The following is a 144,179-nucleotide window of genomic DNA, read 5'->3' as shown; positions in this document are numbered from 1 at the left end:
AGCCACCTGCACAGATGTCAGGTGCTTCCGTGTTGGCCCTTGAGCCCCCTATTTCTTCTCTTTCTGGTTCCCTAGAGTGAATGCCATGCCTGGATTCTCCCATCTCCCTGTGGCATTTCACGTCACAGAGAGCACTCCATTAGGATCTATCAGCTTTTCAGTAGATTCTCCATGAGGTCAGCGGAAGGATGACACATGACCACCCACAGCCTTTTCTCACCCTCTGCCAGTTTACAGATCCCAAAGCAAATGGAGGGCTCTCCACACTCTAGAAGGACAGGGATATAATGTTGCAGAGACAGTTAAATCCCTCTGCATGGACACAGAGGGATTCATGCACTGAACTCGCCAAAGCACAATCCGGCTCAGTGGCTGCATTATATTATTTCCCCATCTGTTTTAATACACAGACTCATAGGAGGTGTTAAAGAAATATTGGTCATTCTTTATGTTTTGCATATTTTATTTTTCAAAACACCAAATGGGACTCATTCTACATTTAGGACTAATTTGAACAATTAGAATGTATTTTGCCATCTGAAGCTGAAACCAAAATAGTTACCCTGCAGAATCAGGGTATTTTGCAGAGGATCTGCCTTCATGGAGATCACTGCAGAATTAGGACCTAAGTTCTTGCCACTTTTTAAAGGAAAACTCTAGGCAATACTTTTATCCTCTTTAATATAGAATTCACGATTGTTGGTGGCATTCACGGAGCAGCTGCAGACAGTGGAGCACTACTTCTGGGCCCAAGAAATGAGCACTGGGATCGTATCATCATATAGGTTTGGGATGATGAGCAGTGGCTGCAGAACTTTTGGAAGTACAAGACCACTTTCCTGAATCTGTGTGCCGAGATCATCCCAACCTTCCAACCCAGGGACACCAACCTCGGAGCTGCATTGACAGTGAAGAAGTAAGTGGCATGGGCAGCACATACTGGAGGCTAGGGGAATCTACATCTCCCCAAACCTTGCACCGTCCGGGAGGGGCAATAGCAGATTTGGGGGCCCCTGAAAAATTTCCCTCCACCATGGCCCCAGAGCTGAAGGAGCTCTCGCTCCCCATCGTAGCCTTTGGGCTGCGGCGGGACCACAGAGCTTTTTTTAGATCTCAGGGCTGCAGGAGTGGAGGTGGAAGGAGTGAGCTGGGGGCAAGGCCTCAGAGGAGAAGAGACGGAGTGGAGGAGGAATGGGGGCAGGGCTGAGGGGGGAGAGGCAGAGTGGACAGGGCCATGGGAAGAATGGGGCATGGCCATGGGGGAAGGGGAGGAATGGGGTGGAGCCAGGGGCAGGGATGGAGGCAGAAGGAGTGGAACAGGGATGGGGCTGAGGCCACAGGGGAAGGAGGCTGAGAACAGCAAGTGGGGGCATGGCCTCGGCCAGAAGAGGTGGGGGAGGGGGTAGCCTCCCCAAGGGGAAGCGAGTGGCAGGGCCAGCTCTAGCCATTTCGCCGCCCCAAGCCCGGCGGCACTGGAGCCGCAGGACCAGCGGACCCTCCGAAGGCATGCCTGCGGGAGGTCCACCAGAGCCACCTGCCGCCCTCCCAGCAACCGGCAGAGCGCCCCCCGCGGCATGCCACCCCAAGCACGCACTTGGCACGCTGGGGTCTGGAGCTGGCCCTGGCGAGTGGCAATCACACTAGAAATGTGCAACATTGGATTGCTATCAATCAGTCTGGAGTTGGAAAATCCATTGTGGAGGCCACTGTCATGCAAGTGTTCAGGGTCATTAATCATCTCCTGCTACGGAAGACTATGACTTTCAGCAATGTGCAGGACATAGTGAAGGGCTTTGCAGCTATGGGGTTCCCGAACTGCGGAGGTGCGATAGATGGCACATAAATCACTATGTTGGCCCCAGAGCACCTTGCCACAGAATACATCAACAGAAAGGGCTACTTTTTTGTGGTTATGCAAGTGCTGGTGGATCATTGGGGACACTTAACTGACATCTCTGTTGGCTGGTCAGGAAAGGTGCATGATGCTCACACAGGACTGTTCAGAAAGCTACCCTGGAGGGCAGGGTAGGGAAGGCTGTGCCTCCCCAAACAGCCTACCCCCAGCCCCCTATCCACTCCCTCCCACTTCCTGCCCCTTATTGCCCCCCCCGCCCCCAGAACTCCCAACCTATCAACCTACTTCTACTTCTTGGCCCCTGACTTCCCACCTCCCGGACCCCTCCCCACCCCCCTGGAATCTACCCCTATCAACCCCACTGGCTCCCTGTCTCGACTCCCGACCCCCACCCGCCTCCCCTCACAGGCCCCCCAGGACTCCCACGCCTATCCAACCACCCCCTGCTCCCTGTCCCCTGACTGCCCCTGGGGACTCTCTGCCACTTTTCCAACCTTCCTCGCCCCCTTACCATGCCTGGCAGCTGTGCTGCCCAGCCAGAGCCAGCCACGCCGCCACGTTGCCCAGCAGGAGCTCACAGCCCCACCGCCCAGAGTGCTGGCAGCATGGCAAGCTGAGGCTGTGGGAAGAGGGGACAGCTGGGGAGGGTCCAGGGCGAGCCTCCTCATCCAGGAGCTCAAGGGCCAGGCAGGACGGTCCTGCGGGCCGTACTTTGGCCACCTCTGTTCTAAATCATATTTTTTCAATATTCAGTGTAAATATGTAACTAAATGGAGATCAAGGCAGTATTGACTATATGAATCTACTTTTGAAAGTTTAAATACAGCCTAAAAATTAAATATTTAGAATTAGTCTATTTTTCTTTCCTTAATGATCCTTTTTGTAAAGATATTAATGCACCTTTTTACTCTGCAATACATACTATCCTTTTAGGAAGTTAATATATATATTAATGTAATGGAAAAAATGTACAATATGCTGGAAAATAATCCTAAACATAATTCATGTTCTGTAAATGTATATACCTTCATGTACAATATGAAGAGACATATTTTAAATTATTAAAACATATTTGAACTGTGTGCAATATTCATTTGAAGAGCTTTGTTTTATTACTGTAGTTAGCAAGCCATTTAGGAAATAAAAAACAAGCCAAGATACTTCTATAAGTGCTTTAAAGTACCACATAAAGGGTCACAACAGTATCTCAAAAATTATTACATGGATGATTCCAAGGGAGAGGGAAAGCAATACAAAGGGGAAGATCACTACATCAAATTAATTAAGATTATAAAAAGTTGCCAGGTAAGTAGAACAAAGGTATATGACTGTAAAACAGTAGCATTGTTTATGGCCCAAGCCTGTGAAAAACGGAGCACTTCCTGGAGCTGCTGAGAATCTGCAGCTTCCACTGACTAATGGGAATTAAGGGCACTCCAAATCTCACAGGATAGGGCCCCCAAGGCCATAGGGAAAAAACTGATTGCTTTACATTGCTTTAAAGCTTTCAAATCAACTTTACATTAACCCAAAGGGAATCTGAACACAATGAACATGTATTGAAATGAATTTAGACGTAAGCTTGTAGTCCCATCTCCTGTTTTAGTTAAATATGTTTTATATGAGAAGCATATAAGTTCAAGCTATGTGGTTTCCCTGGCAATCTTGCAGCTCTAAGTAAATACACTACAGCATTATTTTGTTTGCCTGTCTCCCCTAAGTAAGTTTTTTAAGTTTCCTCAGCACTCTATGTGGCTGCTTCAGTTTTGGCAGCAGTACTCGTGGCAAAGGCGTTGAGAAGAACATACCTTTTTTTCCAAGTTGTCTAGTCACAAATCAGTTATAATTCCTCTACTTTTGCAACATGGCAAGACATAGGGATGAGAAAAAACACATGAAAGTAATGAAGCATAAGCCTTGTTAAATGTTGTAACAGTTTACACCTGGTATACACTCTACTATACCCAACCACTGTAGGAACAATGCAGGTGTTCAATGTTTTGGTAGTGGGAGATGTAACTGTGAAAGACAAGCCAAAACATGCTGCAGACTTTAAAACACAGCTGGACCTGAACTGCAAAAGTTTAATTGAAATCTGAACTTTTCCATACTTTGAGGGTGTTCATCATTTTGACTCAGCACAAAGCCACAAAGTTCAGAGGTGGATCCATTTCATCAGAGTTTGGGGGATTTCAGATACAAGGCTTTGTTTTTAAAATGAGTTGACATTTAAAGAATCTAAATAATTTTCTATCGGTAAAACAAAATATACATAATCTTCTGGCACTCATTTTTTGTTATAAACAATATTCTACCAGTAAACTACATTGCTATCCCCTTAGATGCTCTCTGATTGCACCTTACTTGTCCAGGGAAGTTTCATCTATTGGCTGTCTATTAAAATACTTTGCTTTTCCCTAGACTGTTGGATATGAGTCTCCTCTCTCAAACCAATTTCAGAGGTTGCAATCATAGGACAAATATAAACCCAGCATGAAACAATGTGCAGTAGTGTAACCACTCTATTCTGTTTATGGCATTCCTTAGTTGGAAAAATCAGTACAAGATTACAGCCTGAGGGCATCAGAGTGGCCATTTATTCACTCTCTGTTCATTTGATCTGCAAATTTGTTTTTTGATGCCTTGACAGGGATTTTCTTCTAAATATGTTCCCTTTGTGGATTCTTTGTATGACACCAGGAATCAGTGTTCCAGATTAAAATCTGGCACCACATGGAAAAGTATAGTTCTGCATATAAATACTGAAAGTTCCTTGGCCAAATTGGAGATTACAATGCCATGGCTGCATTTCAAAAAACATCTGGAGGCAGGGCTAATAATAATCTAAAAGAAGTGCTGTGTCTCTCATCACTGAGAAGATGACGTATGAAATATGGATTTTAATATTAATTATAGTTATATAGTTAATTAGCTCTGTGGCTCATAGACTTGAACCCCTGATATGGCAAAAAGAAGATATTTTCTATGTGCCACATAAAACTAGTTTTCAGAATTGGAAAAAACAAGATTACTAACTACAAACTCCCAGTTAATTTGTGAAAGACATTTGCTTTTTACCTTTCAGTGACCTGGTTTCCAGTGAAATATTAAGTGATGGTTTACTGTTATCATATTTGACACAGCAATATATTGAGACTTTATGGAAATAACATGCCAGTTTTACGGGGAATCAAATTAATATATAGAAAATTATTACATTTCGCTATAACACTGTGGAAAGTATTCTGGACAGTGACCTCTTGAAGTTAGAATGCTCACTTTGAAGAAATTCTGCTTTTAAGCGGCTGTGAATAATGTGTTCTGGTAACATATATGCTCCTATTTTAAATAAAAATGTTGATCATTGAACAAAGGTGGAAAATATCTATTTTATATTAATGACTGGATGAAACACCTAATTCACATGTTGGAAAATCAATGAAAATTGGGCCTTCAGGGCATATCTAAGCAAAGTGTATCATACCGGGGTAATGGCACCATTATAGTTAAACACTACACTAATCTCAACCTTAACAGCTGTAAAGTCCACAGGCGTACTCTGGTTGTTTTAAAAATGTCTATACCTTAACAGGAACAGGAGTAGGATTGGTTGTGCAAATGTAGAGTCATTTCATCCAAGAGTTCCTCAGATGGAGCCCTTTCCCTGCTTCCCCCAGTAAGAAGCTGCTTTTAATATGCAAATTGCTGGAATAATGCACATTTATAAGGCAATTGTCTTGAAACTGGTATTCCACAACAGGGATTGTGATGCAGATCATGGTGCAAATTGGGAATGTTTGGTTAAAGGATTCCTAAGATTCAGCAACCCTAAAATGAATGTTTATAACAATTTCAGTTTCTTATAATTATTCTGTTATAGATCTAGGGGAAATCTAAGGTTCTGAGCCTTTTGAAACATATAGCATGCATCACCCCAAGCTCAGCTACTGAACAATACCAAGGATCAGTTTTGAAATATTTCAGATCTATTGCTTTACTAGAAACACATCAAGACCCAGCTCAGAAATACAGCAAAATTATCACAGTACACAAGTCACATCAGATTTAAGAAAGAATGATGATTGTACTGATAAGGAGATAATGATGATTGTACAGCTGTTCCATCCTCCTAGTGTTGGACCAAACTAAGATTTAGAAAACTGGTAACAAGTGAGTTTTCCATTGCTAATGGACTGATTAAATACATTTATGAAAATATCAAAGACTGTGGAATCTTCTGCAAAGAAACATAGTGCAGACAGAAGAACTTCAGTCTGAGGATAAACATAGACATGTTCAAAGTTAGTCCAGACAGAGGGACCCTACAGAAGACTTAAAAAGATGGCATGCTCAGCTGTAGTGTAGACGTACCCTGGGTGACAAACAGCAGACCCCAGCAAGGGATGTTCTCCGTAGGTGACCCTCAGCTGCAATTGATATATATCACCAATTTTAATTTTATATATATATTCATTATGTGGATGAGATCATACATATGGATAAAATACTTAGTATTTGCATAAATTGAAAGTCTGTTTTCTTGCTGTCATTGGTATTGTTCCAGATTCCCACCTGGCTATTGTGTGTTTGCGTGTCTTCTGATGTAAATATAGTTACACATACTTTCCACTTACATATTGCTTTGCATTTCAAAACACTGTACAAATTTAATCCAACTAGACTTCAAAACACCTTAGAAAGTGCTAGCATTCCCATTTTACAGACAGAGAATCTGAGAGGTTGTGATATCCCCCAAATCCACCCACACATTGAGTCAGTGGCCAAGTTGGGATTATATTGCCATCATTCCTGACTCTCAAACCCATGCTTTGTCCACTAGACCCTGTTTCCTCTATGGTTTGCACAGATTTGTATTGGTCTGCAATATATCTATATGATGGATTTTCTGAAAAGTAGTTTGGGCAATGTTTTCTCATCATGAGATAAGTTTTCCACGAAACCAGTGAAAAGTACAGGGTGTGCTAAGGAAATCTATATATAGATTATTTAGATGTCTCAGAGGGAACATACATTTATTGAGGTTTCAGGTCTTAACCCTAAAATGAACTGAATTATGTTCCAGCAGCACAGAGAGTTGCAAATGTCCTTAGCAGCAATAGTGCTGAAAGACACTGATTGTCTCTTGACACTGGCTAGCAGAAAGATGCCTTCAGACAAGATTAAAAATGTACATAAAAATATAAATAACATCACTGCAAAATTTAAGCTTTGCTACTTGCATTTGAGTAGTTACAAAAAAATACTTCTGGCCCTTAAATTGCAGCTTGCAAAGGCTCTGTACTGAGTCATTTAGTTTCTGTAAGGAACAACCCTGTCGTAGCCTCCTTATTGGCATTTACTCACATGCCACCCACATTGAGCTCCAAATCTGGATCCAAGGATTGCTGAGCTGTGAACACTGTATTTGTATAGTTCTGCCAGTAACCACCCATATAACCTCAGAAGAATCAAAGAAATGTAAAGATATGCTGAAACATTCAGAAATAGTTTGAACACCATCTAATAAGAGAATGCTTGTAGATCCGAGAAGACTTTAAACGCATCTTAATCTTGTCTTTGTTTAGTCTCTAAAATGATAGAGGGGAGAGAAGGAGGGATACCTGTGTCAGCACTGGCTGGCTGTAGTGTTTGGATTAAAAAACAAACCAACCCTTAACATTATGACTGTTTGTTCCCATGATGATGGAAAGGTACGTCTCAGCCAGTGTGGTACATTCCATGATCAGAGGAGGGAGGCTGACCATGCCCACAAAGGGAAAACATGTAAGGAGGAGGAAGACTCTAAGCTCGTTATAATAATTAGCATATGTAGAGTGTTGCATGTTCCCAAGGTTGTACAGCCACTAACGATTAATACTTACAACACCCTTGTGCGATAGGTAAGTAGTGTACCAGTATTTTACCAGTGGGAAAATTGAGACTGTGATGAAGTGACTTGCTCAAGACCCTGTAGCAAGTAAGGGGCAGAGTCAGATTTAGAACTCAGACCATCCTCACTTCCAGCTCTTTGCTCATCTCTCCAACCCAGATAGCCTAATATCCATCTTTTGGATGTCCCTCAGGATGAAGAGAAGAGTTTCTCATTTGGCAGATTAACATGAATGACCTCTTGCAGTCCTAAGGTTAGACAAGAAATTTGCAGTTTGATGGATTTGGTTGATAATGTCTGTGATAGTTATATATTATAAGCCCTCAATTATCCAAAATGACCAGTGTTTTGAGTGCCCAACTTAAGACATCTTAATGGAGCCTGATTTTCAGATGGCAAGACACAGCTCAGAAGTATACCAAAGTGTCTCTGAAAATCAGACTCTTTTCAGATGTCTCAAGTTGAGGCACCCAAAATCATTGGTGAACATTTAGGCCATTATAGTCTATCTAGCCATGTGTGTGCAGAAATCCCTAATTCACATATACATACACAGTAGTGGATATGCAAAGTCGGTACATCATTATACACACACGCTGTAAGCAGATCGGATTACTGAAAATCAGGTAACTAACACACGAGCTTCTGACACATCAAACATTGTTTACTTTGCTATGGGTGAAGTTGGTCTAGGACAAAACATGCCAATAAGAGGACATGCTACACATAAGAAAGTACCTCACTTGAGACATATGCAGTCTGATTTCTTTGGATTAGATGGTCACCATGGATGGGTATCTGAATTTAAATGATTCTTCCAGAAAGAAGCAGAACTGCCCCAGGCCCCAGCTGCTCAAAAGATTGGGGCAGCACAAAGTGAGCAGATCTGTGGCACAGCTAAGGACCTTGCCCCATATATTTTTTTAAAAACCAATGTTCTGAACTCTTTCACTAATAACACCTTATATCATTGCAAAGACCTGGTTTATTTTACACCATTTAGCTGCTTGTTTGTGTTTTCACACGTCTCTCAATTTGTACAGGGAAAATGGACCAATTAGTTTCAGTTGTAGGTAATTCATTTCTAGTCAGTTTCACTCTCTGGCTCTTATGCACAAGTGCAAGGCTGTAATGCAGGGGTAGGCAGACTTTTTGGCCTGAGGCCGCATCGGGTTTCATAAACTGTGTGGAGGGCCAGCTAGGGGAGGAAGTCGGGCCTGGCTATCCAACCCCCGCACTCCCTGCCCCCTTACCACGCTGCCTGGAGCACCGGTGGCTGGCGGCGCTAAAGCTGCGCCGCCCGCCTGGAGCCAGGCCACGCTGCCACTGCCACTGCCACCGCCACACAGCACAGAGCACTGGGTCAGGCAGGGCTCTGCAGCTGCGCTGCCTCAGGAGCTCACAGCCCCTCTGCCCAGATGTTGCACTGGTGGCGGAGTGAGCGAGCTGAGGCTGCGGGTGAGGGGGAACACTGGGGAAGGAGTCAGGGGCTAGCCTCCCGGGCCAGGAGCTTGGGGGCCAGGCAAGATGGTCCCATGGGACATAGTTTGCCCACCCCTGCTGTAATGTTTGAGCTGCAAACCTTATAGGGAGAGGTTTATTAGTAGGAAACAAAAATCCCGTTTCCATTGAAAATTTCAGTATGGAAATATTAAAACTTGTATTTATATATCCTAAAAGTAGGTTCCAGTCTGACAACACAATGTCCCTTTAGACAAATAGCCTAAACAAGCCTATGTTTTTCAGTGGGATACTGGTGGTTACAATCAACTGTCTTCTTACTGTTCAAGAGATTTTTTTGGTTTGGTTGAAAGAAAACCCCCTTATTATCTTTCTTAACAAATGTTTTTATATATACAAAAAATGCATGTAACTGACTCTGCAGGGAATTTAAATAAAAGTAGAACAAAGAATTCTAAAAGAGAGTCTAAATGGTTTCTGATTCTCACAGTATAGATTAATAGATTCCAAGGACAGAAGGCACCATTGTTATCATCTAGTCTGACTGCCTGTATAACACAGAACTTAGAACTTCCCCAAAATAATTCCTAGAGCAGATCTTTTAGAAAAACATCCAAATCTTGATTTAAAATTGGTCAGTCAGGGAGAATCAACCACAACCCTTGGTAAATTGCTCCAATGGTTAATTATCCTCACCGTTGCCGATTTACAACTTATTTTCTAGTCTGAATTTGTCTAGCTTCAACTTCTAGCCATTGGACCATGCTAAAACTTTCTCTGCTAGATTGAAGAGCCCAGTATTAAATATATGTTCCTCATGTAGCTATTTATATACTGTAGTCAAGTCATCCCTTAACCTCTTTGTTCAGCTAAATAGACTGAGCTCCTGAGTCTGTCACTATAAGACAGAGTTTCTAATCTTATAATCATTATCATGGCTCTTCCCAGAATCCTCTCCACTTGTTCAGCATCATTTTGAATTGTACACACCAGAACTACCTGACACAGTATTCCAGCAGCAGTCACACCAGTGCCAAATACAGAGGTGAAGTAATCTTTCTACTCCTATTCGAGACGCTCCTGCTTAGACATCCAGGGATTCCATTAGCCCTTTGGCCAGTGTCGCACTGGGAGCTCATTTTCAGCTGATTATCCACCCCACGCACAAATCTGTTTTCAAAGTCACTGCTTCCTACTGATTCCACCATCTTGTAAGTATGGCCTACATGCTTTGTTCCTAGATTTATACATTTTCATTTAGCCATGATAAAACACATATTGTTTGCTTATGCCCAGTTTATAAGCTGATCTAGACTGATCTCTATTAGTGACTTGGGAGTAACTTAGTAACTTGGGAGAGCAGCCTGGAAATCTACATCTGATTTATTCTTTTTTTGTTATTAGAGGTCACTGTGTTTAACATGAAAGTTCACATCTCATGATATTTCTTTTGAAAGAACTCACATGTATCGGAAAATATGGAAAATGTTTTCCTGGTCTTGATTTTTTTCAATATACAATCTACCCATTCAAAACTGAAAGCCAGGATGTCATATTCAAACAAGCAGCTTAACACATACATGCAGGCCTGTTTTGTCCTGCATCCTGAATGCTGCAAGTCAGGGCTCAAATGCTACATTCTGATGGCATCTGAAGGGGGAATTCAGTTCACAATTTTCCAGTTGCTAGGATTACCGCAAGGAAGACCTGAAGACAAATTCTAAGCCTGGAGCGCACACCAGGAGACTGAAGTCCTATATATTGCGTAAGGTTTCCTAGAGTTTTCTGTGGTATTTCAAACATCTGACCATTGTCATCATAGATTTCTGTTTTATTACTACAACAAATAAATACCACTACTAGCATAACAAGTGCTGCTCTGCCTCTGATTTTTCTGTTCCTTTCCCACTTTGTGCCTTTTCTCCTCCCTTCTCTCCATTCTCTCTTCCTCCTCTTCTTTTTGCTACTGCCTTGTGAAAATCTCATTGCTGGGTAGTAAGGCTGTGACATGAGAGGTAGTTCCCCCATCCCCTTTTATTCTGTTCTCCAGCCTCCTCCTCCTGCTGTCCAGTAAGCACTTCATTGTAGCAAAGGTAAGTCAAAAAATACATTCAAAATTGTACTGGGGATTTCAGCTGCTCTGTTGCATTGTAAGCCCCCAATTTAGTAAAACACTTAAGTACATGCTTAACATTAAGCACCTTGTTAAGTCCCACTGAAGTCAATGGGACTAGCACCTGCTTGAAGTTAAGTACATGCTCAAGTGGTTTGCTGAATCAGGGCCTTAACTCTTAATCCATACATTTGAATCATTCCCCAGGCTATACTCTCCCTGCCCAGTACTGGCCATTCTTTGAGCAGTACTCGCTGCCTGCAGGCTATTTTCTGCTGCCTCAACAGACGTTCTGCTGCTGGGGGCCTTTCACCTGGGAACCCCAGGTAATCCTGATCTGGGTCCAGTCCAGTGAAATGAGTCAAGGCCTCTCGTTGCACTTAACTCTGGATTGATTTGCTTTCATGGGCCTTGAGTCAGAACCTTCTTTCCAAACTCAGTATTCCTCCTCTGGATGGTATGCTGGCACTAGCTGTGTTACATTTCCAAGCCAGTGCCACTTACGCAGTAAATTGGTACAACCTAGCATTTTTAGAAGGAGAATATGATGATTTTCTACGGTGCTGGTTCTGCAGCACTCCATCATCTTGGTGAAGCAGCAGAACTAAAAATTATAGGAGTAGAGTTGATGAAAGGCAGGGCACTTCAAAATGATACATTTTGAACTTAGCTAGTGTGAAATTTACTTACCTTCCACATATTCCGAAACATACTTGTTTTGATTGCCTATTTTACTGATTTGTAAAGACCAGGGTATATGAATTACACTGTAAAGTCTTTGTTGGAATACCATGTATCTCTTTGGGATTGTGTGCAATATTTCGCATGAAGTTTACAGAGTTTGTATTATTCTAATAGAAAACTGGCAAATAGCGTTAGCAATGTGGCACACAAGTGATGACTATATCATTTTAAATGTTGGAAGCCTTTATTTGTGTATATCTCTTTTTAAAGAGAAGAGTAGATGCTTGATTTATTGTGCACTTCCTGCCTCTGCTTTTAGTTTTTCTTTGGCCAGATCCACAGATGTTATAAATCAGCATAGCTCCACTATCTCTATAGTTTCAAAATATAACTACAAATGCCATTGAATTCAATGGTGATACACCAGTTTCACCAGGTGAGGAGCTAGCCCATTATTTTTATATTCAAATAGTAATAACAGTACAATTGTAAAATACTTGATTTGTTTTATCATTTCTATCAGATTGCCAGCTAATTTCTCCATATAATGCAAGTCTTATTAAAACAACAGTTTATGTTCTTCATGTTTAGCTTATCCTGCCATCAGCTGCCCTGGGAACAGGAACAGAAAATCTGGTGACTACATGTCACATATGACATACATTAGTAGTGACAACACTCCTAAGAGCACTCTAACTGAACACTAGGTGTCACTGTTGTTCCACACCAACAGCATATTAATCATATTCATCTGGCTGCAAATGAAGAACCCAGTCTTGTAAACAATACTGTTAATTGTTTTGCCATTTTTTTCCCCTCCAGCAAAGTATATGTTAAAAATTAAGATCTTTATTATTAAAAAAGATGAAAATTAAGTTTAAGGAATGTGTGACTAACTGGCCAGAATACCCTTGGATTAATCTAATATGGTACTTATGATAGAAAGTAAACATAACTCTTACTGGGACAGAAAGCACTGTTAAAGAACTATCACTGAAAGTGACAAGGGAAGAAGACAAAGATCTGTATCGTGGCTCCGCAAACTTCTGTGAGACACTCCTCTGCAGAGTAATTTTTTCTTCAACATTTTAAGTGACAGGATTGAGTACTTAAAATACTTTACAGCTTTCCCACTTCATAAAATAATGGAAAGTAGCAGTAGCAACTATTTTATCTCAGGCTTTATGTTAAACATTTCCTAATTTGCATGATATAATAATATTTGTAATGTAGTTAGAGAGTTCCATTTGAGGTCAAAATATGGTAGCAATAGAGAAGCAAACACTTGGCAGTAATCCCAGATTTAAGCTTTGCAAGAAACTGAAGGTTTTTGATCAACAGAAACTCAAGAAACTTCATTTTAAGCTTTTTTGGAAAACACCTTTTTAAAAACTTAACTAGTTATTTTAATAAGGTTTGATTTTTTCTGAAATGGAAATTCTGAACATGGAGCTTGAGTTTGAAAATAAAAGCAATACAAAGTGAGAGTGAAATCTTCTCATTTGATGAGTCTCAGAAATGACACATTGGCCCAAATGCTTTACTTATGTAAACTGGTGCAAAGCCATTGACTTCAGCTGGGCTGCATTAATTGGGCCAGTAGAGAATGTTGCCCCTTGTCTCAGTTTCAAGTAGCCCTTTACAAGATGATTTATGCTCCAAGGACCTGCTGCAAAGCCTGCTGAAGTGTAAGGGAATCTTTCTGTTGACTTCAGTTGGCTCTGGAACAGGCCACAGACAAGTTTTCCATTGAATGTGCCCCACACACCTCTGTTGGGGCCAAAGTATCTGAAAAAGGCAGTGCGCTTTGACTTAAAAGGAGCATTTTACCTCAACAAATTCTATTTCAAGTCCTACTAGTTTGAATCTGGCTGAAATGAGGTCATGTCCAGTATAAAAAATATTCTACCCTTTAGGTGGGATAACCAATGCACAACGGCTACACTAGATGTGCAGGCACCATGAGGACCCAGATAGGGACATTGGGTCAGACCTTCACCTTCTCTCTCTCTGTGTCCCCTTTGCACTGGGTAAAAGGGCCAAAGCAGATTAAAAGGCTCTAAAATACCCTTTTCTGGCCAGTGAAGAATTTCTTGTGTGCAGGCACCCTGGAGACACTATATGGCTGCTTTCTGGATCCCCTTAAAAGCCCTGATGTATGGGACATGGCAGGAGGGGTAGGTGGCTCTGTGGGTGGGTGGAGTTATTGGGGAGGGGGCCACAGCACACAGCACTGCAGAGATATTCCAGGCATCTGGGGCCCACACAGCAGCAGAGTTTGTCATAGCTTCCCTTAGGTTGTCTTAATTATGGTGAGGGGTGGTCCTAACCCCCTGGAAGAGCCTAGGATCAGAAAAGTGCAAAGATGGCTTAAAGCTGTCCCTTTTCCTGAGCCTGCAAGAGTTGCAACCCAGAATCTCACCCACTGTTTTATTACCACACTTCCCTGCCAATAGAAAGCTCACACAGCAGTCATCAACAGTGCAGTATATGTTGTGGATAATAACTCAATATGTAACCCTCCCCTCCTTGCCAGCAACAGGAGAACATCTGAAGCCAACTCCAGTCTCCAAGCCAAACAGGAATCAGACCCAAGTCCCTCGTACCATGACATATCTGTGTCATAAATACTCACCTGCCATTATCTGCTATCCTAGACATATAAAGTACACTGTTGTGTTATTTAGACAAAAGTAGTCTCAGCCCCCTGCACTCCCAGCTTCACTAGGACTATTCATATGAATAAGGCAAGCGAGATTCAGTCGCAAGTCATTTTTCAGGTTGAAAGTGCCCGATCAATAGATATTAAATAAGCAACATATATTATATATTTTTCATTGGAGAATCATGCTCCCCAAGATCTTAATTATCCTACTGTCTTCCTTCCCTGCCTCAGTCCCATGTCCCTGTCCACAATGGCCTATTGTCATGTTGTATTGTCCTGGATTTAATTGATTGCAAACTCCTCATGGAACAGACTTTTATTTTGCTTCCAGTCATACATTAACTGCAATGACACTACTCTAATATATTACACTGTTTACATCTGTGTAAGTGAGAACAAAATCCACCCCCATGTTTCTATTTGACTGAAAAGCACCATGTACAGCTATAGAAGTATATAAAAAGATAGCAAAAAGTATATAAAAGATAGCAATTTTTGCCCAAGCAGAAGAAAAAAAAATCCATATCTATATAGAATCGGAGAACTGTAGAGCTGGAAGGGCCCTCAAGAGGGCATCTCATCCGACCCCCTATGTTGACGAATACAGCATAGTGTGTATTGTTATCTTCAGACAAAAAAGCCAGGAATGATTGGTAGCATTTGTCAATGTTGATACCAAGTTTAATTCTATAAAGGTAATTTTTCTAAACTTCATAATTCATGAGCATTTCATGTCCAAAATAGTATAACTAGTAACATCATCGCTAAGGCCTGGTCTACACTGGGGTGGGAGGGAGGGGGAATCAAAATCTAAGATACACAGCTTCAGCTATGAGAATAGCATAGCTGAAGTCGATATATGTTAGATTGACTTACCTCCCATCCTCAGAGCGCAGGATCAAGGGCCGCTGCTCCCCCATCGACTCCACTTCCCCCTCTCACCCTGGTGGAGTTCTAGAGTTGACAGGGAGCGCATTCGGGGATTGATTTATCACATCTAGACAAGACACAATAAATTGATCCCCGATAGATCGATCGCTACTCTCCTATCCAGCGGGTAGTGTGGACTTAGCCTAAGTTACGAAGAAGCAAAAAATATAATTTAGATCTGAGAGAGCCATATATTATTGTTTGTATTGCAGTAGTGCATAGAGGCCGAAACTGAGATCAGGGCCCCTTCAGAGAGACCTTGTACAAACACTTAATAAGAGAGTTTCCCTACCTTGAAGAGCTTACAGTCTAAATAAACAAGTGGTGGAAGAAGAGAGATAGGCACAAAGAGTTAAAGTGCTCTGTCTAAGGCCATTCAGAAAATCAGTAGAAGGGTCAGGAATAGAAGCCACATTTTGTAAGTCTCACTCCAGTACACTTATGCACTGGGCCATGCTTCCTGTCACAGAGGATGAGTTTAATCTCACACTAACTGTAAATTCTTTGATTCCAGTAGAATTATAACTGATTTGCCCTAGTGTAAAAACTGAAGTTACACCTGATTTGCTTTGATCTAAAGTGAGATCAGAAATAGGTCTATTGTTTTTTGGAGGACAGAATTCTGTGGCAATTATTATGAAAGGAGCTGGCAAAAACCCTTAGATTTAGGCTGCCTAATACTTTTCATTATAAAAGATTCTTTTGACCTTTAGTGAGTAGTATGAACAACTCCATTCTTTGTACCATGCCTTTGCCTTTGCAAGTCAACTGGGACAAAGCCCTGGGGCCAGACAAGTGCCTTTTCTTTTTCCCAAAGTGTTCAGTTCAGGTTTGACTGAGATACAAATTTCTGAAAATCATCATTTCCATTCTGTTACTTGGAGCAGCAACAAAATATTGGCAGCCTGCCAAAATAATAACTGATCATGAACATTTTAACCTAAGTTTGGGTGTACCCAGCACTCGAATATTGCAGTGATGAGAGTCCTAGAAGAGACTATGAAATAAAGACTGAAGTGTTCACTGCATGATGTGCAGTAGATAAGTTAGGGACCACTAATGTAATGATGATGATAAAAAATATTGAACAACCTAATTCCCTGAGCACCTTCCATCCTCTGCACTGAATGAGGCAGGGATCCTCTAAAACAATATGTTATGTGAGCATGTAATTAAAGACTTTATCATAATGCATATACACAAGGCCGAAGAATTAAGGTTGCATGGCATTCTAAATTCTGGCATTTCTTAACTACCGAGTGCTTGATTTTGCAACATAAACAACATTGTTTTAACATCTTTTTTTTATGTAACAGGAATATAAACTTTACTGGAGTTGCACCTGCTTACACTTGGACTAAATGTTGCCCATAGCATGTAGTATAAAGTCTTTTCATCATTTTTAAAAGAAAAGGCTTTGAAATAGCTGAAATATTTGAGTTTGAAACTCTATTACTGAGCACGCACAACAATTACTTCTGATATCATTTTTTTTTCTGCAGTCATGATAAGCCCCTATTTATTCAAACTGCATTTAGTATAGTATCATCATAACACTCTCGTGGTGTTCTCAATGCAAAGTCAGTTGAGATGACATATCAATGTCAAAATGAAATGCTGTCAGAGTAAATGGATAGAGATGACATAACGATGTCAAAAAATGAAAGAAATCAGATCAATGTGTGCTCCACTACCACTCGAAAAATGGCAAGAGAAACACGTGCCACAATTTTGGGCAATGTTTGTTATGACAGAAATGCTGAAACAACGTAAAAAAGAAACTGGCATATGGCAGTAAAATAGCTTTGTATCCAATGGATTTCTCAAGATTGTCCATTAATTTCCCTGCATGGAGATCTTTGGGCACAGAATGTGGGTTGTTTCTTTTTAATCTGTACACATTTTTAAGAATCATGTCTTTGTTTCTTTTTCAATATTTAATTTGAAGGCCCATTACTCATTTAATTAGATTATCACCTTTCTTTCAAAACTATGAGAAGGAAAACACTCCTCATTCTGTTATACTCTATGGACACCAACACTGAAAGTGTCTTTCATAGGTATATAATAGTAAACAATCCTGAAGGAAAGGAATGCATAGGCATTGTGGATGTGATCAGTCTATGTCTACATACATCTATTTTTCTACTTAATAGTGTTCGTAAGTCCTTAGAAAAGCTGAAACTCTTTGAGGAAAAATCTTAGTATTGAAAGTGTTCATTTATAGATTATATCACAATGCAGGAATTCCTGCATTATCTGACGTTTTGTAAGAGAATTTTGATGAGGTGCGTTATAAAGGTACAGGCCCCATTCCTGCAAACCCATATGCACGTGAGTAGTCCAAGTGAATTCAGGGGAACCAGGCCCAAACATAAAATCACTCTTGTGCATAAACATTTGCAGGAAGCTGTTACAAAGGAGATACTGGAAAGGAAAATGGTTAGTAACTCAGAAAAAATGCAGCTCTCGGGTTTTAATACTCCGCACTTATACAAGCACTTTATAGACATTTTTAATTATGAAGTAGGTCAGCATCATTACCCCTATATTAGTATGGGGAAATGAGGCTCAATTATTATATTGCTAGATAAATGCAAAGTATTTTAAGGCCAGGCAGTAGCAGAGATGGAAATGCATGTAACAGCTGTAACAGATGCCCTATATGTTTAAGGCTAGAACTATTGCCTCCAGCATAACACAGGCCAAGGAATTTTGCCCAGAGATTCCTGCATCTAGCTTAACAACTGGGAGTTGAACTAGTGAAAATCATCTATGAGTAAGATTTTCAAAAAGAGTCAACACTGGCCTAACTTTGCTTCTACTGAAATCTATAATAAGCCCCCACTGACTTCAACAGGAGCAGATTAGGGTTAATGTTGGATGCTTTTGAAAATCCCACCCTACATAGACATCCAGTCTTGATTTGATGTCCCCAAGTGATAGAGAATTTATCATGTTCCTTGGTAAGTTGTCCTAATGATTAATTATTCTCACTGTTAAAAATGTGTAGCTTGTTTCTAGTTCAAACTCTCTGATTTCAGCTTCCAACCATTGGCTAGAATATAGAACCTCATAGCTTTTTGTGGTGGGATTAATCTATTAATCCATATGGCTTTGAGGGAAAGACATGGCCTGTTTTTTTTATTTGTTTATATGACCCTTGAAGAATGAAAAGATATAACCCATAGTTATAGAAAGCTCCTCTCTTCATTTCTGAATGCAACTGAAAGTTTATACAGCACAGAACTGCCTTGACATGTTGATGCTCTATACTTCTAGTGGATCATGTATAGCTACAATTCCGAACAGACGTACCATGTTACAGGAGAGATAATGGGGTCATTCATCTTGACAAGCCAAGTTTGGTAGCTATCCTACACTGCAGCCAGTGCCACTATAAATGTTTTACTTTATTCAGCCTGTATCCTTGGTATGAGTAGTAGTCTGGGTATATACTTATACAACTTCCTTGGTTCCTTCCTAAGAAGCAATCATTATCTTTCTCTTGCTTTTTCTAGGATTGGAAAGAGGTCAAACTTCTGTTTGATCTGCTTTCAAGTATTTTCTATATTTTCAGGATTTGCACTGAGTTTCCTCTTGACATTCTAAGAGATTTACCAGATAGACACAGCAGATAGAAAAGGGAATATATTAGTGAGCCTCCTCTAAATATGTCAATTTGTATCCTTTATCGAGTATCTCTATGTGCATGCTAAAAAATATTGGAAATTTTTATAAAGCACTATGGTCCTACTGTGTACCTTTCAAAATCACCATATCTTCTGAACATGGGAGGAAACAATACTCTTTTATCAAGTGACAGTTTTCAAAAATGATCAATTTATAGGGAAACAGAACTTAATTGTATGGCTGGGATCTTCAAAGGATACTAACGGAGTTAAGCACCCAAATTTGCCTAAAATCCCAGCCTATGAGACAATTTTTCAGAAGTGCCTAATTGACTTAGGAACCTAGGTCCCATTTTCAAAAAAGAGACTTAGGTCCAGATTTTTAAAGGTATTTAGGCATTGTTGCACTCAGTGTTGCAAGTCTAATTGATTTAGAAGCATACACCTCATTTCAAAAGGGATTAAGGCACTTAAGGGCCAAAATCTCCATTGACAATGAGATTAAGGTTCCTAAGTGCCTAAATCACTTTTTAAAATAAGACTTAGGTGTTGAAATGTAGAACACAGTGATGCCTTAATACCTTTAAAAATCTAGGCCTTAGGTACTTAGCAGCATATAGTTCAGTGAAAGTCAGTGGAATGGTGTCACAGCTCAGGGCAACTGCACCTGTATTCCCTTTCATGGTCCAGCAAGGGCACCGACTCTAAGCTCCCAGAACCTCAGCCATCACTTCTCTTGGGATGATACCCATGTCTCTCACCCTCCTGACCAGGGAATTTCCAGGTGGCACAGCCCTCAGCTTACATTGTGAATTCCCCAGCAAAGTCTGTTGTACTGGAGAACTTATGACAACAGTTAAACTAAATTAGAAGATTGTGATTCGGCCCCAGCATCCAGTAACTATCACCTGGGAAAATAAAATCCCTCAGACTCCACCCCATTCCCTAGGTAAGTAAAACTTAACCCAAGCCTAAGGTGCAAACAAAGTATTATTTATTTGGGGAAAGTGAACACAGTTAAGGGAAAGAAACAATGAACAGAGCAAAACAGCACAGTGGTTGGAACCAGTTGGGCCTGAAGCCCGGCTCCCAAATAATCCTTAGCAAACTATGGCTATCCCTAATTAGAGTCCTTTTTAGACTTGCAGGGTGATGGTGGTGACTGGCAAGTGGACAGCAGACAGTTGACCGGGAACCTAGTCCCTACAGCAGCTATTGGGGTCCGCACATGCCACTGCCTCAAGATGGAGTTCACAGCAGGAACCTGGCTGAGATGGAGCAAATGGTACGGCTCGGCACATGTTCAGGATCCTCCTGGATGGTTTGCAGGTAAATGATGCCGACAATGTTGACTCTCGAAATCCACGCAAAGTGACGGGTTCATGGGCTGCATCTATGGCAGACAGCCATCGTTACTGGACACAGTGTCCTTATACATATAACCTCTATGGCGCGAAAGTTCTGTAGAGAAGGGCTATTGTTTAGCCCTATAAAATATGGCGATGCCAACCAGTTTGCATCCAAAACCATAAATGTGCATAAGCAGCACACAAACATCATTACATTAAACTGTTATAACATAGGGATTCACATAACATAACAAAAACCTGAAAAATAAGCCTACAAATCAAGCTGCCTAAGCAGGCCTTCTTTACATTTCTCCTCAGAGATTTAACCGTGTAATTGCCAAGTTAACTTACCAGCAGTTCTTTATAAGCAAGCACATTTATTCTTAAGGTAAACGCATTACAGAGAAAACATAGTAAAAATAATAAAAGGAACCTACATGCATGCTAATAAGCTTAGCAGAGATCACCCTCATTCCAACAAGAGCTCTGTCCAGTGAGAAGACCTTCAAATCCTACCCAGGGGTTTTCCTGTGATCACCAGTTCATAACAGCTGTTAGCTCAGAACAAGCCACCAGACTGGGCCAAGTCCTTCCAACCCTTCCCAGGAAGGATGAGGGCCCTATTGAAGGTCCAATCCAGTTGTTGGATTAGAAAGAAGGCCCAGGGTCAATTTAAACTCAAGCTATTTAACCAGAAATCTTTTCTTTGTCTGTTGGTCCCTGGAAAATCCAGTCTGAACCAGTATATGTGAATCTTTCCCTCAGTGGAGATAGCTCGCTGGAGGTATTACAACCTGAGTGAATTTGCCTAACCACTCTCCACTGTTCTTATTTCCTGGAGAGCTATGGTCACCCTCCCCCATGGAATTACACCCAATCCCTGGCCCACAGTGATACATAAACTTAATTCAATAAGGTTTAATGTAATTCAATAAAGTATGTCCAGGATATTGCAGGAAATCACCATATCTGTCACAAATGTGACTTAGGCTCCCTAGTACCAAAGACACTTTTGAAAATGGCACTTAAATTCCTAAGTCATATAGGTGCTTTAGAAAATGTTATCGCCGGTCACTAATGGATGAAGAATAGAAAGCAGCATTATTGATTTAAGATGAGAGAGTATTTTTCTCTACACCAGTTCTACTATTTTTCCTGGGGTAGAAAGGGTGCCACAGACATGTACATTTCATTTCAAAGGTAGATATTAGAGCTGGTCAAAACTGTTTATGAATATTTTCAAAAATATTTTGTAAAAGAATTCAGCAATGTTTTAGTTTGGTTGGGGGGGGTTGACTATCTTATGCTGACTTGTTGAAATTTTTCAAAAATTCAAAATTGTGGTGAAATAATTTAATTTGCATTGGATCTCTGTCCATTAGGTTTTCACATTCACAAATGCCAAATCTATATCAAAAAGTATTAACAACACTATAAAATAACTAGTCAGATCATGCTTACCAGTAAAAAACAGATAATATGGAAATATTTTGGAAAGCCTTTAAAATAAAGTTTTGATTAAAAAACTTGAGCTCCCTTTTGTTTATTTCCTGTATAATCCAGACTTACACGGTGAGCAAATAATACTCCAAGTTCCTTTTTATATGTGTATATGGTTAAAAAGGGAATGAGTCTACTGCTGTTTCAAACATGCCTCGCTGGAAAAGCTATTGACTTTTCCATTTTAATGCTTTAATTTCCATCTACACTTGCACATTGGAATACTCCAGGTGAGTACTGTGTGTGCAACTGATTACACTGTGTTGCACAGCAGGAAAACCTCTTATCTCCAGACTGGTTGCCTGGTTGAGAAGAAAAAAAAAAGTAGTAAACACAGCTGTGGAAGAAGTATTTTGTGTTTCTCTGCTGTTTGTTTTAATGTACTAAAATGACAAAATCATGGAAGGCTGAAAAAAATGCCAAATTGCAAAACAAATCATAAATCTGTATATATGCTGTCATAACTATAAAGGGAATGGAACAGCCCTCCTGTTTACAATACTATAAAATCCCTCATGGCCAGAGACACCAAAATCCTTTTACCTGTAAAGGGTTAAAAAGCTCAAGAAACCTGGCTGACATCTGACCCAAAGGACCAATAAGAGGACAAGATACTTTCAAATCTTGGTGGGGGAAAGGCTTTTGTTTGTGCTCTTTGTTTTGGGGGTTGTTTGCTCTTGTGACTAAGAGGAATCAGACATCAGTTCAGGCTCTCCAAATCTTTCTGAACCAGTCTCTCATGTTTCAAACTTGTAAGTAATAGCCAGGCAAGGCGTGTTAGTTTTATTTTTGTTTTCTCAACTTGTAAATGTTCCTTTTTGCTGAGAGGATTTTACCTCTGTTTGCTGTAACTTTGAACCTAAGGCTAGAGGGGGTTCCTCTGGGCTATATGAATCTGATTACCCTGTAAAGTATTTTCCATCCTGATTTTACAGAGATGATTTTTACCTTTCTTTCTTTAATTAAAAGCTTTCTTTTTAAGAACCTGATTGATTTTTCCTTGTTTTAAGAACCAAGGGGATTGGATCTGGACTCACCAGGAATTGGTGGGGGAAAGGAAGGAGGATGATTAAATTCTCCTTGTGTTAGATCGAAGGGGTTGGATCAGTGTTCACCAGGAACTTGGTGAAAAAGTCTCTCAAGGCTACCCAAGAGGGGAAGTTTTGGGAGGAAAGGAGGTGTTCCAGATTGAGGAATCTGGATGGTGGCAGTGAAACCAGATCTAAGCTGGTAGTTAAGCTTAGAAGTGTTTATGCAGGTCCCCACATCTGTACCCTAAAGTTCAGAGTGGGGGAGGAACCTTGACACATGCCTATAAGATAGGTTATGTATTTTGGCTTATTACTCAGGTATATTTTCTAACAATCCAAGTGATTTATGCACATTTCTTCTCCACTTCATATTCAGTTTTGTTATATATAAAATGAAATAGCTTTAGAGACATGAATTTAACAATGTAAAGTGATCTAGGCCAGAGTTATAGTGTTATTAGAGACTGCTCAAATTTCATTCTTGCCATTTTTTTGTTAAATTGGGACTTTAGGTTTGAATTTTTGTCAGCCTATTATTTTCTTTTTAACTCACTACAAGGGTTTTGTTTTAAAAAAATCTGAAATATTTATAGATCTGTACAAAGAATAGAGGTTTTGTAAATATAACTGCCAAAACTTGATTTGAAGAAAATGAAATCTGAACTTTGAAGAGGTATATGCCTCTTTTTTTCCAATTTGCAAAAGAGTAGAATAATGCAATCCCTTTTATTTTCTATTCAAATAAGCCTGAAGTGTTTTCATCTGTGGTGTGTAAAGGTTGTTTTGCAGACAATGAATTTAAGTATATGCTGTAAATTTGCATAGATACTTATGCTTAGGTAGGATAAATAAGCACCATTATCATGTCATAATTGTAAAAACAAGGGTGTGCAGGAATCTGTGACCATCACTCTTTTTTAGCACTCCATTGGTTTGTGAAATGATGTTGGGCACAGATTAAATGTTAAATGTTTAACATGAGCGGCTCTCCTTCATCTCTATCCTGAGTGTCTCAATATTAGCAAGTCTTTTACCAACGGAAGCAGTGTTCTTCCTTGTCTTTCCTCAATTCAAACCCTGCCTCTGGGATCCTGAAAATATTTTCCCTATTAAATTTCCCCTTTTTTGTTTTGAATGGAGGTGGAATTAATTCAGTGTTTTGGTTTATTAACAACAGCAACATCAGTTAATGTAGCACTCATTGGGTAAAATCCTGGCCCCACCAAAACCAATGGGAGTTTTATCGTAAACTTCAGTGGGGCAAGGATTTCACCTATTATGCCAAAACCTGTCTAAGAACAATGAACCTGATCCAGTTTCTATTAAAACCACTGGAAACACTCTCATTGCCTCCCATTGACTTCTTTTGGCTTTGGTGCTGGCTGTATGGCCCAAATCCTCAAAGGCATGCAGGGGCCTAATGCCCATTGTAGGTGTTAGGTGCTTAAATACACTTGAGGATCTGGGCTTTTGTCCCTTTAATCCACTATAAGTAGGAAGCTACTATTTTTGTTGCCCAGGCTGCAGTGGGACTGCAATCTCCCTATGGAGAAGTTAGATGAGCCTGAGACAGGCTGCACTGAGATGATTTCATCTGTCCCATAAACCATTATGGCCCTTTCTGAACTACAAATACTTTGAGACAAATACATAACAAAGGGTCAGTCCAAAAGATGATATGGGATTCTTCCTCCTAAAGGAATGACAACTGAGAGGGGGAGAAAATGATTATATGTTGGGCCAATCAAAGCTCAGCTGCAGGGCCCTGCAAAGAAATGGGAATGTGGTGAACCCACTTGGAGAGTTAGAAAATACTCTGTAAAGATCCTTGAGAGCGGAGGTATCAAATTCAGTTCATATGGCAGGCCTGATCTGATACCCTGCCATTTGGTGCAGGCTACATTTAGCAAAAATTATTAAAACAGAAATAAATAGATAAACCATGTTGGTAATTACCTGCATTTATTTTTAATTTTAGTGATGGTGCATACTAAGTGTTCCTGAGCACACATTCTAATAAGACTCAGCCTAAGGAATTTGTCTCTTATGTTTCCAAACCTCAGTGCAAAATTTAAACAAATTAAACATCCGAAGGAATATCTTTTTGATTGTAACAATGCTAAGTCTTTTTATTATGTCAGTTACATATTACGAAAAAAAAATACAAAGACAACTTTTGAGAGTGGAGGCCAGGATGCAGATTCAGAAATTGCTGAAGCTTTTTTTACTTACAGAATTTTAATTATATATGCTCTAGTGTTTCCTCCTTTTTAAAAAGTAAAAGGAAAGAAGAAAGAAAAAAACATATTCCTTAAAGTTTCCACTTTGTCAGAAAAAATCTCAAATTATATTACTATCTGACTAAAAAATCACTAGAGATATTCACTTTTTCTTTTCAACCTGATTGTCCCTATGTTGTCTGTTCTGCTAGATTAAAGAGTTGTTACCAGAAATCTTTCTCCCCCATAGGTACCTATCCTGACACCTGGCACCTGCCTGTCTCAGAAGGTATGAATGACAGAATCTGAAAGAGGGACCTTATTTCTCACCAAACATTTTTAAAGCTTTGGCATCCCTTAACCAAAAGTATCAGCATAATCCTAGGCACATAAGGACTAGTAGAGCCTCCATAGTTCACCTTATGCAACAAGAAGGACCATTTTCGTTCTGTAGCAAAAGTAAGTCTCTGTGAAAAACTCTGAGTGAGAGAAGAAAATATCCCAAGTTTGATATAATTGAAGATCTTCAGAGCTGGTAGGAGAAGTCTCAGTTTGTAAAGCCTATTCAGACTTTGGGGATATACGATGTATGTATGTATGGCTTGTTTAGAGTAGGGCATGTTTGCTTTCTTGCAAGAAGGCCTTCTTAAAGGATAAAAGCTACAATTCAAAAATTAGGACAAGAAAAAAAAATCTCTTCCTTCTATATTTGAAAACATGAGAATTAACATCTAGACTACCTTGAACAGCATGAGTAAGCTACCAGTGATGCCAGGCTTCCTCGGCTAAGAGAGGCTGAGGGAGCTCTTGAACTTCAGAAGCCTACATTTCAAAAACTTTGACCAATTATCCTTTAACATGGATTTACGAAGGCAGGAGTGATAATCTGACATGTGTCATAAAGAGCAATCTCAATGTAGGGCTGGAAAAAGACTTACCTGATGTATTGAAGCCCATGTACTTGAGAAGAAGCAACTCTCTTTCCTTCTGAAATACTGGAGGAGAGAAATGAGGTAAAACTGTAGTAATATTCAGAGGTTATCAGACTTTTGTATTGGTGACCCCTTTCACACAGCAAGCCTCTGAGTGTGACCTCCCATTATAAATTAAAAACACTTTTTTTATATATTTAACCCTATTATAAATCCTGGAGATGACGCAGGGTTTGGGGTGGAGGCTGACAGTTCATGACCCCCAAATAATAACCTCATGACCCCTTGAAGGGTCACAACCCCCAGTTTGAGAACCCCTGGGTTAGAGGAAAGAAGCAGAGGAAATTATATCAGCACAGAACAATCAGCCCTCTCAAATGAGGGAATTAGTCTGTTATTCAGATTAGCAATCTAGATTCATAGATTTTAATGCTAGAAGGAAACCTTCTGATCATCTACTCTGACATCCTGCATAACACAGGCTATAAAATTGTGGGTCTTGTTGGATCCACAACTACGTCTACATTTCCAGACAACAGTGGCCCAGAGTGTTGTTTTTTTTTCCCCACCTATGTTGGGTGATGCATTGTGACCTTTTCTTTCTGATGCAGATCTCACCATGCCTTTGTCACTTACAGGCCACATTCCTGAAATAGACTCCATGTGGTGCTCCACCTGAAGACCATTCTGAAGCTTCAGCTCATGCCACACCGAGAAGCCTATTTGCTTTGTGGTGCTTCCTTCAGGCAACATTTGCACCCATACCCTATGATGTGCACTAGCTTATATTTTGTTTCTGGTTTTCATCCAATACGATAGTTTGACCTATAAAGCCCAAGCGGCTTGGATCTTAGCTACCTTGGAGATCACCCCACTCTGTGGCAGTTGGGATCAGCTAAAGCTGATCTCAAAATAATACCCTCAAGTTGAAATGGGAAGGGGCTGGTGAAAGAGCCCAGGGCCAGCTTTAGGCCTATTCCACCAATTCCCCCGAATTGGGCCCCACGCCTAAGAGGGCCCCACACCCAGTGAGAATCCCTTCCCTGGCTAGAGGCACCTTTTTTATTTTTACTCACCCAGCAGCACTCTGGGTCTTCGGCAGCACTTTGGCAGCAGGTCCTTCAGTGCCACCGAAGACCTGGAGCAAGTGAAGGACCCGCCGCCAAAATGCCACCAAAGACTCAGAGCGCCGGCCGGTGAGTACAAGCCCCACATGGGGTTTTTTTTGGTTTTTTTTTGAAGTCATCCCTGCCAGGGCCCCGTCAAAACTGTTCTAATTGGGCCCCGCACTTCCTAAAGCTGGCCCTGAAAGAGCCAACTCAGTGTTTGTGATACAGATACAGAAAACCAAGAATTCTGATTATGTTATTTTCTCCACTCTCTCAGAGGGAAAAACACAAAGCTGGAATTAGGAGACCATATTGATTGAGAATGAAGAGACAATCTAGGATATTCTCTTTCTCTGGCATAATGTACATAGATTGAGTAATAATGATTAAAATGTAAGAAGGAAACAATAATGACATAGGGTATATAGGTGTCCAGAGCTTGAGTATAAGAACAATGGGGAATCTTGTCCCCCTTCTTTAAAGATTGGAATAAAGAAAATAGTTTAATACTTTTGGAGCAAGGTCAGCAAGCAAAAGGAGTAGCCTTGTTAAATATTTCCCACTCCAGCCTTGTATTTTATAGGCTGGATTGTGACTTTAAGGCATAGCCTTGCATTTGAAATGCATGGAAAAGCACACTGCAGCAGGCACCCCTTGAAGCATTGTAACTGGCTTAACCAGAATTCCTCCTGTGGACTCTGGACAGTGCAAGTTACAGCTCCAGCACTCTTTCAATGAGTGCAGCATGTGCTACCCTATACATGTGGCTAATCTGAGCTGGGCCATACTTGGTGCTAACATAGAGCACTGGCTCCACTTCTCAGCCATATTGTTGCTGCTGCTTGGGCATGGGTGCAAGAGAAGGCTCCTCGTGCTCCCCTCAGCCCTTTGATATCCACAATCTGCCCTATATTTGTGAATATGTAAATTATACTACTTAGCATTGTATCATGGCTTTCAAATTCAATGTATTTGCAAACATTGGGCCAGATTTACATTGTCAGAACCCAGGCTGCAGACCATGTTGGTGATAAGTTCATCAGAAGCAGAGGTGCAGCAGCGAAAGTCATCCAAAACCTTCTCTTTGCCAGAGGACCAAAAGCTCCCCAGTGCAGGAAGGGAGGAGCTTAGCAGCTGTTGCAGATGTTGCAGAGGTGGAACATGAGAAGAATGGCAAAGGCTGAAGGGGTGGAGCACAGGAAAGAAATAGGAATGATCAGAACACATGAAAGATGACTGCTTTGGCCCTCAAGCGAGAACATGTACGCACCCTTTTATAAACACCAGTGGTGGCTGCAAGCGTGCCCCAGTGGATCACAACTGAGGATGGCAAATTCAGGATGAACTGCTGAGAAATAGGGCAAATACCAGTCTCATCAAATAAAAGGTTCTCCTGATCCCAAAGGACCAGCTACACATCAGGTCAATATTTTACTTAGATCTTACCCAAAAATCACGCAGATGCCAATCAGTATAAGTCCATAGTCCAGAAGCTTGAGCAAGAAAGAGGCTGGAACAGGGTAGAGGCAAAATGGAAGGGTTTCCAGGGCCATTTATATCCTCTTCCATGTGGAGGGAAACCCATTGTTTCAAACAAAAACCTCAGCCCAGCTAGTGGAGAATCACAGGTGACCAGATAGTGTTTGGAGTCACATGGGCAAGTCACATGCTCATGCCCAATTCATACCTATATTCCACAACAGCACATTTACAGGACAGTCCACTCAGTGTAGATGGGCATCCTGCATGGTCTACTGTGAGTTAAGTGTCCTTTTGATGGGCCACTTAATTTGAATAGTCCCTCCAAGATGTGCTGGCCAGCTACCTTGTGGGCATTAGCCCAGGAGCAAACATTTGAAATCCACTTATAGAGCCAATACTTATAACTTCAAATAAAAAAATGATACATGCAGACAGATAGCATAATCATAACCAGTAAATCATAACGTTTTCATAGACACCTCACTTGACCACCTTTGTACAAGATTTGCTGCAAATATATAAGGATTTGCAACAATTATCTATATGGTCATATTTTAATCAGACATCACAGCGGCATTTGTAAGAACCCAGGAATCTACGTCATCAGTCCCTGGGTCAGCAAAATCAGACCACATCAGCACATTTTATCCACGGGTGGAAAAAAGCCCCTCCTTTTATTTCTGAATCAGGTAAGCTGTCATCTCTGGATCCAGAAAGCCCACAGAAAGATTCTGAGATCCTAGCAAAGTTTCCAGGATCTTCTGGTTGGGCTCCCTGTTCCATTGGTCTGCTCAGTTCATGAACTCAGAATTTATCTCGGCATTTTCCTCATCCCATCAATGCATGGCATGATGTACTTGCCAAAATCACCAGAGAATTCCATTCAGTTCATCATGAAAGGAGTAAAGTTTCCACCCTGAGCCAGACCCAACTTTTTTGCCTCAGTTTATTATATAGGACTTTCCATCCCTTTATCTTCTCATGGCATTGCTTGCTGTTCAGAATGATGCCCAGTCACTCAGACACCCAGTCATACTCTAAAATATTGAAAATGACCAAGTTTAGCTGGGCCTGGATCTCCTCCCCCAAGTGAATACCATTGTCTGAACAGTAGCCTCAGGCCAGTTGGCACCATGCTTGCAAACTGGCTTTCTGTGTGACATACTGATAGAATCAGAGAACTGAACAGAAATAGAAGAAGGTGTTCTCTGAGAAAATAGAGTGCAATTGCCCCAGTATGCAGTGTAGTGTGCAGAGCTATTTGTATAGGTAAGTGGCTTTGTCCAGCATGTCCCCTGTGCAACAGAGTGCAGAAAGTAGTCCAGACAGTTCACCCAAGCAGTGACCAGTGTAGCGTGGAATGGCAATGGGAAGACTATGTGCATCACTGGGACTCTGATGCCTGTGGTTTTCAATGACAGTGGTATTCTGCTTGTGGGGGATTAGCATAGGGCAGACTCTGAAACAAGTCTAATCCAAATGGTGATTGATCCACCTGTGTACCATTGAGAGCACTTCTGTGTGTGGAGTGTTACAGGCATGGAGCCTGGTAGTTAGCACCTCAAACTTCTGTAGTGTCAACAAGGCCAAAGTGAGCAGAGCTGGCTTCAGATGCTGGTGGCTCTCAGTAAGATGGAACTGGACATGCTGCTCTCCTCAGAGGGCAAGGGACTCCAGGATCTCCAGACAGGATCACATGTAAGCAAGGGGCATGTCTGGGACTAAGACATGGACAGTGGGGCTTAATGGTCGGAGCCATGGGGGAAGCGAGGCCTGGAGGTTAGAGCAGAGTCAAAGATCAGGACCACAGCATGCCTCTAGGTGCAGTCAAACACAGAGACAAGGGTCAGAGCCAGGGATCAGAAGCCAAATGCCAAAGCCAATGAATGAGCCAGAAACGTGGTTGGGAAGTGGAGCCAGTGTGGGGCAGGAGTGGGATGGGCTGAGATGGGCTAGACAGAAAATTGGAGGCTTTGCATCCCCCGCTCAATGGCCCCACCCCCTACTCCCCCTCAGGAAAGTGCTGGACCCACCTCCTCCTCTCCCTCCTCTCCCCCCCAAGGCCCTGTCCCCTTGCCAGATCGGAGGCTGGAAGCTAGTGCCATGGTGCAGGCAGCCACAGCGCTCCCTCATCTCCTCCTCCTGCCACTGCTGGTGCCCGGGGCCCCAAGGCTGTGGCTGCTTCTCAGCTCCCCACTGCCGTGCAACTGTTAACAGCCAGGAACAGCCACCCCAGCAGCGGGAGGGGCAGGAGCACAGCAGAGCAGGTCAGGCTGGGCCACCGTGCAGAGCTCTGAACCCGCCACCTGCCCTGGGTGATGTGCCACAGTGGGCAGGGACATGGGTTAGGGTCTTCTCTCAGGGCCCCCAGCCTCCCACCCAGGCTTACTCCTGTGCTTCTGCTGGCAGTGGCACTGCCTTCAGAGCAGTGCACCCGGCCAGCAGCTGCCGGTTTCTCCACTCTGCCTTCAGAGCTGGGTGGAGGGAAAGCAGTGGCTGCTATGGGGTGGCTATGGGGATACTAAGGAAAATGTTGGAGTGGACATAGCCCCTGCAAGCTCCCCATAGCACCACCCCTGGTCAGAGCCTGGGTGTCAAAGATGGTGAAGGGCACAGGCTGAAGCATGCACAACAGCAAGTGGGGGAGGTGCATAGGCAGATGCAGGAAGTAGGACAGGCAAATATGTTGAACAGCCAGTGAGCTCTGACTGTTGCTGGATCAAGAAGTAGCTAACTCCACCCCTCCACCAATCGGGAACTGCCATTGCGCAGGCAGCCTCTGCTAAGATCAGCTCTGTCCAGTGTGTTGCTAGGAAGCTGATCCTGCTTCAGCTGGGTCCCTGACAGGGCACAGCCACTGTAATGAATTTGCCCCAAGCTGGAATCGCCAAGGGGCATGCTTGGGTGTGTGCTCAGATTTAAATAGGGAGGTGATGTCCTGGGATGATGACCATGGAGCAGAAGTGCCAGAACCTCAGTAGAAGTGGGGTTGGGCATGAGGCCCCGCCCCTTCATGTGGCCCCACCTTCAGCTCCTCCTCTCTCCCCTAAAGCTCTTCCCCTAGCCAGGCTGGAAGCCAGAGCTGGACAATGATAAGAGCCACCCAGGGAGCCCAGGCCACTGTGGGGAGCCTCGGACCCTCCACTTGCCCTGGGCAGGATGCTGGGGGTCCCAAGAGCAGCCCCCAGTGCATGCTCCTTTCCCCCATGGTGCACAGCCCAGGGCAGGTGGAGAGTCTGGGGTGCCCACAGTGTCCCAGGCTCCCTGGGCAGCTCTTATCACAGCCCAGCTCTGGCTTCCAGCCTGGCCAGGGGGCGGGGCTTCAGAGGGAAGAGGAGGAGCAGGGGAGGAGCCACTGAGAGGGACCAAGCCTTGTGGCAAGGGGGTGCTAAGGCCCACCTCAGCCCCCCTACCTGGAAATGGCTGGTAACATCGGCAGGGGCTGAACTTTCCAGCAGGGGAGTGGATCACCTTATCAGCTGATCACCCCTGCCATGAAGCACAGGCCCTGCCATCACCACTCTGCGCTTGCACAAGGCTTGCAGTCTGCAGGGGCGGGGGGACAACATGTCTCCCAGACCCCCAAACTACACCCAAAAAGTGGACAGGCATGGTCCTCCCTCTTTTAAAAGTGGTGAGGCCATGGCTTACCTGATCCTCCTGGTTCCAGCATCCCTGCCCTGGAGGAGTGGAGGGTGCACAAGTAAGCAGACAGGTTCATCCAGATGTGGAGCAATGCAGAATGGGATAGCAGTGGGAGGACTGCCTGAAGTGGTATAGTTAATTTGAAATAGGGATACAGCCACACAAACCTTATAGCTAAGACCCTACTTAATTTGCGATATTGCAGATCCCATAATACTGGGCTTTCACCCCAAATTTTTTATTTTAATGAGCTTACTTTCAATAATCCATAATTTTGCGTACATTTTGAGTTCTACAACACACATTTTTTTCCCCCACTAGTACTGAAGAACCCATTTATCCAAGCTTATAGTACCTGGGGGTTGGGCTGTCAGCACCATGCATGATGAGGCTCCTGCTGTCAGCCCTGCACATTAATGACTCGAATATAGTTGCAGCACAATGTCTAGTTATCAAAAATCTAGCAAGGATAACTTAATACTTGAGTGTTTATATTGTTGCAGCACATTTTTCTTAAACAAATAGGTCTTTTCTGGCTTTTCCAAATGACCGCAATTAATAAACGTCCGTTATTACTTTTCCATATCTTGTCCACAACTTGGTGCAATTATTTGACTATTGTCCCATAATTCAAGTAGGGCCTTGCTTATAGCACCATAACTCATTCAGAAATTGAGATGTGTTGCTTCTAAAGTGGATTAATTAAAGTGGGATCAGACACCAGATACATTGAAAAAAAATTGTTTGGGGGGAGGGACAAGAGGAAGCCAGGCAGTTTATGTACAAAACCCCCAAAACTATGTCCCCTCCCCATAAAACCTCACCCTTTCCTGTGTAGACAAGTCCAAAGTCTATGTCTCTGTGGTGTGTAGAGTATATACACTGCACACACCCCTAGCATGGATAGTAGTGTAGATGGTGAGGCACTGCTTAGGAGAATAAAGACATGCCTGAACCTTTGGGTATGTACCCTACACTGCTCTCTACAAGCTCAAGCAGTGCTGCTGCCCATGTCTGCACTGCTATTTTCAGCAGAGTAGTTTCCCACAGCATCCCCACTGCCAGAGCCTTACGTGAAACTGCACCTACTCTGCCACTAGTGTAGACAAGGCCTTTAGATGTGATACAGTGCATGTTCTAGGGATCACTAAATTTCCTTGTTATTCCCTGAAAATGTGAAGATAGAAAGATTTTGTCTGAACATGAAAAGATGTCATCTGAAATCTTCTGGTCTTCAGCTGAAATATGGGGCTGAAAAAAACAATTGTTTTCCAGTGGAAAGCAGGCACTGTTCACTATATAGTTTAATAAAAAACCTAATTTTCTCTTGATATACAGTTTGGGTAGAAAAATGTCAACTCACCTTATGTACACTGTCTAGAGGAGTCAGGCCTGTCACCAGCTGGGTTTAATATTTCTGCCAGCACAATGAGTCTGGCTGGGTGTGTAACCCACACACCCACTGGGTGTGGTGTTGTGTCCCATCTAGTGGCCCCGAGACCACTTAGAGAGTTAAATGAGTCTGTTCTACAGCTTTAGCTCATAGCCAGTTGGTGTTTGGTTCATGCTGTAGCAGCTCCTGCACTAAGCTTTAGAGATCCTTGGTTCAATCCCACCTACCAATGACTAGCAGCTGTTGGTGTTACAGGTGCACACAGGGTAAATGACTTTGGCAAAGATCACAGAGGATGTCACCAGTAGAGCAGGGTAAGAGAGCCCAAGAGTCCTGATTCCTTGGCCCCTAGCCTCCATTCTGAAGGTGCCCTGCTGATCTGGCAGGTATGGAACAGAAGCTGGGGTTACCAGACACTTTGCCTTTGGCCTCCCTGTTTCATACAATGAGGTTGCAGAGCGCAGGCCGGCTGCTGTCTCGTTTTTACTGCTTGAATCTCCCTCCCGCAGAGTCTGGCTTCATGGCACCTGCAGCTGCACAGTCCAGTAGGGCCTGAACACCAAGCAGCATGTTAGGGGCGAGCAACAGCAGCAGTTTCCCACCCCAGGCTCCTCTGCCCTTTGCAGAGAGACTGTTAGGCTCAGGCAGCGCTCCTGGCCGGCATTACCGAGCAGCACCGCCAGGGGGTGGAGGAAACGCTGAGCATGACAGGAGCCAGCCTCCAAACGCTGAGGGGCAGGCTGCCTTGGTCAAGAGAGCCTGGCTGTAGCCAGACAGCTACCTGCGCGAGGAGTGGGCAAGGAGCAGTGCACCTCTAGGCCACGGTGTGGCGCTCCTAGCACAGACATCAGCGTCTGCTTGAGCAGCTGCCAGAGCCGGGGCCGTGGATGCTGAAATAACTCACGTTCTTCCTACGTGTCACAGCTGGGCGCGCAGTTCAGTGTCTGTCCCATGATCTGCCCGCTCCCGCGCCTCCTCCTCGGTTTGCAGGCGGAGATGCTACTCGCCTTGTCAGGCGCACGAACTCCGCAAAAGTCTTTTGTTTTTTTAAATCGTGCAGGAATAAAAAATGCAGAGATTTGAGCCTTCTGCCGCTGGGGCGACTAAGCAGGGGCCCTGGACAGAGTCTCTCTCAGCCACTGAGCCACCATGTGCTGATAAACAATGACCATATTATGAAATAGAAAACAGACTCCCGCTCCTTATAAAATGCTCTCTCCCCACCGGATGTGTAAACTAAAAACCACTGAGGAAAACAGAAGAAAGTCAAGAAAATCGGGTTCAGACTGGTAAAGATGGGGGCAGGAAAGCCAGAGAGAAGCTGGTTTATGTGCCCGAGGGCCAGTAATCCTTCCTCAGGTGGACTAATGGACAGTAGATTTACCTTTTTAAAAAATTAGCTGTTTGGTTGTGTGATTATCTGGGGGGGAGGGTTGCTATTATTATTTTAATATTAAAACTTCTTACTCCAGGGGCCTATGAATAATGAAAAGGAACCAGCGTTCTGTTCTGGAGGATTGTAATCCAGATGCACAAAGGCAGCTGCAGATGATCATGTTATTAAAGTTAGGCTGGTAAATCCAACTCGGGTTCTGGACCGGGCCTCAGACTAGCGTGATGCCAACTCCATATTGCTCTTTATTGTCTGCTTTCAAATGTTACCATCTTGCCTGGGCGTGTTGAGGTGCATTGCCCAGGAATTTATGGTACAAATGCGTCTCTCCCTCTCCCTGCTTCGTCTGCTTAAAATCTCCACCGTCCCTACCAAATGGATGCAAATAGGATATTTTAATAAACTTGCTTCTCCCACCCCCCACCCCCCGTGGTAAACAGATCCCCCGCCCTCTTCTCCTCTTTTAAAAAAGTATTTGCAATTGATTTAAGTAAGTGATTCATATAATTAAATGGTTAGGGATTTGTTTAATGTGATTTTATATGAGCTGCGGACATTTCCAAAGCAAACAATGAGTTCAAGTACAACATACATGGTTGTGTTACAAGTGTTACCCAGCTGGCTAGGAGATCTTCAGAGAGCAAACAGTCTAAATCTGGAGAGTAAACAGCTTCAGAAAAAATCTACAAGTCCCCAGGTCACTGAAAACAGCCTTTCATTTGTTTTCCCTAATGTCTAGTAAAATCTGAGACATTTTTGTAGTGCTATTGTAAAATACCTTGAGACGGGCGCTCACAGATCTATTTCTGTTTTAAGGGGACCTGGGGCTGCTTGGGGGTGGGGGGTGTATGTGTGCTTTTATTTAACTTCTCTGCGGTGTGGATCTAGTGCTATATTTACTTAAGACTATATTTTGATAATCATAGAGAGACCAGTGTTAGGGGAGTTGTGCATGGTTTTGCTGCAAATAAAAGAATGGCTCTTGAAAGCAGACCTCTTTAAACCAGTCTTTGGAGGCAGTGGGATTGTATGTTCTAAGGGGTACAATATTTTATACCAAATTTAAAAAGCCCAAGCAGACTGGAAAGGACATTTTATATGTATCTTAGTACCTAGAACTTAGAAGGATGAGTGAGTTCTGGGATGGAGAGGAGATCTCATAAAACCTGAATCGTAAGTGATTTAGCTGCAAAACATCTTCCCACCGGCCCTTGGGACGGACCCTCCGTTCAGAAGCACAGCACGCTGTCTCCTATTTCTACGTGTCACCCTGTCCTTTCTTTAGGTGCCATAGATTTGCTGTGGCTCGCTAAGCAGTCTCCCCAGCCTCTCTCTCTGGTCACAGCAACAGTGCGGTCATTTGCAACGAGACAGTTTTAAGCGTCCAGCGCTATTTGTACATACTGTCGTGTGGAGCAACAGCATTATCAAGCCACGGGGCTTGAGGAAGGCGAGAAGGATCAGGCCCGTTGAGATTCGGTTCTGGCACCCAGTGTGAAAGGCGCCTGGCAGCCGCGTGGGGCTGTGTTACACAATTATTACAATGGTGAGCGTTCCACAGCGACGGGACCTTTCCAGCCATGTACCAGAGAAACTTACTAGACCCTATCCTGTGCTCAGTTCTCCTGCAGACCCTTGTTGATATCAGTAGGGAGTTCGGCTGGAAAACTGATATCCCGGGAAGAGGTCTTTATTGCATGCAGTGATTGAACTAGATATATTTTAAATGTGATTCATTGTATTTAATAGAGGTTCTGCAGCATGCCTTTAACGGGGGGCGGGGGAGAAGAGCCCCCCTGGATGAGAATGCTACTGATTTGTTTTCCACCAAATTAGAATTCAGAATTTAAATCAGAAATGTCCGCTACATTAGTTACAAATACTAAAGAATCCACCACATTGAACTCCAATGTAATCCCCCTTCTCTGCACCTCCCTTCGCTATTGATCTTGCAGCAATCTACAATACGGCGATATTGGGCCAAATGTATCCCTGGTCTGAGTCCACGGCAGTACGTGGATTTGCACCAGGGATAAATTTAGCTCTGTGTGTGTATTGAGCAGTAGTGGTGACGATCTTTCACCAAGCGTGCTGTCTATAATATTTGCACATCTCTCTCCAGCTGACTGGGGAGCAGAAACTCTCCTGATACCGATGTTATGCCTTGTGCATTGCTGTTGGTATTCACTTTAAAAGAGCTCGAAATGGACTTTTTTTTCCCCCTAGCAAAGCTTTGTTGTGCAAAACTAGTTGGACGAGTTAGGGTGTCGCTGCTCCTGATTGCTCTGGCCAATGGAACCCGATCCACCCCGCTGTGCGTAAGAGCGCAATTAAGGATTTAACCAAGCCTATGCTGCGCCCCAGCCAGCAGTCTGCCAGAGACAGAGACAGACACAGAGACTCAAAGACTCCCAGCCTCCTCCCCCAGACATGTCTGCTTAGCCCTGAGCAGCCCCAGCAGCCAGCCCCAGCAAGAAGCCGTCTCCAAGGTATGACAGGAGTATTTGACAGAAGGGTCCCCAATATCAGATCCAGCGATTTCCAGGCTCCTTTCCAGACGTCTGCAGCCATGCACCATCCGTCTCAGGAATCTCCAACTTTACCCGAGTCCTCGGCTACGGATTCCGACTATTATAGTCCAACGGGGGGAGCCCCGCATGGCTATTGCTCGCCTACCTCGGCTTCCTACGGCAAAGCGCTCAATCCCTACCAGTACCAGTACCACGGCATGAATGGACCAGCTGGGAATTATCCTGCCAAAGCCTATGCAGACTACAGCTACGCGAGTCCTTACCACCAGTACAGCGGGGCTTACAACCGGGTACAGAGCTCTTCAAACCAGCCAGGTGAGAGCTGGGGGGTGGGGTGGGCTGGATTAAAGGGGGACATCTTGCTGGTACGGAGGGGGAGGAAACTGAGGCGATGGGGAACAGTTTGTGGGAGTAGTGGCTGCTGGGAAGCCAAAACATCAGGGCAGAATGATTCCCCAAGAGGGTTACTGGGATGGATTCTTCCTCGGACAGTTCTGGGTGCCTGGCTTCTTGGCGTTTTAAAATATGTATCCTGCGCAGCTGGCGATCCTTGGGTGGGAATAAAGCCACCGAATTAATCTGCATGATCTTAAAACTCCTCTCAGAAGCAGCCATCCATTAGCAAAGCAAATGCTTGTAAATTGCCCAGGGCCTCCGGGGCTGCCTCCAGAGAAATCTACGTACAGAAAGAGAAAGAATGTCGGGAGTTTTTGTCTCAGACTCCAGCTTATTGGAACTGTGCAAAAAGAAATAAACTTTGCTTCTCCCACCCCTCCCTCGGCCCCCGCGGCTGGGGAAATCCCTGACAAGGGAAGGGTGCGGATCTGGCCGGAATTCTACCTCCAAAACTCTGAAATGTCTGACTGCTTGTGCAGTTTGCAATGTTTTGCTTTAGCCGACTGGAGCCTGCTCGGAGATGAATGTCGTGAGGAAATTGTGGTGCTCACGGCTTGGTCAATGGCTGAGGGAGGGCAACTCGGGTGTGGAGGGGAGAGATCTAGCTTTTGGAAAGGTTTCTGGTCCGATCTGATCTGGTCCCGGCGGCGCATGTTTAATCCTGCTCGTATTTAGCATCCAGTCAGTGTGCGGAATTAAAACCACACGCTCGCGCGCGAATCTGCTTCTCTGGGGTTCTTCTTACACAGTTCAAGAAGCACACTCAGGAGCAGACGGATATACTGGGGTACCTTATCTTTCCCCTGTCCCCACCCCTTTGTGAAACAGATTGGATCACAAACCAGACTTTTCCAGTAGTAGTCCCAATGGATTGCAGCATCTGCAATTCTCTCCCGCCAACCTCTTACGTCATTTATATACATAGATATTTGCTTTCACTTTTTTTCCCCTGTCGTTTGCTCTTGCTCATCAAATCAAAGGGAAAATAAAGGCCACTGGCGTATTAAGGATATTTGTAAAAGAAACCAGACGCATCTGCGCGCCCTTTGCAGATCAGCAGCGAGATGATTATAACTATAATCAGCCCTCTGTCTGAGCCAGAGCCGGCCACTTTCTGTTGAACTGAAGGAGGCCAGTTTTCTTGTGGGCCTTTGAACTGTGTAGACCTCAGTATCGCGTCTTCCCAGCCTGGCCGTCTGGGCTCTGCGGGTTGGAATTCGAGACATTGCAGCCTGCAATTCAGTGGCTGCAACTCGCCCGAGGGGGGAATGGAGGGATGAAATATACTGCCCAGTGCACCCCCCCCCCCCCGCATCACTGGGCTCCTTCACAATGGAACTTCAGAGGTTTAAAAAACATGACCGGCTTGTAGGACTGATCTGCAATCCCCCAGAGCTCTCTCCCAATACATTTCACAAAGAGGGAACGGAAACTGGTTAGGTGCCCCACCAGGATGGAGGGAGATTACTCCATTTACCCCTGCCAGCCTCTGTTCATTCCTTCGCCTCTATTCCACCAGTGTTTTTAAATAGCCCTCACCCCGCGCGGGTTGTGTTTGTAGAGTTGGCGGCTGCAGTGGCTGGGCCAGTGGGCTGGATCTTTGTCTGGTCTTTTTCTCCACTGGGGACTTGATTTTTCCGGGAAACTCTAACCTGATCTATTTTGGATTGTTTAGAGAAAGAGGTGGCGGAGCCCGAGGTGCGAATGGTGAATGGCAAACCAAAGAAAGTTCGCAAACCCAGGACTATTTATTCTAGCTTCCAGCTGGCTGCGTTACAGAGGAGGTTTCAGAAAACTCAGTACCTAGCCCTGCCAGAAAGAGCTGAACTGGCTGCTTCTTTGGGACTGACACAGACACAGGTAATGCAACCTATTGCGTTTTCCTTGTCGGTATTAATACGGTCTTTCTCACCCACCAGAGAGGAGAGCTGATGCCACTGGTGAAGGATATAAACAGTAGCCGGATCCTATTCATTAAGACACGCGAGACAGGCCTGCTGTTCTTTAAATGGGCGGAGTGGGTTTCGTTTCCTCGTTGATTCCTGGTTTTTGTATTACGTACAGCTCTATATTCAAAGGCTTGGGCGCTAGCTGGCGTTCACACGCAGGAGCTTTGGAAGCCGGGCTTTGTGCAAAAAAGGGAGCGGGGGGATGTGATGATGTCTCTCGCACTTTCATAATTTAGTTGAAGGCTTTCAAATCTATATGCAGAGAACAACTCCATGGGCACGTATCTCTAACGCCGACCTTATCCATTACAAACATAACCTGTCACTGTTACCTTCCGGGTTGAATTCGTGGCACAGAAAGCGATAGATAGATGTGCTAGCCACCCACCCACCCTGCCTGCTTCGCTGGGGCGAGACTGGCGTGGTTGTTGTTTGTGTTTACACTCTATCACCGGAAAGGCACTGGAACAAAAATAATCCTGGTGCAGAGGGCAGAGCCTGCTCAGTTTGCAGAGAGCGCAGAGACTGGAATAGACGAATCTGAATCACACGCGTTTCTTTCGCTTGCCTTCACTCCCCCTCCCCCCCGGCTTCCTTTGAAATGTTTTTATGGGCTTCTATTACCCTCCCATAAACAAAATACTTCAGAAAAGGACGGCGGTGGCTTTCGCAAGGTAATTGCAGCAAGGCACTGCCGGCCGCAGACAAGGGCGGGGGTAGCGCCCGGGCAGAATTCCTACCCACCGGACCCGAGCTTGCATTCCTACAGACTGAAGTTGGCCCGCAGGATCGGGCCCGACACGGTCATTGTAAATACCACACTCGACAGTAGATTGCGCTGGGTAACTGAAGTGCTGGTGTCGGGAAAGATTTAACTCGCTTCTCTCCTCTCCCAGAGTGAAGTCAGACCCTTAGCCTGTTGCCTCAGATCGTTTCACATTACGCTGGTATTAATCATCTTGATTTCCCCTTCTCTCAGGTGAAAATTTGGTTTCAGAATAAAAGATCCAAGATCAAGAAGATTATGAAAAGCGGGGAAATGCCTCCGGAGCACAGTCCCAGCTCCAGTGATCCCATGGCTTGCAACTCTCCACAGTCACCTGCGGTTTGGGAACCTCAGGGCTCTTCCAGATCCCTCAGCCATCATCCTCATGCTCCAAACTCCAACCCATCCCCTGCATCCAGCTACTTAGAAAACTCCGCTTCCTGGTATTCCAGTGCTAACTCCCTCAATTCCCACCTCCAGCCCCACGGCTCCCTACAACACCCGTTAGCGCTGGCCTCTGGGACAATTTATTAGACTATTTTCCCCCTGGACTCCTGTGTTTTACTGTTAAGGAATCATAACGAAAGGAATGCCTGTGGGGGAGTTTTAAAGGGAAGCAAAACAAAACAAAATTAAATGTGTAACGCTTGTGCATGTAACTTATTGCATTTCAAAGGAGACCCTTTTTTACAGACGGACAATTTTTGCTCAGCTGTGGACACTATCAATGGTGCCTTGAAATCTATGACCTCAACTTTTCCAGAGACTTTTTTTTCAATGTTATTTTAACCCTGTAAATAAGTGTAGATAGAGGGATTAAACTGTATATTCTGAATAAATAAAATTATTTCGACCATGAGAGACGTTTCCAAAACACCCCTTTTTCCATTGCAAAGAGAAAAAAAAGAACAGATTCCTTTGCTTGTCTTGTTTGTTGGCGAGATAGATTTGTTTAGGGCCCGAACCTGCGCCTCTAAGCAAGAGACTCCTTGCTTAGAGGCGCAATCTCATTGGAAGCACTACGGACTGTAAAGGTTTACAGAATCTGGCCGTGTAGGTCCTCCTTGTAAATCTAGAGCTGCCCGCTAGGGAAGCTTTCATCTGGAGAATGGGCTTTTCAAAGACAATTTACTCTTTACCCCACATTATTTGCAATTAAAAGAACCGTACAAATTCTAACACTGGGAGAGAGAAATCTCTCGGTAAAGCCCCTCTGAATCCTTGGCTGAGAGCAATTAGCCTTGAGAGCTCCGCACTCGTCAGTCGCTAGGGTAATTATACAAATTACATTTCCTTCAAAGGAGGCTTCTAAATACGAGAAAAGGATAAAACGAGGGCAAAACTCTCCTTGTGCCTATTAAAAAGCTTGTGTCGGGTAGAGGCCAGCGGTACCCTCTGAATAAGGGATATTGGAGGAACCTTTTTAACTGTGTTCATGGAAAAGCCCAGACCTCCGAGCGATCGTTATCTTCTACATATTTAAAGTCTTACTGCAATTAACGGTGACAATTTTCAGATAAGAGGCTGGAGATCTGATAATGGGGCAGGAAAAATGGCTTTCCCACAATACACGGGACTGATTCCAGTCGGGGGCATTAGTGATTGTATTGTGTGAGCGGGAAGTGACTTCAAAATGTGTGCTGTGCTGTCGGCCTCCTCTTATGCAGAATAAAACGATCTCAACACCCTTTATTACTATTTATTTTCACTTGGAAGAATCTCCCCCCCACCTTAAAATAAAACCCCGTACAGGCAGGCGTCCCCTGTGCAAACAGAACAGCTGCCTTCCCGGGTCTTTGTAGGGTCATTCTTCTCATGGACCTGTAGCGGAGTTGGCCAGCTCTGGGACAGAACTGAACGATAGCTATTAAAACGTGGGCTAGAAATAAGAAAATGGGTGAGAAATTAATTGCAATGCGGGAAAACGGCAGCGATCAGTGTGACAAAGGCTTCTTCTTTTCTTTTCTTCCTGGATTAGAACATAAAAAATGGCATCCTGTCAGCTGAGGAGTTCAGTGAGAGCTGTTCCAGAGCTCGGAGACAGGACCTGAAAAGACAAGCTTTGTACCCTCGAGCACAGTTACCTGTCTCTCGTCCCTTCTTCCCCGGCCCCCTCCTTCTGTTCTCCCCCAATTCTTGACCGCCTCTTTTTTTTTCTCCCAAAGAAAAAAGCCAAGGCTCGCTGTCTTGTAGCAGGTTGGGGCGGGGGTGGGGAAAGCAACTGACTTTTAGTACAATGGATTAGTCTGTTCTGTAGAACTTCTTTTTGGACGTTGGGAAGGGGTGTGTGTGTGAGAGAGAGAGTGTGCGTGTGTGTAGGAGGGAGGGTTGTGCAGACACACAGGCACATGCAGCATGCAATGACTTCAGAAGTGTTCCTTAGTTGGGGAGGGGGGTTATCTGTAAACATTTGCTCTTTTTCTTTCTTTCATTCATTTTTTTTAACTCGCTGCTTATGGGGCAGCCTACTCTATTTTACGTATTGTTCCTGTGCGCCGCGATTGCTGGTTAAGTATTGCCTGCTGATTGTATTTGTAAGGTTTTAGGAAATTTCCATCGCTCTGAAGCTGCTGATAAAGCTCAACTTTTATCTCCTGCTAACTTCCTTTTCATTAACAGACAAGCGCTTACTTTCTTTCTTGTTCCCTGCTTGTCCTGGCTGTGCTCTAGGCAAGCGTTATTTTCAAAACAGCTTTTGAACCTGCTATAGACGTTCCCCCTTTTGGGGATTCTCTGTCCTTTTGTTTTCAAGGTTAGGACATCAAAAGTGGAAATATATTTTCCAGAGTTTCCCCATCCTCTCCTTTCTTTCTTTCTTTCTTTCTTTCGGATGTTTGATCCCAGCCACTTTGGTGCGTGGGGGAGAGGAAGAAAGAGGTGGGCATTTTATGGTCAACCTTGACCTTGAAGCTTTGGGTCTGCGATTGTTTAGCCTATTATTAAAAGCATGGGCTCCGCGGTTCTGGGCGAAAACAACCAGCTCTGCACGTAAGTGTTTGGATTCAACGTCAATCCCACTCCAGGATTTAATTGTTTCTGATGCTGTTGTTCCCTTCCCCCCCCCCCATTCGTCCCCGTTTAACACCCCGGAGCTCTCAGGCCAGGTATGTAAAGACTACTAGGCTTGGAGAGAGGTCAGTGTATATGCCCATCACTGCAATAGGTAGCTATGTACACACCATTGCTGGAGTCGCTGTGTGAAAGCCATCTTCAGATCAGATGCGCGCACACCTATATCTAACTAACGCGGCTTGGACCCATAGATTTTAGGACACTTCTCCCCATCCCTGTGTGCCCCTCTCCAGCAGAACAGCCGGTCCCAGTCCAGCTCTGGGCTCTCTCCAGCCCTCTCCTTGGTGCCATTCCATTCTTGTCTTGGTAAGAGATCAGATGAACTGGCCTTTGTCTGACGTTCAGTTTGTACTGGGCGAATTGCTGCCTTTTTTTTTTTTTTCCTGGCGGCCATGTGGAGTTGGGGCAAACCGGGGAGCCGCGAGGAGCCGCATTCCTGTGGGTGCCGAGCGGCTCCAGGGCTGAGCCGCAGGGCCTCTCTCTCTCTCTCTCTCTCACACACACACACCCATGCTAGCCCTCGGAAAGTGCACACACCCTGCCGCAGCGACGCACACAAAGTCCCCGCTTCGCCTGTGCCGTGCAGCGTCCTCCTTGGCACCCGATCGCTCCGGATATCATAGTAACAAATGTCAGATAAATCGTCCAGGAGCTGCTCTGCTGGGTTCCCCTAATCCTGTGTCCCTGCTGGGCTCCCTTATTATAGACAAACCGTCCACTCCTGACTCCTGGTCACTCTCTATAATATCTCCCAGGCACTTTCTCCGGATGGAGAGTGCTTCGCCCCTGAGAAATGTCCAAGTTTCCTTCCAAGCACATATACACACGCCAACCTGTCACCACATAAACCCCAGCCAGCTCAGGCAGGCGTTTTTCTCGCTTTCACTTCTCTAGAGCTCCCCAATAAATTATCCCGAGCTGCAACTATTCCTTTGTATAGGCATTCAGGCCTCCAGACGTTACACATTTCAGATCTGGCAGCACCGATGTAGGAATACATCAGAAACGTGCTTCGCACATGTGTTATTTATTAAATATTTCTACCACGCAATTTTGCGACTGACAGTCTTTAGGGTGTTCAGTTGTGGATTACAGAACATATATACATTGCTTCAGTTAAATTAACCCCCCCTCCACACACCATCCCCTCCTTGCTTTCAGTCATTTGAGCGATGCCTGCAGTAATGTAATAACCTGTTCCATAGGTCAGATAAGAACCGTGGAGATAGAAATTGGGTAATTTACATGAAGCCTCTTTTTTTTTTAAGGGAGATCCTGTGTTACAGCAATTAGATGTTTCTGTTCTTTGTTCCGCGGTGCCTCTGTTTGCATGTGATTTATGGGGATGAGCAGTATTTTATCTGCCAAAAATATATACCTTATTGAGTCTGATCTACATCCTGAATCAAGATTTATACAAAACCATGCAATACCACACATCACTACATTTAACCAAAGAAAAATACCTTCAAGACACCAGAGAGTTTTCATTTCATTCGGGTGAGGAATCTCAGTTTAGGTTCAGCTGTGCACTGCCAGCCACAGGTTAAATTATGAGCACAGGGAACGGCACCCGAAATATGGGCTGCACAGTATAGGATTTCATTGTTTTCTACCGTTCAGAAAAGCCTGTTATGTGCATCAGACTTCAGCCGATGCTTTTGCAATAGCTATAAGGAAGCCTTTCGAGTACGAATTCACTTGAAGGGCCAAATCCTCAGCTAGTGTAAATCGAAGTAGTATAATTGATTTCACGGCTGCTGTGCACCAGCTGAGGATCTGGCCATAAACGTCAGATTCCAGGAAATCCTTACGGTGCCCTTTCCATGTAGCATATAATGTATTGTGTAGCCTTTCGACTTGTGGTATCCCTTGAGCCTTCCTTTTCCTTTCTTCGCGCTATTCTTATTCATTTCCATGAAGAACAGGCGCATCCAATTCGCATATTATTAATATTAATTAGCAGTAACATTATTAACATTCCCAAGAATGACTTTAGTCCTTAAAGGTCATAAATCCACAGCGCCTTCATCAATTCCACCCTATAAGAAGCCCAGGACAATGGACAAATAGGAACTGTCGAAATTTACCTATACACAATTCGAACTACTTTCCAGGTTTAATACTGAGTGGGACCAACACTGTGGGCAAGAAAATATCCCGTTTGCTACCATAAACCTACAGTGATTAACCCAACATATCTCTCCTGGATTGACTTGTTTTAAAAGGTTTAACATTGATACAGTGGTTATTAAAAACAAGCAAGCAAACAAAAACACTTTGATGATTTGGCCCATTAAAAAGGAAGCAGGTTGGTTTGCTTCACATCCAGGGTTAATATAAACTCATCGTGAGACTAAAGCCAATAGCCCAGTGAGTAAACCTGACTAGCTGTTAAGGCAGCAATGTTAGTCTCTTTTGTTTAATTAATTACAATTAAGGCATTCTCGGCTAATTTCCTGTAGGACTCTTGATGACTTCTCCACTGAGTGAACGCGAAAGGGAATTAGGCCTATGGGCTCCATACTTGTGTGCTTTTTGCACGATGGCCAGATAGGATGCAAATTCAATTTGGATCTTTTATTAATTATTAATAATTAATTTGATGATGATGATGATGATGACGAAGAAGAAGAAGAAGAAGAAGAAGAAGAAGATGCTTCTGTTCCTAGGAAGGTGACGTGCAGATAGTTAAATCATCTGACAGAAAGCAATCACTCCACTGACATATTTGCTTTTTTGGGGTATGGGAGGGAGCACAGAGGTGTTTAAAAAACCCCAACAACCTAGGGAAATACTGCCTGGGATGAGATGAGCTGAGAAAAGGAATTATTTCAGACAGCAGCTCGCAGAAGTATCAGCCCCTGAATACACAACAAACTCACACTATTTGAGATTTGGACACATAACACTGCAGACCACTGATTTGCTATTTTCTTAATTCCCGCTCTTCCTATTCCCTATGATTCAAACAGTCTTTTGTCCTTCAGAGTTTGATTTGATCGCTACTGTTCACATTTCACTTTTGTATTTTTCTCTTCCTATACCATTACTCATTGAGTGCCCCGTGAAATTACAATCGTACATTTTCAACTCAGCAACCCATTTGCAGTGCAAAAATAGGGTCTAAATAATGGCTGAATTAGCCCTACTGGACAGTTTCAGATGTAACACTCTGTAATAATTATATTGCAGGCTGGATTAGGATGCTATTATCATAATCTGGACGTTTACAATTATCTGTAATTTGCAAAGATGCGCCAGGTCTTGATTACAGCAGTTTTTTTTATCAAGCTAACCATCACTAAACAGTGACAGTAATAACAGCTAATTTTGCTGGCAATATAAGAGGTGCTGGGGTGTGCAAACAATTTCACACCTGGATGTGCTCACTCAACCAAGAATATAGAGAAAGAGCTTCTGCCCTGAGACTCAGAAAAATATTCTACACTGCTTCTGTTCAGTATAGATTTCTAGACCCTGATCATTGCTTAACAGATTTTCACTGGGGGTAAGTTTTTACTTTTTGTATACTTCAACGCACAGCTCATCTTTATCTTTTCACACTTTCGTGGTTGCTTTTGCTGCTTTTGTAATTTCTGTCATCCTGTTAGACCACTGTTTCATAGATTCAGAACTCCGTCCTTTTTACTAGCTATTTCTGCATAGTCAATAGGATTTCGGTTGGTTCACTTTCTGTAACAATAGTTTTCACTCTGGGGACCTATAGGAAATTCGCTTTCTATAGATTGGTTTGCTAGTCGGCTCGATAGACGTTTAGAGTGGACTTGGTTTCTATTTAGATGCATTGAAAGGAAGCTGATCGCTGTACCGCAATAACTATGACTGTAAATCGCGAGTACATTTTTTTGAACTGCTAGTCAAAGAGAGCACGATATATTCACTCAGATCTTTCTCTGCTGCCATGTATTTTGTACTGGTGTGCCTCGTATCCATTGTCATACTACACCATACATTTTCAGAGGCAGGCTGTCGTTTTAACCTTGCAATTTACCTCAGAAAATTTGCTTACTGTTATTGCAAAGGTGGTAGAGTTTCTGATCAGGCAGGCACCGTTTCACCTGCAAAGAGGCACGTGTAAACTACCAGGCTTGATTCAAAGCTCTTCCTTTTTATCTGAGAAGGGGATGGGCTTTGAAAGGAACCATCATTGTATTTCTTGAGGGGCCAAACTTTAATGCACCCCAAAGTTTTAGAAGAATATTACCGAATATTATACAAACATGCTGCTGAACAACAGTTCCGTGAAACCAAAATTTTAGGAAGCCATAAGGAAAGAACAATGAGAGACTTGTTCCAATTCTATCTATAGATGACGCTGTTTCATGAAACTCTGTTTTGGTGGCAGCTATATAATGTTAGATGACACTGTCTGTGCTATCATTTGTTCACCGTATTACTCTTGCAAAGGCCTGCTTGTGTCATCTTACATGTCTGTATTGGGTTTATTGCTAAAAAAAAGTCTATGCTTGAAATAGTCATAAAGTACAAGAAAAAAATTACCACATTTTTCTATGCAGTACTCCACAACGCAATGGCTATCGACAGAGCGTGCACATGTATTTTATAAGTACAGCAGCAACATGTACTCGAAAATACACGAGTAAAGCTCCTCAGATTCATCACATTCATGAATCAGCCACACCGATTAAGTCAGTGGCTAGGAAAGGGTTAAGTATTAGCCGACACTATTAAGGGACAACTGCTGTATCTTTGGATTCTGATATCTTGGGATATAGAATGTGTGAGTGGATAGATAGATAGATAGATCTAACATACATTTGCAATGTTTCAACTGGTTTAGGATTTACCTGCATAAATAGAGGCTAGGGAGATATGCACTGGGTTATCTAAAAAGAAAAAATACTGTTGGTTTAAATGTACGATAGCTTTCTCTCTCACGTAATTTGAATAATTCAGTGAGACCCACTACCAGCTGTACTTCTGAAGCCTCTTCCATTCTTTTCAGCATTATAATTTTGGTTAATTTTCAATTTTAGGTCCTACGTCTCTGCAATTTGTGTATGAATAACAGAATAATTTTCCTCTTTTGTTTCGCCTTTCCTGTTCCTGAATCTAAATAAAGATGGCTTTTTAGTATTAAAAGTGGAAGAAAATTACAGGTAATTATCTTTGACGGTAAAAACGCTGTAATCAGCGGGCTACATGAAAAATTACTCTAATTATGGCTGCATTTAAGAGAATGGAAAAAAAACCTTCTTGTGGATAAAAACCTTAAATTGTCCCCAATGTCTGCTTCAAATTGGATGGCACTGCAGCTGGAGGCTTTGTTCAGAATTGATCCTGGGGAGCTCTGAACCCAAAGTTTCACAGTAGGAAGGGGGGAAAAAGAAAAGAAAACATTTTTCTTAATGTAACAATACGAATGGTAGAAAATGACAAGACTGATCGGTTTTAAACCATTCTGAAGACTGACTGAGCGTGGAAGTTGCTCAACAAAAAAAAGGAACGGGTATATTGGTAAGTAGTCTTTGCTTTGTGTCTAATTATAGTGACTGTCCTTTTGCACGACTGTATATAGCTGTCATTATATGGAGCACTCTGAGTATCTCTATTGACTTCTGATAAATGGCTCAGTGGTTTCAAGGTTCATAATTTGAAGGATGCCCAGGTCTCTAGCCATTAATTCTCGCAGTATGGGGCTTGTGTGACGAAAGGACTTTCATTTTCATTATTTCTGTGCTTTATACAATATAATAAAGATATAATTCGCCCTGGTCAGTGCATTGTATACCTATGCACCTTTCAAGCTTTGCAAAATATTGCATAGCTTTAATTGTCTGTCTGTTAATCAAAAACAAAGGAGGGCACCTCTTTCTTTCCCCCTCCCCTCCGCCCTACTTGTGTAGGAAGTAATGCAAAGCACTGAATTTTACTTCGAGATAAACCTCAGATTAAATGACACTATAATGTTTTTTTTCAAATATTGGAATTACCGAAGTAACATAGGCTAAGAAATGACCGGGCGATTAGAAACATCCACGATTCTCTTTGCAATAGTTACATATACATTGTCTCTGGTTTATTCTTTTTAAGAAAAATCTTTTCAAGGGTTTGTTGTTAGATATATTGCTCTCTGTGTCACAAAATGTGTTAATATCCAGCTAGCTATCTAAAGCAGGTGTGCTTTATAATATATAGAGAAATACAGGACACAGGGGCGTTTTGTGGCTTTTACTCTATATATGAAAGAAGACAAAAACATACAAAGTATATTTACAACTAAAATTCAGCAATATATACAGAAAGGTTGCTCAATATAAACGTCTCTATAGCTTAGTGAATTGGTGAGAATACCCCCAATCAAGTACTGAACCTTTCAAAGCCATAGGATGGTTGTTTTGGTGGGTTCCTCCTTTGCCCTTTTCCTGTTAGATTTCAGGGGACTTTGGGAGGAGGGAGTTGGGGGCAGAGATCTGACGGAGAGACAGTGGTTTCTTCTTGGTTGCTGTCCATTCCATTTTGATAAAGCATGCAGTTTTTGCTTCGTGGTAATGTTTTAATCGTACAGTATATTTTCCTTTTCAACCACTTTTGCGCCCCCTCCCCTCCAGTCTGGCTTTGGTGAATACAAATGCAGGAGCTTGAATAGCCTCCCTTTAATCATGTAATATCGTTAGCTCATTAAACAAGTAAAAACGTTGCCGGCTATACTCAGGTTCTTCTGGTGGGAAAAAGTCTGTAAAAAGTTTGCTTTGACAGTATACTCCAAAGCCACGAGGCTGGTTCCTCCGAGTCCAAATTAAAACATCCTAAAGAGAAGTGTCTTATGTGCGCCAGGAAGGGGGGGGGGGGAGTCTCTTTCTGTTCAAGATCAATCACTGAGGTTACTAAAAGAAAAAAACAAAACGAAATAAAAAAAAAAACCAACCTTGTCTCCTTGCCACACATACAAGTTCACACAGAGCCTGTTAAATTGGCACCGTTGGCAAGACAGCGGACTGCTTGCCATATCGAGACTAGGGCTTCTTGATAGATTATTTCTCTTGGACAATTCACATCATCTGTGGTCTCTGCATTGTGTCTTGATGTGGAGAAGAATACCAGTGAGAATAACCAGGCATGTAGCTGTTGGGAGGCATACTGACTCCCTTGGCAGAAGCTGAAACGTCCCAGACTGGAGGGAGAGCTGGAGACCGCGGGGACAGGGCAGCGGAACCTGGCAGAGCGTCGCTCTCATGAGGATTGCTGCCCTGCTTTAGCAGCTTCTTAAACTTGGAGCGTTTGTTCTGAAACCAGATCTTCACCTGTAAGCAAAAGGCGAAGAGATTAGGCCGCTGAGGAGCACCTAGCTGACAGCAGGAAGCACTCGACCGGGGTTATTTTATATATATAGAGGGTCCTGAGTTTCCAAGTGGTAGGGATGGAGATGTGGGGTCAAGCTGGCATTTTTAGAGGGTTAAACACGCTAGCATTTGAACTAACCTATTGTTAATAACAGAAATAGTGACACTGGGAATCGAGATGTAGGTTTTAAAATAGAGTGTTATTTTCTTGCCCAGGCCACCAGTAGTGCACAATTTATTCTGTTTTAATTTCTCACTCTCTCACCTACCTGTGTGTGTACATTTAAGTACTTACACGCATATATATATATATATGAACACATAAATATACATATGTACACACATGTACACACACGTGGCAAATTCCTCATTCTGTATTTTGGAGGTCGTTTGATTATTTGGAGAAACTGTGGTTAGAAGCATATCACCCTGTGTTAGGAGACACAGTAATAGTCAAAGGGCTCTTAAAAGTAAAACCTGAATCAGACAATTTGTACCATCAAGCTGTCCTTGTTTATATCTTTGGGGAAGGGGCTGACTAGAACAAGTGTTTTATCGTCATTTTAAAACCAATTTTGAATGGAAATTGCTTTTTCAGAAAGAGTAACTGATATAAATCACCTTGGGTCACATCCTGCCCTCTCTAGTCAAGTAAAACTCTCCTAAATTGAGTTTTCCCTGCATGAGGTCTGCATGATCGGGCCCTCCACGTTCAAATGGTATATGAATGTAATTTAAAGATTCAAACCCTTGATCCTGCAACCCTTGCAGATAGTCTTTATAAAAGGATATTATCTCAATGGGACTACTCGTTTGTCTGTAGATTTTCAGGATCAGGCCCACATCTTGGGTATGTCAGAAGAAATGCCATTTGTACAATAAGCAAACATCTTTCCAAAATTTATATCCGCTCAATATTTAAAAATTGCCGAGGTAAGCTACTGTTGCCAATTGAAATTATAAAATATTGAAATTATTTATTAAAATCATAAATGCACATAACTATGTTTTAAATGAATGGATAGTATTTATTCATTTGCTACTAACCCCTGTTTGTGAAGTCTGTAATGCCTAGTGTCTTTCAAGCTTAAATTAGCCAGGCTAGGACAGCTCCACCAACCACACTTAACTATGGCTTAACCTGCTATAATTTTGTACACGGTTGTCTTTGATCTTCAGATCCATTATCACCTTTTGTACATTTTGCCCAAGGGTAATCACTGCATTTGAGTTAGTCATCCAGGATGAATTAACTATTGATTTTACATGTATTTTCTAATGCTCTCTTGCTTTCTCTGTCTCTATAGGTTGCCACGGTCTGGCTTTTTATTTTCACCTCTGCCTCAGGCCCAAGGTTTTCTTGCCTTTGTTCTGTGCTCTTGTCACAACCGAACAATTTCATGTTCGTGCAGTAATAATTTGGATCCATTTGTTTTTTCTAGTTGTGCCATCAAAGGGTAAAATTTGATAACTAGTCGGCAGGGGAAAACGCAGATTCAGTCAGTTATTTTAGTAGTGAGCCATTTACTCTGTACTGTGTAATAAGATAACTCACATCACATTTGGCATAGTAGTAGCATGTGTGTTACCTTTTCTATTATCGTGTACTTCTAGTGAAGATCTCTCTTTGGTTGGCCTTGTATTGTATGACCAGGACTGCAGTGATTTGGGGTTCCCATAATTTACCTGTGTCTGAGTAAGTCCTAAGGAAGCTGCCAGTTCAGCTCTCTCTGGAAGTGCCAGGTACTGAGTCTGCTGAAAGCGATGATTTAAAGCCTGAAGTTGTAAACTCGAATAAATGGTTCGAGGCTTCCGTATCTTCTTTCCTTTTCCATTGAATCTGATTTCACCGTTTTCAATCACTGTTGTTTTTTGCTGATCTGCAAGCAAGCAACATGTTTGAAATGTCACCACGGCAGAGAATGCAGAGAACCTTCCTTGACTGTTTAACTGGGGCATTTTGTTGCTCTTTCCCCCCCGGAATAACCCGCATGCAACAATCCCATTGCCGTGTCAGTCCCACTGCCATAGAATGCACCCGCTCTGAGTGCTTAAAGGCATCACACCGGAATACCTCTTATTCGAACAGTGTGAATCAACGGACATAAGGAAGCCGTGCCTGTGTACTGGGTGGCTTGTTTTACTTGCAAAAACACAGCATTTGTTTAATGAATGGATTGCTAGCTGCCTGGCCATCAAAGTGTTTACACGGCTAATTGACTTCATGTCGCCAGTTTGGTGGTCGGTGAATCACCAGTAGCAGCTTTAACCATGCTTTTTGTGCTCAGATCAGTACATAAAAATAATCTGCTAACTGCGGGAGGGGAAAAACAACCACAACAAACTCATCTTGAAACTTTCACTCCTCGGGTGCTAACAGACATTTGCCTAATGCCGATCCCCTTGCCTAGTGTCACAAAGGAGCAACAAACATTGTCTTTTTTTCCTTAGCTGAGGATGGGATCACTGCAACCTCTGTATAGCATTTCTCCCCAGCCATTAAGAGGCGGCTGCAGAAGCAGGGCGCTTGGTGAAATGCAAACGGCCAGTTTCACGTTAAATTTAGCTGAGCAGTAGGCCAGCGCTCGGAGCATATTAATGGACAACACAAACAAACAAACAAACACACTCACACCTAAACAGTCCAAACCCGCTGCCAAATAGCGCTCTCGGGATGGAGAGATCGCAGCAAAGCCAGGAAGGGCTGTTGGTGTCGCCCTGGAAAACAGACGCCCCGGGCTTTATAGCCCCACAAATAGATGCACCTCCTGAAAGCCACCCAGACCTGGAAGTCGGCATAGACACGCATAGCTATAGGGACCGTACGCAATGCATAAGGCAGCTCCAGTATTTGCATGCCATGCACACATCCCGTGCGAAGCGAAGAGAAAGCACCGAGCTGCGCAAATACGCGACTCCCGGCTGCTCTGGGGCCAGCACTGGAGCTGATCCCCGGGGGCGGCGGAGCCCAGCGGGGGGAAGGAGCCGAACGCGACAAGAACGCGGCCTCGCTCACCTGCATCGTCCGCCCGCGTCTGGCTGGCCGCGCTGCTGTTGTGGTAGGACTGGAGGTAAGGGCTGTGCTGCGAGTGGTTCATGTAGGGGTAGGCGGCCAGCGAGCGGTGGTTGTAGGAGTTGCCGCTGGCGGGGTAGGGCGAGCTGTGGTGGTGGTGCTGGTGGTGCGGGTGCGAGCCGGCCGCCGAGTGCAGGCAGTGCAGCGGGTAGTGGGCGCCTGCCATGGCCGGCGAGCTCTGCTGGGAGTGGGACTGCGGCGGCGGCGGCTGCTGCGGCGGCTGCTGCTGCCCGAACTCCATGAAGGCGGATTTGGAGGAGTCCTGCGCTTCCAGCCCGTCAGCCATCGTAGTCATGGTCATCATCAAAGTTTGGGAGTGAGAGAGCGGATCTCTCCGGCTCGCCCCCCGCGCGCTCGCTCTCTCCCCAGCCACCTTAGAGCCTATTATCCTGCACTGGGAATTAGTGAGGTGGCTTTTTTTTTTGGAGGGGGGGAGAGCAGTAGTGAGAGGGGCCTTGTTCGCGGAGGGAGGGGTGAGGGGAGGGGTGTGGGGGGGGCTAGTCCTGGGATTTTTTTTCTCTCCTCTTCCCCTCCATCCCCCCCCCCTTGGTGGTTGGGGTTTTTTTGTTTTTTTGTTTTTTTTGGCTGGCGGAGTTTAAAGCGGAGATTTCTGAAGGTGGATGCTGGTAAAGTTGAGCTTCTGCTTTTAGACTTGAGGCAGACACGCCACAACTCGAATGGTTTGTCTCCAAAGGGCAGTGCCTCCCCATTGGTCAGTCAACCCCTGACGTCACCACCGCGGAGGCTGCGACTGGCGTCTGTGCGAGCTTGAGTTTAGCCCACCTTCAGCAACTCCGAATCCCGGCTAGAGCGCGGCGAGGCGGCGTGCGCGCGCCTTCCCCCGCCGCTGAGCTCTGCTGCTCCCCGCCAGACGGCAGCCCCCAGGCGCTGCAAACGCAGGCTTCCGAGCCGCTCGCTTCCTCCGAGCCGCAGATTAGACAAAAGGAGTCCATGCTGTCACGGGGGGCATTTTTTGCTCGTGTCGTGTGCATTGTCGGGCCAATGTAGCAGACAGCCAAGTCTAACACAGCTACTAACCTACTAAAGGTATTTCAGTCCATCTGTACAGCCCAGAGTTTGAATGCACCTTAGGTTTCCCTCTCCTGTACTTCAAAACATGCAGTCAACTCAAGTGAAAAGGGAAATTTAAAAGTGGAAAAACAGAACCCAAGTCCATGCTCCAGCCCCCCGTTCCTTCTGGGACTGGCTCCTTGTTGACCAAGACAATATTCTCTATATTTTAGGAAGAGCAGCAGCCTGCTCACTGCAGCAACGAATCATTGGAGATCTGACAGTAATGCATTTTTTCGTATTGAAAACAGAAGCTACTGTAATGCTTTCAAATATATGCAAATGATATATGCGGTTAGTGGTTTGGCAAATCTTGATTACAATATAAACTACCCAAGAAAAAGTGCCTTCCTCCTAAATTTGTCTTTAGATTACAATTCCAGTTGATTTTATTTTATTGTCAACATTGTTAATGATAAAAATAGAGTCGTTTTACAGTTATTTTTACTTTCTGGAAGGAGGCAATTAGACGTCTAATCAGGAATACACAAAAATCTCCCATGATTAACTGCAGTACTTTGTTCAAATTGCTGCTATAAAATTCAGAACAATTTGCCTGTAATGATTATGGACTGGGTTTATTTTGGGAGGTGGAATAAAAGTGGATATAGCATAAATTATCCTCTAATTATACACCAGTGTCGCCTCAATTATCCTCTTATCAAAATGGTTGTCTAACTGCCGCATTTAGTTTCAATTCTCTCCTTTTTTTCTATAAAAAGAACTTCATACCTTGTTATTATTAATCCATTTATTATTTGCTAGGGGATTTATATCTGAACATCCAGGTGGTATTACCACTTCTCTTTCAAAGATGGACTGGGGAAAGACATTTAGTTTGAACCAGCACTGTTGCGGATCTATCCTTTTTTTGCTTCCCTTGTTTAAATCTCCTCGCGTCCAGCTAGAGAAAGCATGAACTCCAGAGCCAGACCCTACCGAAGAGGACCCAGGTAGAAAAAGAAAGGAGACGTGCAATTGGTTAAACTTAGAGAAAGCTGAAAGTTCTGTAGATTGAGAAATGGGATCAATCTTCGGGCTTTGAAAACCACCAGCAGCTGCAATTTGCAAAACAGCTTTCAAGACTAAGCCCAGAAACGTATCCAAAACGAAGTACATATCCTGACACTATTTCTGAGAGCGACATTTCCAGGGGACTTGTTTCGAACCTTTGCAGAATATTTAAAAATGCATCGCTTTTGGAAACATCAAGAGGGATTTAAAACAAACAAACAAACACACCGTTGCTTTGCTTCTCAGCACGGTTATTAGCCCTAGGAAAGGGGTGGAAGTGGTAGAACGTGATCTCACTATTTGCATATTGCACCGTACATGCAGTCGATGGGTTTGAGCTTTTTGTTTCCCGGTGCGTATCCCCTAATCTCTCGGCGTTTATAGTGCAATTTGGGGGAATTGGGGGGTGTCTTTTTTTTAGGGTGGCCGGGATGTTTTATCCTCCCTCCCCCCATCGGTGTTCAACTTCTTGAGCCTCTGGAGTCGGTTCAGTAACTCTGAATGCAGTTGTAAGTGTCTCGCTTTTGCTCTCCTCTTTTAACAGGAGTTCCACGTTAACATGCGAAAGGGTAACCCGATCCACGCGTTTACAAATCTACAATGAATAAAAATGCTCATAGTAGAACAGAGAGGGAGGAAGACAAGGGAAAGAGCGGACTATAACATTCGTTCTCCAGCCTCCTGTTCCTATTGGGACTCTTGATTCATAGGGTGTAGGTAATGTACTCAGTAGGAACAGGTACATTTGGCAGTTTTATTGCTTTATACCCTCCAGCTTGTTGTTAACACCAGGAAGGCGTTTTTCTGCAGGTGCGCATACTACCATTTTCTCCACGCTTTTCGGCAACAGCAAAAGCCTGCATAACAAAAGATGTCAGACAAGGGGCTAAGGAATGCCTTCAGAACCTGGTTTGAAAGGACTCTGGCTACATACTGTACAGCTCTGGAGTAGAGCCTGCGAAAGGTGGAACGCTTTACATAATGTTGTTTTTTTTAGTAAAATCTACATGCCACGCTTAAGAAAGAACTAGGCATCCTGGTCCTGAAACAAACAAGCAAAACAAACAAACAAACAAGAGACAGGAATAGCATAAAGTAACTGCTTCTTCGATAGGCAACATAGGGGTGTAGCTGTGTTTCATCTTAAAGCTTGGGTTAAGTGACGGGTGTGCACCTGTATGTAGAACACATAAGGGAATGTGTGTGTGTCTGTGTGTGTGTGTGTGTAGATTTTCATTTTAGAATAATAAAAGAATCCAGGAGTATAAATGATAGTCCAAGTATAAAGTATATCCACTTTTATTTATTAGTGATTTATTATTGCTCAAGGTGTGTGTGTGTATACGCACACACACATTCTCAAGGTGTATATCTAGATATAGCTGTAGATGTCCTTTGAGCAATTTACAGGGTAAGGACTGGCATTTTCTATAGGAAGGTTGAATACATCAAGCCGTATACTGGTGATTTCCCCCAATTTAATTAGGCAAATGTGTCAGTATGGAGCGGGCGCTTTTCAGGGTTGATTGGCTGATATTAATAACTCTTGACTAAAAGGAGCGATGGTGGTTGTAAATATTGATTGTTGTTTTTTTTTTGTCCTAGAGTTCGGGGGGACCACACCTTTAGGGAGTGGAAAATGCTGAGGGGGGTTGTTGTAATACCGCACAAAAGGTTGTTTTTTTTTCTTTCTGTCTTTGCTGAACTCTGGTTTCATCGCCGGCAGGAGCTAGGCTGCGCCTCTCTCGCCCCATTGTCCCTGCGGCCCCCACTGCTTCAGGGTGTCTTCTCCCCCGCAGAGAAGGGAGGGCGATGCCTGCCCGGGAAGGGACCTCTATTATTCGGGGGTGGGGAGAGACAATTTGGAGAATAATGGAGGCCGAAGCCTTTCTTTGGGGGGTGGGGGGGAGGCAGGTGTAGATATTTCTTCTCATAGGGAAAGGCAGGATTTGAGGCCTACGCTTTTTGGGGGGTGGGAAAGAAAGAAAGAAAGAAAGAATTTCTGAATAGGGCTCCCACGTTAATTTCTGTCTCAAACAAGAATCTTGAACGCAGAATCTATCTATCTATCTATCTGTCTATCTAGGTCTGTGTGCCCTGTGTGTTGTATGACGCTCTGGTAAAGCAGGGAAGGGGATGGTTGCCAAGTTGGACTCAGTTACCAGGTCGGTTCTAAAGAAATTAGACCTGTATAAATAGCCTTTGAATTCACAGAAATAACTCGATATTAATTTACTTGGTCACTAAAGAATCAGATGGTATGGGAAAAGTCTTCACTTCTTTCTAGTATGGACTTCAAGTGTATGAAAAGATATCAAAAATCAATAAGCAAATCGTGAATCCGCACAGAGAAATAAATCCCTTGCTCCCAAAGCTGAAGCAAAGACAATGTTGCTCTCCTTTCCAGACACTCTCGGGACTGAGGTTTGCAAAGTTAATTTTGATGGGTTGTGAGAGGGTCTAGTCTCGCTAGAAAAGCTCCTCGTACATTTCAGTCCCTGGTGGAATTGTTCGAGATTTCGACTTTTTTTTTTCTTTTCTTCAGTAGACACTAACTGGGTTCTCTGGGATTTAGACAAAAACTAAAGAGCCACTTTTAAATATCTGTTAACAAATATTTCCCAAAAATGAAAAGCAGCAGTTAATCATTAATGATCTTTCTTCTAATTGTTTGGGTTTTGGACATTTCTTTTGACTGCCAAATTTGAGCTCCCGAAGCAAGGTAGAAAGGACCAGTGCCAGAAAATGTTTATTCACGGCCACAAACCCGAAACTACAACCATTTCAAACGTTTAACTGGCCTTTAGTCAATTATAGGCCAATGTTGATTTCATTGCAGCTTTACCGAAACACAATGACTTTCATATTATAGAAATAGAATGCATTGGGCCTGTGTGATGCCACTGTATTTGAAACATTAAGCCTGGCAAGTTGGCATTTTAAAGAGAGATGGATTGTTGTTGTTTTCACAGCGGTACTGGCAGCCAGATGGAAAAAGAACTTAAAGCTATCTAGAAAACTCCACGATGGAATTTAGGCCTTAAGAAATACAAAATAATTAACTGGAGAGAAATGGATGATGTACATTCATTCTTACACATATACAAACACACACACTATCTTCATCTGCATAGACATGTATGAATACACCAAGTATATTTCTACTGATAGTTTTTTAAAAAGAGAACGTAAAGCATGCAATACTAACAATACTAAAAACAAAATACAAAATACTCTCTCGTATTTTATTTTATTTTTACGCCTATAAAGTCATGTTTCTCTGGCCACAAAAGCTACGTGTAAAACAAGGGACACAACCGTTTGAAGGAATTGACAACAACAGGAAACAGGAATCTATTTTTAGGGTATAATATGGAGTTATATAATCAGTCAGAGTCTTCCTAAATGCCTCCCAGCAGTTTCTGTTTCATTCATTCATTCAACAACACCAAAGAAAAACAAAACACCACATTTGTATTTCTTATTCTTTTTCTTTGAAATAAGTCTTATTCTGACAATATAGGGATGGACTTTTAAGATATATTCCCTACTATATCAGGGTCCTAAAATCCAGAAGTTTTTTGTTTGCTTGTTTGTTTGTGGTTTTGAAATCGAGTCTTTAATTAGTTTAAACGTCTAAGGATGTAAATGCATGCGCTAACTGAATGATCATTTTAGACAGTATTATTGTAAAAAGGGCTCAAAGCAGTTTTCTACGCATTTTGGACATCGGAGCACACCCCCATAGGCCAACACGAGAGCTGGTAAACCCATACCAACACATATAAACATGGACACATTTGAGCTAGGGAATTATTTACCCAAGAATTGCTAGAAAACTCAGATAGGAGCTAATTTTATAGTGTTATTATCATGTGTATTTTCTAGTTACTTAGTTTTTTAGGGGAGAAAGGGCGGCGTTATTGTATGATTTATTTATGGAGCTGTTGGTGATATAGAGAAAAGAGTTTAGAAAGGGAGGTTATTCATTTTAAGCCGGGGAAAAAGCATGTATGTGTGTGTGAGAGAAGAAAGTACTGCTTCTGGTGATAACCTGGGAAAGATATATTAAAATACACCCTGCTATATGTACACAGCATCTATCTATCTATCTATCTACGGTTAATTGTGTATTGCCTTTATTGACAGTAAATTCCCCACTAACTGAATACACGGACTATGCATGTGCATTCTGAAATGCTTCTAAATGTACAGCCCGGTCTGAAGGCGACTGGTTCACATGGGAGGCGTGTTTCCCTACATACTTTACTTTTGACATTGTTCACAAGCGTTAACTGCCCGGGAATGACGATTCCACAACAAATAAGCAAACCTATGTCTGATTAAAACCGTCCTTCCTTGGCAGTTCGACTCTGCCTTCATTATTTACTGCTCCCAGAGAGCAGAGAAAGGCTAAACAAAATCTCTCTCCCTACATCTGCTGATCACATTTCTCTTTTCAGGCTCATACGCCTGTTTACCCCAAAACACATTACTGGTCTCTTCTGCCAGGATGTCATCTTGCCATCGCCTTAATAGCAACTGAGTGGGAAGCAAAGGATCCCACAAAAAGAGGTCACCTCCTCAATATGAAAGCAAGCTATTTTAAGGAGAAGCTGGGGAGTTAAACGCTGCCAGTCCAAGAGTAAGAGCGGCGTGGAGGTTTTTCTGGATTTCAACCCACTAGCATCATAACAGACAGGCAGGCGTCGATGGCTTTCCATACCGCTAGTGTGAAGGAAGTGGCAAGGGGTGGGGGGAACCCTCCGAGCCTGCAGATGGATCACACACGCAGCTTTCTGTATTGTAACGTGGGTCAAAATAATAGAATTCAGAAGGGAAAGATCCGCAGAGAGCCAGCCACTGTCTCTTGTACAGATTTGTAGCGAAGCCTGCGCTGTAATTAAAACCTTACAGTCAGATTAATTCAATGTGTTGCTCTGCAGCGGTTTTTTTTCTAATAGTCAAAATCCGCTTTACAATTGAATTAGGTTTAAGGACTATTTCTGCGAGGCTCTCCGCATTTGCCAGGGGATGAGAGATAATGTTATTGCCTAGCACATTCTTTCTTCTCCCAAGGTACCAGCTCCAGAAGTCGACTTGGCTGGGGAACCTGATCGGTAGGGGACCCATAGAATGCTTTGAGTAGGGAGCTAAACATGGTGGCTTTGGCAGTAAGGGGTAACTTCTTATTAATGTATACCTGCCATGTAACAGCAATGATACGAGTATTGAGCAAAACATACCAACACCAGTCATCGGGTTCAGTTCTCTCTCTCTCTCTCTGTCTCTCTCACACACACACACTTCTGTCCCCAGATTCATGAGGGAAAATTCTCCAGTCTATCTCGAAACAATTTCAGATTGAATGCTCCCCCGAGTGTAAATGATCGGTGCCCTCTCTCTATTAGCACTTGGGTGACAGACAAGAGAAACTTGTGGTTCTCCCCCCGCCCCGCTCCTCTCCCCTCCTTTTTTTTTTTTTTTTTTTTTTGTGAAAACCTTCCAAAAATTAAGGGTAATATTTCAAGATCTCTGTCAAGATGTCTCCAAGGCTTTTTTACTTGGCACGCCCCCCCTAGTGCTCTGGTGGTGCTGAAATAAATGTTTTATTATACAGAGAAAAAAAATCCTCTGAAAAAACACACTTCAAACTTTCAAACTCCGAAGTGCCCGACATGGAAAAGCTCAGAACCTAATATAAACTCTAGGCCCTTTTAAGTCAGCCACAGGCTACAATTTCTTCTGCGGTACCAGCCAGTCTACCCCCAAACCAAACTCAGCGCTCAGGGTTTCAAGAATTCTTATACCTTCCTCTGATCGAGTTGCAGCTATTTCGTCAACGTTTTAGACGCTCAGCTGAACGTGCCTCTTAAAAACATAGGGCTTCTAGTAAAATTCACGATTAGTGTGTCATTTCAGCACCGTTTGAAAAATCGCCAGCTCCTTGGCAAGTGAAAGCAGACGCGTTAATTGCAGTAAATTATCGCGAGGTCCTCTTTTCATTCTGTTTCGCCCCAGTTTATTTTTAGTGCGCTTCAAATGCCTACACATTTCCCTTGTTGGGATCAGTGCAATTATTTACTCTACCTTTAGGGATGCATTTATCCACTACTGAATGGAAATGTAGTAAACACAGAAAAATGTCAATCCAGTTATTGAGGTTTATTTAATATTAACGGAGGTAAACGTGGTTTTACTTTGTCTTCAGGCCGTCCTCATTATCTGGAATAGATTGCAATGAGCTCTTACTATTTTTCCTTTCAATATTGTTGCTTCTTTTTCAGGATCTCGGTAGAGAGTAAAAAACAACGCTTAAAATAAAACTGGATCAGGTATCCCAGAGGGATTCATTATCTACAAACTCTCTGGAGAAAAATCTAAGCAGAAACCAGTGGCTGGGACTTTAAAAAAGGTAACAGCCTCTTTAGCAACCGTCTCCCCCAAATTCTTCATGGTCCGATCATCTAGAGCAAAAAAAGCTCTTGACAATGTCACTAATTCACTTTCACTGGAGTATTGAATTCGCCTGCCTGATTAATCGCTCTCACATACAACACTGAGATTTAATTTCCTGTGAGTGAAGATCGTCACCTTTCCCAACCCGGATGGTCCCCTGAACCATCACCCCACGACAAAGAGCATTGTGCACTGAACAAATGCAATAAGGAAGGACGGAGGGAAGGGGTTAGGGATAGGCCAGGTATCTGTAGCACTAAAGGAGGGAGGTAGCCAAGGATTCTGACAGATGGATCCGAAACATATCAGATCTGGATTAATTTGCCTGCTTTGTGGAGTGTCTGCATCTGAGAAACCAGCCCTCCTCCACTCTGCCCCTGGCAGGTTTTGTTACGAGCGCCTTTATAAATGTTGGATCCCCCTCTCCTTCCTTAAAGATCCGTTCCGTTTCTTTTCCTCACCACGGGAATATTTCCACTCTCTGTAAAATAAAACAAAAAAGCCCAGAAGAAGTAGAAACGTTTGTTGTTGTTGTTTTTTAACGAAAACATAAGTAACCTAATTTCGTATCGTGGAAGTAAATTTCATACTAGGATACATTTTGCATAACATGTAATCTCTCCGAGCCGGAAGACATTTAATTAAAGCCATACTCCGAGAAGTACAGTTAAAAGCGAAGTCATATCACCACATACCCTCATTCACAATCAGGATTCAGGACAGAATTCACATTGTTTTAGTGTAGTGTGTCGCCTTCCTGACATACGAGGCCTGGAAACACAAGAAACACCACAAAGGATATCGGGGGGCGGGGGCGGGGAAATAGTGCCGGAAGCGCTAATAAGTGGGGTTCATTTATTTTGCCTAAATACCATTGCTCTCTGGTTCATGATTCTGAATTTCCGATCAAAATAATTTAGAGGAACACAAATAAGATAACGGTTGCTATAGGATGGAGGTCACTTTACATCCCTGGGACATTACTTTACTCTGATGTGCTGAAGTCTTCTTAATATTGTTTTGGAACACATACATTATCGGCTCTAGAATATAGAAGCGGGTTGCTCTTGGGCCATTTCTGAAAAGTCCTGCAGTTCACACGAAAAAAGGGCAGGAATGCACTTGGGTTTTTTTCATCATCTAGTACCTGCCACTAGCCCAATATTCCTCCTGTGCTTGTGCACAAGGGGCTAGAGACCAAGTGCTTAGAAAAGCAGATACAAAAATGCAAATAGCCTGTCTGCTTATTTAAACGTCAGACTTTGGAAATGGTTGTATTACACACGGCTGATCAGTGTGTGTATGAAAAGAGCCAGCACCACCAGTACCGTCATGGGATCTATGAGCTTTTATTCCCAGAAGAGTTTTGCACCGCTGATAAATTTCCTATTGGAGTTTTTTTCCTCCGCTCCTCTCAGTATTTTGACTAATCCCATGTCATAATACTGATTTAGCCCCAAAAGAAAGGGGAGAAATACCCACATCCCCAAACGTATGCATTTAATAAAGAACCCTCAGCAGAACACGAAGGCGGGTCTGCTTGGAAAGGAGTATTCTTCACTAGCATTTTTTAAAGTAAAACCACAAGATCATCTCGCAAATTCCAAATGGAAACGGGAACGTTACTGCAAGGTCTGCTTGTTGGTTATCTTATATAATATTTACACAGGCAGGGATATTTAATTATAAAGCCCCCACTCCCATCTTTCTTCCGTTCAAGTGAATAGAAAAAACTCCACGGAATGGGTGGGGATAGGATCGAGCCGTAGGTAATAACTCCGTCTACAGCAAATTTTGTTTCACAGGCTGCTAGATCGTTCTCCTTTCTGTGTGTGCTTTTGTAACTGGCGCTCCTAGTACGGTTTGATATCCTTAAAAATGACTATGCCCCACTAACGTGTAATTAAGACATTTTAGCTAGTTCTTTTTCTTTAAAGTGGCATCAAGACGTTATAAAGGCGTGAAAAGAAAACAGCAGCAGTCCTACCTCACAGTTATGACTATTTCATTTCACAAGAGATAAAATTCAGCGGTCAAATCAAATCAGAAAGGCTCTGCTTAGTCTCCGTGTAGCGGCAATTAAAAATATTAATTGGCTGCGTCGACTGCTCAAGAAGACAAATGTTGTTAAAAAAGCATCATTAATCCTCCAGTCATTAACAGGCAGTAGAGGAAGCTGGGCTGCTAGGAGCAATTTGTTTAGTGTTTCCCAAGATCTAAGAAATGATTTTAAAAAATCTTTTTCATTACTTTAAAAAAACAAACCATTAACTTTTATGTGGCACTAAGCAATAGTCGGTTAAAGCGTTTTAAATGACCTAAGCGCAGTTTTAGAGGACATAGTAACCGTCCCCCTCCCCCGAAAACCACAGCTCTCATTAACGTTGCTGTCAGCAAACGCTGCAGAGACGTGTCACTTCAGCTCTTGCTGGTGTGTCCTAAGGGCCTTGTCCCTCCTCATCTCTGATTTCAGGAAGGTCCTGTTAGACTAGCCCGCAAACAGCTCTTCACAAGTTTTCAAGGCACTGACCACTGGGCCTGATTCTCCCCTTACCTGGAGTCACCCGCTGCAATCACTGGAGTTACATTGGTGTGTGCGTGGAAGTGGAGGAAAATCCGCCCCATAATAGGAAACCCGATTCTGCACTTCTTACGTGCCCAGTGAAGCCGCTGACGAGCTTCATGGGGCCGACTAAGAGTGCGCAGCATCGGGCCCGGAGTGGACTGGCGAGGAAACTTCTGCAATTGCCGAACCAAGTTTGCCAAACGCAAAAGCATGTTCGGGCAGATCAACTGATCTCTGCCCCTTAAAGCTACGGAGATAAGAGCCCAAGAGCAGAGAGGAGATCTGCGAAAACGTCACGTCTAAACGGATACAGGGAGGGACCTTGCTGCCTGATGCAGTGAGACTCTCATTTAATTCACCGACAGAAAACTTGCTGTTATTTACGTCCTTTGGGGCTGACAGAAACCTGAAGAAGGCAGAACCTGCACAGCCGACCTGGCCACCCGTCCTGAAATCTAGTCAATGCAAGGGACCACCCTGCCCCCAGGCCGAGCACAGCTCCAGTGCCTCCAGTCAAACCGGATCAGTTAGACTAGACAGGTGATAGCTCGCAGTGTCCTACCTCTCCTGGGAGCGTGTAGGCCCAGAGGTCCCCGCTCCCGTTGGCTGGCCCTGGACTGTCCTTCCGCTTTATGACAGCCGCAATGGATGGAGGAAACGTGAAGAAGAGACACTAGAACTCACGGGTGGAGCTGGGCTTGCAAGCGAGGAGGGAGAGCGAGCCCCGGGCCCTGCAGCAGCCAGCTCTAAAAAGGGACCCGTCTGAAGTGCGCTTGGAGGGGACTTGCGAAATATCTGCTTCCCTTCCATATGCTATTCGAATTGCCTTCACATTCCTGCATTTCAGATCTCTCCTCCCCCTCCTTCCCTACACATGGTTTAGTAACAGATCCCCTCAAAGACAGGCTCCAAAGCCACATTTTCATGAGTGGACTTTTTTAGCTGGCTGATCAGTTGCCCCTTCAAAACCACCGCCTGCCATTGCCTGGTGTCAGTGGCCCCTGGGAGAGTGAGGCCGCCATCGGGGATTATTGATAGGCCTCATCTAGGCATTATTACAGCTCTGCTACCCCTGAACTCTCAGAGTCACAGCAGTTTATCGTGTGAATTTAACTACTGGGCATGCGCGCTGAGGCCCAGCAAGAAACAGCCTTGTTCCGTTTTCGATGAAAAAAAGTGACCGAGCATGCTCAGTAACCGATTTTACATATAATCTAGGATATTCCCCCCACCCTTCAGTAATCCACCGGTTGGACTAATGATCTGCAGTATCTTAGCTGACAAATAACATCTTGTTATCTAAAGAGAGAAGCGAGAAGAAGGTAAAACATCGTATGAGACCATCGCTCTCTTGTTGGCCGCCTCATTTCAGTTATTGCCATTCACGAATTAAAACACGTGTTTAAGGAGCTGTCTAAATACCCACACACTCTTCTCCAACCTATAAGGCGTGAACATCGCGATTTCTCTCCATTCTGCAAACTAGCTTTAGACGTTCCCCGGTTAAAGAAGCAGGCGCCCAGTCCTGAGGGCCACCGCTAGTTGTAGGGCATGAAATTCCCCCGTTTACTGCAATATTTAGGCATAAGGGAGTTGTCTGTGGCTTGGGCTTTTGCCTTAAACTCCATGGCCATTGTCAAACGAAGATGCTCCTTTAACCTAATACCGTGAACATTTTGAAAGCCTGTTCTGCAAATGGGTATTGTTGTGCATCACAGTCACGTAGGCGCACATAACAACTACTTAACTGGGAAAGATTCGCTCACCTAGACTCTTACTGCAGCTCCATTTGTTATAACCTCAGCCTACGAAGTTTCAGTTCCGAGCTGTTTATAATTTAGCACCACTAACCAAGGACCCCATTATGGGGAGTTTTGCTTAAGGACTCAGGATCGGGCCCTAGATTTCTGACACGCAAGATTACTGGTTTACTATAAAATCCCTATGCCACCTGAGCTCAACCATTAAAATTCCTTGTAGCTATACTTTCCTTAAAGGGTGTTTATGAGCTGAGGGCCATGCAGCTTTACATAAATGTAAGTGGTAATATGCAAAGTCTTTATATACCACTTAGTTTATTTCAATAATCATTTATTTTGGATTTAAGCATCATGAACTTAGCTGAAAGGTTAGTGTGGTTTTATTTTCATAACAAGGGACTTTTCCTACATTAAAAAAAGTATTAATCAGTAGAAAGTAAGATATGGGATTTTGATGCTCTGATGTGACATTAATAATTGTTGCATCATGTAACTTCCTACATCTTGGTTTTAATTTGCAGTGAACCAAACAGAGATATTTGCAATTTTTTAAATAAGCACTCTATGTAATAAATGGGAACATTGTGCATGAATGCTGTTTCTTCCCCCTTTCTTTAGAAGACATTATTAGCTCTGACAGCATGCAGCTCAGGTTTGGAGGAGAGGATTTTGTAAAGGGATGACAGACAGGAAGGGCAGCAATCATGGGCTTCTTGGGCTAAAGCTTTTTTTCTTTTTTATCAGAATGTTCTGTTCGATGCCATTTATCCTTGATGATAGAAAATTGCTCTGTTGCCAGGACGCTGCTGCTGAAATAGAGGGCAGGAGCCACATTTCCATTTTGCAGCTTGAAAGCTATTCAAATGAATGTGTAGAAAGGGGGGGAAATCTAGAGATAAACAAATGAGAATAAATCGAGTTCCTCTTTTCTTTCTTTTTCTCCCTCTTTTTTTGAGGGGATGGGGGAGCTCTTCATTTCTTACATAGTTTTTTTTGTTGTTGTTCATCAGCAGTTGGAATACCTGTGAAGTGTTGTAAATCAAGGGACATTTATTCTGGTGCTGCTAACGCTACTGAACATGTAAATATATTAAAGAAACTTATGTATATGTGTGTGTATACACACCCACCCACAATTTTTATGTGTAGGTCTATAGCGAGAGAGAGAGAGAGAGAAGGAACTGCAAAAATGATCTTTCAACAGTCTTTCAATAAGTATGATTATCTACCAATGCTTTTAAGTGTTGACTATTATGGAAACGTGTCATTCTAAGACTATTAAAACAGAAATATTTAAATCGGAGTATTTACACTTCTTCTCCACTTGCTTATTTTTCATCGTCTATTTTCACTTCATGTAACACATTGGCAATCAGAACAGATCTAAAACATAACCAAACAGCTATGTATTAGTGCATATGACTAGTGTTCAATATTTAGCCCAAGGAGGTTTGTTTATTTATCATTTAAAAGCTAGAAAAAGTCAAAATAAGTAGAGCCCAATATTTATAAACCAGATTTATTAAAATGATAAATAATTCTGTTCTTCCTTGATGTTTATCCAACTTTCAGATCATCTGAATAGTTTAAAAACCGGAGCAGAGGATTTTTAAACAAGTTCAATTTCTTGTTTCTTCCACAGGCTGCTGCTGTATCAGGCTAGAAATGTTGGCCATACCTTGAGTGAGGCTGTAAAAACTCCCAAAGCGCCCTTTTACCACAACATAGCTTTTAAAGAATTCTAACTGCACTGGTCTGTGCAAAGTCTGGTGCCAGTGAGTCATGGGGTTTTGCAGATTATGCAGTGTCCTCTTAAACACAGAATTTTAAGTGACCATAATGTATATGGTGACATACTAAATTTGATCCGCTGGGATTTTTTCACTATGTCATTTCAACCGAGTTTTGCCTCCTATTAATCTATAATTAGCATGATGGCTTCAAATATAATGTATTCCAAAGTGGCACCTTGTTAGATGTGGTTCTCGTCTGCAATGAAGAAAACCTGAAGAAGAAGAAGAAAGAACTATGAGTGAGAGACATTGATTTATTGGCCTTCGCCAATAGCTTCTCCACGAGTGTCCAGTCCAGCCAAGCATAAGACTTCATTACTGATTTTTAAATCTCTCTTCGCCTGAAAGTATCACACTGCAGATAATAATGAAGTATAATCACTGCTGCTATCAGATTATACTAAATACACAAATCCAAGGGCTCAAGAGTGTTAATTTTTCTAAATGATTAAGATGATGTTTCTTGCAGAATTACCTGTCGGGGATATTCCTGTGTCCCTGAGCATACACAACACAGATCTCCCCAACAGGCGATGTTGGATATGTTAATGTAAATACATTGTACATATATCATAATTACATAATTAATTATTTGCACTGTACAAAGCATTTGTTATTGTAGTCCAAGACTTTTAGAGCTTGCAAATAGGACATCCTAACAAAACAAACAAACTAAAAAAACGCCATCTATCCAGCTCGACATACACCTAGCTGGCTCAAGCTTGCATTCTAATTTAATATGGTCTCTGGAGATATTTTAATCAAAAGTATATGCATATATACACACTTTCTACTGGATTGGACACTCATGGAAGAGCTGTTGGCGAAGGCCAATAAATCCCTCTCTCTCTCGTACTTTTTCTTCAGATTTTCTTTAATTGCGGAGGTGAAGCACAACTAACAAGTTGCCGCTTTGGAATGAACATTGTAACCCCAAAGTGCAGTACATGTGCAGTGTGTGTATTTCCCTGGCTGTCTTAATGGAGCATTAAGTTGTGTTTACACATTGCGAGTCTCTTTTCCTCTCGTGGTCTGTGTTTGCTTCCCTACGCTGACAGGATAAGTCCTGGACAGTTTGGCCTTCCAATGAAAGAACGTGCGCGTAGATAGTTTGATTTGCTGCTGCAGGGGAAGGGACGGTCTGCCCTGTGAGGAGCAACATGCTTTCTTTGCAAATGTTGAACTAGGTACATAAGGATAAGGGGTCGGATCTTGCAACTCTTGCTCAAGCGAGTAGATCTTGCCCTCAAGAGGAATCACAAGGAAGTCAACGGGCTAGTTCCCTGGTAAGGATTTGCAGGATCGAGCCCTGAATATACACTTGTAGGAAAGTTACTTTCTGGAAGTATTGAAATTAACCGTCTTCCGGTCTGTATGCAATAGCTTAGAGTCTAGGATTAATTGACTTTTCGCAAGGCACATATTTTTGCAGTATGGTTACATTAGCTTTATCGTAAACACAGCCAGCGACCCATCAGGGCTGTTAAAGTCAGGAAAGTGATTGAAACACTCAGAGGAAGAGAAATCGCTTCAATTTTCAATATAAATGAGCTCTGTAGATACTTTATTGGTGTGCAAAGAACCATCGGCTGATACAATTGTATATAATTCCCTACCCATTTAAAGCGAGAGTTTAGCTGCTTGACTCTGTTTGTGAGTGTAGGGGACCCAGCTCTGTGTCTCAGAACCACCACACTCGCCTGTATCATTTCCGCTGCACTGAGGTGGCTCTCCTACCGGTAATGGAGTTAAAATACTAAGCGTTGGAGGAGGGACAGCTTTCCCGTCCCCAGCTGGGGGTGTACAATATGCACTAATAACAGAGACGGCTTTGATCGCCGTCCCGCGATTTCTAGACAATCTGCCTGGCTTTTATTCTCAGGGTTGGCTTTAAAAAGATGGAGTCGTACAAGCCCATTCGGGGTTCGCGGCGCCCGAGAATGTGACACCCAGAGCGAATGTAAAAGCGAAACATTGTAACTCTTTAACCGGAGTGGGGTGGGGGTGGGTGGGAAGGAGGGGGAGTCAAATTTCCACTGAAATGTCCCGGGAAGGTGCTTTAGTGTGAAAACCTGCCGCGAGTTCCGGTGCCCTTACATCGCTGAACAGCAGCTGCGCAGCGTGTGTATGTGTCAGAATAAAGTCATTATCGAAACGATCATGTTAATAATGTTTTTTCCCACACACACTTAATTCTGATGGACCTTGGAACCTACCGCCTGGCCAGAACCGCACTAGCCCCACTACCTAATCTCAGCCCACTGGGATATTTACTGGGCTATCTACACATGAAGGGCCAGATCCCAAGTCCATTGAGGTCAGTGGCAAGATTCCCATTGAGTTCAGTGAGGTTTGGCTCAGCCCCATGCCAGGATGGTATTAGCATGATGCATAAGAAAAGGAAACGACTCGATATGGGTACGGGTTTAAAAACTACTCAATAGGAAAGTGTTTGTCAGCATTTACTGGTGTCCTTTAATTAAAAACTCACTGGGTTCCATTTTCCCCGGCATCTCTAGGCTGCCTCCGTCCTTATTCGCCATCCCCTAGCCAGAGTTCGGTGATGTGCGATGCAAAGGGAAAAGAATTGCATCAATCCCGCTTTGATCTCTAAAGGGTGATCACAGCAGAAATCAGGTCATCGCACAGACAGGCACTGCTGTGGAAATGAGCTTTTTGCAGGATATCTCCCTTGGCTTCAGGGCTTCCATTGCCAGGTGGCAAACCACAGACGTGTCAATATAAAGGAATAAATTGTGATTTGCGGGTAGAGATTAAAGCTACTTCAATCCAAGCACTTGCTATTATCCAGTAGATTCATAGCCCGGTGTCTGTGCTTCCCATCCTTAGCCATCGGAAAGGTATTAACTTTATTGGACTTCAGAAAATATAAGATGATGCAGGCAAGCTTAGAGGCCTGCAAAGTAACAGCATCGGTGTTTAAACCCCACTTTGATTTTGGAGGAGGGGCTGGGGTGAGAGTCTAGAGTTGATTATGATCAGTTTACTTATTTGTAACGAAGGACAATCTTGGTGCTAACATCAATTAATTAAAAGAAGTTAACATTTTTTAAAGCATCTTTTCAGCTAGGCTAGACAGGATCCTAGAGCACTGGGTGTGCGTAACAGCACCCATCTGTTGAGAGCACTAGTAAGGCAAAGATTAGAAGACCTGAGTAAGTTTCAAAAGACCAGGCTGAATTTTTGACTAAGAAATATTGAAAGAAGAGGTGACAAAAGCCACGAAAACTGCCTGCAAATAGAGTCTACCACAACAAAACATAGCATTGTCAATACTGCATTTATAATATGAACAATAAAATGTGTTATAAACTAAGGAGAAACATTTATGCAGACATCCACCCTTTGTCTTGCACATTTCTTCCTTGGTATTTGATATATTGCACACCACCATGCCCAGCCCACTCCCTCCTTCTCTCTCTCTGTCCCCTCCTTCCCTTCTAATCATGTGGAGCTGGTATAATTAAGGTTCCCTGACACTTCCCATTGTAAAATCCTGTTTTCAGTTTTTTATAGTGCCAAACTTTAACCATTCAGGTTGAATGTTTTCATGTCCCATGGAAAAAAATAGTATGTGATCATATAATTAAAGTCTGAATTATAATCCATTCACACAAGGGAAACAAATTAAGGTTACACAGGCAACCTTAATTCTGGCTAGGACTGTCAAGTGATTAAAAAAATAATTGCAATTAATTGGGAGGTTAAAAAATAATCATGATTAATCGTGATTAATCACTCTGTTCAACAATAATAGAATACCATTTATTTAAATATTTTTGGATGTTTTCTGCATTTTCAAATATATTTATTTCAATTACAATACAGAGTACAGAGTGTATAGTGTTCACTCTATATTTATTTTTGATTAAAATATTCTCACAATAAAAAACAAAATAGTATTTTTCAATTCACCTCATACAAGTACCATAGTGCAATCTCTTTGCCATGAAAGTTGAATTTACACATGTAGACTTATGTACAAAAAAACCCCTGCATTCAAAAATAAAACAATGTGAAGCTTTAAAGCCTACAAGTCCACTCAGTCCTACTTCTTGGTCTGCCAATTTCTCAAACAAGTTTGTTTACATTTGCAAGAGATAATTCTGCCCACTTCTTGTTTAGAGTGTTATCTGAAAGTGAGAACAGGCATTCACATGGCAGTGTTGTAGCTGGCGTAGCAAGATATTTATATGCTAGGTGCGCTAAAGATTCATATGTCCATTCGTGCTTCAATCACCATTTCAGAAGACATGTCCTTGGTGATGACAGGTTCTGTTCGATAATGATCCAAAGCAGTGTGGATCAACGCATGTTCATTTTCATCATCTGAGGCCATGTCTACACTTACCAGGGATCGACGCTGTTGTGGGGGTTGATTTAGTGGATCTAGTGAAGACCCGATAAACTGATCACAGAGAGCTCTCCGGTCAACTATGATACTCCACTGGAACGAGAGGAATAAGGTAAGTCAATGGGAGAGCATCTCTCATTGATGCAGCATGGTGTAGAGACCACAGTAAATTGACCTAACCTACACTGATTTCAGCTACATGAATAATGTAACTGGAGTAGCATAACTTAGGTCGACTTACCCCGGTAGTGTAGGCAAGGCCTGAGTAAGACACCACCAGCAGAAGGTTGATTTTCTTTTTTGACGGCTTGGATTCTGTAGTTTCCACATCAGAGTGCTGCTCTTTTAAGACTTCTGAAAGCATGCTTCACACCTTGTTCCTCTCAGATTTTGAAAGGCACTTCAGATTCTTAAACCTTGGGTCAAGTGCTGTAGCTATCTTTAGAAATCTCTTATTGTACCTTCTTTGTATTTTGTCAAATCTGCAGTAAAAGTGTTCTTAAAATGAACAACGTGCTGGGTCATCATCCGAGACTGCTATAACATGAAATATATGGCAGAATGTGGGTAAAACAGAGTAGGAGACATATAATTCTACTTCAAAGAGATGAGTCACAAATTTAATTAAGGCAGTATTTTTTTAATGAGTGTCATCAGCATGGAAGCATGTCCTCTGGAATGGTGGCCAAAGCATGAAGGGGCATACAAATGTTTAGCATATCTGATACATAAATACCTTGTAATGATGGTTATAAAATTTACATGTGAATGCTTGTTCTCACTTTCAAGTGACATTATAAATAAGAAGCAGGCAGTATTATCTCCCATAAATGTAAGCAATTGGCTGAACAAGAAGTAGGACTGAGTGGACTTGTAGGCGCTAAAGTTTTACATTGTTTTGTTTTTGAGTGCATTTATGTAACAAAAAAATCTACTTTTGTAAATTGCATGTTCACATAAAGAGATTGCACTACCCTACTTGTATGAGGTGTATTGAAAGATACTATTTCTTTTATTTATCATTTTTACAGTGCAAAAATTTGTAATAAATAATAATAATGTAAAGCGAGCACTGTACACTGTGTATTCTGTGTTGTAACTGAATCAATATCTTTGAAAAGGTAGAAAAACATCCAAAAATAGTTAATAAATTTCAATTGGTATTCTATTGTTTAACAGTGCGATTAAAACTATGATTAATCGTGATTCATTTTTTTAAATCTCAATTACTTTTTTTGAGTTAATTGCATTAGTTAACTCAATTAATCAACAGCCCTAATTCTGGCATTTCCTAACTTTTGGATGATTGACTTTGCAACCTTACCATTATTTTAATGTCATTTGTGTGTGTGTAATCTGTATATAAATTGAACCAAACGAATATGTCTGGAACCTTGTCTCTAAATCTCTTTGAATTTGAGGTTGTTCATGGATTGGATTTGAACCTCAAGAACAGATATGTTCCTACAGTTTGGGTTCTGGGTCTGACCTAAATCATGTTTTGTGACTCTGGTTCAAATGTAGCCAAAGTCTCATGGCAATAGCTCATGAAATCTCATTGTTAGGAATTTGGACACAGCTTGGAACCTGGCCTAAACTGGATCCACTTGTGAATCAAAACATCACCTCCTCAGCTACCACTATTTAAGAGATCACATACCTGGGTGTTGAAGAGATGAATATTTATCTATCTGTCCTTAGCTCTTCATTACTGATACCTCAAAATGCTTAGGTTTTATTAACAGTAGCATTCCTTAGAATACATCCTATAGCAGCAACTGACTATAGCACCTTAACTGACTTAACTTTTTTTAAATAACTATGTAGGAGTAATACAGAGTGTAAGAGGTCCACTGGGTCTCTATAATACAGACCCCATGAGCTCTGCAAGGTTCCTGGTTACCACCAGACTCCACTGTCCTGCAGATCTCATGAACTCCACAAAGTACCAGGGGCTCCATTCACAAGGAGGAAGCCACTTTAGATGCATAAGTCCAACATTTAGGCCCCCCTGGCATTCACAAAACCACCACTCATCTACCAACCACCAGAAGGCAAACTACTTATACACACACTACAACCATTATAATTAGATACAGTTATTAATAACTGTACTTAATTACAACCTATTTTCTTCTAAAACAGTCTATGCACATGTTTTCAAGGAGATTTAACCATGTGGAAAATCTGGAGTAGTCACAAACTATTTTTTAGCTAAAGGGATACAAAGAAATGTTAGACACATGTTAACATTTCAAGGCAGAGCAATTTTGTAATGATCTGAAACTCAAAACACTGTTTGACAAAGTTTATCCAAACATTGCAAAAATTGTACTTAAGCCTTCAGAGTAAACATACAAAAAAAAGAACAATATACAAAATGTGAAATTCAACTAGATCAGCGATTCTCAAACTTTTCCATATCATGACCCCAAGTTACAACAGAAAACATTTCAGGACCCACTTCCCATTTAGCCAACCATAAAGAAAGGCAAGGTGATCATGATCCCCTGAAACATGTTTGTGACTTTTAGGTTGAGATACCATGGCCTAGATGATGGTGGACCCACCAACTGGAATATCTGTTCAGGAGAGACAAAAAGAGAAAGAAATCTCTTATTCAGTATTTATTTATATAGCACAGGTTGTAAGGATGGATAAGTGATAAGAAAGGAACAGAAGAATGGACCAGTGGGTAGAGTGTTAATTTGGGATTTGAAAGACTTGAGTTTAACTCCTCGTTCTGCTACAGCCTTCTTGTGTGATATTGTGTAGGTCACGAGTCTCTCTGTACCAGCTCCCCATCTTTAAAATGGGACTAACAATATTTCCTTATCCTACAGGGATGTTATGCAGATAAGCACACTAATATTATGAGGTGCTCAAATAGGATATGGCCATCTAATTCTTTCAGTTTCTGTCTGTTAAATCCCCAAGAGGGATGGGGCACATGTGACAGGAATCTGTCTATGTGAGCCTGGATTCAGAGCAAGGAAAGCCAAATCAGTGATTAATCAAAATCATACCTAACAAGGAGTCTTTTTTTATTGCTTTGTAGGCCTGATCCTACATGCAGTACTCAGATAAAATTTTCCACTGAAATCAAATAGTAATTCTGTCTGAGAATGACTAATGGGTTGGACCGGATCCTCAGCTGGTGCGAATCAGCACCAGTCCATTGAAGTCAATGAAGTTGTGCTGAGGACCTGCCTCTCAATGTTTACACTATCTGAAACATATTGTTCAGATCAGCATATTTAAAACAATTTCCCACATGTAAGAGACAAACCATTATACTTCTGGACTGCCAGTGGAAACAGTTTTAACTACTACACAGGGGTTTGTTGAAAAGGTGAAAATAATCAGCTATTCTCCTCTCCCCTATAAGGTTTGGTATAATGCCCTTTGAAGACATTGGGAGTCTTTCCATTGACTTTGGTTCAGGGAGTTAAGCATGGGAAGAGGAGAAGAGAGCCCTTTGGCTTTTAATTAAGGTTACCCAACTTGTGGAAAGTAGTTTTTCTCCAATGTTAGATCTCTTTGCTCCACTATTTTATTTTTACATGTCCCACCCTAGTTCCTGCCTCCTTGCCAGACCAGTACACTTAGTACCAAAATTTCAGCCATTCAATGTAAGGAAACATACTGAATTTAACATGCTTCTCTTGGAAAAAATGCTTTTGCCCTCCATAACTGATGTCTGTTACACATGAGATATGTTGTCCAGCATAGTCACATATACATATCATAGTGCATAGGATACTTTTCTAGTCCTTGTTTCATTCTAAAAAGCAGAACAGTTAAATTGCGTTGTTTCTGAGGTTATGAAATGTATCTGATTGGCTGTCCCCTTGGAGAAAGATAGGCCTTGTCTACACTACAAAGTTTTGTCAACAAAAGTCAGCTTTCATTGACAAAACAGTGGAGGGGTACACATTACAATGCTACTTCCAATGACGAAACTCTCCTGCTTTGCTGACAAAATAAAACCACCTTGACAAGAGGCATAGAGCTTTGTGCAGCAAAGTGTCATTGTAAACACTGCGCTTGGTTATGTCACTGTAAATGGCCTTCAGGAGGTGTCCTGCAATGCCCATCCTAACCACTCTGGTCAGAAGTTCAAACTCTGTTGCCCTGTATCTAGGCCCCTCCCCATTTAAAGGCCCGGGATTTTTTGAAATTCCACTTCCTGTTTGCTTGGTATGGAGAGCTCACAGTGCACCTTCCCCTCTGACCATGGTGGCTCCACGCAGAAAACACTTTCCCACTTGGAGCACACATGAGTTGTTGTGTCTGCTGGCACTTTGGGGAGAGGAGGCTGTGCTGTCCCAGCTCCTCTCCAACTGTAGGATCTTCGATACCTATGGGCAGATTTCTCATGGCATGTTGGATAAGGGCTACAAATGGGACATGCGTCGCTGTGCGAAGACAAAGGCACTGAGGCAGGCATACCAGAAGGCAAGGGAGTCAAACCATCACTCTGGTGCTGTGCTGAAGACCTGCTGCTTTTATAAGGAGCTGGATGCCCTCCTTGGTGGCAACCTCACCTGTCATAAACAGATAGCTAAGGGTTAATGTCTCTTTCACCTGGAAAGGGTTAACAAACAACACCTGAACAGAGGACCAATCAGGAAACAAGATACTTTCAACTCTCAAAGGGAGGGAAGCCTTTGTTTGTGGGTTTTGAGTTTGGTTTTGTTCTCTCGGGGTCCTGGACAGGACTAGAGATGAAACCAGGTTTCTGCCAATCTCCCTGCTACAGTCTCTTATTTATTCAGAATAGTGAGTAAGTAAAAGGCGGTTATAGTCTTTTTAATTGTGTTTCTGTATTTGCAGCTGTGTATCTGGCTGGTGGAGTTTTTATGTGTATTTGGCTGAAAGTATCTTAAATTGTATTCCTGCTGGAGAGAGCTTTCTTTCTATTGTCTATAAGCTAAAAAACCCTGTATATTTCATCTTGATTACAGAGACCATTTTTATGTTTTTGATATTTTATTAAAGTTTTCCTCTTTTTTTTAAATCTAATTGATCTGTTGGTTATCTTGTATGAGACTCCAGGGAAGGAAGTCTGCACTCACCAGGGAATTGGTGTGGGAGAAGGGGGAGAGAAACCTAATCTCTCTGTGTTGTGTTTCAAGGGATTGAAGCATGGTAATCTCCTAGTGTCCCCAGGGCGGGAAGAATCTGGGAGGAAGCAAGGAGGGGGAGGGAAATGGTTTATTCCCCTTTGTTGTGAGACTCAGGGAATCTAGGTCTTGGGGGTCCCCAGGCAAGGTTTTGGGGGGTCCAGAGTGTACCAGGCACTGGAATTCCTGGTTGGTGGCAGCGCTACAGGTTCTAAGCTGGTAATTAAGCTTAGAGGATTCATGCTGGTACCCATATTTTGGACGCTAAGGTCCAGATTTGGGAATTATATCATGTGGATACTTTGGTGGGGCTGGAGACAGCAGATAGCAGAATTAACCCTAAGGACAAAGTCATGGATGAGGAGTTTGAGTAAGAGGTTGATGTGGAGCATGCAGCAGCATCATCCCCCTCCCCTGGGCTGAACTCACCATGTTCAGGGTGTTCCCCAAGCTGTGTGCTTGTTAAGGGACAGTAAGAAACTGATTTATATTTAAAAAGAAGTGTGTTTTACTATAATGATTGAATGCTGTGTGTGAACTAAAAATCATGCTTCTGTTTATTGATTCTTGTTCTTCTGCAGATGTGGCCTTCAGGATAACGTCCTACACACCAGTGGAGTGCCTTCACCAGATAAAGAAGCGACCAAGGAGGAGTAAGGATGACATGAGTCAAGAGGTGCTTCAATCCTCAGAATGCAGGGTGCAGACTTTAAAAGAATATTATAAAATATACAGGCAGGACAGAAAGGAGAGCCAAGAGTGAAATTTAATGGGTCAGGAGCACATTATAAAAGTGATGGTGGAGCAAATGGAGATGTTGAAGTCCCTAATCATGCTGCACACTGAATTCATGCATGGTTCCCTGCCCCCGCAGCCGATACAGAACTGCTTTCCATGCCCTCCTGAAATTCCTCCCATATATTCCTTGCAACTTCCTGGCCTGTCTAGGTATTCCATTCAATCCATCCCTTCTGACAGCTCCAAGATGAGAGCTGGACTTGCACATAGCTATAAGAGCCTACACTGACCTTCATTATTATCTCCCTTCCCACCAAGCCTTTTGTGTGTGTTGTTAATTAGTATTTAATAAAAACAACCTCTCTGAAAGATAATCAATCTTTATTTGTCTCCTACACATGGTGGTTGCTGCTAGAATTAATACACAGTGGCAATTTGATCATTTGCTTAGTACAAATCATGGTCAGGAATCATCAACATTTTCATGAAAGTTAACAAAGCATGGCAGAGTGCGATATAGAAAGACACTTTACTGGAACTCACTGTCCAAATGGTGCCTCAAAGCCTCCCTGATTCAAACAGCCCCCCATTATGCCCCTCTAATTGCCCTGGTATCTGGCTGCTCAAAATCAGTTGCCAGGTGATCTACTTCCACATTCCACCCATGGGGAAACTTTTCATCCTTAGCCTCACAACTATTATGGAGTGCACAACAGGCTGCTATGACCATGGGAATATTTTCCTCATTTAGGTCTAGTCTGCCATAAAGGCAGCATCACCACACTTTTAATCTGCCAAAGACACATTCCACAGTCATTCTGCACCTGCTCAGCCTACTGTTGAAGCACTCTTTGCTGCTGTCCATGTTTCCTTTGTAAGGCTTCATCAGCCATGACAGTAAGGGGTAAGCTGGGTCTCCCAGGATCACTATGGTCATTTCAACACCTACCATTGGAATATGGTGGAATATTCTGATCTGGAAAGAAAGTCTCTGCTTGCAGAATGTGTACAGGCCAGTGTTCCTGAAGATGCGTGCATTGTGCACCTCCCTGACCACCCTGTGCTGATATCAATGAAATGCCCATGGTGATTCACAAGGACCTGCATAGCATAGAGAGTACCCCTTTCTATTGATGTACTCCCATACAAGAAGGTCTAGGGCCAAAATTGGGATATGTGTGCCATCTATTGCCCCGCTGCTATTAGCGAATCTCATTGCCGCAAAGCTATCCACTATTTCCTGCACATTGCCCAGAATCACTGTCCTTTGTAGCAGGAGGTGATTAATGGCTCTGCACACTTGCATTACGCAGTCCCAACAGTGGACTTCCCAACTCCCAACTGATTTGTGACAGACCAGTAGAAATCCGGACTTATCAGCTTCCACACAGTGATTGCTACGCACTTGTCCACCGAGAAAGCAGCTCTCATTTTGGTGTCCTGGTGCCACGGGGCTGGGGTGAGCTCCACACACAGTTCAGAAAGGTGGATTTCCACATCAGAAAGTTCTGCAGCCAATGTTTGTCATCCCAGACCTGCATAACGATGCAATCCCACCACTCAGTGCTTGTTTCCCGAGCCCAAAAGCAATGGTGCACCATGTTCAGCTGCACTGTGAATGCCAAAAGTAATGTGTGTTGTTTCTTTCCCCAGCACACAGCAGGTCAGACAACTCTGATTCCTGTACAGATTGGGAGCCCATGATATACTGCATGACCATCCACGATGTGTTTATAACAGTGACCATAACACTAGAGAGCAGTGAGAAGCAGCATTTAGTTTTATGGAATTTCAAATCTTTTGAGCATACAGAATGATGAGCAGCACTTGTTCATAGGAACAAGCTAGTTCAGCTCTGCTCACCAGATTCCTTTCCAAGTGGCACATTTATTGAGTCCTTGCTTGGGGTGTCCTTCTCAAAGCCTTTATATCTCATGTGGTGCACCCTTTTGTAGGGTCTTGTTAAACACACAGGATCACATAAGAGCTGTGATAAGTGTGGTATAAAAACCTAAAAGCAATGTTCAGGGGAAGGAGTGCCAAACCCTTCACTCAGCAATAACACAAAAGAGGGCAAATGTAAACCAGAAATTGGGGAAGAGAAAGGTCATCCAAAGGGACAAAGAAAGATGATCCTGGTGAAAAGCTCATCCTTTTGTAAAAATAAATAAATCTGTGATTGTGTAACCCACTGTTCAGTATATTACATATTTCCCTCTGTGCCTGAGCCAGAGAGGATCTGGGTCTGGTATAGCTACCAGTAAAGGCCATGTAACCCTTTAGCTCAAGCTGTAGAAGCTTAATATGCTCTTAGCAGTGGAGGTCTGTGTTCATTTCTTAATGATAATCAAGGTAACCGTATTAATAGCTGTATGCCACAAGGACACAGAATGTAGGTTATTATCAGGGTTATGCTAGCACTCACCTCTCCTTGTTATTTTCCCAACAGATGAGATCAGTAGAGATGCTCTCACAGATAATCCCTAGATTTTCATGTACTGGATCTGGAGGAAGGGTCTTCTCACTGGAGGACACAGAAATCCAGAATTTGCTTCTCTCATCGATCTGAGCATGTCATTTTTCAGGGCAAGCCTTATCTATACTTGAGGGGTGGTTTAACCCTGAGGAGAGGTAGGGTTGAATTTCTTTTACTGGCAGGTTGGTTGAGTTCTGGTCAGTTGATTTGTATCAGTTTTGCAGTGTTTTAGTTTAGTGTGTGGTTGCAGGACTTATTGTGGCTAGAAAATGGGATAGACACATTCTATACATTAGATGGCATTCAGCCCTTAGATTTCTGCACTGGCAGATCAGGTTTTGTGTGGCATGACTCTTTTAGTGCATTTCTAGCTATAATAGACTGTCAGTAATAACAAGGTCCTGTTCACCCCCTACCTTGGTCCAGGCAGGATTTTCTATTTACATATATTTTGCTTCTCCATTGTGCTTTGTTTTGGCTTTAAGGTAACAAATGAGGTTCCTAGGGCCTCATTCTTCTCTCACTCACACTGGTGCCCACTTGTGTTATTCCACTGACTTCAGTGGAATTACTCCTGATTCACACACTGATGTAAACGAGTGGAGAATCATTTCATAACCTGCAATAACATGGACCAGTTTAGTAAGAGCATCGGCAGAGAACCAATCCTTATTCTACTGAAACCACAAGGCTCCAAAAGCTAATTTTAAAGGACATCACTGGAGCAGAGAGGTCTGTACAAGAATCACAAGGAAACTATATCATATATGAAAGATCATATAAATTATGACCATGTTTCTTAATCAAGCAATAATCTTTAGGAATATTCAAGCCATATTCTTCAAATAATGCTCTTCACAGTTAGTAAGGGAATACATGATAATGTTGTTAGCTATTTCTCCTGTCAAATAACATCTGACGGCTGAAACACTTTTGACAGACATATACAGACTTCCTTTTGGGTGAACTACAAAGAAACATATAAGTCAGAATGATCCAGCCTTTCATTACAACTTTGGAAATATAGGTTTTTACAATGGAATAGCATCTTCACAGTACTTTGACTGTCAAAAACCATTATTTTAGTAATTTTTTATGCATTAGGGAAACCTCAAACTAAACCTGAAACCATGTGAGGGTGAAAAGAGCAACAGCTGACATTTCAGAATAACCATTATGATCTAGCTAGAGATATGAGTCAGCATGATGAGTCTGACAACAAGGAGGGGGACCCCCCCCCCAAAAAAGAGGAAGGTGGAAGAGGCATGGGCAGATTTCAAATGTAATTTCAGATGCCAACCCAAGTGCATTACCAAGCAAGGAGACTTTCATCCTGCATGTAGGGAAGCAGCTCCCAACTGGTTATCATAGAATCATAGAAGATTAGGGTTGGAAGAGATCTCAGGAGGTCATCTAGTCCAATCCCTTTCTCAAAGCAGGACCAACACCCACTAAATCATCCCAGCCAAGGCTTTGTCAAGACAGGTCTTAAAAACCTCTAAGGATGGAGATTCCACCACCTCCCTAGGTAACCCATTCTAGTGCTTCACTACCCTCCTAGTGAAATAGTGTTTCCTAATATCCAACCTAGACCTCCCGCCACTGCAACTTGAGACCCATTACTACATACATTGTTCTGTAAATTACCAACTCACTGAGAACAAGGCCACAGCTCCATCCCCTCATTAGAGAGCCCCCCTTTCTAGCATAATCAACGAAGGCGGCTATCCACAAATTTCCTCTCAGAAACACTCTCTCTCTGCCAAGAACAAAAACATCAGTTCCTCAATTCCTCCTTGTAGTCATGTGCCCCAGCTCCCTAACAATTTTCAAATTGCACTCCGCTGGACTGTCTCCAATTGTCCACAATCGCCTTACTGTAGTGGGGGGAGCCAAAACTGATGTAATACCCAGATCGTGCATCACCAGTGTCAGTAGAGGGGAATAATTACATTACCATCAATTACTGCAATGCTCCTACTAATACAGCCCAATATGCCATTCGCCTTCTTGGCAACAAGGACACACTGCTGACTCATATCCAGTTTCTCATCCACTGTAATCCCCAGGTCCTTTTCTGCAGAACTGCTGCTTAGCCAGTTGGGCCCTAGCCTGTAGCAGTGCATGGGAGTCTTCCTTCCTAAATGCAGGACTCTGCACTTGTCCTTGTTTAACTTCTTTAGAGTTCTCCAATTTGTCTGGGTCACTCTTGACCCTATCCCTACCCTCCAGCATATCTACCTCTCTCCCCAGTTTAGTGTCATCTGTGAACTTTCTGAGGGTGCAATTCATCCCATCACCCAGATTATTAATGAAGATGTTGAACAAAACCGACCCCAGGACTGACCCCAGGGGTACTCCGCTTGATACCCGCTGCCAACTAGACATCAAGCCATTGATCACTACCCATTGAGCCCAACAATCTAGCCAGCTTTCTATCCACTTTATAGTCCATTCATCCAATCCATACTTTTTTAACTTGCTGGCAAAAATATGTGGGAGACCATATTAAAAGCTTTGCTAAAGTCCAGATATGTCACATCACCACTTTCCCCATATCCACAGATCCAGTTATCTCATCACAGAAGACAATTAGGTTGGTCAAGCATGGCTTGCCCTTAGTGAATCCATGTTGACTGTTCCTGATCCTGATTACAACTTTGAAGAAACCCAAATGCACATGTGTTTCTGTCAGAGGTCACTTGTGCTTCAAACAGCCAAAATAGAGGGGGACAGAGCTTAACAGTTTTGATATTTTTTTCTCATTTTTGCAAAAATATCACCCAGTGCTTTCTGGCATGCCACATCCACAAATATGTACACCAATTAGATCACAGCTATCTGGGCATTGTGGAGGTCAACAGAATTCCTTCTGACCAGAAGATAACAAAAGTTGGATGATTTCTCTGTGTCTTAGATCCATAGATTTCAAGGCCAGAATGAAACATTGTGAACTTCTAGTCTAGCCTCCTGTATAACACAGGCCATAGAACATCCCCAAAATAATTCCTAGTGCAGCACCACATGTGAGCTTAACTCCAACCTTCATGACTCTTAATTACTGCCTAATTTCCTTCCCATGCTACCATAGTGAATCTCACTGATTTGTGCAGAAAAACCCTTCTGTTTCACTTCCCTGCCTTTGTCTGCCTGTCTGTCCTTAGACTGTAAGCTTTTGGGGGCAGGGACCATCCTTTCTTGTATGTCTGGAAAGGACCTAACACTCTGTGGGAACTCTCTGAAATGAATAGTAATTGCACACCTGCTCTCTTTATACCAAAACAGGGCATCCACAGTATGAATCTAACCATGGAATGAGGCTCTCAAATGATTTGTGACATACAGGTGCTGTGGGAACACTGGCTGAAGCTTTTGAAGCCGTGCAAAGGATTCTGGGCTGTTTCAGATAGTGCTGTGCTAAAGCACAATAGGGAACCTTTGGTGCGCAGCAGCAGGATCTTAATGGACCAATCAGCGCACACCAAGTTAGTGGCTTTAGAAATCCCACCCCTGTAGTGCTCATTTCCCCACTGTGTAGGCAAGCTCTCAGACATGGGAGATCTGTGATGAAATCCTACACACTGCTTTGAAAATCTCAAGCATTTTGTATATTCTCACCAAATAAATGGCAGATTCCTAAAATCTCAAACAATGTTGCTAAAGTTACCCACATAAATTAGATAAATACATAAATATATATTAGGAACCAGACTCCTAAAATCCCTGTCATGTTAATTTGAAAAGATACTATTAAACAACTAGTAAATATACACCTCTACCCTGATATAACACTTATTCGGATATAACATGGTAAAGCAGCGTTTGAGGGGCGGAGGGGCTGCACACTCCAGCGGATCAAAGCAAGTTCGATATAACACGGTTCCACCTATAACGCAATAAGATTTTTTGGCTCCAGGGGACAGCGTTATATCGGAGTAGAGGTGTAGTTCCATAATTTTCTTGCCTTCTTTTGGCTGTGGAGGAGGGTAATATGGCTAAAGAGCGCTGACCTGTGCACTTACACTAGATAACTGCATATTTATGTGTGTATAATGGATACTTGTGCCAGGAATGGCATAACTAACTGTCCCTGTTATTATTTAGCATTTCTATTATGGAAGCACTTGGAGACCCCACTCAGGGTCAGGGTCCCTTTGTGCTAGAGGCTGTATAGAGAAAAAGATGGCTCCTGCCCCAATGCTAATCAGAAGTTGTAAGTGTGCTTAGGTGACCGGGGGCAGCTAGTTCCCTGCTGCTCAATATGTGCTCAGGGTAAGGAAGACACAAGGAGAACCCTGTTGCATAGCTATGTATCACTGGGATACAAGTACAGTCCTTGTGTTCCCCAGAGGACAGGGACTGCCTCTGCCAGGGACTCCTTGCTCTGGGACATGATACTCTCCAAATGAATGGCGAGGAGATGGGAGGAGGCAAATCAATGGTCTCAAGCCCATCGGTAATGTCCAGCTGACTGGCCACGCAGGAGGGAGTGTGCCGCAGCCCCTACAGGAGTGTAATAATGGGCACATTCTGCCCGGGTGCAGAGTTGTTCCAAGCCATGTTCTGCCTCCTAGATGCAGAATAGTACCCAGAGCTCCTGCTGGGGTGACGAGACTTCACACCACTTCCAATCTGGAACTCTGCCATAAAGGCACAATGGAGCCCATGGTAAGAACCTGCATTTTACTTGCTAAATACCATTCAACTGCATCATGCTGTAAGTTAGAAATAGAAAAGACCTATTAACTCAGCCAGCCCATCTCCCTGCCAAATTGTTCCCCACAGCACATTTTCTAGTTCTTTGTCCATTCTAATTTTAAAAGCCTAAGCAATTGGGCTTCCACCACTTCCCTTTGGAGATTACTTCAAAGCCTAATGCATATCACTGTCAGGAAGTTTCTCCTTCTATTCAACCCAAATTCTCCCTCTCTTAATTTCATCCCACTACTCCAAGATATATTGCCATGTACCACACTAAATAATTTCTTCTCTTAAAATATGTGCTGCCCTTAGCCATCACCAAGCAGTAGTATACACATTTAGACGTTTTAATATTTCATCATGTCAGTATTTCATGCCTGTTGATAATTTTTGTTGCTTATCTCTACAGTCTTTCCAGTTTGTTTATTTTACTGTAATAACATAGTGCCTGGAATCAGCAGAGAATTCACATGTCCACACACGCATCAGGCAGCACTAAACTGCAGTCTATTGCCTATACTCCAGCAGCTCTCACAAACACTTCTGCCTGCTCTCTGAGGGCTGGTCTACACTGGGGGGGGATCGAACTAAGATACGCAACTTCAGCTACACTATTCGCGTAGCTGAAGTCGAAGTATCTTAGTTCGACTTATCTGGCTATCTCACGGCGGCGAGTTGACTGCCGTGTCTCCCCCATTAATGCTGCTTACTATTCCTGCCGAGGTAAAGTACGGGCTTCAATTTGCTGATCGATTTATCACATCTAGATGAGATGCGAGAAATCGATCCCTGATAGATCGATTACTACTTGCCGATCCAGCGGGTAGTATAAACATACCCTGAGTCTATTGGCTGTTGTTATGTCTTGCCTTGTGAGAGGCTGTGTGATTTGTTTCCTTGAGTCTACAGCAGAGGTGTTGTCACTTGATATGTGCACTTTTGGTGTGGATGGTGGTATTACCAAAGACACTGGGGCTAGGGATCTGTCCACATGACAACTCTAAAACCAGTGCTATATTAACCTGTGGGCCATGGAGCAGAGCAACAGTAGCGGAGAGGCAATACCCAGCAGTCAACAGAAAAACACAGAGATGGCATATTCATGAACATTTTCCATTTCTGTTCAGATTTGACTTGTTTGTGTATTTCTTTATGGTCCACTGGATGGCTCTCTTATCATTTGGACACTTTGTCCACTACATTCTTGCACTCAGCTGAGGCTTTGTCTGTTGCTCATTTAAGGTCTAGGAAACCAACATAGGTTGGTTGGTGTTGGTAAGTTTTTATTTTCTGTCCTTCAGAGGCTGAGAGAATAACTATTTTAATTAGCCCAGAGCAACAGAAGAGATTAAGCCATCGGTGCTGAAAACATAGGGGGCTGGTTGTATGGATTTGGGAGAGGTTTCATTCTCTGTTGCTGATTATAACCCCTGTTCTTGATGCTCAGGTGGACTTCTGGAGAATGCAATATGTTGCGGTGCAACATGAGATGTCTGATTGCCAGGTAGGTTCCTGTGAGTCAACACAGCTGATGTACATTTTTTCGGTAGTGATGGCAGTATGTAGGTCTAATGATACACAAGATTCCTCCCCCCGCCCCCAAAATTGTCAGCAAGCCTGCGGACTTCTTTTTAGAAAATTAAAATATGAATATATTTCATTTATAACAACATAACATCCATTTTGCAAACAAATGACCATAACTTACAGTAAAGGTTATTTAATCGTTGTTTATATCGTAGAAGTGTTAACCTGGGGGGACGGAGGGGAAACTTAGCAGGTACTACGGCTAGTTGCTTGGCTGTATTAACTAATTAATGTCCATTAGTACTTTGTTCATCTATTTGCAGTACATCTATTACATTTAATGGAAGAACCATTTTAATGCATTAACTGCCCCGCAAGAAGACACCTTAAATTTGACATGTATCTTTTCTAAAATGCATGTGAAGATAACACACCCAAGATTCTGAATTTTCATATTCTATTGAGAGACCAGCTGGGTGAGGTAGTATCTTTTATTGGACCAACTTCTGTTGGTGAGAAAGACAAGCTTTTGAGCTTACACAGAGCTCTTCTTCAAGTCTGGGAAACTTAATCAGCGTGTCTCAGCTAACTACAAGGCAGAACAGATTGTTTGGCATAGTTAATAAGTGACCATTTAAGGTGAACTGGCCAATTCACACCCCTCCAGTCACAGGGAGGAAAGAAGAGGGGAAAGCAGCTGGGGCAGGGGAGTGAGTTGTTAGTGGATTATAGATGTTCTGATAAGACATAAAACCAGTGTCTCTATTCAGTTGATGATTTTTAGTGTCTAACAAAGTTATGAATTTAAGCTCCCAGGCTCATCTTTTGAAAATGTTGTGCAGATTTCCTTGGAGGATGCGGGCTGATGGGTCAGATATTGAGTGGTCACTCTGTGAAAAGTGTTCACCCACAGGTAATGTGTTTTTGTCTTTTATCATTTTCCTATGGTAGTTCATTCGAGAGCATAGTCATTGTCTGGTTTTACCCTGACATAGTTGCTATTGGGGAACTTAGTGCACCACATGTTGTGATAGGTAAGTGTAGGACCCACATATCTTGAAAGGTGTGTTGTGGGGGATGTTGATCACTGTAGCATTGAAGATATGTCTTCATCTTTTGTTATGGCAGGGTATGGTGCCGCTTTGAGTTGGTGTGTCCTGGTCTGTGGGGAGCTTGCTTCTGATGCTGAGCTTGGAGAGGTTGGGGGTTCTAGTGAGCCAAAAGATGAGTTCAGGAAAGATTTTTTCTGGATGGGGTCCCCACTAAGTATGGGTTGTAGTTGTTTGATGATACCCCATATGGGTTCCAGTGGAGGGTGATAGGTGACAACTGGGTGTGTATGGTGTGTGTAGTGGGAGGGGGTTTTATTTCTGTATTGAAGCAGGTTCTTTCAGGGTATTTGGGTGGTCTGTTTCAGGGTGTGATCTACTTCTCTGATGGAGTGTCCTTTTTTGATGAAGGAGGTTTTGAATATGTTATGGTGTATATCGCAGACTTTCTCCTCAGAGCATATTCCATGGTATCTGAATGCTTGGGTTTAGATAACAAATTTCTTAGTGTGTTTGGGATGGTTACTGGATCTATGAAGATAGGGGTGCTGATCATGGGTTTCTTGTATATAGTTGTCTGTAGGGTTCCATTGCTGAAGCTGATTGTGGTGTCTAGGAATTTGATGCTGGTGTGGGAATGTTCCAGAGAGAGTTTAATGGACGGCTGGTGGTTGTTGAAGTTGTGGTAGAGTTTAAGCTGTCTGTCCAGAAGATGACGATATCATTGATGTATCTCAGGTATATCATTGGTTTCATGGTGCATTTGTTCAGAAATTATTCTTCAAGGTGGTCCATGAAAAGAACATAAGAACATAAGAACGGCCCTACTGGGTCAGACCAAAAGTCCATCTAGCCCAGTAACCTGTCTTCTGACAGTGGCCAGTGCCAGCTGCCACAGAGGGAATGAACAGAACAGATACTCATCAAGTGATCCATTCCTTGTTGCCCATTACCAGCTTCTGGAAAACAAAGGCTAGGCATATTGGAGAGCCATCCTAATACCAAGGGCTGTTCGCATGGTTTGGATAAAGTTTTGTTGTTGAATGTAAAGTTGTTAAGGGTGAGGATGAAATGGATGTATTTGGCTATGTGTTTGGGGTGGGTATCTAAGGATTGTCCATTGTCTTGTAAATATTTGAGGCAGGCAGCTATATATTGGGACTCAAAAAAAAAACATCCTCAAACCACATATACACACCGCACACAGGGCCAGCTTCTTCCAGGACACAACCAACTTTTTCCACAAACTCCACAGCATTGACAACCTCCCTGAGATCATCTTCCTTGCCACCATGGATGTCACCTCCATATATACCAACATCCTGACAATGATGGCATAGCTGCCCCTCCCCAGCAGCTCCCCCTCTTCCCTTCCTTTCCTCCCTATGACTGAAGTAGCTGTCAGCGTGCAACAGTGGTCGCACCCCGGAAACTGTCTTGACTGGCGGGCTAAACCAGGTGAGGGTAGCTGATGAGTCTGAGACCTTCGGTGAGTTAGGGTCTGTCTACCCATTGCATGCAAAGGCTGAAGCTGGCTGACTGAAGAAACCTGGTTCAATGGTCAGGAAGGTGGTGGCAGCAAGTGTTGTGGAATGCTCAAGAGCATGACAAGATACCGTAGGCATCCTGGTCATCCACTGCGCCTATCTCCTGCCATCTCGACTCTTGTCCTGCCACTGGATACAGATAGGAACTGGGAGGAGAGAGTGAGGTTGACGTCGCCCAACTCTCCCTCACTTTAATCCAATTCACACGCAAGTCTCAACATCATATCATATCACATCATATCAAGTCCTGTGGCGATGGACGAGTGATGAAGCAGCAGGTGTGGATACACTGGGAGCTGTAGCCGCGGACCTGCACACAGGCGGCTCAGGTATAATGGTCGTTCCTCACTGACCGAAGCAGCAGTGGAGTTCGGCATCTTCTTGAGCGACTGAGCAGCCCTATTCAGGATTGCACTGCTCACCTCCATAGAATGAGGAGGGAGCTAGAAAAGGTGCCCTAAACATTGCCTGCTTCACCTTACCCCGGCCAGCATACCGCGGCTGGTGGAGATCCCACAAAAGCGGTCGAATAAAAACAAAACTTAGAGTGACATCGGTCACCATTGGCACATGGAATGTGCGCATACTACTGGACAACATCACAGCAGACAGACTGGATAGAAGAACAGCACTTGTTGCCAGAGAGCTCGTACGCTACTACATTGACATTGCAGCCCTTAGTGAAACTCGCCTTGCTAATGAAAGACGGCTGTCTGAGTCAGGTGGAGGCTATACATTCTTCTGGAGTGGCTGCAGCAGTGATGAGTGTCACGAATCTGGAGTTGGCTTCACCATCACGAATCATCTTGTTCGGAAACTTGCCAGTCCCCCCAAGGGTGTGAATGACCGACTCAGGACAATGTAGCTTCCACTTCAAAAAGGAAAACAAGCTACTTTGATCAGTGCATATGCTCCCACAATGACCAACCCAGAAGATGTGAAGGATAAATTCGACGAAGAGCTAGATGCTTTGCTATCATCATTGCACCACACAGACAAGCTGATCTTGCTTGGCGATTTTAATGCAAGAGTCAGATGCGATGCTGCAGCCTGGGAAGGAGTCATCAGGAAAAATGGAGTGGGAAAGTGTAACTGCAATGGTCTGCTACTGCTGAAAACTTGTGCAGCACATGACCTTCTGATCAGCAATACAGTCTTCCGCCTCCCTACCTGTAACAGGACTTCGTGGATGCATCCCCATTCCAAGCACTGGCATCTGATCGACTATGTCATCATTAGAAGAAGGGATAGACAAGATGTCAGTGTTACAAAAGCTATGTGCGGCGCTGACTGTTGGACGGATCACAGGCTCATAGTATCCAAAATGAAGCTCCGTATCATGCCAAAGAGATGACCACAAGGCTGTAAGGCTCTCAAAAGGATCAACATGTCGAATCTGAAGAACAGCCGCATCACTGAAAATCTAGTGGAAGACCTAGAGAATGAGCTTGCTGATCTTTGTATTGAGGATGACGCTGAGAAAGACTGGGAGTGATTCCACAACACTGTCCATACAGCTGCATCGAAGGTATTGGGGCCCTCCACATGCAGGCGGCAAGTCTGGTTTGATGAAAATGATGAGAAATCCTGGCCATACTTGCTGAGAAGCATCGCCTGCATCGTGCATATCAGAACAATTCATCCTCAGCGGCAAGGAAGACTGCCTTTATCAACGCTCGCAGAACAATACCAGAACTGACTGCGCAAAATGCGGGACTTGTGACTGAGCGCCAAAGCAGATGAAATACAGGCATATGCGGACAGGAACGACTATAAGCAGTTTTATGAGCCCTCAACACACTCTATGGTCCACAGTCTTCTGAGAGCATTCCCCTCCTGAACTCTGATGGCACTATGCTCCTTACAGAGAAGACGCAGATTCTCCAGAGATGGGCTGAACATTATGAAGCAGTTCTCAACTGCCCCTCAGTCATCAATGATGAGGCCATTGACAAGATGCCCCAGATTGCAGTCAATGACTCCATGGATGCTTCACCAGAAGAGGACGAAGTGAAGAAAGCCATCAACCAGCTGTCAAGTGGCAAAGCCCCAGGGTCCGACACCACACAAGCAGAGGTATACAAAGTCGGTGGACCCATGCTGCTATGGAAACTCACTGAGCTGTTTCAGTCCTTCTGGAAGCAGGGATCCATTCCATAGGAATTTAGAGATGCGTTCATTGTGCACCTCTATAAGAGGAAGGGCAATCACCAGGTATGCGACAATCACCATGGAATCTCGCTGCTCTCTACGTGGGGAAAGTTCTTGCATGGGTTCTGTTGAACCAATTGATCACTTACCTGGAGCAGGGCTTACTGCCAGAATCACAGTGAGGCTTCCGCAAGGGACGTGAGACTTTTGACATGATCTTTGCTGCGTGTCAGCTACAGAAGAAATATCAAGAGCAGAATTGTGAACTCTACACAACTTTTGTGGACCTCACAAAGTGTTTGACTTTGTCAGTTGCCAGGGCCTGTGGAGGATCATGTCGAAATTCGGCTGTCCAGACAGATTCAAGTGAATGGTACATCAATTTCATCACGGTATGATGGCTCGTGTCCTGGATGACGGTGAAACATCTGAGGCCTTTCCAGTCACCAACGACATCAAGCAAGGGTGTGTTTTAGCACCCACTTTGTTCAGCATGATATTCTCTGCCACTCTGACTCATGCCTTTCAACACTGCACTGAAGGAGTAGGCCTGAAGTACAGAACTGACGGGAAACTATTCAATCTGAGGCGACTGCGTGCCATCACCAAGGTGAAGGAAACTGTACTTCGAGACTTTCTCTTTGCTGACAATTGTGCTCTGAATGCTAGTACAGAGCCAGAAATGCAAGCCAGTATGGACAAGTTTTCATCTGCATGCAACAACTTCAGTCTCACCATTAACATCAAGAAGACTGAAGTAATGCACCAGCCAGCTCCTCACGCTCCGTACTCAGAACTGTCCATCATTGTAAATGGACAGAGACTTCAGGCAGTGGACCACTTCACGTATCTGGGCAGTACCCTTTCCCGAGCAGTGTCAATCGATGATGAAGTAAACTGCAGAATTGCCAAAAGCTCTGCATTTGGCCATTTGCGCTCCAATGTCTGGGAACATCGAGGGATCAGCCTACCAATGAAGCTGAAGGTCTACCGAGCAGTGGCGCTTCCAACTCTGCTGTACGCCTGCGAGACGTGAACTGTCTATCACTTCCACATTTCCTGTCTGCGAAAGCTTCTAAAAATCAGATGGCAGGACAAAGTGCCCAATACTGAAGTCCTTACCAGAGCCAGTCTGCCGTCAGTTTACACATTGCTGATGAGAGCCCAGACCAGATGGGCCAGACATGTCGTGAGAATGTCAGACGAGCGCATTCCTAAACAGCTCTTCTATGGGGAACTCACCCATGGAAAGTGCTCCCATGGAGGACAAAAGAAGCAGTTCAAGGACACGCTGAAGACCTCTCTGAAGTCCCTCGAGATCAACACCGCCACTTGGGAAACCCTCGCACTGAACAGTCCAGCATAGCGCAGCCTCATTCACACAGGCAGTAATACCTTTGAGGCGAGGCGTAGTGCTGAGGCTGAAAGAAAGTGTGAGCTGCGCTAGTCCAGAGCTGCCCATCATCTACAGTGTCATCATATGTCTGCCCGAGGTGTGACATGACATTCCACGCCCGAATTGGACTGATCAGTCATCTTCGGACGCACAGAGCCCGGTCGGCGAACGAATGAGTTGTTGAGGTCTTCATCAACAACGATGGACGAACATCATCATGATTGGAGGAATGTTAATGGGACACTCACCATGAATGGTCCCTTGCGATATGTTTTCACTACTTTGTATTACTTCCCACCTTGTATTTAGCTGTGACTCTCTAAGTAAGTTTCACAGACCTGAAGAAGAGCTCTGTGTAAGCTTGAAAACTTCTCTCTCTCATCAACAGAAGTTTGTCCAATGAAAGATATTATCTCACCCACCTTGTCTTTCTAATACCTTGGGACCAACACAGCTATAACGAGACTGCATATTCTCTTGGACCAAATAGAGAAGAATGGACTATTGCAGATGGCAGATACCATTGACAAAACTTTTGCATTAGCTTAATTGTATCTACACTTTTCATTGCATTCCTAAAAAATGGCCATGGCTACAATGGGAGCAGAACTATGTTCACTACAGTCATGCTCAGAAATGACAACTGTCTTCCAGCTCAGAGGTTGTGATCATGGTGAACAGGCCAGAGCCAAAAAATGTGGCTTTTGTTTTGTTTTGCTTTTAATAAGTACAGTAGCAGAAACAATCCTTCTAGCAAATGTATAGCATTATTTCTTTACACGGTAGAAAAACAGGCCTCTTTGCTGCCTTTTTGCTTCAAAATATACAGATGGAAACAATCTCTTATACGGCTTTTACAGTTCAGCTTTTAGGGATGCACCCTGAGGTGGGTCCAGGTTACAAGGTAACAAGAAGCACGACCAAAAAATAAGTGGAGGCTGACAACCTATGGGAAACTCTGGAATCCTTGGCCAGAAATGTGGATGGTTTCTTGTTCAATGCTCTTTGTAGGTCTCTTCCTGGCAGCATTGGGCAATATAATTGCCTACTGGCTGAGCTCCCACTGTATATTCACTGTTCTTTGGGAATCCTCAAGTAGCAGGATGGTAGTGCTAATTTAAAAATCATTAACTCAGTCCTTTTTTTTTTATACTGGTTAGAATTGCAGTGAAGTGGGATAATGCTACTACAAGGAATGGGAGTTCCTTAGCTTCTTTCTTATGCTCTGGTTATGGCCTCTATTCCCATGGACACATTGACTTCAGCAGTAGATCAGGGTGCTCAGCATTTTATAGGATCCCTAATGCAGCTGGGGCCATTATTTCCAGAATACAGACTTTGGGGTGAATCTTTTTGATTCGTCAGAAGACACTTTCTAGGTCTTCACTAAAACCATTGGCTTAAGCACTAGCTAAGATATATTCAGGTGAAAGAAACATCTATGAAAACATATGATCGCGTGCTAAAATAAATATTTGTAATTAGCATATTGAATACAATTAAAAAACATAGAGACCATATTTAGGCCCTGATTCTGTAATTAGGTCTATACTAGTAGATCTGGTTGCAGGGCCTTAGTCTTCATTGATTTCCTAGACAATAGTATAGATGTATATCTATAAAATTCAAAAAAGGTTGCTGCTACCATTAATCAAAGTGATACATTGTTTGCCTGGGGATCTGCTGTATTAAACTCTCACATGGTTGGAATCACGTCATTTTAATTGCTATTGCAAGTAGCTGTCAACCACATAATGTCTAATGTCTTCTGTGCAATCTTTAACTGCATTTGCTCTTCAAGTTCCCATCTTCAGGCCCGTGCTTCTTGTGCTGTACACTAGTGACCAGCCTAGTACCTATACAAAAGCTACAGTGTTCACTGGTCAGGCATCACAGTAATTCTACATAGACGCAACAGGGCATTGGATGTCAAAATGACATTGTAATAACCTGACTTTGCCAAAAGTTTCAGAACTCACGGAAAGATGCTATTTAGTTCTAAATCCAGTGACAGAATTGTTTCAGAAGTTTCAGAACTAATTCTAGCCATATAAAAGCAAATAACCAGATCCTGCTTTTAGTTACACTGGTATAAATCTGGAGTGAATGGATTAACTCCAGATCTATGACAGCATAACTGAGACGAGAATCTGACTGATCAAGTTTGCAGCAGATAAAACATAATATTTTTCAAAGTAGGAGTTGTGAAGGGTGCTAGTGTTTAATTATGTAGTTGTCATTTTTGAAAGAAGCAGGACAAGTCGGAAGGTATTACTGTGGTACAAACTGTTTTCTAAATTTAGCATTGAGGCATATTTTTTATACCACTGTGTAATTCAATAAATATATGTTGGTAATATTTTCATAATAGGTTTTTCTAAATTAAGATTAGTTCTCTTCCTTGACTGAATCTCATCTCAGGATTATATATAACAAAGACACAGCAGCTGATAGCTATCTTACATTCTGCAGTGTTGCAAGACAAAGCGTCACCTATGCTTTGTTGCACTATTTAAACTTCTGATAAACTTCTTGCTTCATAACAACCCTGCAGGTGGGATCATAGAGTAATAATCCACCTCCTTGGAAGATAGTTCTTAACAAATAATAGTGTGGAAAAAAATAAGAAGTGAAGTCCACATTTGATCCAGCCTTGCAAAATTCTACTTGCTCACTTACCCCAGGCATGTAATTTTTTTGACAGATGAGTAAAATATTGACATCTTTTTCATTATCATTAATCACAGTATAGGAGGAGGTTAGTAGATTTTGTCTAATATGGTAAATTTTCATGGTCATTCTTGCAGGTTGTATTAATCTAATCTTCTGTTTTGAGATGATCAAAATGATCTGTCAATCCAAACGTTTGTGGATATATTTATTTACCTAGATCTGAGTATTCTGATTTTTTTAAATAGTGGCTACATTCCTATCATATCCAGAAATATTATTTTTAACTATTATTACAACAGGACTTCCTGGCTGGGAAAAATGTTCCAAACCATTTTCATACCAGTCTTGAAATTGTTTGCATGAAATAAATATTTGCCGGGCCCTGGGTTATTAGCTCTGGCTGTGGAGCATTTGGTGCAGATTAGGGTGATGATACCAACTTGCCTTTAGTCACCTTTATGCTCCCCCCATGCTGGGACTGTTCTGGACTGGGTTGGTACCTCAGCACAAACTATAACAGTCTGAACTTTATGGGTGCCACATTCCCTTTCATGTGAAACCAGAACTAGAATCAGCCAGGGATGGGGGACTGGCCAGGGGAAGCATGGGAATCACTGTGGTGATTCTCTGTCACCGAAGTCATAGAATCATGGAATTATAGGACTGGAAGGGACATTGAGAGGTCATCTAGTCCAATCCCCTGCGCTCACAGCAGGATTAAGTATTATGTAGACCATCCCTGAAAGGTGTTTGTCTAATCTGTTCTTAAAAATCTCCAATGATGGAGATTCCAGAACCTTCCTAGACAATTTATTCCAGATCTTAACCACCCTGACAGTTACAAAGTTTTTCCTAATGTGCAACCTAAACCCCATTTGCTGCAATTTAAAGCCCATTGCTTCTAGTCCTATTCTCAAAGGTTAAGGAGAAAATTTTTTCTCTCTCCTCCTTGTAACAACCTTTTATATACTTGAAAACTGTTATCATGTCCCCTCTCAGTCTTCTCTTCTCCAGACTAAACAAACCCAATTTTTTTCAATCTTCCCTCACAGGTCATGTTTTCCAGACCTTTAATCATTTTAATTGCTCTTCTTTAGACTTTTGCCAATTTGTCCACATCTTTCCTGAAATGTGGTGCCCAGAACTGGACATAATACTCCAGCTGAAACCTAAACAGTGCATAGAAGAGCGGAAGAATTACTTCTTGCGTCTTGCTTATAACACTCCTGCTAAAACATGCCAGAATGATGTTTCCTTTTTTTTGCAACAGTGTTACACTATATTTAGCTTGTGATCCAGTACAACTCCCTGATCCCTTTCCGCAGTACTCCTTCCTAGGCAGTCATTTCCCATTTTGTAGGTGTGCAACTGATTGTTCCTTCCTAAGTGGAGTACTTTGCATTTATTCTTATTGAATTTCATCCTATTTACTTCCAACCATTTCTCCAGTTGGTCCAAATCATTTTGCATTTTAATCCTATCCTCCAAATCACTTGCAACCCCTTCCAGCTTGGTATCATCTGCAAATTTTATAAGTGTACTCACTATGCCATTATCTAAATTATTGATGAAGATATTGAACAGAACTGGACAAAGAACTGATGGCTGCAGGACCACACTTGATATGCCCTTCCAGGTTGACTGTGAACAACTGATTACTATCCCCAGAACAGTTTCCAGCCAGTTATGCACCCATTTTATAGTAGTTCCGTCTAGATTGTATCTCCCTAGTTTGTTTATGAGAAGGTCATGCAAGACAGTATCAAAAGCCTTACAATAGTCAAGATATACCACATCTACACTTCCTTCCTATCCACAAGGTTTGTTACCCTGTCAAAGAAAACTATTAGGTTGGTTTGACATGATTTGTTCTCGACAAATCCATGCTGACTTTTACTTATCACCTTATTATCTTAGGTGTTTGCAAACTGATTGTTTAAATATTTGCTCCATTATCTTTCTAGGTACTGAAGTTAAACTGACTGGTCTCTAATTCCCCGAGTTGTCCTTATTTCCCTTTTCACATATTTGGCACTATCTTTGCCCCCTTCCAGTCCTCTGGACTCTCTCATTTCTTCCATGACTTTTTGAAGATAATCGCTAATGGCTCTGATATCTCCTCAGCCAGCTCCTTGAGTATTCTTGAATGTATTTCATCAGGCCCTGGTGACTTGACGACATCTAACATGTCTAAGTACTTCTTAACCTGTTCTTTCCATATTTTAGCTTCTGATCCTATTTCATTTTCATAGAATCATAGAATATCAGGGTTGGAAGGAACCTCAGGTCATCTAGTCCAACCCCTTGCTCAAAGCAGGACCAAACCCAACTAAATCACTGCATTCCCCAATCCCCAATCACTGGCATTCACTATGTTAGCTGTCCAATCACTACTAACCTTTATGGTGAAAACTGAAACAAAGAAGTCATTTAATACTTCTGCCATTTCAACATTTTCTGTTATTGTTTTTCGCTCCTCAGTGAATAATGGGCCTACTCTGTCCTTGGTCTTTCTCTTGTTTCTAATGTATTTATAGAATGTTTTCTTGTTACCTTTTATGTCTCTAGCTAGTTTAATCTTGTTTTGTGCCTTGGCCTATCTATTTTTGTCCCTACATACTTGTGTTATTTGTTTATATTCATCCTTTGTAATTTCACCTAGTTTCTACTTTTTGTAGGACTCTTTTTTGAGTTTCAGATAATTGAAGATTTCCTGGTTAACCCAGGATGGTTTCTTGCCATACTTCCTATCTTTCCTACACAGTGAGTTAGTTTGTGCTTGTGCCCTTAATAATGTCTCTTTGAAAAACTATCAATTGTCTTAAATTGCTTTTCCTCTTAAACTTGCTTCCCATGGGATCTTAACTACCAACTCCCTGAGTTTGCTAAAGTCTGACTTCTTGAAATCCATTATCTTTATTGTGCCATTTTCCTCCTGCCATTCATTAGAATCATGAACTCTACCATTTCATGATCACTTTCACCCAAGCTGCCTTCCACTTTCAAATTCTCAACCAGTTCCTCCCTACTTGTCAAAATCAGATCTAGAACCGCCTCTCTCTAGTAGCTTTCTCCACCCCCTGAACTAAAAAAATGGTCTCCAATACATTCCAATAACTTGTTGGATATCTGTGCTCTGCTGTGTTATTTTCCCAATAGATGTTTGGGTAGTAGAAATCCCCCATCACCCCCAAGTGCTTTGGATGATTTTGTTAGTTGTTTAAAAAAAGCCTCATCCACGTGGTTAGGTGGTCTGTAGTAAACACCCTACCATGACATGCCTCTTGTTTTTTTACTCCTTTTCTCCTTATCCAGAGACTTTCAACACATCTGTCTCCTATTTCCATCTTAACATCCATCCAAGTATATACATTTTTAATATATAGGGCAACACTTCCCCCTGTCCTTTTTCTCTGCCTGTCCTTCCCGAGCAAGCTATACCCTTCTATACCAATATTCTAGCCATGCTTATTATTCCACCAAGTCTCTGTGATGCCAACTATGTCATAGTTGTGTTTATTAACTAGGAATTCAAGTTCATTCTTCTTATTCCCCATATGTCTCACATTAGTATGCAGACATCTAAGATAATGATTTGATTTCCTCCGTATGTTCTCTTTTCCCTCCCTGCTATAATGGACTGGGCTCCCCCCAGATTCTGACTCTTCTTCCAGGTCTCCATGATAGTGGCTTTGTCACCTGCCCCCATCGAACCTGGTTTAAAGTCCTCCTCACTAGGTTAGACAGTTTGTGTCCAAATATGCTTTTCTCCTTCCTTGAATTCCTGCTATGTTGGTATGATTCTTCTGCAACCAGGCACAGTGGATTTAAGGAAGCTTTGAATCAAAGTAATTTTAAGCAGTCCTAATGCCAGAAAGAAGCTTGTCATAGGAGTTTGACTTTCTACTGGTATATTTTCTATAATTTTATGTGGCCAAGTGGATCTATCTACCTTAGGGTAGATGCTGCCCATCACTAGAACTATCTGAGCATAAAACCAATAGCAAGAGCAGTATCTGGCACTTCTCCCTTTTCCAGGTCAAAACAATGAGCAGCCTGTTAAGCTGTATTTTGTACTGTGCATATTAATTTACATGGGCTCCCAGAGCATAAGGTTGGCATCCGCAGAGGGTCTTATAAATGTAAATAAATAATTGCATAAAATGAATTATGACTTAAATTCTGTCACAGATGTTTAAGCAAAAACATGTGTTAATATTGTAATGGGTTGGATCACAGAAACCCTCTTGGGAGTGGCCACCTAATGTGCCCAGACTACATCTGCCCCTGCTTTCCCGCCCTGTCAGCTTAGGACTTCAGTGCCCTGCCTAGTTTGAGCCAGACCCACTAGCCCGCTGCAAACCCAGACCCAGATCTGAACCACATTCCCTCACAGCTGTAGGCTTGACTGAAAGCAGCTTGCAGAAGTGCTCTTATCTTGAACACTCAGATGCCCAACTCCCAGTGGGGTCTAAACCCAAATAAATCTGTTTTACCCTGTATAAAGCTTATACAGGGTAAACTCATAAATTGTTTGCCCTCTATAACACTGATAGAGAGAGATGCGCAGCTGTTTGCCCCCCACCCCAGGTATTAATACATACTCTGTGTTAATTAATAAGTACAAAGTGATTTTATTAATTACAGAAAATAGGATTTAAGTGATTCCAAGTAGTAACAGACAGAACAAAGTGAATTACCAAGTAAAATAAAATAAAACATGCAAATCTAAGTCTAACACAGTAATACAACTAAGTGCAGATAAAAACCTCAGCAGTAAGCTTCCTTTTACAGACTAGTCTCCTTCTAGTCTGGGTCCAGCAATCACTCACATCCCCTGTGGTTATTGCTCTTTGTTCCACTTTCTTTCAGATATCCTTGGGGTGGAGAGGTTCTATCTTTAGCCAGCTGAAGACAAAATGGAGGGGTCTCCCACAGGCTTAAATAGACTTTCTCTTGTGGGTGGAGACCCTCTCCTCTCTCCTGTGCAAAGTCTGGCTCCAAGATGGAGTTCTGGAGTCACCTGGACAAGTCACATATCCATGCTTGACTCACAGTTTTTACAGGCAGAAGCCATTTCCCACATGGTATCTTGTATGTCTCCAGGAAGACTTCTTATGTTGATTGGAGCATTCCAAGATTCATTGTTCCTTAAGTGCTTCTTGACTGGGCACTTAACTTTGCCAATTCCTTTCTAAAGAAGCTGACCAAATGCTTTACAAAGCTTACTTAGGGTATGTTTACAGTACAAAATTAATTTGAATGTATTCTATTCGAGTTTTCAGAAGCAATTTTATACATTCCGTGTTGTGTGTTCCCACTAAAGTGCGTGAATTCAGCGGGGTGTATCCACAGTACTGAGGCTAGCATCTACTGTCAGAGTGGTGCACTGTGGGAAGCTATCTCACAGTTCCTGCAGTCCCTGCCGCCCATTGGAGTTGTGGGTTAAGCTCCCAGTGCATGATAGGGCAAAAACATTCCTGCGGGTGCTTCTGAGTGTGTGCCATCACTCGCTCTTCCCTCCGTGAAAGCTACGGCAGATGCCGTACTGCCAGCAGATGGTGCAGTACGGTGCACAGCCTGTTTCCTGGTACTATGAATCTCCCTCGCATGTCTTCTCATCTTTCTATCTACTCTTTTATCTAACCATTTTCCGCCTTTTTTAGGCTACTATGAACTGAGCAGTACAGCTTCTGCCACAAACTCTGTTCTCCTGCTTTTGCATCGCTAGCTAATTTTTCCATGTTGTCTGTCCTGGGCTCGCGTGCAAGCTACAGAAGGTAACAATTCCCCGCCATTTTTCGGCCATTGTGAACTGAGCCAGACAGCTTCTGCCACTTTTTCCATGTTGTCTGTCCTGGGCTCCTGTGGAAGCTACAGAAGGCAACAATTCCCTGCTGTTTTTTGGCCATCATGACCTGAGCCGCACAGCTTCCACCGCAAACTCTGCTCACGCTTCTGCCGCAAACTCTGCTCTCCTGCTCTTGCAGCTCTAGTGAGCTTCCCAACTCCTTGAAAGCTACAGAAGACAGCCATCTACTGCCTTTCATTGGCCATCTTGAACCAACCATCTCTCCTACATTTCACACCTTTTTTGCAGGTAGCGGCTGGTCTATGTATTTTGCTGCCCCAAGCACGGAGTCAGGCAGTCTTCAGCGGCATTTCTGCAGGACATCCGCTGGTAACGTGGATTCAGTGGTAGTTCTGTGAGTGATCTGCTGGTCCCACGTCTTCAACGTACCCGCCGCCGAATTGCCGCCGAAGCTGCGGAACCAGCGGACCTCCTGAAGAAACACCAACGAAGGCTCCCTGACTGCTGCCCTCATGACGACCAGCATGTCGCCTCCCCTTCCTCCTGGCTTGTCGCCCCAGGCATGCGCTTGTTGCGCTGGTGCCTGGAGCCACCCCTGTTTTCAGGATTACCCATGCAGGCACCATAGCACGGCAAGCATGGAGCCCGCTCAGATCTCCGCTGCAATTTTGACCATTGTAAATACCTCACACATTATCCAGCAGTATGTGCAGTATCTGCAAAACCAGGTGAGGAAGCGATGACAATGTGATTGATATACTGATGAGGACATGGACACAGATGTTCCTAGAAGCACGGCATGTGGTGATTGGGAGATCATGGTGGCACTGGGCCAGGTTCATGCAATGGAACACCAATTCTGGGCCCAGGAAACAAGCACAGACTGGTGGGACTACATAATGTTGCAGGTCTGGGATGATTCCCAATGGCTGCGAAACTTTAGTATGCGTAGGGCCACTTTCATGGAACTTTGTGACTTGCTGTCCCCTGCCCTGAAGCGCAAAGACACCAAAATGAGATCAGCCCTCACAGTTAATAAATGAGTGCCATAGCACTATGGAAGCTTACAAAGCTACTGGTCAGTTAGGGATCAGTTTGGAGTGGGCAAATCTACTGTAGGGGCTGCTGAGCTGCAAGTAGCCAATGCAATCATGGATCAGCTGCTATCAAGGGTAGTGCATTTGGGAAATGTGCAGACCATTGTGGATGGCTTTAATGCGCTGGGGTTCCCCAACTGCTGCGGAGTGATAGACGGAATGCATATCCCTATCTTGTCCCTGGCACATCGTGGCGGCCAGTACTTTTCCATGGTGCTGCAAGCACTGGTGGATCATAAGGGACGTTTCACCGACCTCAATGTAGGACGGCCGAGAAAGATGCATGACGTTCGCATCTTCAGGAACTTTGGTCTGTTTGAACAGCTGCAGGAAGCAACTTATTTCCCAGACCAGAAAATTACTGTTGGGGGTGATGAAATGCCTATAGTTATCCTCGGGGACCCAGCCTACCCCTTAATGCCATGGCTTATGAAGCCATACACAGGCACCCTGGACAGTAGTAAGGAGCAGTTCAACTATAGGCAGAGCAAGTGCAGAATGGTGGTAGAATGTCCTTTGGACGTTTGAAAGTTTACTGACTCGGTTAGATCTCAGCACAATCAATATTCCAATTGTAATTGCTGCTTGTTGTGTGCTCCACAATATCTGTGAAAGTAAGGGGGAGATGTTTATGGCGGAATGGGAGGTTGAGGCAACTCACCTGGTGGCCAATTTTCCACAGCCAGACAACAGGATGATTAGAAGAGTGCAGCAGGGTGCGCTGCGCATCAGAGAAGCTTTGAAAGTCGGTTTCATAACTGGCCAGGGTACAGTGTGACAGTTGTGTTTGTTTCTCTTGAAGTTACCTGCCCCCTATATATATGAAAGGAAATAAGTCTAAATTGTTTAAAAACTGTTCTTTATTATTTGTTGCACAACACATTGAGAGAAATCAGAAGGTAGACCAGGGGAGGGGGGAGTATTGGGTTAGGGGGGTGGAGGAGGAGGGAAGGACAAGTCCAGAAACCAAATCAAAAGTTCACATATGCCAGTTTTCTGTTGTTTGGGCAATTCTCTGGGGTTGAGTGTGTGGGTCCCCATAGCCTCCCTCTCGTGTTCTTGGGCATCTGAGTGAGGAGGCTATGGAAATTGGGGAGGAGGGATGGTTGTTATACAGGGGCTGCAGTGGAAGTCTGTGGTCTTGCTGCCTTTCCCGCATTAGATCCACCATAAAGCGGAGCATGTCAGTTTGCTCCTCCATGAGCTTGACCATAGCCTCCTGCCTGCTCTCATCGCACGCATCCCTCCTCTCTTCGTGTTCCTGTAATGCTTTACGGGATTCTGCAATTGTTTGCCTTCACGCATTCAGCTGGGCCCTATCAGTGTGGGAGGACTGCATGAGCTCGGCGAACATGTCGTCCAGAGTTAATTTTTTCTGCATTCTAATCTGGACCAGTCTCTGAGACAGAGTAGATAGGGGCCGCGTTGAAACATTTGCACTTGTGGGAGGAAAAAAAGGGAGGGTAGTATTTTAAAAGATACATTTCAGAGAACAAAGGGGACACTTTGGTATGAGTAAACCATCACACATGGCTGGGCAACAGAATTCAGCTTGCAGGCAGCCTAGGTGTACGTGGGGTTCTGCTTCTTCTACATTCATTTTAATGCTTTCAAACTGCTGGGTCCCCTTTCCGACAGCAAGCAATGCCTGGTGGGTTTGCCATACAAAAGGAGGGCCTGCAGGCTCTCTGGGATGATCACTGTACACAACAACCACCCATCCCCCGCCCCTCACTGCGTGGCTCCGATCAGGTTCTCACTCACCAGAAGTACCTTCTCCAGGGTCACAGTCCAGGATCCTGCCTTGGGAGTGAGGGGAGGCTGTTGGCTCCAGCATTAAGAATAGTTCCTGGCTAGGGGGGAAAACGGATTTCCCACTTGCCGCTTGTGCACAGTCCTCCTCCTCCTCTTCATCCTCCAATGACTCTTCCTCCTCGCTCTGTGCAATTCCCCCCTTGCAGGTGTCCATGGACAGTGGTGGGGTAGTGGTGGTATCACCACCCATAATTGCATGCAGCTCATGGTAGAAACAGAATGTATGGAGCTGTGACCCAGAGCACCCGTTTGCCTCCCCGGCTTTTTGGTACGCTTGCCTGAGATCCTTGATTTTTGTACGACAGTGCTCTGTGTCCCTGAAGTAGCCTCTTTCCGTCATGGCCCTGGAGACTTTAGTGTACGTATTTGCGTTCCTTTTTTCGGAATGTAGTTCTGCCATAAAAGACTCATCTCCCGAACATGCGATGAGATCCAATACCTCCCGTTCGGATCATTCTGGAGCTCGTCTGTGAATCCGGGACTGTGTGATCTCTTGTGATGGTGGACTCTGTGCTGATGGTCATCTGTGCTGATGGTGACCAAACAGGAAATGAAATTCAAAAGTTCCCAGGGCTTTTCCTGCCCACCTGGCTAGTGCGTCGGAGTTTAGAGCAGTCACAAGGAAGCATTCTGGGATAGCTCCTGGAGACCAATAATGTCGAATTGTGTCCACAATACCTTTTACCTGGGATTGTGATCTCGATTTAAGCACTACTCCACTTGCCAAGGTGGAGTACAGAAATCAGATTAAAGAGCCCTTTAAATTTAAAAAAAACTGTTTGGTTGTGTGAACGAAATCATTTTTTTTTCGAATTAACTCGGCTAATTCTGAAATAACAGACTAGTGTAGAACAGGCCTTAGAAATCAAGCAAGTATACAGCCAATATTCATAACTTTAAGTACAAAAATGATATATGTGTACAAATAGGATGAATAGATTCAGTAAACCCTAACCTTTACAGAGATACATTACATGGCACGTTGTAGCATAAAACATACTCCAGTTATGTCATATTCCTATAAAGCATGATGGGATACATCATCACAAATATAACCAGCAAAATGTAAAAAACAAACAAAAGAAAAGAAAAAACATTAATTATATTCAGAAATAAAGACATTATTACATTATAGATTAAGACTTAGACTTTCAAAGCTGCCTGGGAGATCTGGATATCTCACGCTAAAAGCTTATCCATTGTAGATGCTAAAATGACATAGACTGAACACCAAGAGATCTATGTTGTTGGTATGCTTCAAGCGACATAACTGCATGAAACATATATTACCACTGTAACTATGACATAACTACAGGAAAATTGACTTCCATTAAATTGTGTCTTCAGTATGTTAAATATACAAAGATAAAAAAAAAATGTATTACATGCCTAACTCTGGAAATACACACAAGTCATTCAGCCCTGAAGTAAACTTGCTGATTTTTGGAGTAGCTATATGTATCAATAAGTATTACTTTGGAGGTACTTTGTACTTAGATTCTAAAAATACATTAAAAATCAGACTAAACAGTAATGCTAAGTAATTCAGTCACTTAGTTAATCTGGTTATATAAATTAATGGTAATAACATGCACAAATTAATTATGTTGCAATTACATTGTGTAACTACTATGTAATTAATGTATCTTTATTGGGAAATTATCCAACCATTTTATCGGAAGAAGGAGCCAAAAATGTATAACCAAGAAATGTAAAGCCAAGATATGAAAATTTTGTTCTAAAAATTGGCAATATCCTAACTTATTTCTTTTTTAAAACCTAAAGTATACTTCAGCCACACAATACACATGACATGTCTTTATTGCAACATTTTCTGTAAATAGTTTCCATTGTGGGACATTCTCATACATACTGACAAGTTAGGTTACAGAAAATGAGGACAATAGAATCAAGATTTACATAGACCTCAAAGACTGAAATAACTTATGAAGAGCACAGCATTAGCCAGATATTCCAAGGGGATAAATCAGTATAGTTCCATTGACTTCAGTGGAGCTATGCCAATTTATACAAGCAGAGGATCTGGCCCATTAATTCCAAATTCTCCAGAGAATGTCAGAAATCCCCAGGATATTTCTGAGTGCAAGACTGTGCCGTTTCAATCTGATTTAAATTCCTGTTTTTTAAATTCATGGCCAAACAGCGATTTATTGGCTATGCTTCTGACGAAAAGGCTTAGATAAATAAATTATTTCCTCAAAGTTCAATGCTTTACTTTAGGTCAAAGTCTGCTGGGAAATATGGTACTGTAGCATGGGAGGAATTTTAGCATTTGATAAACATATTCATTCTGTGCCAAAACACACCTCTTCTAGAGGGTGTTGACAAGGCGAAGATTTTACAATAAGGGGGGAGATTGCTGTCAGATCCACTGTGACTCAATTTACCATAGCAAACAAGGATATTCAGTACAAATGATTAATGAACAAGTCAGCAGATGTATGAGATCTGAAAATTCTGTTCTTTACCCGTTGATTAACCGGACATTATTTTTAAGTTTACAGCTGCCATGGAAAATGACCAGAAACCTATATTCTCAGAAAGCACATCCATCATCTTCAGGCATTCTTCCAATCTGTTAACATTAACTGCTACTAATAAGTGTTTCTGTCCAAGAAAACCCATCATTAAGATGGTTCGTGTGGAATGGCTTCCAAATAACGTGAGAAGTAAACTACACTTGGGCTACATTTCCTCTAACGAGTCTGCCGTCTTCTTTCATTCTGTCAGCAACTTTAGCAGAGACAAATGTGTTAAAAATAAAGATACAGGGCCAGCTCTTCAGCTGTTCTCAATTGGCATTGCTCCATTGATGTCACTGGAACTATGCCGACATACACCTGCCAAGGATCTGGCCTGCAATACTTTATAAATCACCTGTTATAGAGATTATGCATTGTGGAATCTCAGTGTATTTTCTTTTATCTAGAGGGGAGTTACAAACGTTAAAAGTTGTATGCACTATATTGTGTCATGCAGAGCAAAATCAGGCATTTGGCTTTTTTCTTCTGTGTACTTCCAGAAAACAACATTGTATCTACTATTTAAAATATATAATTAACAACACAAACAAATGAATAAGACTTAAGGAATTAAAGTCTGCTTCATTTCATGCAACTTCAAAAGGCCCTAAATAAAGCTAATCACTCAGTATGGTAATATGATGGATCACTGCCAGAAATCTGAATACAACTGGCCCATCAGCTGAACCAAGCTTGCGTATGGCAATGGCTGCCTGTCTTTTCCCCTGCTGTGTCCTAGGACCATTTTGGACTGAAGGAGTGGCCAGCTTGCCCCTGACTGGCATTCATTATGGAGAAGGACTAAGATGGTCTTTCCATTGGCTGGTCTAACTTTAAGGAAGTCTTAAGACACCCTGCCTTTTGCTCCTGGCCGTGGGTTCCACAGCTTGTCCCACACTTTCTCTGGTCGCCCCTGGAATCCTTCACACAATTTGATAAGTGCTGCCAGCACTTTCCTGTGTTACTAATCATCAGTGTAGCTTGGTTTGCAAGAGTGCTGTTCAGAAACACTCGTGGGATGTAACTGTTGGTACTAACAGTGGCCCTGACTCCTGGGAGGCAACTCAGCACTCCAAGTTCCTTAGGAGAGTCTTCAGCAGCCGCTCAGCTCCACAGCACTTTGTGCTTATTGCTGTCAAAGATTCAGCTCACCTTTCTGTCTACATCATGATACATGGAGAGTAGAGATGGAGGGGCAGAATACCATGCCAGAGAATCTGCAGCTGCTCCAGAGTCTCTATGACCTCCTTCCTCCACTTCAGTCAAGAAGTGCCTTCATTAACATGCTTAGGGAGTTCACCAGGCAGGTAGAAGTGTGGGTAACACAGAAATGTGGTGTACTGCTGCTTTTGATGGTGGAGTCTGTCCTTGCCAGGATGTGGCAAAGGCTTTGTGGCAGTAAATTACAGATTTACCTTTCTAATTGTTCTACTATATTTTTTTCTACAGGGAGTTCCCTTGGAGTGTTTGGACTGCTGACCACAGAATTGTTTTCTGAGCTTAGAAATTCCTGGCCACCAAGAGGTTGGGCTCGCAGCTGGAATACTGTGAAGGCATAACCTGGATCACCTAGGAAAGGACAAGAATTATGTGTTATGACCCTCATCATGCAGCACAAGCAGTTTCCATCATCATCAAGAACCAGCTTCAAGCCATTGGTTAAAGTAAAGTAGGACTGGATGGCATCATAGAACTTCCAGAATCCATGTTGTTCTGATCTGTACTTTTCCCATTTGTGTTCAGAGCTTATACACTGGCAGATTAGAAAACCATACTTGACCTTGCAGTGAACAAACCATAAATTAGAGAGAGAAAAAGAGAGAGAGATTTACTATGAGAGAACATGCTGTTTTGGCAATAGGATACATATCTATTCTTCTTGACTATGTACTCTTGGCTTGCATTGTTTTCAGCACTGTTAAAGGTGAAGGATGCCAGCTATAATTTATTAGTAGTGACGAGTAGTTGGTGCAAGAGAGTCAGATAAATTGGTAAAATGTAAACAACTGGTGATTGGAAAATCATGGTCCCCCAGTCATGATGTGACAGCGTGGCAGGGGAATCCCCTTCTGTCATGGTAGGACATAAGCCTATAAATATGAATTGACAGAATTTTGTTTACATGAAGGCCTGATCTCTCAACACAAGTGATGGGCTACTCTTGAATTGGTGTACACAACTGAGCTGCTTGCTGGTCTCCTGGACACCCTAGTCTAATGCATTGGGATGGAATTTGGTGGATAACTTAATTCTGGAAGAGAGGGAAATAAAGGTCATGCTTCTTACCAAATTCCATAGTTTCAGGAACAACCTGCACTTGGGCAGCAGTGATATAGAGCAATAATGGAGTAATGATTAGAGATACTACCATGTTGGCTGGTTGTTGTAATGATGATAATAATAAACATAACCACACATGGGTTTCACAAAGGTACTTAGGTGCCTCATTCCCATTAAAATCAATTGGAGTTAGGTACTTAAATTCCTTTGTGAATCCCAACCCACAGCTCTATTTATTAGGTGGAATTCAGTACCTAAAGCAGAGTCCAAAGGCTAAAGTGCCAATTATTGTAGGTTAGAGGACAAGCACAGACCTATAGAATAGAAAACCCCTCATGCTGCTACTATGTGTTAGACAGGAGGGGCTTCTTTTTTAAATTACTGTTAAGAATAAGAATGAACATGAGCAAATAAAGTCAAGTTTACTGCCAGGTTGTACCATTTGTTTGGAACCAGAACTGCTCCTTGATTTCTGCGACGAGTTCTGCTTACAAACGATTGGCACAATAAGGCCCATACTAGATAAATTGTACAGCCACTTACACAGCCAGTGAAATACATGCAAACATTAATTAAGTTAACCTTGCTCATCCATATTCATGCGTGAAAAAGCCATGTTCCCTGGAACTTTTCATACTTGTCATTTGATTTATGTGCACAGCATCGCATTGACAATTCTATACATTTCTTAGAAGAAAAGTCAAGAGAGGAAAGAGGTAAATGAGTTTACCTGTCTCTGACCACGTACAAACTACTCTGGTCCAAGTGGCACTGATGCACTAAATATAAGAGTATATATCAGAATTCACTAGATGCAGAGAATGACCTCCTGACACATCAAAGAATATTCACATTAATGCTTTATGAGTGTAATTAACCTTTTTAAGCATTGCAAACATCATGGCCTTTTGCATTCTTGTGCTCTGCAGCTTACTAATCAGCATGTTTGATATTTACTGCTATTGCTTCTCTGTGTTTACTGGGTTCGTGGTAACAGATTCATGAATGAAAAAAACATTTGAATGCTACATCTCCTGGCCCAAAGAACACTGAAGTAACTGGAAAGACTCCCACTGGCTTCACTGGGCTTTGGATCAGATCCAATAGCATGAATGAAGAACTGTCCGTCATTTTGGTCTCATGCTAGCATTTTTACCTTCCACCGATCAAATGGAAATAATGATACTGACTTCCTTTGTGAAGTGCTTTGAGAGCTCCAGATAAGAAGTGCAGTATAAGAGGAAGGTATTATTATATTAATATAATCCCTTAGACGTTTTAGGCAATAAAATAGCATTCAAAGAGAAATACTGTATTTCATTATCTTTTCTACAGCATGACTGAAAAACGATTTTTTTATTTAAAAATCAGGATCTAGATTCGGTTTTGATTGCAATGTTCTATACTGAAAGTAAGAATAGTGAGAGCAATTACATGTTCAGAGTCCTGCTCGCTCACAAACGCCTTCCATTCTGAGAGTGTTTATGCAACTGTGTGTGTGGCACAATGGTTTTTACTACCTTCTCTTACAGCAGCCTGCATAAAACACTTTCTTTTTGATTGTTTCTCTTTATATTGTCAAGCATGTTTGCATTCTAAAGGGTTTTACTTCATTAAAGCAATTACTGTTAAACCTACAGTAGTTTGTTGGGTTTTTTCCCTCGCAGGGCACTAAAAATATCCCTAACCAGCTCTTGCTAGATCAGGATGTTCTGTATTGCCCAGGGTAGCAGTGGGAAGCACCATTCTGAGAAAGAACCAACACCGCTTTTCTTTAGCTGGAGCACCAAAAACAGCACCAAGCATAAAAGAGAAGAAAAATGGAGCTGAACTCTGCCTGCTCTAACAGTCCCTGCCCTCCCACTGCCTGACACAGGCTCAGCAACAGGAATAAAAATTTCCATGTACAAGGCTTACCATGATAAGAAATCAAATATAGTAAAGATGGATTGATCCGACTGAGGGCCAGACTTTAGCTGATCCAGAAGTGACTCTTCAGGGGTATAAGAGCAAGTAAGACATTCCCACTGCTGCCTGGCCCTCCTGGATTGCATTCTGGGTGCTAGAAGGAGTGAAGGGCCCATATGGAGTGCGGCCCTTATTGTGTCAGTCCCTTAATCAGGTGGGTTAGGAGATGGTGGAACCTTGAGTCTTCCCCCACAATACAGCAGCCCGTGCTGCTGAGCGAGTGCAAGGTGGGGAATATGTCACACCTGTTAAGGTGCGTTAGCAAATTGCTTCCTTCTGGAGCAAGCAGGGGAGGGAATCAGGGAGGGTCACAGAAAGGGTGACCAGACAGCAAGTGTGAAAAATTGGGACTGGGGTGGGCGTAATAGAAGCATAAATAAGAAAAAATCCCAAATATCGGGACTGTCCCTATAATATCTGGTCACCCTAGTCATAGATCCTCCCTGGGGTAGCACAATTACGTGTTGTCCGTTACGCAGGGCTGAGCTTGAAGGCAAAGTCTACCTCACAGTAACTTTTATTTATCATGAAATAGAACAGGGGGTCTCAAACTTCATTGCATCGCAGCCCCCTTCTGACAACCAAAATTGCTGCAGGACCCCAGGAGTGGGGACTGAAGCCTGAGCCCGCCCAAGCCCCAGCTGGGGAGGTGGGGGGGGGGGAGCCAAAGCTCCTTCTCCCCAGGCCTGGGGGCCAAAGCTGACGCCCAAGGGCTTCAGCCCCAGGCAGAGGTCCTGTAACCAGAGCCCTGCAGCCCAAGGCTGAAGCCCTTGGGATTGGGATTGGGTTTTGGACCTGGGCCCCAGCAAGTCTAAGCCAGCTCTAGCAATCCCATTAAAACAGGGTTATGATCCACTTTGGAGTCCTGACCCACAGTTTGAGAACTGCTGAAAAACAATGATTGTCAGGGCCAGACCTAACTATCTGTGATATTTTACTTAGCAGCCAGCATAACAGTAACTTATGACAAATGTCCCAACCTTAATTGTGATAAGGAGCAAGTTGGTGCAGGAAAATAATAATTAATTATAGATTTAACGGCCTGGAAAGCACACAACACTCAATCAGGGGGCCCTTTACTTTGCAGAGTACATATAAGCAACTAATCTGAGTCTCTCCGTGTCTATAGAATTACTAAACTGCACCACAAAGAAAAGAACAACTGGAAGAGAAAGTTCTGTAGCATGTTCGGGGCAGTCCCTGTTGAGGAACTTTGTGATTTTTACCTCTATTAAACAACACACAGTGATCACTCCAGACAGGCTTTTCCCTTCGGATCTTTAACAAGGAGGATCCTGAGATTCCGGGGCAGATTCTCCACTGCTCTGCACCTTTTGTAATAATTTATATTGTGTAAAGTGGGTACAAAATGCTACCATTAAGAATTCTGATTCAGTCTCATTTTACACTCATTTGGTACAGGTGTAAGTGACTACATACAGCAATAGAGAAACAGATCCTCTGGTTCAATCATGAGTCATGCTCTGGCCTGTTGCTCCTCAGGTAGATCTCCCATGAATTCTCCTGGTGTAGAAGAATTCCCAAGTAGCTTTGAGCTGCTGTAGCTGGCTCCTTTGCCATGTCCATTTCTGGTCCCCAGCCCAGGGAGCATAGCTCATATGCCACTGCAATCTGGAGATCCCTGGCTGGTAGATGACCTGTGAGGGCCATAGCCAGATGGGTGAAATTTAGAATAGTGTGGGGTTAGTGGGCTTATTTGAGGATTGAGTCTTGTGTTCTACTCATCACCCATTGCAATGTGAAGGACAGGGTGCAGGCAGGGGGAAAGGCTGAGGTGCTTGGTTAACAGGAAGATTTTACAGCACTGTTTTCTCCTCCTGGCTTCACACAGGAAGGTTGGATGATCTTAACTGTGCCCAATCTTGGCTGTTTTACTCACATAAATTTAATTGGAATTTTGCATTAGTAAGGACTATAAACTCTCTGTGTAACTGAAGACTAATCCCATGCCCCAAACAGAAAGCAAATGATACAACTGTGATTGTAAAGAGTTCCTCTCTCTTTTCCTTACTACTGGCTGCTCATGCTGTTGGCCTGGATCTCTGGGAGGTGCTGAACAGCTACCTGTCAGGCTCCAACTCCAAATCTCTATTCTTTAAATAAACCAAAACCTTAAAACCCCCAATGCCTCTTTCTTTGTGATCATATAAACTGCTCAAACCAAGTAATTCCCTCCAAATGCCCCCATCAGTTCAGAGTCTGATTTGACATTGTTTTCACTTCATTTGCTACACTAGTGCAAGATTTTCAAAACATCTACACGATGAGTAATTCTATGGTTTACTTTCATTTACCGGATTCCTGCCTGAAGGAACTACTGTGATCAAATCAAAATCACTGCGGTTTACTCTAACATGATCTCCCAGTACATCTTTATCCACACACACTCTTTATAAACGTGACTTGTATTTATTTATAGATTATCATGATAATTCTATAAAGTGTCAGTGACTTCATTAATAAAATAATGCTATTACAATATTAATAATTAATTATGAAAGTGTAATAATTTAAGGACAAAGGAACTTTAAAAAAAATAAAATTATGACCCACAGTGGCTGCTTGTTGAAAAGTAGGAAAACATGCATTGCAAAGACTATAATGAATAGCATCTGCTTCGTCTGTTTAACAGCCAGCAATTCTAGACATTTATCATTTATCCAAAAGAGTGATGTTGACCAAAAACATGGAGAAAAGCCATTCAGAAGCTATTTTGTTTAAATGAAGTGCAGATTTGTGTATGTGAGATGATACCCCCTTTTCTGTTTCCTTTCATTAAGATCACAACATTAGCACTAGAAAATAATTATTACTGTTACATTCAAAGTCACTGCAATGCTAAATTCACAGAGAATCTCAATGAGTTCAAGGACTAAAAAATCATTTAGAATTAAAAAAAATACTTTTAATTAATGAAACTGCACAGGCTCTGGTATCTTATTGTCTCATAGTCTGACTATCCTGTCATGTGTGTCATTTATTTCATTCTAAGAGAACATTTGTAAGTGCCATACAGTAGCATCAACGTGAATTTCCCAAGGCTGCACATTCTAGCTGTGGGATCTTTGCTAGTACTTAGGGCCAAATCCTGATTGCTCACATGTCCAAATTAATCCCTGGAGTCACTACATTGAAGGGTGACCACATGTCCCATTTTGGCTGGGGCAGTCCACTTTTTAAGCTCTGTGCTGGACATCATGACTTTTTTGGCAAAATTGGGTATCTGTCCTGTTTGCTCTTGTCCTACAGGGGTGCGGAGGAACGTTGGGGCAAGAGAAAATAGGACAAATGCCCAATGTTGCCAAAAAAGTCATGACATCCATGACATTGGCTGGGGCAAGTGGCCACCCCAGAGGGCCATGCAGGGCTAGCCCAAGCCGCCTGGCATCGCAGCTTACCCAATATACTGTTTTCACTTTAGGGTAATATGGTCACCCTACTACATTGGCTTCAGTGGAGTTAGAGTTCTCTTAACGATGAATCTGGCCCTTTGACTCCCATAAGTAGAGCTGCTCCAATATTACAAAAGCTGTTTCCGAATGGTCATATGAATTCTGAATGATTGTTCCATATGAGCATGTTCCCATCCCCTTTCTAATCATGAACATTTGTGGGGATGGCTATTCATATAATAGGATTCACATATGAACAGGAGGATCTGGATACAAACAAGTGTATTTTTAATTCATGATTCATTATTCACAATTTGTTGGTGGGATGCTCATGGGATGAGGCTTACTCTCCTCAGCAAGGATCTGCTGGCTCATGTCCTGCCGGAACAAGATTCAGCCCTAGATCAATATGCAATTTCTGAAAAGCAGACAACTGAGTTTTACATCTTTTCCTATTTATCAGCATCTCTTGCTCAGTCTCCCTCTGTCTATGCATCTTCCAAGTTTATTCATGCTCTGTGTCACTCTGGGTATGGCTACTCTGCAATTGTAGGATGTGATTGCGGCTCAGATAGACATAACCCAAGGTAACTTTACTCTAGCTAGCTCAGGTACCAGAGCAGTGAATCTGCAGTAGTGCAGCTCAGGCTGTACAAGCCCAGTTGGAACCTGGGTAATTACTCTTGGGGTTACTCCTCACTGAAGCATGAGTTGCTGTGGCTTCACTGCTCTGGTACCTGTGCTAGCTAGATTAAAGCTAGCTTGGGGTGTGTTTACATAAGCTACAATCACACCTTTGATTGCAGTGTGGCTGTACACAATTACATTGGGGTCCAATATTCTCCTCATTGAAACTGCTAGCAAAATTTCCATTGACTTCAGTGGAAATGGATTTGGCCCAGACTCTCCACCCTACCTGGTAGCTGTACTGTGAAATACATCTGAATTCTCCTTGTTTGCAATACCCATTTTCCTGTAGGATACCTACAGCCAGATCCACCCCAATCCGCTGAAGGCAATAGGAGCTTTGTTTGCCTCCATAAAAAAACGCTGCAGTCATGGGCCCTTTAACAAGGGACTTCAGACACAAGCACCACCATTGTGCTTTCAAAGCAATGATGTACAAAGTCTACTAACCTATCTGTTACACAGACCGTTCACCTGCTCTGTTAATATAGCTTCAAAGTAAAAATGAAAGTGAGATTTCTTGGCTTCATTTTCTAGATCCAAGTTAAATTCCATTAATGATTGGTCCCCAGAGCAGAGGAGTCCCTTCGTTCATGTGCCTGACATCTTATAAGCTGCAACACTTCCCTGGAGCTTAGCTAGATTTGGCACATTGACAATACACCTCCACATTGCTGGGAGAGGCCACTGAAAGTACACAATCCCCAGCCGGGAATGATTTAGTGAAATTAAAAACAGCCAGGGGGCCCTGAAACCAAGAGGTGTCAAATGTTCCCCCGGCCCCACCAAGAGATGTGGTTGCTCTATATACCTGCCTATCTCCTCTTCATTTCTGTCGAATTTTGAAAGCTAAAATGCACAAGAGGAATGAAATACAGCAAGGGGACACACTTTTAATTATGGGTTATTATCGCTTAATTTCAGTTCAGTCAAAGGTGGCCGAAAACAGGCTTCATTTGGTCTCAGGCCTCCAGAGACATAGTAAAACATAACATCCAAGGGCCTGTCTGAACTCCATTGCTTCCTCTAGCCCACAAAGAATTTATTAATTCACATTGTTTGATTTTTCCAGACGCCTTCGCTTTCCCACTGCAGTCTCTTTCCCTTATTAAATAGAAAACTGTAATACACCGGCAGACTGTGGTGCTGCCGAAATACAGCAGGCAAGATAAAAGAGGGAAAGTAGGAGGGCTGAGCTGGATTTTGAAGAGCAAATAGCTACAAAAGTAAAAACTATCATGACATTATTTAGGTATATCAGAAGCAGGAAGCCTGCAAAAGAACTAGTGTATCCACTGGATCACCAGGGATAAAGCGAGCAATTAAGGAAGGTAAGGAAATGGCTGCAAAGCTAAATGATTTCTTTGCCTCAGTCTTCACTATAGAGGATGTTGGGAAGAAACCTACCCTGGCCCTGTTCTTTCCTAGTAATAAAGATAAGGTATGGTCAGAGACTGAGATTTCAAAAAAGACATTGGAGCAAAATGATAAATGAAAAAGCAGTAGGTCTTCAGAGCCAGATGGTATACATTCATGAAGGGGATTAAGCATAAAGTGGCAGAGCTGTCAGCAAAAATGTGCAGTTTCTTAGGGCTTGTCTACATTATCTGCTGGATCGATGGGCAGCAATCGATCCAGCGGCGGTCGATTTATTGTGTCTATAAATCGACCACCGAGTGCTCTCCCACTGACTTTGGTACTCCACCAGAGTCAGAGGCACAGGCGGAGTTGATGGGGGAGCGTCAGTAGACAACCCATCACAAAGAAGACACTGCAGTGAGTAGAGCTAAGTACGACTTCAGCTACATTATTCACCTAGCTGAAGTTGAGTAACTTAGATCTATCCCCCTTCCCAGTGTAGACCAGATCTCAGTAAAAATAACTAATATTCCAGAAGATTGGGTGGTAGCATTTATGTTATACCAATAAAAAAGATTCTAGAGGTGATCCAGGAATTACAGATCAGTGAACCTCATGTCTGTCCCTGGTAAAATGGTCAAAAAGATAAATTAAAACAATAATCAAACACTTGGAAGATCATGATCTGATATTACAGAATTAGAGGGAAATCAGAGATGAACATAAAGAATGCTGGAAATGGTCTCATAGGGAAAAAGATGGGATTGTTCACCTTAAAAAGGAGGAGGATAAAAAGAGGCATGATAAAAATATATAAAATAATGAATTGACGAAGATGATAGATCTGGAGCTTCTGTTTTCCATGTCTATTAACACAAGAACACAGGGATGTTCAATGAAGATAAAAGGCAGTAAATTTCACACTGGTAAAAGGAAAGATTTCCTCCCCACACAGAGCTTAATTAGACCATGGAACTCCTTGCCACAGCATGTCATGGAGGCAAAGAGTTCAGCAAGCTTCAGAGAAGGACTGTATATTCATATGGAAAACAATATCCAGCATTATCATAGTTAATGCTAACAGAAAGAGCATGGAAAGATATAAAACCTCATGCTTTGAGCCAATCTTAGTATTGGGATTAAGTATTAGGGATTAAGTCGAGACCTGCCAGGGAAGTAGATAATCTCACATATACCTACAGCGGGGTTTCTTCCACCTTCCTCCAACGCATCTGGTGCTGGCCAGTGTTGGAAACAGGATTCTGGAGTAGACAGACCATAGGACTGATCCAAAATAGCAGTTCCTGTTTTCATATGCCGTCTGAGCTTAGATAGGTGTTTTTGCTGGGCCATATAATATCAATTGACTGTCAACAGCAGACATGGCTTTCTTCATGTGTTTGGCAAAAAAGCTATCTTACAATTGAATAATTAGAATTCTTCAAGCTAAAGTTTGCTAATGTGAGCATATGCTATACCTGGGGAACTACTGATGCAGATTTTTAAAACATTTCCTTTTATCCAGGTTTTAAAGTTATTGTTGCTCATTAGGTGACAAGAAATGGTTAAAGGAAGACATATAGCTTGAATCCCTCCTCTTCTGTCCTATATGACTTTTTACAACACACAAGCGCCATGAACCAGACAGATAGGGCACTCACTATCTTTCATTTTCTGCAAATACTCTGTGTTTAAAATACTACTCCAGTGGTTTCTGACTACTGCTTAGGGCAATTTTGCTTAGCCTAGCAGAATGTCCTGGAAACTACTGGCAATGATTTAGCCCCCAAAATTGGAACACATTTAGCAGAGACAGAAAGCCTGTGAACAAATAATGGACAAGTGCCAGAGTAAATACGTGTGGTTCATGAGCTGCGGTCAGAAATGTCTCTCTTTCAGTATGCAGTGCAAATCTTCTGCCAACATTTGCCATAAAGTTATTACACAAAGCAGTTTTTCCTCTCTGTAAGACAAACTCAATGAAAGACTGCTTCTAGTCCAGCAGCCTACCATTAGGTCTGCAATAGCCTGTCATACCAGAAGAAACCTGTGTGCAGTGGTGTCCTTTCAAGCTGCACTTTTCATTATGTTAGTTGGGCTTCTGTGCAAAAAAAAAAAGGCTCCTCACAGCTCAACACTCCTCCAGGATCGCATGACAAACCACAGAGCGAGGCCTGTTTACCTCTCTTTCCAAACCCAAATCCTGGCCCTGACCACTCAAGTCCTTTTAAAGCACTTTATGAGGATATCATTACAGAGCGAAGTATTAAAGGCATCATCACCATGCATCAATGCCACCTTCCTTTTCAGACTTCTGTCAATGGCTCTGAGACAGACGGGGACAAATGTAAATCACCACCATTTTATTATTATTATTAAAATAAAAAAGAAGTCAACTACTGAACCACAATATTGCAGAATGATTTAATGGGTCTGTGTTGAAAAATACCAGTACAGTTTTTTGGTGAATGGTCTTTGCCATTGGGTTTTGGTTGCATAAGATTTCTATTCCAGTATCCTATAGTCTTGTCAACCACTGAAACCCAGGAAGAGGCAACTTATCTATATATAATTGACCAGGAGAAGCTAATAAATTTGTATCACCTCTCAGTATCATTAGGAACACAAAGCAGAATATCTTAGTTGAAAAGAAAGCTGTCAGAGATGGTCAGGATTTTCCCTTCTCTCATCTAAAGGTTACTTCCAACCATTATCAACTTTTCAATCCAAAAAGAGAATGAAAGACTTTTTGAAGAAATAGCTCAGTCATTCTCAGTCACATCAACACCAGGGGAAAATAGAATCCTAAACCAAAACTAGATTTCCTGATCTATTTGTCCTTCCTTCTCCTAATAACTAGAAGCACAGAAATGGAGACTAAAACCTCTGAATGCTGAATATATAGGTCAGGCCTCAAAGCAAACACTTGATCAGCCCCATGAACATTGCCATATAGACTCTACTACCAGGGATCTGATCAGGAAGGGAAACAGTTGAAGAAGTTAAATGTTGACATTTTGTTTAAAATCCTTTTCTGCTCCAAAAATACACATCCTGCCATCTCTTTAACACAGTACTGTGATGGAGTCACAGGTCCAGTGCTCTGGAATTGCTCGGTAGGAAGTCAGACAGGACTCTGGGTAGCGTAGCTCCCCTCAGGGCATGCTGTCTGGGGCAAAAAGCCACCTCAGCAATGGCCTTCCTGGTCTGACCTCGGAGCATTCAGCATCCCTGTTCACACCTCGCCCTTCCCCTTGGTGGGAGGAGCCAGTGGGCCCCACATCCATCTTCGCAGTCATCAGTGCCTCACAGCCAGTGTTGTAAAGCAGAAGCCTTTATTGGTCAACAGGAACAGAGTACAGCACAAAGCTTGGTAGCTCAGAAGACAGTGACTTTCAGCAGACTTCATCTTGGGGGAACCCCAGGCCAGAAGGTCTGCACTCCCCCCTTCCAGTCCCTCACAGCAGACTGCCCTGGATCCCCCTGCCTGGCTCTGACATGCCCATTGCTCATCCTCTGGTCTTTTGTCCTGCTTCCCGGGGAAAAGGTGTCACCTGGTTGCATCCCCCTCCTGGCCATCACCTACGTGCAGACATCTTAGCAGCCTCCCATGCCCTGAGGGCCTCAGGAAAAGTCACACACCCAATTCCCACCGCCTCGGTGCAATGCAGAGGGAAACTGAGGTACACACAGTATTAGTATAGGACAGTAACACTCACATGCAACATAGCAAGGTGAATAAAACCCCACTTTGTCACAAACACTCCCCCACTCATTATTGTCTATACACTCCACTTCCGTTCATCCAAATTCCCTTTATTCAACAATCCTTGTTATTCACTGGTAACATTTCAATTAGCTTCTTAGCACCTGTTAGCTTTAATAAACAGCTTTGTATTTATATAGTAATTCTGAGAGGTTACCTGTAGGTAGTTTCTGTTCTGAAAAATTCTGTTTCAGCAGCAACAGCAGCTTTGCAGGACAATGTCAAAAAGAAAAAGATCTGTATTGGATCTAGAGCAGAAACCACAGATTCTTGAGGTTGTTTACTGATATTTTTGATGTCATGCAGTGGTACAATCAGGGGTGCTGGAAGACGGTGGCCAGGGGGCTGTGTCCCCGCACCCCCCTTTTTATTGGCTGTAAGGGTGAGCAACGGTGGGAAGGGGAGGAGAGGAGCGAGCTGGGGGCAGGGCCTCGAGGAGAAGGGGTGGTACAAGGGATGGGGTTTAGGGGACAAGGGGCAGTGTGAGGGCGGGGCCTCGGAGGGAGGGGAGGTGTAGTGAGAGGCCACCTTTTAGGCCCAATTCCCCACCCCCCTTCCCCACACACACTTTTAGCAAGCTTCTGCCACTCCTTGGTACAACACTGATCACTCCACTATCTGCAACATCTGGAAGATGAGGGACAAACTGCAGAGTTGTGCTGTGAACATGGACAGTGGCATTTGGGTGGAAGAAAGGAAAACTATGCATGTGTGTCATGACAAGGCCTTGGATTATGTAGTACACATGTGGTTTGTACACAGCTGCATGAAAGGTACCCTGATATCCAGACCCATGCTTAAAGAGAAGGTAAAACACTTCCACCAAGAGCTGAATGGCCAAGAGGCAGTTTGAACAGCAGCATGGCACCCGTCAGATGAGTATCAGTGAAATAATGAGCACAGCTAATGATTCCAATCCAATCACACCTTTCTGTAGCCCATTGCTGGAGATTATGGAAACATAGGAAAAGGTGCTGGAACAATTTGTATAGTGGGGGTGCTGAGAGCCATTGAACCAAACTGCAAACCCTGTATATGATGGAAACCACTTCAAGCCAGGGGGTGCGGTAGCACCCCTAGTTCCAGCACGTATGAACATAGGACTCCCAGAGCCCTGGTGTATCTGATGCCTCTGATCAAGAGCAGAAAGCAAATCAGCAACCTCTACACCATTGGCAAACAATTTTCTTTTCATGCCCAAGAGGCAGAAAACTGGGCTGAGACAGACAAAGCTGATTTGGGTACCAGAGACTAGTCTGGCAGTGAGTTTGTGTAATCTGGGTTACAGCAGGAGCAGACTGAAGTTTGTGAAATTGGTGATGTAGGAGTCCTGACTGGCCACCAAGTGCCTAGAGAAATCTGTCATTTGATTAGAAAACCAGGCTGGTGCAGATGATGTACAAATTCTACTATTGTGTCAGCTCTGTCAGAAGGTTGTACAAAAAAGAAATTCTCATCAATGACAGTCTGTGCTTAGTCTTTTTTTTTTTTAAAAGATAAATTCTTCAGAATTAAATTAGGTCCACAGTGGCTTTAATCCAGTTCTGGAGTTTTAATAAGCTCAATAAAGTTGTTTTCTAACTCTTTCATCAAGTGCAAAATATTAAACAAGAATCAGTGTTAGTTCTTTTGTTCCCCATATTTCTTGATCGGTGAAACTGCAGCTCAAAATTGGACTTCTGTTTATCCAGACGCCCGGTTAGCTGAAAGTTTCAGATATCCCCAGCAGCAAAGAATCCTGTGGCACCTTATAGACTAACAGACGTTTTGGAGCATGAGCTTTCGTGGGTGAATACCCACTTCGTCGGATGCATGTAGTGGAAATTTCCAGGGCAGGTATATATATGCAAGCAAGAAGCAAGCTAGAGATAACGAGGGTTAGTCATCAGGTAGGATGTGATGCTCGCCTGTTCTAGCAGTTGAGGTCTGAAAAACCAAGGGAGCGGAAACTGAGTGGCTTGCAACTACATGAAGCCAGTTTCTCTTCCTTGGTTTCACATCTCAACTGCTAGAACCAAGGGCCTCATCCTCCCTAATTGAACTAATCTCGTTATCTCTAGCTTGCTTCTTGCTTGCATATATAAACCTGCTCCTGGAAATTTCCACTACGTGCATCTGACGAAGTGGGTATTCACCCACAAAAGCTCATGCTCCAAAACGTCTGTTAGTCTATAAGATGCCACAGGATTCTTTGCTGGTTTTGCAGATCCAGACTAACACGGCTACCCCTCTGATACCAGATATCCCCAGACCATTTGGAAAAATGGAGTGGACTGTACAGATAAAATAGCCGCACAGCGTTTCCAGCCAGGTAGAAGGAGAACAGGAGAATGTGGGATAGAAGGGGAGTCTTAATGAAAACACCTGAGGCAATAGGATTCTTGTTGTTTGCCACAACTGAATTAAACTCTGGGTAAGATTTGTTGCTGAGAGTCTCTGGATATCTCCCATTGAATGCATCCAGGCAAATGAGGCTCATTTATTTCAATGGCACCAGCTAGATGCTGAATGGCAGTTACAGAGATGGAAGCCAGCCTAAATTTGCCTTTGGAATATTTCTTCATGCTAAATCCTCCAACCCCTCTCCCAGCCCAGATTTCCCTAAAAACAACTGAATGCATTCCCTTCCCTCTTCCCCCATCCCTTTAATAAACACGCATCATTTTGTGCTCTCTCTGCTGCAGCCAGCAGATGTAATAATAAGGTCTGCCGAGCTTTTGCAAGGAGTCTTGCAATAATACCACCTTCCCCTCCCCCAAGTTAAAAGAGAACAGGCTGACATGTATTCAAAATGCACAGGCAATATAATGGTAGCAAATTACTTTGAAAAGAAAAAGGTTCCGTAGCTCACATGTCATTTCAATCCACTGTTACAAGGCAAGGTTTCGGCTTCATCATTTGTGTTCCCTCCCTCCACACTCCAATTTCCCTTCTGAAGGAGAAGTCCTTGCACTACAGAGCAGTAGGAATGTCTTTGCAGGAAAGGGGAGAAAATAGGTGCAATTATTGCATCCTGCCCTCCATACACACAGCATAGCTACTCCATTCACATAATTATTTTAAGGGCACATTTGAAAGATGTGAATGAATTAATTCTTTTCTGGCCCTGCTGCTTAATTCCTTTATGTAGGTTATCCCAGCTCAATGCATGTTTTCCTAAGAAGCCCCATCCAGTATGTGCCATTAGGCTCTTGTCACAACAAAGGTTTTTCAAAGCCAGCGACACAATCGCTGCTAAAACTCAAGAAGAAACGGGGCTTAGCCATCATTTTGGAAATCTACTTACATCCTTAGGGAGACTGCTTTTGAAAATGATTCGGCTGTTTAGTACTATATTTGTTTATCTTGCTATCCAATTAAAAGAAGTTTGTCTAGTGCCCTGAAGAACCAAGACAATCGCACTAGTTTTGCATATGCAAAAGAGTGAGCTGTCATTCTGGACCTACAGCTATGAAATAGTGAGAGATTATTTTGTCCCCATAATATCTATTTGCTTGTCTATGCTCTTCCTATCCATCCTGTTCTTGGTTGGCCCTTGAGCTGTGGTTTTGCAATTCATAATACATTTTACAAACCTCCATATTTATTTTTGCTAAAAACTGTTAGGCTTTTTCAAAGGCATAGCAGAAACACAATTGAGAAATGGTGCAAATCAAACTGATCCACATTTCTGATGTGTAATGTGGCCAGGGTGTCTGGACACTGTCAGAGCATTGTAGCACATATCCCAAAGTGACTTTGTTATAAGAAAAGAGTTTAATTTTTTTCCTCTTTGTAACCTTGTGAAATTTCCACATTAAAAAGCAATCACATCTTTCAAACCAGCAATGATTGTGTTTGGCATAATGGCTGTAAACCCCTAGTGTGCTGGGCTGAGCTTGTTTGGACTAAAACAAGATCAGCTTTCAAAATAAATCATCTGCAACAACATTATATTCCCTAAATCTTATAATCCTATTAACAAAATTTCATTTTTTCATTGCCACCAGGCTGACAAGATTGGCCGCGTGTCAATGCATAGAAACAGAAAGCCAGTTAAGGATGTAGCCAAGACATGCAGTGCAGGCCCAAGCCTGGATCTGCCAGAGCCTGTGGTTAGAAGCTCTTAATGACTATTGTAAGCCCTTAAATATAATCATCTGTATTTTACCTCCACCTAATGTACTTCATGTGTAACATGTTTATCTGTTCATACAGCAGTTCAAGAGACTCAACAAATAGCTCTGTCGGAAGAACTAGGGGATGGGTAGCCACAACTCTTCAGTGAATAAGACCTCTATGAAAATTTCATAAGAGTGCCAATGTGCTAACTGAAAATGTGTCCAAATTAGCCTCGCAAAGTCTCTTTGCCAGAAGTGGAAATTATGTGGTAATATCAAAAAGCAATTTTACTTATATATAAGTCCAGATTTCTCTATGTGTATGTTTTTTTTTAAATGACCAGACTAAATCCTACAATCCTTTTCCTGGGATTGTTTTGCAGGTAGCTCCTCTGAAGTCAGATGGCTTTGTTGACGTCAGTGGGATTACTCACATAAGTAAGGACTACTATGGATTTACAGGCCCAGGTCCGGTGTCCTTACTCAGGTAAATTGCTCATTGAAATCAATGGGAGTTTTGCTGAGTAAAACATGAGTAAACAAATACGGTATTTACCCCCAAAAAAGACAATTTTATGATAATATAATAGGGTTTCTCCTTCAAGAAATGAGAAGGAACTCCCAGATAGTGCTAAGTCAGAACAGAAACAGAAAGGTAGACTCACCAACCATGGATTTTATCAGCTAGGAAATCATCCTGCTGTAAACATCATGTTCTATAACAGTTACCTAGTGGCAGGGGTTGGTAGCCCAGGTCAGCTTTTTAATCTTCCATCCTAAATGACTGGTCACAAGCTCTTGGCTTCTGTTTATTTGTACTGACTGTAATCAGATATTATACTGGGAAAGGTAATTATCTTTTGGTTGGAATACTTAACAAACAAACAAAAACCTTTGTGCCATCATTTTCTTCTAGTCAAACTTTTATTGATCTGCAAAGAATGAAAGAAAACAGGAGCAGAGTAATAGGAGTGAAAAAATGAGCATTTTTCACTTTTATCATAAAGAATGAAGTAATGAAATGCTGACTGAGGAATGCAAACACTCTGGTTTTTACATTTTCCTTTTATTAGTTCACCAGTGCTACAGTGATTCCTCTACATAACAGGTAAAACATTGATGGCTCTCTACAACCACAAGAAAACATACATATGACTGAATGTAACCTCTAGTTAGAAATAGATGCAGCGATAGCTGTAGATTGACAGTGTTACTGATCTTCTGCTAGTTCATCTTGCTGTTTATTAAATGTATTTATTGAAACTTTATATATAAATTTGAAACTGATAACATAAAAACTTAGATTAAAAAGGAAATAGACGTAGCACTTTGTATGAAAAAATAAAAACCTATAGCATCTGCTGACAAAATATCTTTGATGAGTTCTAAATTACAAGTTACTGATTTTGGCCCAGTCCTTCTCCCATTGGAGTTTTGCCACTGACTTCAGCTGGAGGCACAAGCACAGTATTGCCAACTCCAAGCATTCAAAATTCATGAGTTAGGCCCCCAAAATCAAAAGACTGGTTTAAAATAATGAGATTTTAAATGTAACAAATGTTGAGTTTGTGTGATTTGCCTTCTGGTTTTGAGTCTTTAGGGCTCATGGTGGTGACAACCAAGAGGACTAGACATTTAAAATTTTTTAAAATATATATATATTTTTTTAAAAAGCAAGCTGAGGTGATGTTTGTTGCTGTCTTGTCCCACAATAATCACATGAGGCCATGAAGCTCAAGAATGAATTCAACAACTTGTACAGGCTCCTTTGTAAGGGTCTGATCTATGGCGTCCAACCAGAAAAGCTTCCATTTCCTTACACTATTACATATAAAGCATTGGCTGGTATCAAAACCTGCTCCTGACACATCCTACAGAGTAGCTATATCTTGGTTCCATCTCTATTGATTTTCATTTCTGCAGTGTGCCCTGACTGCAGTCTTATGATAGTGGAAGTCATTTTCCAAGAAGCTTTGATATCAGTCAGAGTATCTTCCATATTTTGACCATTTTTTTCAGCTGATATTTTCCCTGAGGTGGTGTTAATATCCTCCACCATTGTCATTCCATTCTGAGTTTCCAATCTTCCAGTTTTGGCAGGTCACCAGCTATCTCACTCCCACATTGAAAAGTCAATTTATTGCCTCGCTTTTCAATCCTTCGAGCTTCCTTACAGATCTCATTGTTGATAGCATTCTGGTTTGTTCCAAAACAGTGGTTCTCAAACTTTTGTACTGGTGACCCATTTCACATAGCAAGCCTCTGAGTGTGACCCCCCCCTTATAAATTAAAAACACCTTTTTATATATTTAACACCATTATAAATGCTGGGGGCAAAGCCGGGTTTAGGGTGAAGGTTGACAGCTTGTGACCCCTCTTGTAATAATCCCATGGCCCCCTGAGGGGTCCTGACCCCCAGTTTGAGAACTCCTGTTCTAAAGGAACCAAGGATCACCAAGGAGTCAGCACACATCACCACACCTATCTTTATTTCTGCTCTGTTTATTTCTTGCAGTGCAGTGAGAATAGTTTCAATTTAGCCATGGAGTTTGAGCTCATGTATCCTGAACTAGTGCTCTTTCTTATATTCTCTCCGCTAGGCCACTGGCTGAAGACACCACAACCAATAATCCTGAAGGATTTTTCTTGTGAACCATCAGTGTAAACATGAATCTATTTGCCTTGTGACTGATACTGTTGAATGGTCTTTTCTACAGTTTTCCATAGCATGGCCAGGACTATGTGTTCATGGCAAATAGGTTCATGTGGAGCAATTATTAGTCATACAGACTTCTTCCTGCACTCTATCCTCCTGACATTGTCAAGTGCTCCTGTTTCTTCAGTAGCCTTGTCACACCTTTCCAAACAAGATGATCGTTTCAGCCTTCATTTGGTTTTCCAGTTTCTGAGCAGACATGAACAGTGATGATATTCTGGTAGGAAATGAAGATGATTTCCATACTGAATTCACTATCCTTTTCTATGATTCTCAAGAGGATTCATATCAGACCCTTGTTCAGAAATTGCTGTTAGAGTGATCTCATAGCTCCAATTATCCTGTGAACAGCAGATGACAGCACAAGGTTGATCTTTGGAAGATCAGTGGGAGCAGTAAGTGACCAAACAGGTATGTTGTATGTTGTTTTCAGTGTCCTAACACATGAACCCCAATTGGTGCTGGCAATACATCGTAGAAGTTTCAATTTCTTCTTTGTGTTGGCTGCCACCTTTCTGATCCAAACCTTAGTTCCATCTTCAAGGTCACTCAAGGTAAACTAGGTTCCTCTCAATGGCAATATCAGTATCAAAAAATTCCATCCAATATCAATTTTAGATTGTAGTTAAACCTCCTATGATTTGGGTAAAGTAGGTGGACTTGGTTTTTGCTGGATTCAGCTGGAGTGTACGTCCCTTTGTCCATTTAGTTTCAATTTCAAAGTCCTCATTCAATCATACTCCAATACATCTATTTCACGACCTGTGATACAAAGTGCAAAATTGTCTACATATGTGAATACAGGTGATGTCAAGCAGCCTGACAGTACAAAGGAGTACAGGAGGAAAAGAATAGGACTTTAAATAGGGTGACCAGATAGCAAGTGTGAAAAATCAGGACAGGAGGTGGGGGGTAATAGATGCCTATATAAGAAAAAGCCCAAAATATCAGGACTATTCCTATAAAATTGGGACATCTGGTCACCCTAACTTTAAATGATCCCTGAGGAGTTCCCACCCTGAATGGGCTTGTCTGTGAAAAAATACCATTTAATCTTACAGGTTTTTTTCCTAAAACAAAGAAAATCTCTTACTCAGAGGTATATTCTGCCACAGACTCCCATCTTACTGAGTTTCATTAAGTGTTTATCATGCTAAATTCTATCAAATGCCTTACTGAGATTGATGAGTGTGGTGGCTTTTGTTGGACTCCATCAATCATAGGCTGACAGAAGGCCACCAGTAAGTCTATAATTGAGTTCAAGGGCCTGTATGCCATGTGGGCATGATCTATTTTCTCTTCTTTTAAAAGATAAGGTTTTTAAATAATAACTAGACTCCAGGATTTGGGGCCTTAAGAAAAATGCCAGATATCACAAGATTTGTGATAATGTCATCAGAATTGGCCATTATTCAGATAGGCCCATTAAAATTTGATACAGCTGAAGGCTGCAATTCTGCAAAAACTTATGCACATAAATAACTTAATGCATGTGAGTAACCCCATTTAATTAAATGGGGCATGTGGTAAGGTTACTCATTAAGTGTTTGTAGAATCGGGGTCCCGAGTTATTAAAATCGCTTTTCCCACCATGTTTGACAAAGGTCCAGATTCAGATAAGAATTTTCAATCAACATCCTTGTTGAGATGGTTTTATCAGTTTTACAATATCAGGTAAGAATACTTGTTGACAACAAATCCAACAAGTTGGCACCAGTTTTGCATATAGATTAAGGCCCATGTCCTGCTCACTGAAATCACCTGAATATTCAAGATTATGGGACTACTAGTATGAATAAGGCTAGGATTTCGCCCTGCATTTGAAAGTTGTCTCCTCAACTCATGGCTGCATGTGCAGTTCTAAGCACAGTGTGGAACAGCCTAGCACATTCTGATAAGAATTGGATTTATTAAAATATAACTGAATGGTCGTTAATACTTCACATAATATGTAAAGCCAGATACTGTTGAAGTTGGTAGGCACCTAAACTGACCTTCCTTTCTGCACCTGGGGCTGGATTCTGCAAGGCCACTACATGAGGAGGTCCCAGTGAAGTCAACAGGAGGATTTCTTTGGAAATTCCATGTAATCCTTGTTATGTTTTTTGTTTCTTTAAAAAGAAAGTATTCTCACGCTGATTCAGAGAGGTACCTACTTTTAAGCATGTGAGGAGTCTCATTGACTTCAATGCTCATAATTATGTTGATGTTAGAGGCAGATGCTTAAACATCTTGCTTGATTCAGGGCCTTGATGAACAAGGATGGATTTAAGTGTGTGTTTAAGTGTTTTGCTGAATCTGGGTTTATGTAATCTTTTCCCAAAACAAACTAGTGATTCCTACCCACCATCCAGAAGAACCCCTATAATATCAAACTAGTGTGGGCGTGCAAGAATTTGGTTAGAAACGTAACTGAGATTTTCAAAAGTGCCATGGGGATCTGGATGCCTAGTTCTCATACATTTTAATAGGACGTGGGTGTCCATAAGCAGATTAGACAACCTCAGGTTCTATGCTGGTTTCTAACTTTCAAGTGTTTCCTATAAACATCTGCAGAAAAAGTATTGAAATAATTATGAAAAATATCTTTACATTTTCCTTTTAAGAACTTTCAGATTATTTCCCTAAAACATCATTTTCGAAGGCAATTTACTTAGAACATATTAGAAGTGTATTTATCTATCTGAAAAGATTAGTAACTCTCTTGAGATAAAATAAAAGATGGCACTTTATAACAACAGAGTGAAAGAATAGTATCCGAAAAATTCATACCAAGCAGACTCTTGATATATCTCAGCTTACTCTGAGATCTTTAAATTAAGGTACTGAGACCTGACTGCACAGTATATAAACTCTATATCAGAATTGACCCAGCACAAATTGCCAAAGTTGTGTCCAAAGTCCTTGTTGACAGCACTCTCCTTGTGCCAGCCACATCCCCTATTCTTTCCTTTTCTTACTCATTTCGGTTCAGTTTACACTTATAGTGTTATCAACTTTCATTATTTGATTGCATGTGTAGTGACTTGATTTTTTTTTTCATATAGCCACAGATACTGGAGTTATTTGATTTCATGAGAATCTTGGCTAAAAAGAACCCAACGTGTACTATTTTAAAAAACTTAATTACTTTTAAGCCAATCTCCTGGGGGGCACTACTCATTATTGTTGTATGCTTTTATTGTATTGTAAGACTGGCAACACCGCACTTGGTTTCAGACCAAGTTAAGGAGTCATATTTTAACACTGTTCCAGCAGAACTGACATTTCTTCCCTAGATCTTTCTTTATTTGTGGAGTGTGATGTGATTGTGGTTTGATAATTAATACTCTATAGACCATTTTAATATTTTATAGCTATTGAGGCAACAGCTATAAACCAGAAGCAAATTCTCTTTTCTTTTTGTTTCATATCCAGATTTGATCGACATAGCAGCCTTTTTATTTCCTGGAAAGGCAGTAGGGTTGTTTAATAAGTTTACATTTTGTGGCATGAAAATTGTTGACAGAAAAACAAACATCTCAGATCAGCAGCCTATTTAGCTTAATGGACATCTTTGGGCTGGATTGCTTAGGACTTGCCCACCTATGCTTCTAAGGCCAAATCTTTATCTCTCACTCTTGCTCTGAATCTAGGGGCCATATTCTCCCACAGCAGGATATGAATAGCTATTATTTTCTTCAATGGGGTATTATTTGTATCCTGTGGCTAGAGAATGGTGCTCTAAGAGTTTATCTGTCTACAGGGTCCTCTGTCTATCTCCCACTTTCTCTGCTTACTGGGCCACACATTTCTTCTCTTTCTCTCTCTCTCTCTCTCTCTCTCTGTCTCTCTGCTTTAAAGGCTCCATTTCTTTTTCTCAATCCTTTGCTGTTTTCTGAATCTCTGTCCAGTAATTGTCTCTCATTCTCTCCCTCTGCTCTGTGCCTTCTTTTCTCTTGTATTTTCTCTCTCTCCTCCAAGCCCACTGATTTTCTAACCCCTTTCTTCTTCAGCACACCCAATACAGTATGATTGGCTGGCTGGAACGATGCTGTTAGTGAACTGTAAATCAGAGATTCTCAACCTTTTTCTTTCTGAGGCCCCCCACAAAGTGGTATAAAAACTCCATGGCCCACCTGTGTCACAACAACAGTTTTTCTGCATATAAAAGGTAGGGCTGGTATTAGGGGGTAGCAAGCAGGGCAATTGCCCAGGGCCCCATGTCATAGGGGACCCTGTAAAGCTATCTTTCTCAAGCTTCGGCTTCAGCCCTGGGTGGCAGAGCTTGGAACCCCAGGCTTCAGCCCCCTGCGATGGGGCTTCAGCTTTCTGTCCTGGGCCCCAGCAAGTCTAATGCCGGCCCTGCTTGGCGGAACCCCTGAAACCTGCTCGCAGCCCCCCAGTGGACCCTGGATCCCTGGTTGAGAACCACTGCTGTAAATCAGCATATCCTCCGCCTGGGCAGCATTAAAGGGACAGCATAACAAATGTTTTGTTGAGAATGTTTGGATGGGTTTGAAATCCCAAAAAACATTTCCTTGCTTGTGGGAATTGAACAGCTCAGGGCTCTATTAAACCGAAATGCCTATTGCCTGCATTCAGAGAGTCAATATGGGGTGTAAAAAACCACACCCCTGAGTGACACAAGTTTTGCCAACATAAGCACGCGTGTGCACAGCACTATGTTCACGGGACATGCTCTCCTGCCAACACAGCTGCTGCTACTTGCTGAGCTAGTTTTGTGATGTAATTGGGTGAGCTCTCTCCCGTCAGCGTAACGGGGCTACATGAGCGCTCTTACAGCAGCACAGGCGTATCGGTACAGCAGTGCTGCTGTAAGCTTGTAAGTGTAGACATGATATCACATAGAGAGTTCAAAGGATGTAGAGAACATTGTCCTGACTAAATGGACACAAACACCTTTTACTGCCCCTGGTGATCAGATCCTCAGCTGGTGTGAACTGACATCGCTCCACTGGTCTGAGTAACACAAGATGAAGATCCACTCCCGCTATGAAATTAATGTAGTGCTCAACTGGGGAGTAATAACATATCTCCACTGGCCAGAGACATGCAAACTTCAACCAAACAACTGCTTCATTTTTCATGGGCTGGATTCTTGCCCTACTGTCAAAAGTGTCAACAAGTGTCTTTCAATAAAAAGAAAGGAGGCAGCAACATGACGCTGCTGGCCAATTCTGTGTGCAAACAGAATTCCTCCACAATTGTTATGCAGACATTATCATATACATACCGATATGCCTGTGTGTGAGTATGACATTTTGCCTGTGTAAGTGACAGCATATTAGTTTCACTAGGAATTTCTGCAGAGAGTTCCTTTGCTGGGCTGATGATGTCATGTAGCTGCCACATTTCTCCTCACCTGGTTGTGGTGGGGGAAGCAGACCCTCACCCCGATGGAAGAATTCAAAGAAAATTCAGTAAGAGGAACATAACAGAGTCTCTAAGCTTCAGTATTGGTTTTTCCCTTTAGAGATACAGTTTGCCCCTTAGAGTATGAATTGTTTGGTTCAGGGAATGTCTGTCCATGTGCCATGGAACATTGATGGCATTCAGTAAATGAAGTGCTCTCAAATTCTCCCTTTCTTGTTGATCGCGCTCTTAATACAGCTACTAGACTCATGTGTTGTCCTTCCATGTATCCATAATTTTTCATATGGGGCTGCACCTTAGCTTCCCCCATGATAACTTCTAGAAAGCAGTCCTGCATCATGAATGCAAAAATCTGTAGCATACTGAGAAGTGGGAATGGGACAAAATAAACTGAAATTAATATCAAAATAAATAATACAGGTGCTTCTGCATTTCTAATTTGTTAAAGATGAATTTTTTAAAACGTCAGTGAAGCTGCTACAAAATTTGCAATCTGCCATTGTCATAGTATTCCTTCCCAAATCTGAACCTTATGAAAATGAGATACTAGCATGAATTCCTCTAAGCTTAATTACCAGCTTAGATCTGATATGCTGCCACCAATCAAAACTCTGAGTGTTTGATGAACTCTGGTCTCCCCACAACCTTCCCTGGGGACCCCCAAGACCCAGATCCCCTGGATCTTAATACAAGGAAAGTAAACTCTTTCCCTCACTAGTGCCACTCCTAGGCTTCCCCTCCCTGGTTCCTAGAAGTCACTGAGCTTCAACTCCATGAAACAACACAGAAGAAATCAGGTTTCTCTCCCTTCTTTCCTCCCAGGTCCCGGTGCAGAGAGATAACACACGAGCAGGTTTTCTCCCCTTCCCTCTTCCAGAGAGCATCCAGATTCAAGCTCTCCGTGAATTAACACAAAGAGAATCTACCTTTCCTCCACCAATCCTTGGGAATACACACCATACCTTATTATAACAAGAGTGAAAATCAACTATCTTTAAAAAGAAAGTTTTATAAAAGACAAAAGAGTAAAATAATCTCTGTAAATTTAGATGAAATATTACAGGGTTTTCCACGTTGTAGAAAATGGATAAACAGCTTATCAGAAAAATACAATTTAATATTTCCAGCAAACACAATTGCACTAAGGAAAACCAAATAAGACTATCAGTCTTTCTACCTTGTACATTCAATTGGAACAGAAGATTAGAGAGCCTGTATGGAGGGGTCCTCATTAGCCTAGAGAGCACACACACACAGAACAAAGGACCCACACCCAAACTTCCCTCCACCCAGATTTGAAAGTATCTTGTCCTCTGATTGGTCCTCTGGTCAGGTGTTCCAGGTCCCTGTTTTGTTAACCCTTTACAGGTGAAAGAGACATTAACCCTTAGCTATCTGTTTTATGACAGCCATGCCAGAGCACTTCGGAATCTAGGCACCTCGGTGCAGAATGTGGATGTAGCTTTCTACAGATTATACAAGATCTTGAATATATAAGCTAATTTTGAATAGAATATTTTTTTAAAAAAATATTGTTAAAATATAATCAATAGATTATTAGTAGTAGTATTTGAGTATCCTCTCGGGGTGAGGTCAGAGCCCCATTGTGCTAGGCACTGAACAAAAATATATAATAATGGAAAGTCTCTGCCCCAAAGACTGTTGAATCTAAATAGACAAGACATGTGAAGGGACTTGCCCAAGGTGACACAGCAGAGCCAACAGTAGAATGCAGGTCTCCTGTCTCCCCGCATCATGCCCGATCCACTGGACCACAGTCACATACCAACAGTGAGGAATGTTAGTGATGTAGTAGTTTTGGTTTTCATAGCAAGTTTAAACAATACATTTTGTCCAGCATAAGTTACTCAGAATTAATATATACATAGGGCATCTTTGTTGCAGATTCATCAAGTCCTTTAAACCTTGCAGTTGAATAGCAATACTTCAAAATACTCTTAACCAGGCTTAAAAAGCTAGAAGAGTCAGATTATGGATATTACTGTCCTACTTCAATTTCATTCAATGACGCCTACAATAAATTGAGAAACAAGGTGGGTGAGGTAATACTTTTACCGGATCAACTTCTGAGGGTGAAAGAGACAAGGTATGAGTTACACGGAGCTCTTCTTCAGGTCATTATCAGTCACTGAGTTTCCTCTTCTGAAAGATCAATCAAAAGGGGTTCAATCATTGCTGTGAATACCAGGAAATGAGCAGAGTGAGAAATGAAGTCACAATGTAAGCGTGGCAGGAATCACCGCCCATGAAGAACTGAGTTGCACAGGAAGGTCATACTTGAGCAATTTTGGCCTTACTTACTTTTCTGTGTAACCTCTTTGGGCTGCCACTAGTGGAGTCAGTATTATTGCATGGGATAAGGGAGGGCAAAATTTAACCCATTGCATACTGTGGAAGGGATAGGATTAACTGCTCATCATTCCCTATACTCCAGGAGAGGCAGTGTTCTGGAGTGGGACTTGTGACACTTCTCCTCCTGGCAGATAGGTCCATCAATGGCTCTTAGTCAAGATGGTTGAGGATACAACCCCTTGCTCCAGGTATCCCTGAACCTCCAACTGCGAGAAGCTGGAACTGGATGACAGTGGATGGATCACTCGAAATTGCCCTTTCTGTTCATTTTTTCTAAAGCATCTGACAGAGAAACAGGACACGGGCTAGATGGTCCATTGGTCTGACACAGTATGGCCATTCTTATGACATAGGATCTATTCCCAACTCTGCCACTGGACTAATAGGTGTCACTTTGCATCTCTATGTCTCAGTTTTCCCATCTGTAAAATAGTGTTAAAGTGCTTTGAGATGTCTGGATGATAAAATTAGGTAAGATGTAGGCATTATAATTATTCTTGGCAATTCTTGGTTTTGACTGGAATAGAAGTAAAGACACTTAAACTATAACTTTTTTCAAACATCAATCAGTTCATTAAATTGGTTCACAGTTAATGATACTAATTACCATCTTGATTCACAGACAAATTTTTAAATAAAGCATGGATTATGTTTTAGACACAAATAAAGCTTTAGTTGACCATTTCCAGATGACCACTGAGTCATCAATATTGTTAGGAAAATGGCAATTTTTGAATTCTGAATCTCAAAGAGCTTCTTTACAAAGGTTAGAAAAAACAGTTTGCCTTCAAAGAAATTGGAAGGGCAGGGCCACCTACCCTTGCATGCAGCACTGTTTCAGAAGGCTTATTTTCTTTCTTCTGGCAGGTCATTAGTCATCATGACAAAAGCATGGACCAGCTTGCTTGATACAGACAATATGCAGAACAACAGAACAGAACCCTACAAGAACTCCAGATCAGCTCTCTTTCATTTGAATTGTTTAACTTATTCACAGCAAGTCTGATACGAACTATGCTGTGTCTGACTAAGCACTAGAAAATATATACTAGGGAAGAATCCCACTTTGACAGAAGGTAGACTAGATGACCCAGTAGGGGGTATTTTCATCTCTAAGTTCTATGATTCTGAAACCAATACTTGAATGAACTAGACTGATAGTAAAGGACTAACTCACCTCCTGCAAAGCATAACTTTTTTACACTGTAATTGTGCCTGTGTAGGATAGCCTGGATGTATGAGATGGATTCTGAGCATGTTCTCCTAGCCAGCAGGAATGGAACGTACCAGAGATGGGACACTAGGACTGGTAGGATCACCTTGTGTCAGTCTCTAACAGCATTCCTTGGCAAACTGAGGCAGTGGGTTGTGTAGAATTTCAGAATGGGCTGCATACTGACCTCCTTGCAAGGAAAGAGATGCCATGACAATTTTGAGAGTATGAGAGAGAGTAAAAGAAGAAATACTATAAAGAAATGCTGAAGACCCCTCCATCCCTGACAGGTTCTCACTACCTGTGAAAATTAGTCCATTTAGTTAGCTGCCTAAGCATGGATTTGAGTACTTACATTTAGGAACCCGAGTTTGAAATTTTGTCCTAGGGCACTGACTTCACTTGGCATCATAGGTGCTCCATATTGCTCATAAACCAGGTCCTACAGGTCTAGGCATCCAGAATTAGAGTTCACTTCCGAAAAGGTGTCCCTCAAAGTTTGTGTGTGGTGCCCCTCAAGTGAGTCTCAGTGTCTTAATTTAAGGAGCTCCTCAGATACCATGAACATTACACTAACTGAACCCATTGTTTTTGTGATCATACTGTGTATGACATGTCTGCCATGGAGGGATTATTGGACCGCCCAGGGGGGAGGAATGAGGTTGAATATGTATTCGAATTTCAGTATTTAAGTAGCAATAACCCTGAAACAAATGCCTGAATCCAAACAAGTCCAAAGCTTAGTGGGGGCAAGTTCAGGATCCAGCCTAAGAGTAGATATGAATTTCATGGCTAGGCACTATCCCTATAATTGGGCTGAGTCAAAACCTCGAATTAGTTCATCATCAAAAAGTCAAGGGAAAGAGGGGCCAAATTTTCGGGGCCAAATTTTACAGCTGGAGTTTATCTGAAAGGGAAAATGGCCCTGGCACAGGGTTGGCATTCAGAAAATCGGGTTGCTTTTTCTGATGTGAGATCTATCTGTGCTTTAATCCCTGTGTGTAAAACGGGAATAATAATACCACCTGCCTACCCAACAGGGGTGCTGATCTGTTTGTGAGACAACAGTAATGATCACGGTATAAAAAGCCATCAAATAAAATCTCTTTGTTAAACCTACAAAAACTTTTAAACTTAAAAACACACCAACTTCTTTATGCATGCCTATTTCTTGAAAGTAGAACTCTGCAAAATTGCTAGCCAGGGTGATCCTAACGTGATAATGCAGGGTTTCTGGTGGCAAACAGTTTATTTTCTCTTCCAACCAAAATGTATTTTTTCCTTAACATATTGAAAAATCAGCCACACAAAGACCATTCCCCCTAAGCTTTTGCATAAATCCCCAACATTTTTGTCACAAAATCCCTGTGAAATGCAGTTTTTCTCTGGCCACAAGAAGTAGAGGTATCCTAGGGATACTTCTACAAACCAAAGGGTTAACATATATTATATTGCTAAAAGCAAATGACTGAAGTCAGGTCAGTTCCGGTATAAACCAAAATCTTACTAAGCTGCGTTCCCTGAAGAACACCAAAAAGAAGAATCCAAAAGGTCATGACCTTCAAACCCAGGACTGACAAATCATTATCCCAGTGTTATTGACCCTACAGTGATTGTACACACATGCTGTAACCCAGAACAAAACTGAAAACAACATTACGTTTCTCTAACAATAACCATTCCCCCAAAATGTCTGAATAAACAAAATGTAAGCAGAATAGCACATTCTAACATTAAAAGATTATGGTTCAGATCCTCAGCTGGAGTAACTCAGCGTAGCTCACTGAAGTCTATGAGAGTTCTTGTGCACCTAAAATAATTGCTAACTTCAGTGGGAGCTTTGGTAGCACCATGAATGCCAGGTAAGGCCCATTCTTCTCAACCTGCCAAGGCTCAGTTGCAGGATACAATGTGTGTCAAAGACCCAAAAGGAGGGATTCTAAAAATAATATGTGCAAGAAACTTAAAATGCTGTTGGATTCTTTCCTTTCCTGTAAATAACTCTTTCTATAACTTCAGGTTCAGAATTACTCCCAATGTAAATGATTTTCAACAATAAAAATGAGAGACCAACATTTTGTGGAACATACTGTGGAGCTATTATGAGGGAGATCCCATGAAATGAAGAACATTTGAGAGGTATGGGCAGGTCAGTATTTTGCAGTTGTTTTTTGGCAGAAAGGTAAGTATTGGCTTCCTCCAGTGTTTTGAAAACACAAATGTGTTCCTCAAAGATGCAATGTTATACAGTTATATTTTAGTTTTGGGAGGGTAATCAAAGGAATTACCAGTACATAAAAATGTTTGAATAATGAATAATAAAGAATAATTGTACCCATCATAAAACTTTGCATTTATATAGGGTTTTCCCAGTTTATTGATAATGTAATGCAACCAGCTTAGTGTTTCATAGGTTAAGTGTGTTGCCACTTGAGTTGATATCCTCTTGGAGAATTTTGGGGAGAGTTCTGTGGAGGCCCATCAAATATACAGCTGTCTCTCAGATATATGTCCTTACTTCCACCCCCAGGGAGCCAACATAATCCTATCCATAATTAGTGTAAATTATCTGGAGCCAGGAATGCTGACGCATGACAATGGAGTTATAGAAAAATGTTATTTCTATTAACTTTTACTTCATGTTAAAGAAATGCATCCTACAACCTTTCAATCTTTTCTTGCTGCTATTTTGGCATGTCTCTCATTCTCTGCATTTGCCCCTCTTTTTACAGATTTGGGGCTCGAGAATTAGGGTCTCGATCCTGTAATTTACAATGTGTGGCAGACAGTCTGCCCACATGTCATTGATTGGGGCCTAAATGACTGTCTTCATGACTGAAGTTGCCAGATGCCATACATCTCCACTTGATACATCCAGTCCTCCAGTTGGATAAAATAAACTAAATCCCTTAGGTCTTGTTTACACTGCAGAGTTTTGTCGACAAAAGTTATTCCACTTTAATTAAAACACTTTAATTAAACTGCTGTTGCATGTCCACACTATGCTCCTTGTGTCAGCTGAGTGCATCCACACTAGCAGCTCTTACATCAACACAGAGAACAGTGCACTGTAGGTAGCTATCCCACTGGGCAACTGGTCGCAGGGTACTTTGGGAAGGGTTTGCAATGTCTCATGGGGCAGGTACAGCATCTCGTGATGCAGGTTTCTCAGTCCCATCCTTCCATGGGCATCCTACTAGACCGTTAGTTGCTTTTCAACTAAAGTGTATATGGGGGGGAGGGAAGCATGTGCCAGGGAGTGTTTGTGTGTGTGTGTTGCAGGGGGAGAGACAGAACAGAGTTTGGGAAGTATGTGAGAGATTGTGGAGGGCGGAGTGTATATGTGAGAGAGGCAGAGTGTATCCTGAGTAAGTGTGTGTGTTGGGGGAGTGTGTCATCATGGTGTCTCTTTAAATTCAGACAGCACCCTGAACAACCAATCCTGGGGGAAGGGGACACCCCCCCCACATCAGCCTCCGGCTCTGCACAGCACAGCAGTCTCTCCCCCCGGCTCCACTCTTACAGCAGCAGCCCACTCTGCCTGCCTGCCGATTCCACATTAATGGTTCTGCAATTCCCTCTGAGTTCTCCCACAGCCTCCTCAGCTACCAGGAGCAGCATCCTCAGCAGTTCTGTGAGTGCTCCAGGCTGAGGAATGCCAAAGCTTCCTGGAGCTCTGAAAGGGGAGGGATGCATGCATGCAGGGCAGCTGAGTTCAAAACAGTGAGCAGAGCAGTCACAGCGGGCATTGTGGGATACTGGAGGAGGCTAGTTATGTTGACATAATGAATGTCGGCATCTATCCTGGCACTTTGTTGACAAAACTTTTGTGCAGAAATCCCTATGTCTCTCATTGAGGTGGTCTTATTTAGTCATCAAAACAGAAGAGTTTTGTCTCCAAAAGTGGCGTTGCTTTGTGTACACCTTCACTGTTTTGCCACTAAAAGCTGCCTTTTACTGAAAAAGCTCTGCAGTGTAGACAAGGCCTTAAGGAGGAACACACCAAGTCTGCTGAAATCTCCTTTACAATGTATTTTATGTTCATCATTTAATTTCAATCTATTGCTGTTTAGTTATTTTGAACCTCTTTTCACATGACAAAGGAATCTCTGCTTTAAATATGCACATTGAAAAGAGTCCTTTCTCCCCAAATAGAGGAGATATTTTGCTATAGCGGCTCCATTTCTTTCTGTCACAGACACATACACACACACACATACAGAGGCAATCGGCAATTTAAATTAGAAAACAACAGGGGGATGTTTTTTCCTTCCTACCTCTTTGGCAAGACCAGAGCAGGAGGAGCCAGACACTTTGGCTTCACATTCACTCAACAGCCCTTTCAAGCTCTTGTGCATTGAGCAACAAGAAGCAACAGTTTCTATGTTTGCATTACTATGCTGACAGTACAAGTTGGGCATTATAACTGGATCAGCAAGTTTCCTTTATGCAGCACTGTTTGAATGGATGTATCAGAAACTGTTGAGGCTCAGAGGGAGAGTAACAAATGAGCATGATCACAACACAGCAAAGCAGCAATGAACTTGGCCGTCTCTTCATGTGGATGAAGTAGTAACTCATGCTCAAATCTGAAACTGAAGCCACCACAGTAAGTAGCTGATATGTTCCAAGTTTGGCTCACACAGTCCTACAATGCACAGGAGATCAATTGTGTGGATGGAAAGGCTGAGGTGCTCCAAGCCACAACTATATGGCCTTTCTGCAATGTACTGGCCAAGCCACTTACATACAGGCTCCACTAATTAGGTCTCTATTATGATGATGTACAAACTGCATAGCTCAGGTTTCCATATCACTTGAAATCTAAAGGAAGGTAGCTGTCATTTTCTTGCTCAAATTACTCAAAGCTGGCATCCTCCTCACTAGAATTGGGTGCTGGATACTGGCCATGCCTGTGATAGGAAGGTGGGTTGTGATGTGATTAAGGAAAACAAAGAACATAGAAAGAGGGAAAAACTGGCCCCATTGAGAAAATGCCAATGGATTGCTTTCTTCTGCAACAACTTCATTCGTTGTGTAAAGTCATTGGATGCAATGAAATTGCACCAGGCATGTTGTGCAAAAATTGGGTGTGTAGAGTAAGGCTGCCTTCAGGCAGGTTCTACCTGCAAAACCTGTTAATTCTCAGTAGCAAATAGGACTCCCTGACCTCAATTGCATCCCAAAAGTCATATTTTCAGGTGGATATTAATATTAAAAATAATGTGTACAATTGCTGGGAAATTTAAACAACCATAAAGGCAGACACATTTCCTGTCCTGAAGTGCAGAGGACAAGCATCCGACCTCCTAGATGTTAACCTTGAATAATGCTTTTAAATGCTGAGTTACTCTGGACTCACCATGATATAAGTTAAAACAAAACCCAGCCCTTATGGTGTAACTTTTCTTGGACAATGTCATTAGTGTGTTAGACACCGCATGGATTTTCTTTGCTGATCAGGCTTCTGTCATTGCCACTAAAAAAAAAAAAAGTTTACTATGGACCTCTCATGTTAGTTCTTTCCCATTAATGGCTGAGCTTCTCTGTCCTTTTCATAGATCGCTGAAGGCATCAGTAGCAAGAGTTCATTATCTTACTCTACGATCATGTTGCATTTTTCTGTAGATATTCCATCCCATGTCAGATACATACACTGCTTATAAGTAACCTTTACAGCACTTTTTCATTTTTAGAACTCTTTCTAATGGAATTCAATTATTTGTTTTTCATTCATTCAGATGTATTGTCTGACATTATAGTATAAGCATTCTTTGAAAAATATAAATTTGTAAATGAATGTGATGCTCATAATAGTGAAGGCATAATAGCATTGATTAGTGGTAAGAAAACAGTAAAAATGGATACACACTCCAATACACCTCAGATGCTTAAATTCTGATCAGTATCACCTTTGCTATTTTAGTCCTCGGTCTCATTTGAGTAGGCCTTTAGTTACGTTGAACTACATAGTTATGTTGAACTATGTTCCATTGTTTGGTGCTAAATTAGTGGAGATTACCAAATTCATTTCAGCATCTGAAACTGAGTCTCTAGAAATGAAAGGCTGGTGTACTCTCATATCCCAGTTTCACTTGGCTCTCTGTAAGGTTATGCTGTCCTTTTTCAAGCTTTCCAATCCAAAGAGCAATGGTTATTACAGGCTAAACAGGGTAGCTCACAAAGGTTTGCCATGTCTAAAACCTGTGCAACCTGAAAGCAGATCTACTCTGAAAATGACTCTGAAAATAGCATTGTATGGTTCTGCGTCCATTGTGTCTCCACAGGGCATTTTCTCAGCTCACAAGAAAAAAGAAAGTGGGCCAGATTCTTATCTCAGTTATGCCTGTGTAAACCTCAGTGACTCCACTGATTTAAATTGACACTAGGTGTGATATCCTGGCCCCATTGAAGTCAATAGTAAAACTCCCACTGACTATAATGGAATGAAGATTTCATCCAATATCAGTGTAACTGAGATCTAATTGCCAACACTACATATTCATTCTAGAATCTGTAAATACAGCTGTATTCTTACTGGCATCCTTACCAGTAAATTTAATCCAGATCAGATGTATTATATTTGTAGTTAAGGCACAAGTTAACTGTACACCTGTGCACACTTTTAAGTAAAGTTTCTACAGCTAGAATTCAAATAACAATTCCACTGAAGATTTATGAGCAAGAAAAGAATCCCACTCTCTCTCATGTATCAGTAGCTCAATGGGCTTTATTAACAGAGATAAAAAAATAGTAAAATTTTATTTTATTATATTTTAAATTTAAATTTATTTTTGGAACAAGAGTGCAGCTGTCAATCTGAATACATATGAGATAGACA

At 42.5% G+C, this 144,179-nt stretch overlaps 2 protein-coding genes and 1 long non-coding RNA gene across 3 annotated transcripts; 2 read left to right on the top strand and 1 right to left on the bottom strand.

Moving 5' to 3' along the window:
- Positions 1-37,638: 37,638 nt before the first annotated feature.
- DLX5 (distal-less homeobox 5) lies at positions 37,639-41,905 on the top strand. Its single transcript, XM_032766167.2, has 3 exons — positions 37,639-38,129; positions 39,886-40,070; positions 41,139-41,905. Exons 1-3 carry the CDS (start codon positions 37,775-37,777, stop codon positions 41,457-41,459), a joined length of 861 nt encoding a protein of 286 aa, XP_032622058.1. The 5' UTR covers positions 37,639-37,774; the 3' UTR covers positions 41,460-41,905.
- A 5,563-nt stretch (positions 41,906-47,468) lies between these two features.
- Positions 47,469-79,638, top strand: LOC116816729 (uncharacterized). The gene is made up of 3 exons (XR_004371796.2): positions 47,469-47,508; positions 49,019-49,499; positions 79,144-79,638. It is a non-coding gene; the product is annotated as an uncharacterized LOC116816729 (long non-coding RNA).
- DLX6 (distal-less homeobox 6) lies at positions 50,166-54,782 on the bottom strand. The gene is made up of 3 exons (XM_032766165.2): positions 54,342-54,782; positions 53,012-53,205; positions 50,166-51,286 (listed from the first exon to the last, which is right to left on the bottom strand). Exons 1-3 carry the CDS (start codon positions 54,700-54,702, stop codon positions 51,035-51,037), a joined length of 807 nt encoding a protein of 268 aa, XP_032622056.1. The 5' UTR covers positions 54,703-54,782; the 3' UTR covers positions 50,166-51,034.
- Positions 79,639-144,179: the final 64,541 nt, after the last annotated feature.

This window comes from Chelonoidis abingdonii, chromosome 2 (assembly GCF_003597395.2).
Source record: "Chelonoidis abingdonii isolate Lonesome George chromosome 2, CheloAbing_2.0, whole genome shotgun sequence".
NCBI lineage: Eukaryota > Metazoa > Chordata > Testudines > Testudinidae > Chelonoidis > Chelonoidis abingdonii.
Note: the sequence above shows the minus strand (reverse complement) of the source record. Positions and strands in the feature narration are given on the sequence as shown.

Coding starts and splice junctions, on each gene's coding strand:
- DLX5 (XM_032766167.2), top strand. CDS start 37,775: ATGACAGGAGTATTTGACAGAAGGGTCCCCAATATCAGATCCAGCGAT. Junction 38,130..39,885: donor GAGCTCTTCAAACCAGCCAG/GTGAGAGCTGGG, acceptor TGGATTGTTTAG/AGAAAGAGGTGGCGGAGCCC. Junction 40,071..41,138: donor TGGGACTGACACAGACACAG/GTAATGCAACCT, acceptor CCCTTCTCTCAG/GTGAAAATTTGGTTTCAGAA.
- DLX6 (XM_032766165.2), bottom strand. CDS start 54,702: ATGATGACCATGACTACGATGGCTGACGGGCTGGAAGCGCAGGACTCC. Junction 53,206..54,341: donor GACGCGGGCGGACGATGCAG/GTGAGCGAGGCC, acceptor GCTTGCTTGCAG/ATCAGCAAAAAACAACAGTG. Junction 51,287..53,011: donor TAGGACTTACTCAGACACAG/GTAAATTATGGG, acceptor TTTTGCTTACAG/GTGAAGATCTGGTTTCAGAA.